Consider the following 144,179-nt stretch of genomic DNA (forward strand, 5'->3'; position numbering starts at 1 on the left):
GAATGTTTGACTCCCGAATAGAAGAAGGTGTGAAAGTTTTATATATTGAGAGAATATGAAGATTTGTTCCCCTCATCTTTTGCAAAATTGAAGGGAATTAAGGGGGAGTTAGGGGAGAAGAAGATCATGCTTAAACTAGATGCAAAGCCAATAAAGCATCGACCATAAGGACTAAACCTGAGAGTTAAGGAGAAAGTGAAAAAAGAGATAGATAAGATGCTAACAACAAGGCTTATATTCTTGGTTGATGAAGCAGAGTGGGTATTTCCGATCATTATACATAACAAGAAGAATGCTACAAAGATAAGGTTTTGTGTGGAATACCGCAGTTTAGACAATGCATGTGTTCATGATCCTTTTCCTACTCCGTTTAGTGATGAAGTTTTAGACAATGTGGCAGGGAATGAAGCTTATTATTTTACAGATGGATTCTCTGGTTATCACCAAGTTAGGATCACATAGGAGGATAAGAAGAAAACCACGTTTAACATAGAATGGGGATCCTATGCATATCATGTTATGCCATTCAGACTCAAGAATGCGCCAACCGTTCTCAAGGATTGTGATTGTTGCCTTTAGAGATTATATCCACATGTTCTTAGAAGTTTATATGGATGATTGGATAGTCTACATTTTGTTGAAGAAACACCCCAGTTTGCTTAGAATCATGTTTGATCGATGTAGACAACTGCAGATCTCATCAAACTTGAAGAAGTGCATATTTGTGGTCCCATTTGGCATGCTTTTGGGCCATATAGTATGGAAGGAAGGAATCTATGTAGACCCCGTTAAGGTTGTGGCAATTGTGAAGATGGACCCACCCATAAGTGTAAAATATCTCAGATCCACCTTGGGCCACACAGGGTACTACAAGAGGTTTATTCGCAACTATGCCTCGATCACTGCACCAATGGATAAGTTGTTAAAGAAGGTTGAATGGTTCACGTGGTTAGAATAATGTGATGCTACACTTAATATCCTAAAAGGAAAACTAGCAAGTTATATTCTCAGACAGAACTGAAAAACATGATGTATTTCGGCTACACGTTTTCTCCTAACCTCATACATCAAGGGACAATTGTTAACATGGATTAATCACACACACATTTGTACAATCCAGATGACACCCAAAATCGTGCAATAGAGCGTACAAGTGAAGGTTTTCTAGTCAAAAACATCATTAGATACAAAAATCAAAATTTTCCAAAGGTTTCACTTATAAAGTCTACTTGCGCGGCTCATCCAGAGGCTGAAATTAGCGATCGCGCAATTGTTTCTTAGATAGTTGCGTGGTCGAACAAAAGTCTGAGTCAGCAGCCCAAGACCATTTTTCACACTCTGAATTGGGATTCCCTGACATGTACCATTCAAGGACAGTCAATTTTGAGGTCGACTTGGAGATATGCAGCCCCTAAGGGATCCTCTTGTCCTACTCATAAGTCATTTTCTCATTAATGGACCAAGAGAGGGAAGAGGAATTCAAAATTCTATATAAACAAGCCATTGGAAGACCAAAAACAAGAAGAAGTAAAGCATTGTTATGTTGGAAAAATTTCTCCATAACAATCCAACATTTCATAGAGAAGAGGATTTCACCATTGAGAGAGTCTTCATACTTCTTTGAGAGAGAGAGGAAGCTTGCAAGGAGATTGAAGAAAAAAAATTCCTTGTTGAGGATTTTTTAGCACCATTGCTCAAACAATTCTCTCCAAGTGTTTGGAATTCATCTATTGTATCTCTTCTACTTTCAACAGTCAATAAAGGGAGCCCTTTTCCTAAATATTGTTGACTTGTTTGCTTCATTAAGATTTGTTCTTTGTGTTATCTAGCATAGTTTTTTAGTTTATGTTTATGTATGCATTGCTTCCATTGTTTCAGTGCTTTGTTATTTAAGTTGTCCACTAACAACAACCAACTGTCTGTTGACTCCTTGTAAGTAACAACCAACTCCAAGGGAAGTGTTTTTGGTACTCCATAGCAGCAAAAACACAACAACAATCAAATACTGCAGGAGAATTTACTTAAAGTGAATTTTATGACTACTCTAAAGAACATGGAATAAGAAGGCACGTATCAATAGTTAGGACTCCTAAAAAAATGGAGTTGTTGAAAGGAATAACAAAACTGTGGAAGAGATGGCTAGAACTTTGTTGCATGAATCCAAGCATTTTGGATACAAGTAATACATATAGTTGGTCACATTTTGAATAGAATATAACTCAGAAGCAACAATAACAGAACACCTTATATACTATGGAAGGAAATATGAACTAGTGTCAAGCATTTTAGAATATTTGGAAGCAAATGTTACATAAAGAGGGATGACCATAAGTTAGGAAAGTTTGACTCCCAAATAGAAGAAGGCATACTTATTGAGTACTCGTGTAAAATCAAAGCATACAAGTGCTACAATCTTAGACTCAACAAGATAGTATAAAGAATCAATGTAAAAATTGACGAAACAAACTTGCTAAAGACCAATAAGGAGAGCAAAAAACCACACATATTGGAAGAATAAAAAGAGTAAGAACCAAAGCAGGAGGAATAAAGAGAAGAAGAGGGACACCAAGAATAGTCATCAATATTTTCATATACCTTCCAGGACACTTATACCCTGGTATCAGAAGAATGATCCACCAAAACAAATCATTGGGGAGAAGAGTGCAGTACTAGAAACCAAAAAAAGAAAACAAACACAAACAACAGAGCAAGGGCATCTGTCACTATTGTTTACAATTGAACCAATTAACTTTGAGAAAGATAGACATGATGAACATTGGATCAAGGACATGGAAGCAAAACTAAATCAAATTGATAAGAATGAGACATGGGGACTTGTTCTAAGACCTAAGAACAAAAATGTGATCGATACAAAATGGGTTTTCAAAAACAAACTAAATGAAGATGGAAAGGTGACAAAAAACAAAGCAAGGTTAGTGTCCAAATGATATGCCCAAGTATAAGGAATAGACTTTGAAAAAAAAATGCTCTAGTAGCCAGAATGTAAGCAATCAGAATGCTCTTGGCCTATGCATGCTCCAAAATAATCAAGGTGTATCAGATGGATGTAAAATAAACATTTCTTAATGGAAACTAGAAGAAGTCTACATAGAACAACGAGATTCGGGATTCCTATTATCAAAAGATGAAGACTATGTTTGTAGATTGAAGAAAGCCCTGTATGGACTTAAGCAAGCCCCTAGAGCTTGGTACTCAAGATTGGACAGGTATTTGCAACAACAAGGATTCAGAAAGGGAAATGTAGACAATAATCTCTACATAAAGGAAGATCAAGACAATATGATCATCATTGAAGTATACGTTGATGACATCATCTTTGGAAGTGATGATGATAGATTAAGTCAAAACTTTGCAAAAGATATGCAAAATGAATTTGAAATGTCTTTGCTTGGGGAGTTGAATTTATTTTTGGGACTCCAGATATCTCAACTAGATGGAGGCATTTTCATCTCTCAAACCAAGTACATCAAAGAAATGTTGAAGAAGTTCAAAATGGAAGACTGCAAACTTGTGAGCACTCCTATGGTCACCAGATGCAAGTTGAGCAAAGAAGATGAATCCAAGGAAGTGGATCAAAGACTCTATAGATTAATGATTGGTAGCTTGCTCTATGTGACAATTTCAAGATTAGCTATAATGAAAGCAGTTGGACAAGTTGCAAGATTTAAAGCAACATCGAAGGAAACTCATGTTCTAGCAATGAAAAGGATCTTCAAATGTCTCATAGGAACAATATACTTTGGGCTATGGTATCCAAAAGTAAAGGAATTGACATTGGTGGCTTACACATATGCATATTGGGTAGAAAGTAAAGATGGAATAAGAAGTACAAGTGGAGCAACCTTATACTTGGGAAACTGTTTAGTATCCTAGTTAAGCAAGAAGCAATATTTAGTATCCTTGTTTATAACAAAAATATAATGTATTGCAATAACTATTGATCGCTGGTTATCATTGATGTCAACCGAAGCCGCACCAGGTGCCACCTAGATCTTTGATGGCAAATTTGGCATGGAAAGTCGTGGTTTCATGTCTCTTAATAAATCTAGTTAGATTCTTCTCAAAAAGATATTTCCAATGATATGTGGTACCCCACACATTTCTTTATGGTTTGAAAGTTATTTTCATCTTAAGTTGAAGACCCATTTTTGTGCGCTAAAACCCCAAAGGGTAGTGACATGACACCTTATCATTAATTCACCTACGATTTTCAATATATGACAATAATTCTCGCCGCAATCTCATCATGTATAAGTTTAACTTTAAGAACCAAAGGCAATAAACCAATCATTGACTTCACAACCTTGGTACGACCAAATGCACTAAGCCAATCATTGGTTTGCTTGCTATTAACATCAAATTTAAGGCTTTTATTAAGATTTATTAAGGGTATGTCACTAATAGAAATAATTTAAGTCAATAAGTATTAATAAAACTATTAGTGAATTATTAAAGTAACCCACCTACCTTAGAATAAAAGATAAATATTAAAAAAAACTTAGAATAAAAGATACATATTAAAAGAATATTTAGCATTCTAAATATTATACTCCACAATGTTTACTTATTAAAGTCTTCCCCAAAACCTCATCACTATTATAAACGTTTGCTCAGCGCTTAATATATTTCATCACAAGTAATTCTCTAACTTCTATTACCTTATGCCTATAAAAAGAGTATACACCTCTTCTACAATTGTGTGACAAGAATGAAATGAATAGTTAGTGAAAAAATATCTCTAAAATTTTGATTACCCTTGAGCCACCAACACAACACTTCAACAGGGATAGGATTTATTTTTGTGGATTGTTCTTAATTGCAGGTTGCATAACAAGGTTTGATTTCAGTTTGTAACAACAAATGAACATTATAAAGAACTAACAGATGTATGATAATACTCAGATACTCTAAGATACTTCATCACAGATATTTCATAAGGTTGAAGATAGCAAGGAGGATCGATATCATATTTTCTAGGAATTTTTCAAATGTGACATCGATCCTCCTTGCATTTTTCTCTTGGTTGGTTCTAGATATTGTTAGGGACAAATTCAGGATTGTGTAAAATTGTTAAGATCTAATCTATGTCTAGTAGGACTATGTTAAGGTCTATCCTCAAGTTTTGGCACTAGGATTGAGTCCTCTGCTTCAATGTTGATTAAGCAGACAACAGGTCGTAAAAAAGGTATCACATCAGCACGTCCTCACTACAAGGTAAGCTATGGTAAGTCTGTTTATAATTTCTTTCTTTTTGTTTTGATGTTTATTTACTTGCAGGCGTATTCATGGTAAGGTACATTCATTTGGGTTAGAATTATTATTTCTGTTTTGGAAAGGGAGATTCACTTGGGTTTGTTGCAGATACAGACTGTCGAGGGAACATCATTAAAAGACAAATAACCAAGCATTGAAGAATATCAAGAGTAGACCATCATCGAGAAGGGCAACATCATTGAAGGACAAAATTGAAGAACCTCAAGCAGCTAAGCTTTGAAAAAGCAGTTCATCATCAGTTACGCAGTAAATTAAAATCATCAGCATCAACAGTGTTAAGATTTGTATGCCTTGAAAAGAGAATATTTTTATAAATTAAAGTCAAGCATTGTATGTCATTTTAATTGGGAAAGTCAATGTCATTGCCTAGAGTTGACGAGAGCAATTTGTTTGAGTCAAGGGTTCTTGATTGTTGTGACTAGGGTTTAGGTCTTAGTGTTGTTGGTTAAAAAATCATTAAAAATATTATTGTAACGTGGATCATTATCCCTAGTACGGTAATCCACACTTTTTTTTTCTTATTTAGTCTCTATAGGGTGGCAGGCTGGTGAATAAAGTCGCCTTCAGGTTGGGGCCTGTAAACACTTCAGGGTGGTAGGGTGGTGCTAGGGCGAGTTAGGGCTCGGTAGGGTATTGGGGCATCCTTTCAGTTGATTGCTGATAAAACCAGGGCATTGGGGTGTCCTTCCAGTGGGAGCTAGAGAATAATGTTTGTCTAGCATTCTAGGAAGTTTTAACTTCATTTCAATTGGCGCTGAATATTAAGGAATTTATTAGAAAAGATTTTGTTTGTTTTTGACTTGGAGGGAGTTTTCCACCTAAACAATATTATGCCTACCATCTCTATCTTTTGCATTGTTGTTTACTGCTTTTACTACATAATAATAATAATTGAAGATTATCTAATGCTCTGAAATATTAATAAAGTGTTAATTGCTAAGAAATATTGATTCACCCCCCCACTCAGTATTTCCAACTATTGGTCTCGGAGGCTTCACTCAATGAACCTTGGACATATCACGTTCATTCGTGGCATAGTAAACAATACCCTTAGTTTGACTACATATTGGAAAATACCTCAAAAGATCTCATTATTTAACCCCCTACCAATACAAACCCAATACACCTTCCTAATTTTAAAGAAACCCTACTTTCATTATATATTGTAGGTATCCAGTTTTCATTAACTTTGAGCTCAATTTTTTATACGTGCAATATAAAAACCCTTTACCCCCTATTATATGCTAAATATATTATGTCATTTTTTCCTCAATATATATCCCCCAATATGAATGCATGTGTTAAGGTATTTCTCCCCTAGTGAAACCCACGTGCAATTGGTATTAGAGCTTGGTTCATTCGGTAGCAGTTTAACAACTGGAAGGAGATCACTGACTACATCAAGAATAGAGTTCCTCTATTTAATGGAGATAACTATGCACTATGGAGCGGAAGGATGTAGGTTCATTTACTTGTGCAAGGATATGAAATTTGGGAAATAGTTAAACAATGCTATAAAGCAAATGAACAAGGTAAGAAAAATGTCGAAAATGATGCCAAAGAAAAGGATCTCATTATAAGTGGACTTACTCAAACTGTCTATGTTAAAGTATTCGGTTGTTAAACAGTTAAGGTATTATGGGACAAGCTTCAAAACACATATGCAAGAGACTTGAAGGACAAGGAAGCAAAACTTCAAATTTACATAGTTCAATTTGAACAACTAATGATGAAAGAAGATGAGAACATTTCAACTTACTTTCAATGTGTAGATGAAATAAAAAAATGCATTGGAAGTTGTTGGGGGCTTCATTTTTTAGGGATTAAGAAGTTTTGGCGATAATCTAGAGGGGTGATGACAAGTGGCAGAGATAGTCGTTGGAAAGCTACGGGAGAGACAATCGGGAAAGAGGAAGGAACTCACTAAAGGCTGTTAGTTGCGGAGGAATGACGGGAAGGAGCAGCCACAAGTGAGCGGGAAAAGAACAATGACAGTTGAGGAATAGAAACAGTCGAGCAAGGAAGAAGGTGGGGGGCTCAAGAAAGAACTGGTAGTCCAGGTAGGCGCTTAAAGATAAGGTAGGACGAGTGAAAATGCAAAAAGAAGAGAACACTGGGATGTGGTTGCAGAGGTAGGAGAGTCGCTCCGTGTCTGTTATTTCATATGCTTTTGTACTGATCTGTCTTGAGAATCGGTACTTGGGAAAAGAGACCCTTGAGCCTAATGTAACGATATTGATGCATAGACTAATGATGAATAATGCTTATTGGAACAATTGTGTATTAGTTGAATGTTAATCTAGTTCTTTATTTATTTTTATATATGCATGTATTTAAGTAGCCTTTCCTTTACAAGCATGCATGACTTGTTGCTATCAAGCTTTTGTGTGGTATGATTTAGTGTTCTTTGATTCTTGCCTCTCTGATGTGATTCCTCCCGATACTGGATTTCGATCCCCATCTAACTAAGGCCGTGACATGCCTCGGGTGAGACTCCTTACCCTTTTGGGTAAGGTGAAAATGTCGACGTTGTGCTAGACTACAATGGAGCTTTGTTAGCCCCTGTGCCCAAAACTGAGGTCTCAACCTTGTTGCTATTTTTGCGCCAACAAATGGTTCTGTTGTCAAGACTTTGAAATTTCATAAATGGGTTTAGAATATGGTATCGAGGATCTTTAAGATAGAGTTGCAAAACTTGTGGCATGAGCAAGTGGACCGATTTGTTTCTCAACAAGCTCAACTCCGCTGACGAAGTGTAGGGAAGTTGAAGGAAGAGAGCCTATACTCGGAACCGACTAGTGATCAATACGAGATCTTCTGGTACAAGTTTCCAGAATAGCTTTACAACTCGTTGTGGAAATTACAAGTAAAAAGGAAAACATAGTGGAAAAAACCCATCTCGTCGCGCGTGGACTCAAGCGGATCTTCTCGAGCTACATAGCCTTGATATAGATCTGACACAAGTTGCATCTTTTCTGTGTACAGACCATGCTAGAGGGATACATTATTGAGTTCGTAGCAGAGAGTCATCAATATTTTTCTAAAGTTGAAGTGGTGTTCAGGTTGGGATTGCGAGGGAATCTATTGAAGGAGATCCCTCTGTGGATTAAGGTTCTAATTGTGGAAGAGGGCTTGTTGGTGTTCCATAACCTAAACATTGCAACTTAAACGCCTACTACTGGGGGAAGGACATAAAGGGAGGGATGTTACTAAGCGGGGGACTATGAGAATGTCACAAGAATGGATGTCGATGACTTTCGAAAGGCCAGGGATCTTAAGGCACAAAGGAGAGCTCAGATCGATAAGAAATGGTGGGAGAGGGCTCTACATGCAATTAAGAGGTAGCACAAAAGTTTACACCAAGTAGGAGTGGTGTTAAGAGATCTGGAAGAGGAAGAAACTGTGGAAGAAGGTCCAGTGGGAAGAGCAGAGACGACTACAACAACTGTGGGTCCAAAAGGTGATAGGGACCCACCCCCACCAGTAGAAATGGAAACGTTGGATGGAATGGGCCACCTAGGCTCAGAGGAAGGCCTGGATGATGACATGCACTTTGCTATAAGGAGATTATTTGTTGAAGATGATGCATCCAAAGGAATTAACGATTTGCCTCCCTGAAGCTCAGGTAGTATCTCCCCTAACCTTCCCTTGGTACTCTATCATAATCTTGATAAATTTTTATCTAAGTTAATCAAAACTATAAGAGTTCATAGTGTGCATGTTAATTACAAAGCTAATGCTAGTAGCAGTGGAACTAGTAATAGTGGTATGAATCTACAAGGGTCACTAAAACCTGGGTTGCAGGGATCTCTACTTCTTTCACAAGTTTAGTCAAATATGACGGGATCATTCATGAGGTACCCCGAGTTCTCTAGTAAAGGGAACGATGATGTAGAGCAACATTGGTATCTGTGCGAATCCATTTGGAGGGCCCACTAGGCACCGAATGATGTAAAGTTAATTGAATTCCAAACCACTATCAGAGAAAGAGCATTGAGATGGTTCATAAAGTGGTCAAAGCTACACTAGAATCCAACTGTAGATGATGTTAAGAGAGAATTTGTGCAAGAATTTAAGCTTCCTCGGACCAATCAACAAGGGTTATTAGAACTATGGGAGATAAAACAACAGGAAGGAGAGACCGCATGGGAGATGATGCAGAGATTCAAGGATGCAATTGGTAAACTAAGCTACTTGATAGATCCAAATCATCAACGGGATTGGTTTATCAAAGCATTATTAACTCTCACCCGTACGCCATTGACGCAACAAAAAATTGATACGCTGCAGGATGCTTTGGAGCAAGCAACTCAGATTGAAGCTATGGCAGGATATCCACATGAGTATCGGGGGGGAGCAACACCTCATGATCCGTCCATATTAGGTCTACAACATCATATTGCAAACTTGCCAGAGAAGTTGAAGGACCTGCAACCAGCGCGGGTGGCGTGACAAAATGTATGGTGTACAAATTGTTTAGTGGAAGGTCATGTTGTTATGGAATGCCCAATATTGCGGGGCCCAAATACTACATCTACACCAATGGGATCACTAGATCTACACCTGTTGTAGGAGTTGCGTAGATAGGGACACAAGGATTATACACGGGCGCAACCAATTTCATGCTTTCCCAAATCAGCAAGGTTCAACACAAATGGAGTATTATGAGATATGCAAAGGATATGGGAATCCCCCTCGTCCTTGTCCGATACTACAAAAATACTCCAATGTTCCAAACAACACCTATTTTAAATTTTATGCTTTAACAACTCATCACACTGATCAATGTAGGGCACTGGATGCCTTAGCTGACCTGTTAGATAGATCAACCTTCTAAATCAACGAGAATCCTCGAGGAGGAGAAGGAGGAGGAACAAGGGGAGGTAGGACAGGAGGCAAAGGCCCAGTTCATTGTTATAATTGTGATCAAGAAGGGCATGTTGTGTGAGATTGCCCACTACCTAGAAGACCATGGTGTTCTCAGTTTAAGGTCAACACACATGCAACAAAGTACTATCTAGAGTTGATTACAAGATGGGAAGAATGCAACTGCCAGAGGAGAGAAAATTTGATTAATGCAGACCTCTCAAATATCAACATAGTCACATGTGGGAGCAAAAAGATGATCTCGTGGAATTACGACATCCGACATTCAATGAAACTGAAGGGGAACGAGACATCAAGGATGGACCTGTGATTGATGCACCACACCTACTCCCCTTGAAGTTGCAAAAACATAACATTGGGACTAATGACAAGCCGAAGTTAGCCTCAATTGGAGATTATTGGGATGGGGAATCTACAAAGGAGATCTTTGATCTCTTGAGAGAATATGAAGATTTGTTCCCCTCGTCTCTTGGAATTAAGGGGGAGTTAGGGGAGACGAAGATCATGCTTAAACTAGATGCAAAGCTAGTAAAGCATCGACCATATCGACTGAACCGACAGTTAAGGAGAAAGTGGAAAAATTGATAGATAAGATGTTAGCAGCAGGGCTTATATTCGCAGTTGATCAAGCAGAGTGGGTAAGTCCGATCGTTATATAGAACAAGAAGGATGCTACAAAGATAAGGGTTTGTGTGGACTAACACAGTTTAAACAATGCCTATGTTCATGATCCTTTTCCTACTCCATTTAGTGATGAAGTCTTAGATAATGTGGTTGGGAATGAAGCCTATTCTTTTATTGATGGATTCTCTGGTTATCATCAAGTAAAGATCACATAGGAGGATAAGAAGAAATCACATTTACCACGGAATGGGGATCCTATGTATATCATGTTATGCCATTCAGACTCCAGAATGCACCTGCGGTGTTCTCAAGGATTATGAGTGTTGCCTTTAGATATTATATCCACAACTTATAAGTTTATATGGATGATTAGAAAGTCTATATTTTGTTGAAGAAACACCCCAATTTGCTTAGAATCATGTTCGATCGATGACAACTGCGGATCTCATCAAACTTGAAGAAGTGCATATGTTGTCCCATTTGGCATGCTTTTCAGCCATATAGTATGCAAGGAAGGAGTGTGTCTAGACCCCGGTAAGGTTGCGGCAATCGTGAACATGGACCCACCTGCAAATGTAAAACAACTCAGATCCACCTTAGGCCACACAGGGTACTACAAGAGGTTTATCCGCAACTATGCCTCAATCACTGCACCAATGGAGAAGTTGTTAACGAAGGTTGAACAGTTCACATGATCGAAAGAATGTGATGTTGCACTTAATATACTGAAAGAAAAACTAGCAAGTGCACCAATCCTGGTCTACCCAAATTAGAACAAGCATTTCCATGTCCACATTGATGCCTCAGGCATTGCTTTGGGAGAAATTTTGGCTCAACCAGGGGAAGGGAACCTTGATCACCCGATTTATTTTTCTAGCAAAAACTTATCTACAATAGAGAAAAACTATACCAAAACTGAGCGCGAGGCACTTGCGATGGTATACTTGCTTCAAAAGTTCCAACTTTACTCTCTCGGAGGTTCGTTCAAGTTTTTCACTAGTCATTCTGCTTTAAAGTATTTAGTGAACAAACCCATACTTGAAGGTAGAATTTGCAGATGGTTTTTGTTATTCCAAGAATTCACATTTGAAGTCATTTTAAAGCCTGGCTGACTAAATGTGGGGCCCGATCACCTTTTGCAGCTAGAGTAAGGTGAAAGTAGAGGATCCCTTGATGATCAACTATCAAACGCCAATCTATTTCGAATTGAATCAGTACCAGCTTATTTGGAGGATATAACAACCTTTCTAGCTACAAGTAAATGTTCAGAAGAATACACAACAACACAATGGAACCATATAGTCATCTGAGCTACATATTATTAATTGATTGCGGGACAACTGTACAAATTGGGCCTTGATCATGTGTTACATAGATGTGTCCTCAACCACAAGAGACATGATATATTATGGGAGTGTCATTCAGGGGTTGCGAGAGGCCATGTTGGTGGAAAAACCACTGCAAGGAAAGTACTACAGGCAGGGCTATGGTGGTTGACGATTTTTAGGGATGCGAAGGAATATGCTAGAAGCTGTGACATTTTCCAAAGGGTTGGGAGACCATCACATCGAGATGAACTGCCATTGCAACCAGTACACACACTGCAGATCTTTGAGAAATAGGTAGTCGACTTTATAGGAGCTATCAATCCGTTGACACGCCACTCCCATGACAGATATATCATCACCGCGACAGAGTACCTTACCAGATGGGCGGAGGCCGCATTGATTAAGGATTGTACTGTGGATACTGCCGCTAAATTCATTTTTGAGAACATCATATCCATATTTGGTTCCCCCGGAGTCTCATTAGTCATCAGGGAACCCATTTTATAAATGAAGCAATTGCCTGATTACTTCAGAACTTCATGATACAACACCATAGGAGCAGATTGTACCACCCTCAAGCAAATGGCACGGTGGAAGGCTTCGATAAGATCTTGGAAAAGGGTTTGACCAAGGTATGCTCAACCAACACGGATGATTTGGGATGAGCGGGTGTCAAAGACTTTGTGGGCATATCACATAATTGTTAAACATTTACACAAGCATACGCCTTTCCAGCTTGTATATGGGCGGGGGGTTGTGGTTCCCATCAAATTTGTTGTTCCTAACCTGTTCATTGCACAAGCCACTCATATGACAAAGGAAGGGTCAATTCTGAAAAAGGTTGGGGGAACTTTCGGAACTAGGCGAGGCTAGGTTCATGGAAGATTACCATCAAATAGTCGAAAAGCAGAGGCAAAAGACATGGCATGAAAGGCGCATTAAGTGGAAACTATTCACGGTAGGAGGACATGTTCTGCTATATGATAGAAAATTCTTGAAGTTTCCAGGGAAGCTACAGATGCATTGGTTGGGGCCTTTCATTGTTGCGGAAGTCAAGGAGTCAGGAGTTGTTAAGCTAGTGCAACTGGATGGTGTATTACTACCAGGATGGGTGAAAGGTGCACTCTTAAAACCTTCCAGGGATCAAACAATGTTACTCAAAATTGATTGCATCTCTGAAAGGAGACCATAGGTAGGAGTAGGTAAGAGTCAGTTAGTTTGGTCAATCATTAGTTGCACAGTCCCTCTGGTTAGTTAGTTATTTCAGTCTAGTTAGTCCAGAATAAATCTCTCGCCATGTGTCTTCCAATTGCGAATGTTTTTTCACCACACCGCAATTGCTTGTGGTCGGGGGAGAGTCACACATGTTACGCATCATTTCCGTAATAATTAGGCAATAATTTCCAGTGTTAGCTCGAATTTCTGCTAAATATTTCCCATTATATCCATAATCAATTCCTAAATGTCTTCCATCATAATACCATAATTACCCATCAACTCCACCTTTCCTTTCTAAGTTTTGCGTCATCTGAGTCAGGTCCAATTAAGCCGAAGACAATGTTAACACAATTAAGAACGCATAGGGAAAGTTGTCGTAGTAATTAGTTAGGAGGTATCATTGGAAACATTGTGTCGAGCTTTTCTACTTCATCTGCATAGCAATGCCAAATTCTTCAGAGTCCGAAGCTAAGGTGGTAGTATTGCTAAGTATGCAGTATGTTCCCAATTTCCTTTGCCCCAAGCTTAAGTCTAAGCCCCCTGTGTCTCGTGACTATCAACGTCGTTCCAAGATGACAAAGACTATGATATTTGTTCTAGAGTTTGAATTTGATGAAAGAATTGTGAAGATAGAGCCAATCTATGGAAAATATGATAAAGCAGTGTTGGTTAATAACGACCTCTTGAACTCTTTCTAATTTCTGGCCCTGAAGCACAAAGTCTATACTGAACCAGTGATGAAGGATGATGAAAGCATATCCATCAAAGTCACAAATGATTTCAAAGGAATCCAATGGTCAACATTGCTTAATTTGAGGAGTATGCGTATGTTAGGAATGATTGGGGCCGCCATGTAGTGCACGAAGCTACTTATTAGCAAAATTCATAGAGGATTGCTCTGGCTTGATAAAGAACATTCAATTCATGCAGTGGGCATCCAAAGGTTCACAGGTTTATCAACAGTTAGAAATATCGTATCAACTGCATTCCTGACAACCTCCAAGCAGGTGAAGAAGACTGGAAATGTCAATTACTACAACATGTATGTCACCCAAAGAGGAGGTAAGGGAGCTCTCATAGAGCCAATCAACACCCGCAATATGAAGTTCTCATGTTATATCATTGCAGGGAAGCTCATGCGCCATTTCTCCAGGAATGAGTGCACGCTCGATACGATTTCAATTTCAGAGCACTGCGTAGAGGACACATAACTGAACTAGTGCAACTTCCTACTCCAATAACTGTTCGAGGCTTGTGAGGACATCTACAAGAGAGCGAACCACTTCATTTACGAATAGATTGTAGTTGCTCATGGCTATGTGGAAATGGTGCCCACCAAAGGGTTGAGAGTTGGCTCCTATCATAGAAGACCAGCCTCTTGCCCTCAGGTACACGCATTGGCGAACCTTGGGGGACCCAAGTAGCAAGGAAATTAATGAGGCTTCCTTTATTAGATGGTACAAGAAAATGTTGGAAGTCGTTAATGCTACAAAAAGGGTCCTGAAGTTACTGCTCGATGATTATTCGTAAAAAATATGGTTATCATGACAATACTTGGATGAGGCCACATTGTGTACATTCTCACACATTTCATATGAGACCTCAAAAGTTTATGATGACTGTAGAGGTGTTCCATACAAAGGTCATCTCGTGGTCAGGGATTGCGAGGGAGGTTCGCAAAGGAAAGCATATATATTTCTTTGAAGGGATGGTGCCCTAACCACTACCCCAAGAGGCACCTACGGATTAAGGAAAGTGGTTGGCTGAAGAAGAGCTGCATCCTGTCATCAAGAAACTTGAGAAACAAATGCACTCTCTGAAGGAAACCATCGCCAACATCGGAGTCTCAGTAGGTTCGTTCCCTACTTTTGCTGAATTTCAAGGTTAAGGCAGCATGAGTATGTGGTTAGTACTCCTCTAGTTGTTGCACTTCCAGTTGTAGGGCCCCATTCCTAATCTAAACCAAAAATCCCAAAGCCTCGTGGTTCAAAAGCTACAAAACCTCCAGTTGGGTCTAAAAAGTAGAAAACAACCCCCACTAGCCAAATTGTAGATCTTACTCTTGAAGAACCCCAATCACAAACAACATCACCCATTATTGAAGAAATTCCACCCTCCACCTCAGTTGTGTCACCTAGTTTGCACAATCCATCGATGTGCACAACTTCCACATCCGCCACCATTTCAGATACCATACCTTTTGTAACATTTTTGAGAATGGAAATGGACATGTAGGTCGACTCCCTTATCGAGTCCATCACGGCAGTTACAAACGCAGAAGTCGCCCCCACATCCAGGTTGTCTTTATTGTTGGAATCGGGTTCACTAATGGTCACTGGACCGATAATTACCTAACCCCTTAGCACTACCATCCATCCGGTATCATTACCCCTTCACCCCATTCCTTTAATTACACCCCTCCCCGTTGCCATCTACACCAATCCACCATTGGCCGAACTTTTACAGCAGGCTACATCACCCCACGGACATTCAGAGAAGTTCATCGCTAGTGGGAATCCTTTGCAAAGTCGATTTCCGAAACCCTCCACCATGGGATAAGATGAGGCGTTGCATAATGATTTGATGACCAAGCACGAATAACAACAACAACATATTATTGCACTTACAAAATGTGATCAGCTGCGCCAGGAAAAGAAACATCTTTAGGGTCAGTTCGAACAATAACATAAAAATTCTAGTTACTATGGCCATCAGTCTCTGATGTCGTGACTAATGCCCCGAATGACTTCTCAGCTTGCACACTGGTTGAATTTGCGACCACATCTAGGCAGCATGTCACGACTTAATTTCTACCAACCGCGAGCTCAAGAAGACCCTTGCTGCCACAAGAAGTGCGGTGCCAGACCCTGCCACGACGTACACAACTACGATCGAACAGAAAATAGCTGGCGTAACCGCCCTCAAAGACTCCATCATCCATGTTGGGGAGGAAGCCCACACCCTCCTGCAACAGGTTCATGATTAGTTGGACTCCCTAGTGAAAAAGAGCCAACCTGTCTACCCCCTCCGCAATCGCGTCAACTAGCTATTCAATGATGCGAGGAGCACCAAAGACAAGAACCAACAGAAGAAGATTCTAGAAGAGGTAAACACTTTCGAGGCCCAAATTCATTAGGTTGAAGATGAGTCGGCCAAACCCAAACAAATACTTCGGGAACTCCGACCGCCAGTGCAAACACATTTAGAAACACTACAACAGATCAATGATGACATAGACTCGTAGTGGAATTCTCTATTGATGGCACGACCGACCCAACCTACGTCTGATACTACAACTGAGTTCCTCGGTCAGGCAAATGCACTCACAGGTACATGGAAGGAAGCGCTAAATGCGTACACTCAGTTCAGATAGGCGACCATCACCTTTGTCCTTGAGTTGGGACCTTCGTTTGAAGAAACCAGCCAAGGGGAGCAATGCAGGAAGTAGCAATAGAAGCACCAGCAACATAAGCATTAGCAACACCAACAATGCCAGTGAAAGATTGACTTAGAGACAAGTCAATAGAATGTGGTCGGGGCCTGTTCGGGCCTTTATTTTTGAGAAGTTCTGGAGATAAGCTAGAATGTTGATGACAAGTGGCGGAGATAGTCATTGGAAAGTTGCGGGGGCGATAACTGGGAAAGAGGAAGGAACTCAATGAAGACTGGCAATTGCGGAGGAATGGTAGGAAGGAGCAACCATAGGCGAGTGGGAAAATAACAATGATAGTCGAGAAATAGAAATAGTCGAGCAAGGAAGAAGGTAGAGGGCCCAGAAAAAACTGACAGTCTAGGCTGGCACATAAAGATAAGGAAGGACGAGCGAAAAGGCAGAAAGAAGAGAACATGGGGATGTGGTTGCGGAGCTAGGAGAGTCGCTATGTGTCTGTTATTTCATATGCTTTTGTACTGATATTTCTTGAGAATTTGTACTTGGGAAAAGAGGCCCTTGAGTCTGATGTAATGATATCCTTGCATAGACTAATGATGAAGAATTCTTATTAGAACAATTGTGTATTAGTTGAATGTTAATAGGGTTCTTTATTATTATTTTTATATATGCATTTATTTAAGTAGTCTTTCCTTTACAAGCATGCATGACTTGTGCAATCAGGTTTTTGTGTGGTATGATTTAGTGTTCTTTGATTCTTCCCTCTTTGATGTGATTCCTCCCGATACTGGATTTTGATCCCCATCTAACTAAGGTCACGACATGCCTCGGGTGAGACTCCTTACCCCTATGGGTAAGGTGAAAATGTCGATGTTGTGCTAGACTACAACAGAGCTTTGTTGGCTCCTGTGTCCAAACCCGGTGTCTCAACCTTGTTGTTATTTTGGCGCCAACAGAAGGATTAGGAGAACCAATTGACAAAAAGGTCATTGTTTGAAAAGTCCTCATAACTCTTCCAGCAAGATTTAATCCTAAGGTTTATGTCTTAGAAGATATATCATATCTAAGTAGCTTGAGTATGGATGGACTACATGGGATACTTACATATGAAATGAGGATTGAAGAGGAAAATGATTCATCTAATATAACAACTGCATTTTCAACATCCAATAAGATCTCGAAGGGAAAGCAGGTATCCAAAGCAAGATCCAGTTTGTGCAAAGAGGAAGAAGAAGAAGAAGAATTTTTAGATGAAGTACTTGCTTACCTTACAAGGAGGATGAAAAGAGGATCATGTAAGTATACATGAAAATTTCCATTACTATGTTTCGACTATGGTGAGATTGGGCATTTTGCAGCTAAGTGTCCTCATAAGAATGAAGTATTTGCAAAAGGAAAGAAGAGTCAAAGAAATTTCAACAAGTAAGGCAAGAAGAAAGGATTTAAGAAAAACTTCTTCTCCAAGGAAGATAGTTCCTCATCTGAAGAAGAAAGTTGTTAAGATTTGTAGCTTGGGAGGTACTCCAAACCATAGGCTTGAGAGTTGTGGAGGAGTTGGAACACAAAAGTCTTTTGTGGGCTTGAAACCCAAGCTTGGGGTTTTGTACTCATCGATGTTGGGGCCAAAACCATGGAGGGAATTTGACATGTGATGGATGGAGGTGGTAGAGGATGTCGAGATGAAGCGAATGCATAAAAAATCATCGAAATTTGAGTTGTCTATAATGAGATATGAAATTTTTAATGTAGTTGTGGGTTAATGTGGCACCTAATGGAGCTCGACTTGATGTTTTCGAGTGCCACAAGTTATGTTTTGACACCACATGAGTTAGTATATAAAGGAGTAACATTGGAGGTCGTTCCTCAACATTCAAGTGCATCAAATCATCACCATACTTCTCTGAGGTAGCCACAGATGCAAAAGAGGATTAGCGTAGATCAGTTTCTAAGTTTTGAAGTGTCTCTTGTCTTGGTACAGGTCCAAACTATTGTAGGGAGGTGGTTGCATGACAAAGAGAGGGTTTTAGGGTTGTTTTTGGTGTAGTTTTGTGTGGAGAAGGTTTGTTTTGATACAACGCAGAAGTCTGAGTTGTTACAGGAGGTGTGAGGGTTGTTTGGGGTAGCAAACAAGTAGGCCACCTCTTGTACCTTGTGCTGGAAGAGGATCAAACCTGAATTGTTGCAGGAAAAGGGTGTCGTGAGGCCTAGGAAGGTTGGAAACACTTCTTAAGGGAAAGTAGCAAGGCCACAACTATTTAGGTGGTTTGCTCAACAATGTCGTTAGTTTTGAAAGATTCACGAATAATCACATCTCTAAACATTATAAACTTCTTATTTACCTCATCGTAAAGACAATATGCTTTGGTGGTACTTGAATACACCAAGAAGATGCATTTTTTGACTTCTTGCATCAAGGTTGCTTCTTTGTTCCTTAGAAATAGAGGCATAGCAAGAGGAATGAAAGATTTTGATATGCCCTATCGAAGGAATGTGGCCATACGACATTTCATAAGGAGTCTTATTTTTGAGAGCATGAGATGGACACCTATTTTTGAAATATAATGCACTTAGAATTGCATTTTCCAAAACATCAACTTCACATTTTTGAAAAACATCATTTAGCGAACCATATTTAAGATAGTCCTGTTCATTCTTTTAGCTACACCATTTTGTTGAGGATTATATGGAACAATAGTTTGATGTTGAATCCCATGTTGGAGAAGATAGTTTTCAAATTCATTAGAAGTATATTCTTTTCCATTTTTTTAATGAAGGGAGCAAATATGTAATTGTGCATCATTTTCAATTCATGTATGAAAATATTTGAAAGTTTCAAAAGCTTCTGATTTACTTTTCAACAAGCGTATCCAACACATCCTAGTGTAATCATCAATAAAAAGTCATCATATATCTATTTCCATTTGTAGAAGGAACATGCATATGGCCACATAAATTAGAATGAATTAGTGCAATTTTTCTACGTGCTCTGGAAATAGAATCATGAAATAACTATTTGCTATGTTTTCATATGATACAAGCATGACATTACTTCAGTTTCATTGGAATAGTTGGCAAACAATAAACACCATTGCTTTTCAACAAACGAAGACTATGATAATTAAGATGTCCAAATCTTGCATGCCATAGAACACTGGATGTCAATGTACCTTCATTGTACGGAGAAATGCATGCGAGTTATGAGCATAAACAAATGTTCCTTGCAACTTCAACAATCTTTCTTCCTCTACTCTAGTTATGACAATTGTGTTGTGAGATGCTTTCCTTATCTTTACTTTCCCATCAAATATGCAAACACAGAGAAACATGAACAACTAAAATAGGAACGAACCTTGGAAAATAAATCCCAAAGGTTGCTCTTCTATGTTATATAAGTCTATTCTCATTAATACAATTAAAACATATTCGAGAATCATTCCTTGACTTAACATAGCATCGAAACCAACTTTACACATTTTTCTTTAAATTCTTTAATCTTCTCTTTCTGGGAGCCATTTTATTCAATAATTCATGTTTTTAATTTTTCTATTTCTTATCTATTTTACACTCTTCACAAACCTTCTACCAATATAAATTTATTATCAAACATTACCAAAAGTTATATTTCTTATATAATTTCATATAATTATGCATCTAATAAAATTTATATACTTAATTTGATAAGATTTATTTTCACCAACCTCCAAACTATTTACTTTTTACATTCACCAAAGACTACCACTTTGTCATATATTCTCTTTCCTTTAAAATGCACGCAACTTCAATTCCAAATAAACAGTATTTATCAATAGCCATTGCTTTCTTCCTATAACTTGGAAAATGTGCAATATTATTCAGGATTTTATATCATTTTATTTTGCTTAATGATAGAAACCCTCACAATATCCAAATTACTTATTTCCTAGGGAAGGGTTATAGTTCCAAGGCCATTATCTCCCTTTTTAAGACCATCAACATCGACAGAGTTTAATAAATTTTTTTAAAATATAAATAAATGAATTAAAATAATCAAAAGCAAAATATATATATATATTTTTTAAAACTATTTTAAAAAGACGCATTTTATTAATTTTCTTGAATAATTTTTTATGTGAGGATGTGGAGGGAAAGATGAAGATGTTCGTACAATGTCAGAAACCGGGGGATTTGTAAGAGGCGTCTGCCCATTTTCGCACCCACAGGTCCCGGGAACCAATCCTGCAGACGACGTTGTTCAGTCCGACTTTATCTCAGCAGCTTTCTGCGCTGCCTTGGTCGTGTCTGTAGAATACCCTCCACAAATTAAGGGTTCGAAAGCCGTTTCCGTCACATGTTCAGGGTACCTTGTAGCAGCAGAAAGAGGAGGAGGAGGCAACGAGGGTTTTACAATGAGGGCTATCACCAAGATCAACGAGGCAAAGGTGAGTAGTGATTATACTATCCTCGTTGTTTTTTTTCGTTGGTTGGACTTTTGTGGCAATCTGAATGAGAAAAGGTTTCGTGTGGTGTATTTTGGTTTGTAACGGGACGGAATCCCGCGGCCTTGGTGCTACATGTTGTAATGGAGGTCTCAAGAAGCAGGGGTTGTGTGAAATTTCTGATATTTGTGAGAATATGTTTTACGTGGCGTTTTACTGGTTTTTAAGTACTCGGTTTTCATGGCCCTTAGAAATTATTGGGCGGAAAATGTTAATGTTTATAATGCCGATCTATGTTTTCCAGGAAATTGGTATTTTGGGTTTTTGATTTCGTGGGCATCAGAGATTGGGAAAACTTACTGGTAGCTATACTGTAACTGATTATGTTTATTCAGTAGGGGTTAGAATATTGGTCTGTAAAATTGGGCAAACTGTTTCGCATGGTAATTTTATTATATTAATTAATGTGGTGAAAACTTTTTGTTTAGACCGAGTGGCTATGAAACTCCGTTTCGTGTACAGCAGGAACAATCAAGTACAACAACTACCTAAAGATAGTGAATTCTGTACTTAACCCAGCATTTTATGGGGTTTCTTTAACCCAGCCCTTTATTGTGTTGGGTAGGCCTGCCGGGATTTGGATCTCAACTTACCACTATACGGCAGCCCAATGACTGTTTCTGCATTGTCATTGGGATGGACCAGGTGTTGAGGTTAGGCACGCCTGGTTTAGTGTTCAGAGTCCGGGATTGAGTTCGATCGACTTGTTATCATGAGATTGGCTTGGAATGAGATACGTTGACTAGACCAGGTCTGCCATGGTTCTCTGCGTTCAGGCATTGGAACTGTGTGATAAGGGGAGGGGGGGGATTTGCTTTGTTTAGCTTGCTATAGTAACCTGATTGTTTGATGGTCCTGTACGTTAAAGTTGATCTATTGGTCTCTGTCGTTGTCTTACTTGTAGGCAGGTGTCTCTGGGTATCCATTTTACTTTGGTATCTTCCCTCCACAGAATGTTGGCATTTTGCTCCGCCATTAAAAATAACGTAACCTTACTCCTAATAGATTCGTTTTTGGAATGCAGTAAGAAAGATGCAAATATAATTGTACTCATCTTTATCTGCAGTGTGTAAGTGGTTCATAGCAATGTTACCAGACTCGGAATCAGCAATAAATCGACGAGGCAAAAGAGTGAAGAGTTTTAATCGGATCGGGAAAAAATCAGTGAATTCAATAAATAAAGATATACATATATATTGAATTAAAAAAAAAAACATTTTTCATTGATATTAAATAAAACCATGTCCAAACAATGCATAATATCAATAGATGTCCAAAATATCATGAATGAATAAGTATCTCATATATGTTATGAGTCCAAACATGATCCAAAGTACTGAGTCTTGACTCCTAACCAGTGACTACATAGAACCAAAAGCATATGCTTCTAAAAGTTTATAAAATACTGCATACTAATCAGTAAAAAATAAGTAATTGAAATCTCTTGATTGCTGCTGAAATGATACGATAATGGTTTGGTATTGAAATCTCTGACAGAGCACACGTTGAAGCTAACACTGGAGCACACTGCACACTACACCTCTTTTACACCACGACCCTATTACGTGAAATAAACTGAAACTGAAATCATGCCTATATTACGTACTCGATGTATGAGTTGTGGGCTTGACCAGTGAGAAGTGAGTTACGGACCGATGTTTAATTTTTAGCCTAACTAAACCATGCATCAAAAAATGCAAAAACATCTAAAGTTAAAACCCATGCTCATCGAGTTGAGGGCTGAAAATCCCCTCAATCGCCTAAATCACAATCAATCGGCGAGTCGCAAGTCAAACTCGTGTTGACCACGAGTCAAACTAGGTCAACGTGAAGATTCATGTTTCACTGATTCATAGATATTTCTAGCAGTTTTTTGTAGTTGTATCAGTCACTAAATCTTTCATATTGTTGTGTTGCAACTGCTATAGTTATAGAAGATTTAACACAGATGCATTGGTATATATTTTCTTGTATTTGCATTAATCTACAATCATTAGTGTAAATGATCTATTTCTGCTGTAGACAAATGTTTGGTGGGATGCATCATTCTCATGGTTTGAGATTGGGGCCATTTTACTTTGCAAACCGAGTAAACGCTATTTTGAATCTTGGTTATTGTGTGATGCCAATAACTCTTATTGTATTCTCTAGATTCTTTGCATATTTGGCAACAAAGTCTATCTTAAAAGAAAAAGATATTGGATAAAATACATGGGCCTTTGGAACCAACACACGCAACTATCATTTATCATGATTTTGACACATCCCTAACCTCTAGGTGAATGATACTCCCATATTAGAAGTATGTATTTAATGGAAACATTTCTCTTGCCTCCATACACACTTTTGAAAATAGTGGCACTTCAAGCATCCATAAAATTAATAAAAATAAATATTGGTAAACAATGCCATATGGTCATAGTGCAATATGTGAAAATTTTGTTGCAATTAATTTGGTAATTATTCTCTTATCTTTTAACGATTATTTGTCCCAACAAATCAATTTACTGCAAATACCAAGTAAAAACACAACTGCAAATTTTACCAATTAAATAAAACCACAGCAATTGAGAAAATACACATGAAAATAGACATCGAGATTTTTGGACAATATTGTCCCCAGAAACACTCCAATATGGGGAAAACCAGTTTTGCAGATGAGGGTTTTATTATCCTTCAGCAAATTTGCAACTGAAAATTACATAAATTGGTTGTCGTCGAATGGAAAAGCTCTGGCAAATTATTTTCTTCACTTCTGCAAGCTACTTCGACCTCTTAGAATCAATTAGGCCCTCATGTATGGCCTTCAATCGACCCACATGTGTGGCCCTGGAGAATAACTTGGTCTCCACTTGGAACTTGCACCTCATGAGGAACTAATTCAGACTCCAATGGAAAATTGATCTTCACTGGCAAACTCGACTTTCCTCTTGCAAATCGACCAATCTAGCAAATTCATCTTCTCTTTGGTAAATTGGCCTTCTTCTGTCAATTCACACCACCTGGAGAAAATTCGGCCTTTGCAAAAGAATTTGACCTTGGACATCACTATGAAGAAATCTCTCTTCGACATATCTCAATCACTACTGAACCCTCTGCTGGTGTCCCACGCTATCACCGTGTGTCAACTGAATCTAATTGTGTCTCCAAGGATGCCCATCAGCTTCTTCTTATAATCTCTCGTTGAGCAATCAACGACCATTATCTAATCACAATAGACGGCTAAGATTATCTTGACTCCATCAAATCACTTTTCTAGATGTCGCTAGAGAGAAATCGATTTGTCTCAATAAATACTGATTAAGTAACCCGTTTCTCTAAGTTAGACTTAAGAAAATAATTAAAAGTTGGTTAATATAATTATGACATTTTCACTTTACAACATAAACTGGGCTTGGAGATAATTAATCCTTTTGTGTACTTAGCCTCATTGACACCACGAAGAGTAGAACATCTGTTCGAGCTACATAAACTAACACAATATCAATGATAACCTAGGCGAAAGCAATGAATCATTACTAGTGAAATGTAGTAGTGAATGCACCAAATTTTGAACTCAAAACTAGTTAAGTTGATTTTTTCTCTATAGGTCAAAATTATCATGTATTCTAGCATTGTAAGTCTTTATAAGATAAGATAATTTTATTAATATCCAACAAAAGATCACAAATGTAGGTCAATGGGACTAAGGGATACATTTAGTGTGAATACAATGTGGGAGTACAAAAACAACTCCTAGATAAGATAATTTTATTAATTTCCAACAAATGACCACAAAAGTAGGCGAATGAGACTAAAGATTATTGTTATGAACATTTGTGCTTTTGTGGGAGTGTCAGTGCAACTCCTAGAAATGTCGAAAACAATATAATGAAATAAACCTACATAAGTGTAACATTAGAGCAAATGTGTAAAACCTTGATAAAAGTATCGTGATAATAACACTAAGTGAGTTTGTCTGAGCTTAAGGTCTCATGAGCTTGAAGACCAAGGGTGAGGGGGTTGAATTGGGCACTGACTCATTATTAGAGTCTTTTGGAGCCTTTGAGGAGTTTGGTTGCACAAGGAAACTTTGAATGGATCTATGGTTGTTGCTTTAGATCTGTGAGGTATTTTGACAAGCGGGGCATGCTTTGTTCTCGAATTGTTTAGAGTCGATCTCTCTAATGTTTTTAGGACGTGTAGCCTGATGTATGAATTGACACCTCTAAATCAATGCTGCACAAGGGAACTTTGAATGGATTTATGGTTTTTGCTTTAGATCTGGGAGGTATTATGATGGGTGGGGCATGCTTTGCTCTAGAATTGTTTAGAGTTGATCTCTTTAATGCTCTAAGGACATGTGGCTTGATGTTTAGATCGACACTTTTGAACTGGTATCAATAATGAGTGGTTGAAGCGAACAAAGTTCCTTCTATATATTAATTACTCCAGAAGACTTGGATTATAAAGATATCCATGAGGATACAAATATTATATATTAAATGTGTGTATAAGATGATACAAATGAGAGTGAGAGGCTTGCTTATATACCAAGCAGGTGTCTCTTCATGGAGAGTCATGTCTCATTTAGACATGACTCTTCAACCTAATTACTAATTAACTAATCATTATTTATGATTATTATCATTTACATTATTTCCTATATATTTATTCATAACATTGCCTTCCTCCTTAAAAAGCTTTGTCCTCAAAGCTTGTCGATGAAAAAGGTTTGATCTCTTTTTCGGGTTCGAATGTTTTCTCGTCTTGGAACAGTCATCTTCGTCGATACAAGTTGATATGATCTTCTAAGTGACAAACAAAACTGTTGCACTGAGAAGGGATCAAACCATCCTAGATTAATCTTCTGTGGAATATTCTGATCACTGGAATTCCGTAACGAATTGTCATCAAAGCACTGGATTGAGGTTACATCAATATTCTTTGGAACATCAGTTTGTTGTTTCTGTTCTGAATGGTCTCGATACGTAGCTTGGTTGAGTTGTCTACTCTCATGATTCAGATGTCGATAGGGAACTTTTTTGGTTTGACTTTCCCTTATTAGGTGTGTGGAATTTTTTTGATTTCCTTCTGGTACTACGGTTTTTGAGTTAGGTACATAATCTTCGTTTGGAATTTTCATCATCTGGATTGTAACATGTGAATGTGTTTTTCCTTCCACTGATTGATCCTCTTCTTGAGTTCTGCTATTGACTGGTTCAGTATTAATTCCTCTTTCTTCCACTTGGACTGAAGATTTCGACACTTCTTCCGTGATAAGTTCTTGTAATTTGTTTTTCAATGATTTCTTACCATCCTTAAGTTTCTTAATTTGAGTGAGTAGACTTTGATTATGATTTTTGAGATGAAAAAGTTCCTCATTTTCTGAGTCAAATTTATTTTGGTATTCAAGCTTCTCATCTTTTAAACACTTGATTTGTTCTAATAACCTTTGGTTAAAGTTTTTTAAGCATAAACTTTCCTCTTCTTTTCCTGATAAACTTTCGCTGAATTTCTTTTTAGAAATTTCATTTTCTTGTTCTAACTGGTGTTTCTTAGCTTTACATTTTCTTACTTGTGTAAGTAACTTCTGATTATGCTTCTTCAAACATGAATTTTCTTTATTTTTGTTGGATATGACTTCTTCAAGCTCTTTCTGCTTCTTTGATACTGTTTCTGGATTCTCTTGAAACATTAGTTTCGAAATATCCTTAAGATCCTTTGTTGAAGGCATTATCGGTTTTGATTTTGTTGTCATGTCTTGGAACGTGACCATCTTCTTTTTGCAAGGGAACATCAAGAATTTGTTTTCTGTGTTTAGAATGAATGTACCTCCTTGAACCAAGGTCGACCGAAAATTATGTCAACCTTTTTGTCCAGCATAGTTATGACACAAAATTGAGATATGTACTCATAATGATTAATCATCACTTGTAAATCATTAGTTTTGTATTCTTTCCCGCCAAAAAAACCTTCTCGTTCACCTATATTTGGTTCTAGAATTAATAGTTGATTTTCGAGATTAATATTTTTGTAATTATCTTCAAGGTTTGGATTAATGGCGATGTCAATCTCTCTACTTTGGATACACCCTTTTAATGTAAATAATTTAAAATTTACAATTGGAATACCTTTATAGGAGAACCTTCCTTATTTTATTTTCGAATTAGGGCCCATTTTGTGCTTTTTTGTTTTGTTTTATTTATAAGTAACCCCTTTATAACTTTAATAATGATACTTTTATAAATTATTTCACTAATTTTTTTTTTTTTATATTTTTTTTGTTTAAATAATAAAACTCTTTCTATATATATATATATATTAATTTAACAAAATTATATAGTTAATATAACTTTATAAATTAAAAGTTATAATTTAATTATATTATTTGTTATAATTATAAATTCTATAATTATAATTACTAACGTATAATTGTTTTGTTTACCAATGAGCCCAAGTCGAAAACGTGCAACGTTTTGGAGGTCGACGATAAAGTTGGACAGTTGGATGGACAACGAACCAAGCCGTCGGATGATAGTTTGACACTATCAATGGTTGATTATTAGAATGATGTCAGACAGGGAACCGAACACGAGAGTAGTTGATAGAGGAAAGAGAACGTGGTCGGCACGGTGGTGTAATGTCGGGATGAAGACAAACATAGTATGGCACAACGACGCGAAACAGGGGTACGTAGCAGACATGGTCAATGGAGTCGGGCACAACAATAGATGGGGCGACGGAAGCGTTGGAGTGGCCAAGGGTGATGGAGGTGTAGAGGGACAGACGCAGCGGGGGACCGGAGGTGCAGACAGAGTGGCCACGAGGGCAGGCTGCCTATGATTGCCTTTGGCAGAGACAGTGGGTTCGACCAGCTGTCAGGGGAGAAGGCCACAGTGGTGGCGACTTGGTTTTTTTATTTTATTTTATTTTTGTATGTAATGATTTTTTTTTGTTAATTAATTAATTGAAATGGCCAAGGGCCAATTGGCGAATCAGCGATGGAGAAACTCCAAGCTAGCTGTAGCGAATCGCTTCAATTATACGACAACAACATTGACAAATGTTGATGGCCGAGGGCCTGGATCGAAGAGCGTGGCTCTGTGCAGCGGTGAAGCAGCTAGAGGATCGATTGCTCTGATACCAAATGAAGTGAACAAAGTTCCTTTGACAGATTAATTACTCCAGAAGACTTGGAATATAAAGATATCCATGAGGATACAAATATTATATATTAAATGTGTGAATAAGATGATACAAATGAGAGTGAGAGGCTTGCTTATATACCAGGCAGGTGTCTCTTCATGGAGAGTCATGTCTCATTTAGACATGACTCTTCAACCTAATTACTAATTAACTAATCATTATTTATGATTATTATCATTTACATTATTTCCTATATATTTATTCATAACAGTGGTATCCTAGAGGGGGAGGTTGAGGAGAAACTTGAGGTCTCACCATCCTGTTGTTTATTGTGCTCTCGATCTTTGCTTGCCATTTCTTGTTTCGATTTGATGGATTAATAAGGAAGTATGCGGTAATCAATGTGGTCTTCCTAGGGCAGGGCATGGCATGTAGGATTTGAGATCTGTGAATGAAAATATCCCTAATGAAGAGGGCCAAGCATCTCTAATCTTGGTACCAGAAGAAAGTAGAAAGGGAGCCTTTCGAGTCCTCCCTAGAGAGGTAGTAATAACATCCTTTGATCTCATAGTATGGGGGACATTGAAAATTGAGGTGCATCTCTGTCTTCTGCTCCTAAAGGTGGCAAACCTAGTAGATTCTATTAGATTATAATATATGGTGATCTGTCTCTGTTTGGAGTCATTGGTAGTTGACTCGGAGATGCGTAAAAGGGATCTTGAGCATGTGCATTTAATGTGTGCTTGTATAAGGGGAGTGGATGATCACGCCATCGTGCAATTCCAAAAAATGCTCTAGGTGGAAAGACATTTGCAAGCCCAGGCTCTTTGGGGGTGTGATCCGAGTGCGATATATATATATATACACACACACACCTCTCTGATAGCTTGGTTCAATACTCATCGAGTCGGCAAGACATGGTGTGGCACATCAAGGGGGAATTTAAGTGGGGGAAGGCGCTTTAGGGAGATAGTAATTGTCTTAAGAAATTGAAATGCCTTTGAGAATTAATTTCTTACTTGACTTGGGAAAGGATCTAAGGCGAGAGCATCTGAGGAGCAAAGTGTAAGGTAGGGATACCTATCTTGCTTAATGGTAAAGTCTCTGTGAGACTGGACTCTGTTGGAAATACTGAGAGGGGGGTGAATCAGTATTTCCCTCTTTTTCAATTGGTTAGTTAATCTTTCTTAAACTTTTGGATTATTCAGAGCATAAACATAAACATCACATCACATCAATAACCATACACAAGTTTTGGCTCAACAAAAAGTTCAGCTATGTATGATGTACATACAACAATTTACCAGAAGAATCTGGAAGGAAGTGTAAGACTCCCTGAGAAGCTAATGCTTCCAATGTCTGAAGATGTTTGCAGACAAAATCTACTGGAGTCCTCAACCTCCAATACAACATCTAATCAATGTTACTTCCGCAACTATCACTGCAATCATTTTGCAACTATTGATTCTGCCATCATCTACCACTGCTGCTTCCATTCATCAAATCCTCCTCACTGCTTCCTCTGCCCCCCAATGGTATTATCAAAACACTGTTGCTGCAACTGCCCAAATCCTCCTTGCTGCCACTGTTACTGCTGCAACACCATTGTCCACTGTTGCTACTTATGCCGCTCCTGTTATCTACAACTCCACTAATTACTGTTGCCAACTATAATACTCTTCACTGCAATTGCTGCTCCAACACTCTTCACTGTCTTCACTCCCTACGTAGCTTACTGTTGCTCCATAATCACTATCTTTGTTGATGCAACCACTCTTACGGTCTTTCTGCAACACTGTCATGCCTTCAAGTCACCAACGCAATCCAAAGTCATTGTCAAGGGTGATTACTTTATAAGATGACTGACATCCATTCACTCTTATTACTGTGATGGTTGTTGTCATGTATATCTAGGCCACTTTTATAAATCGCACTAATATCACAGCCAAGGGTTACTGCCATAAAAGATCACCTACTCATCAAGCTGCCACTGTCATACATATCATTTCCAAAGGTGTCACTGCTGTATTTCAGGGTCAGAAAGCCAGTGTTATTGTCATCCTACTTATATGTATATATCACTGTAGTTGCAAGGGCTCAACCACTTACCTTTGCCATCTTCCATAGCCATGCTCCATATGTAATACTAGTTTGCATTCATCAAGGGTCTCTGCTATGCAATATCATTGTCCAAGCAAGAATCACAAGAATTCATATTGCTAACAACAAGGTGAATTTTGTAGCAATCTCTTTGTAGGATCAAACCTTCAGATTTCAAGGGTTACTAACAATGTGTAACAGGTTTGGTGTAAGTGCAACAAGGCCACCAACATACAAATGATAATCATTTCTCCAAGGAAGTGTCGCATAGGTCATGTTTTATTGCCTCACAATGAAACCTTACTGCAAGCAAACTCGTTTGCAATTTTGAAAACAACCACAATTAATTTGTAGGTTGGGCATGGTTTTGTAACAACTATATTTAATAATACCCAACATCAGATCTACATGGTATATGGAGGGTGAATCCTTTAATGTAAGTGTATCAATGCTTAAACCACATGTTGTCTCAGGTTTTGCGAAGAGGATATGGCTTAGGACCAGGCGAAGAAACAAGATTTCAATCAGAACTGATCTGCTTCTTATGGGAGATCCAAAATATCTTCAAGGATCAAGCATCATTCCCAAGGAACTATCAGGGTTCACATTGGTGCAAGGAAACTTCAGTTCAGGACATGTTCCAAGCTCTCTTTATTGAATCAACAGGACCACAATGCACCTTAGATGAATGCTTCAAGACACCCAACGATTCTGTGGAATAAGAGATCTAATCTTTCTTGCATAGAGGTATTAGTAGCATCATTTTCACATCAATCGCTGTTATAGTATAGGGATTAGCTTGTATTCCATGGAGAAGAATAACCTTAAAAAGCTTTCATTGGCTGGCAATATAACTTCCTCAAAATTCGTATTACAAAGATCTGTCTCCGAGAGTTACAGTGGGAGCATGGCTAAGTGATTTTTGGACCAAACAACTAATTTCATCTTGGTGATTTTTGGACCAAACAACTTTGGCCTCTTTAAGAGATTCTAGAAGTAGGCAACAGAGGCTATGCCAAATAAACTTAGATTTTGTGACAAGGGCTACTTCAAAACAACAAATCCAATAAACTCAGACATAACTAAACAAAAATCACAAGGGCCGCATTTAGTTAACAAATTAATCATTGTCAGATGGCGTCTTTATTCATTCTTAAAGAGGACACAGATAATCCTCAATTAAGCACGATGGAAAAAGATCACAACATTTTCACTGTTAGCCTCACGAATTTGTTTTAGAAGAAAAAGCGCTTTAAGGAACTGCCACCATTTGCCAGTTGAAAATATCTTCAGTACATAAGCCAAAACCCAAATAAAAAAAATTAAAATGAGAATGACCAAAAACCCTTAGCTAGAAATACATTTATCCCAACAGAGAAGAAAAAGAAATAGTGCCACGTTCCCAAATAATTGCAGACCTCCTTATCTTAGACAAATTCTCGAAAACATTCGATTCACCCTTTCGATTGACTTGGCCGCAGGTCGTTTAGTGATGGAGCTCACGAGTTCAAAAACATGTGAGTTCCTCTGCTTCGATCATCTTATCTTCGTTTGAGGGAGATGCTCTCTTGATATACATGTTAGAATGGGCAATTGACATGGAGGGATACCGACTTTGGGGTTTTGCCTATTAAACATTTAATTTAATTTGGGAATAATTTCCCTCCATCGCTAAGCTAGCATGTTCTAAACATCACTTCTAATTTGTAAATGATTTGTTATGTACTCCTTTTATAAACTTTCAATCTCATACCCCTTGCACAATTAATAAATCTTCATGTAAACTTTTTGGGCTATGGCAAAATAAGTTCTTCTTTTGGCTTTTTCTTCCAAACATTGTTTGACCATCTTTTCCACTTTATTTGACCAATAACATGATGCCACACCATCCTTCAATCCTTCTATGCCACATAATCATATTAAAGTAATTGCCACATCAACACTTGATCCCATGTCATCACACTTGTTGCAACATTGTCAACCCTTGGGGTTTTGGACCCTAAATTTGGGCTTTGACTTATGACCGGGTTTATCTCACAAAGTGTGAGGGCCCATGAAGTGCTCCACATACCACTGAAATCAGCGAGACGAGGAGAATCCATCTTCAAAGGATTCCAAGCCAAATTCCATGATTTTGCTACCTGAAAAACTTCAATAACTGTGGGGTATCCTTATTGTCCAAGGAACTGAAACCCTAGGACTAGGGTTTCAACTAATACTTAGGGTTTCATCCTCCACCTATAGTATTAACCAATGAAGCACCACCCGTATAAGACCCGTGAGTACCCGTGGGTCTTGGTGGGTTCTATAACAAGCCGGGTCACTCACATAGAACCTGCGCTTAAGACCCAGACTCGACGGGTATTTTATTAAACCCGACTATCCGTATAAGACTCGTGGGTTTTCCATAAGACCCGCATCGGACCCTTATAAGACTCGTCGACCCTGAAAAGGCAATTTTTTTTTTATTTTTTGATTTTTGATTTTGATTTTTTCTTTTCTTTTTTGGAAACGAGGAATGCTTTATTATTGCTATAATAGGTCTTTGAAGGGGTGTTGTCACCCAGTAAGAATAGACTCTTTAAATTTGGTTAGTTGATTAGTCTATTTCTTTTTCTTATACTTTGAAACCCTAAATTATATGTTCATCTTTGTTGGTTGACTTATTTTCAAGGTTTCATGTGTAGGGGTCACCTATCTACTATTAATTTTCTTGGCAAAGATCTTAAGGAATAGTAGGTGCCTCAAAATTTGAAGACTTGCGATCCTCCTTGGTTGGAGTAGCCATCTTCAAATACAAAAGAAGCTCATTCCCACCTTGCACCAAGTTTCACCTCCAATCCTTTGAATATTTCTCCAAGATATTTCCTTCTTTTCGTGCACATAAAATCCTCTTCAATATCTCGTGGTTTGATTTTGAAGGTTTTCATTGCTAAATCTAGTATTTGAAGGTTAAATTAGCTGTTGTCCTAACAACAATAAAATCAGCTATGAAAAAGTTAAGTTACCTTTGCTTTTCCTTAGTTGCATAGTGTAGAAATTCATACCTTTCATTCTATCATTTCACTTGGTGTTTTTTGGGTTTTGTATACTAACAATTTTGAGTGTTCCGAAAGCATTTTGGGTACTTTTCACACTGATTTGTTTGCGGGTTTTAGATGGCCAGTGATCCTAAATGCTAGAAAGATTGTTATGAGACAATAATTTATCATTTATGACATGTATTTGAATTTTGAACTTGCTTACATTTTTTTATTTTAATTATGGAATCATGTGTCCTTTTCTTATTCAATATCTAAATGTTTTGCTTACAAAAACAAAATATGTTATGTTGTACTTTTGTAGATATGAGATGATGTTATGAATTATTGCATATATTGTGGTTTTTATAACTTAGAAGGATTGGAATTGTCATTAGTTTCTTTTTTTGTGCTTAAAATTTACCATATTTTAATGGTTATTTTTGTATTTTGACGAGTCTTATACGAGTACGAGTTGTGCGACATTGGTATTAACAACATCCATGACCCCAGTAATTGTCATATCAAACTGCGTCATCATCAATTGCACCAAGGGATCCAAAGTCTAGGGTGAGGGTTCATCCCTGCAATTAGGGTTTTTGCTCCAACTAGGGTTTCATGGTTAAGCTGCATCATCTTGTGAACCCATCGCATATCAATGGCCTCCAAACCTTGACATCAATGATGATATCTGCATTCTGCACCAACTTGTACTTGCTGCATATGCTCTTGTTTTGACATCAATGACAAGATACTCAACAGACTCTTTGAAGGAAAGAAACCAAGCAGAAAATGGCCTTGAGGCAGAAAGGTAGACGGCAAATTTTGCATGTATGATGGGTTGTGGAACTGCCCACTTACATTGGATGATGCAATGTTCCACCCAGACTTTGGTGGAGGGAGACGCATAGGGGGATGTGTGGGAGTACTGTCAAATTTAAGGGAAATTTCGAGGGTGCGGGGTCACATTGGGGTATATATATATATATATATATATATAAATAATTCAAATTCATATTCAATAATGAAAGCATATATAGACTAATAGTAATACATTGATCCGTCCTCATCATTCATATGACATACTCATCATTCATCCATACCATGAGATTTAATATTGAAATATTCAAATACATTGATCCATGTCCATTCATCATTCTATAATCTACATTGATTTAAAAATTAAATTCATTATTAATCATTCTAGAAGAGCTCGACGACGAGCAAGAGAGCAAAGCTTGACAGTGGCAAGAGAGCACAACTCGACGACGGGCAAGAGAGCACAACTTGACAGCGGCAAGAGAGCACTCAACAAAGCTTGACAATGGGCGAGAGAATTTGGGAAATGAATAGGTAAGTTAACCTAGGTAAGTTTTAACTTTTTAATTTTCATTTTTGTTTTATTTATTTTTATTTTTTAAAGTTTTTTAATAGGTTTTCGTTATTATTTTTTTATATGAAGTTTTGTTAGAGAAATTCGAGGGGGGATGCACTAGGGTGGACGCCCAAAGGCACCCCTTTTGGGGAGTCGTGTTCCTCACACTGGGGAAACGCATCCCTTGCGTCTCCCCATGACTCCCCAAAACGGGTGTGTTTTCCCACGCACCCCTAGATGTCCTCCCGTGCTAGGTGCGTGGGGTGCATACACCCGACCCTTGGTGACGCATTCCCATGGAACACTGGGATGAAGTGTTTGAGAAGCAAGGTTTGTATTGTTTCTAATATAGTCCAATTTGTTTGCAACAACCTTGGTACCTAGATGTCGAAGCCATAGAGAACCATGGGTTTGATATTTGCCTCCATGAGATAGAGTTTGGTCGAGATGTCCTCAAAGTGCCACTAGAAGCATTGTCTCTTGATGACGGCTAGGGAGCCATACACTTTACTAAGTCGAGGCTAGCTGGCTCGACCCAAACTAAAACAAGGCCCTGCAAACTGTACCCCTAGGTAATTGTAAGTTGTGGTGATTTCAGTCTCCATGCCTTGGTAGGAGAAATGTAAATTTAGAAGAGAGTGCTATGATGTGTTTAAGATCAAAACCTTGGTTTTACCTAGCTTGATTGTGAGCTATCAAAGATAAAAAAAATTTAGCCAGTGTGTCGGTATGTGTTTGTAGGCCATTAAGAGTGAGTTATCAGTGAATTGGAGTAGGGGGATCAACACTTAATGTAGAAGACAACCATAACCCTCTTGGATATGCTCATGAAGGAAGCACTGTAGCTCATCGATATAGATCCCAAAGAGGATCAAAACCTTTCTTTTATTGAGGTTGATCGTCAACTATCAATGATCACAAAAATTGGCCAATGTGTCAATCTGTTTTTGTAATTCATTAGGAGTTGAGGGCAACAATCCCAAGTCATTAGTGAATAGTAGTAGGGAGATTAACACTTGCTGTAGAAGATAACCATCACCTTCTTGGATATGCTCATGAAGGAAGGACTTTAGCTCATCAATATAGATCCCAAGGAGGGTTGATGAGACAAGGGACACTTGCTTTACCCTGATGGTACTCTAGATGAAGTCAGAAAGGCTGTGTGCCATCCTAAAGTGTCCCCAAATTGACTTGTACAGTCTAATGATGGTTTCCATTAGGGTCTCAGATATGTGAATGTCATAGTCTTTGGAATAATGACTCCCTCGAGACTGTGTCAAACACTTTTCGAAAGTCTACAAAACAATTGTAAACCTTCACAGAGTGATAAAGAGTCTCCTCAACAATGGCTTGAATTGTGAATATGTGACCAATAATTAAAGATGTGTGTTATATTGAGAGTTTGGTTTGCAAAAGCTGCATGTACCTAGCCTAGTGAAATTCTTTCTTTGTAGGCTTTTTATGTGGCTCCTTCTAAACAACAGAGTACCCACATGGGATTGCCTACAATGAAAGAATTTCACTAGGTTAGGCAGATGCAGCTTATGCAAACCAAACTTTGAATATAATGCACATCTTTAAAATAAATGTAGTGTTATATCCCGAGCTAATGTAGCTTAGACAATTTTTCTGTTGTAACCTTAAGCCCCTCACTAAAAATCTTGCATTTTAGCCCAACAAAATGCTTTTTCCCATCCCTCGAATCAGAAGGACCAATTATTTTGGTTTCGTGCTCCCATAAGTAGTCACAACCCAAAAATTGGCTATGCTACATCAACTCAAGAAGCAGGCTTACTCCCACCTCCCTAGTGGGGATAAAAGCTTTGCAAATTGAGTTGCCCTCCTAAGCCAAGCTTTTTATGTGGCTCCTTTTAAACAATAGAGTACCCACAGGGGACTGTCTACAAAGAAAAAATTCACTAGGCTAGGTAGATGTAGCTTGTGCAAACCAAACTCTGAATATATAACACATCTATAATAGAAATGTAGAGTAACATCCAAGTAAACTATACTAGATCTTAGCTCTCGATTGTTGCTCTTTTCAACATAACATTCAACATGACTATATAATAATTTCCAGCCTAGTGTTGCACCCTTACATAATAAATCCAACATAATATTTAAATATGAAGTATTGAACAACATTTACAATTCATTTTCAAGAGAGGAATACAGTGATTTGTTCCTCATAATTCCGCTGGAAACTAAAGAAGGGATTGCCACTCCCCACCCAACCATAGGCATAACTACATTCCAAATTTCTTGTAGCTGGCTGTCCTTGAGCCATATCAAATGTCTAAAGGATGCTTCATTAACAGTATTACACAAAAGGGGTAGTTTCAAGGATAGGGAATGAAGGCAGTCTCCTTCACTTGTTGGGAAACAAGGATGTCACTTACCGAGCATTGAGTTGAGGGGGTTCGTCATCGCTCGTGAAAAATTTATTATTGTTTTGTAGACATCTAGAAATTTTTTGACATAGTGTCATGTGAGGCTTCCTAAAAGATAATTTGCAACATCAACATACTTGAGACCCTCCTAGGAACCATTTTGAGATTGTATGAATCCATTTTTTGGGCGCTGTAGGATGGTTCACTGGTCCAGACTCATGCAAGAACGCAACAAAATATACATATATACACATAAACACAGAGATGCAGCATAAATAAAACTTCATTTCATTAATATCAAAGAACTGAAATATGCTTACATACACAAATGGAAATAAACTAGCTTGGGTGATGGTAGCTTATCTTTGAGAAGAGATTTGGTGGCTACATGCCTCTAAACTGTGTTACAATGAGGCTCAAAGGCCTATTTATTATTGAGAAACAATGGAAAACCCCAAATATCCAAAAACCTAACCTTAGGAGATGAAGTGCCAAAACTGTGGGCTCCGTTTGGGTAAATTGGTACAACTTCTCGGGGTCGTAACTTTGGCATACGATCTCCATTTGGCTATCATATTACCTTGTTTCGAAGATTTCGAAGAGGAGGCCAAAAACCAACCGGTAAACTGGTTTGGGACTTTTTCGGTCTCTTTGTTTCCCCAAAAACGTCTTTTAGTCCCTCAAAACGGCTTTGAAAGTTTAGGACTCGAAAAAATGCCAAAAATAGTAAGTTGTGCTACAATTAAAGAAATTGAAAAGAAACAACGGTGGGGGTCCAAGTGGAATAGGCGGGTGGCCACCAATATCCACCTGGATCAGTGCTCCCCCTAGGAAGCAATGGTCTCCATTGTGTTGAGTGCCTCTATTGAATTTGGCCCCTTGGTCAATTTTGACAACCCAATACAGTTGGATCTTCTGTTGGCAAGTGTTCTTGATCTGCGTGTCCATGATCTGATCAATTGTGGCCGGTTCCACGCAATCTGGGTTTAACTTTGTTGGTGTGAGCTGTTCTGCAATATCTAATGTGTCTAGTAATGGTGGAAAGTATGGTCAAAGGCGGTCCACATTGAACACTGGGTGCAAGCCAAGGAATGGTGGAATGCTGAGCTTGAAAGCATTGTCCCCTAGAACCTTAGTGATGGTGTAAGGCCCATATCAGAGCGGACGAAGCTTGCAGTGGGCCCAGCGAGGCGCTCCTTCTGCAAATGTAACCAAACTTTGTCACCCACATAGAACTTGTGTGGCACATGATGCTGATCACGATGTTGCTTGTATTTAGCATTGGCTTTGTTCAATATGTCATGGACTTGTTGGCGAATGTGCTGAATATGCTCAATAAAGCTATTAGCCCTGTCATCTTCAGATTGGACATGCGCTGAATCTGCCTGAGTAGCTGCAAATTGTATGGCCACATCAATGGGACATAGTAGCTAGAATCCCAACCCCACTTGAAAGGGGCTATGGTCAGTTGAGCTATGGAGAGCTCTGTTGCAGCTGCGTTGGACATAGGGGAGGCTTTCATCCCATGTGCGTGGATGTTTTGAATTGTACATACACAAAATATGTACGATCATCTTGTTGACGACCTCTGTTTGGCCATCAGTTTGGGGGTGGAAAGCCGTGGACTTAGTGAGCTTGGTATCCAACATCGACCAAAGACTTGACCAAAATGTACTTAGGAACCTGCTGTCCCGATCTAAGATAATGGACTGTGGGATCCCAAAATGTACCCATACATTCAAAGAAGAGCTTAGCAGTGGCTTCTGCTGTGATACTCTTCTTGCAGGCCGCCAGAATGGCCATCTTAGAGAATCTGTTGATGACCACGAAAACGTAGTCGTTTCCATGCTTAGTAGAAGGAAGGCCTGACATGTAATCCATGAAGATGGATTCCCAAGGTCGACTAGGAGTAGGTAGAGGAGTATAATAGACCTTGATTCTTGATGGTCGGTTTGGCAATGGTGCAGGCAGTGCAGGATCTGATGTAATTCTCAACATTCTGTTGAAGATTTGGCGAATAAAAATACTTTTGCTACACTGCCATTGTTTTCTCTGCCCTGAAATGTCCAACGAGCCGACTGTAGTGCGCCTCCCAAATTATCTTGGCACACTCGCTTGAAGGAACACAGAGGTGTCCCAAGTGGCATAACAGTGCATCCTGGAGGTGAAAATTTGGAACTTTCTTTCCTTATAGGAGCGTTTGGTATGTGTTGCCGAATTCTGGATCGCTCTTGTAAAGATGTGGAAACCCTGTAGTCTCGTGCCGACAAGAGTCAAGCACAGAGGTCAGTGCCATGATTGGTGGTTAGCTGAGGCAGTATGCAACATTGTTGGTGCTACCCTTGTACTTAATGTTCAAATGGAACTGTTGTAGGTATGTGGACCATTTCTAATGGCAATTGTTCTGCAACTTCCCTTTTGTCTGTATGAATTGCAGGGGTTGGTGGTCTGTGTGGATCACTGTTTCCTTCCCCACAATGTAATGCTTCCTTTGTTGGTAGGCCTGCACAATGGAATACATCTCTTTGTCATAGGTGGGATACTTTTAGATTGTGTCTGAAAGTGTCTGACTGTGATATGCCACTGGATGTCCCGCTGGGTAAGAATTGCACCAATAGCGTAGTCAGAGGCATTTGTCTCGATCTCAAATGGTTGCTGTAGGTTTGGTAATTGGAGCATTGGTGTAAAGTAGAGGCGATGCTTCAACTCAACAAATGCCTTCTGTTGGGATTCAGAGCAAAAGAACTTTGCTTTCGCTCCTCCCTTGTGACTTGACTCAAAGGCCAAGTTATATGAGAGAACCCTAATAGAAGTTGGCAAGACCCAGAAAGTTGCGGAGCTCTATTAGAGTGGTTGGGGCTGACCAATCTCGAATGACTTTATCTTGTCTGGGTCCACATGCACACCCCGCTCATCAATGATGTACCCCAAATATTGAACCTCGGTCATAGAAAAAGTGCATTTCTCCAAATTGCCACACAACTTATGTTCCCGTAGGGCTTGGAGGACCCATCGAATATGGTGGAGGTGTTCTTCTCAACTCTGGCTGAAGATCAGAATGTCATCCAAATACACTACCACGAATGAGTTGGTAAAAGGTTGCAAGATGTCGTACATTAACCTCATGAGGGTTGCGGGGCCATTCGTCAACCCGAAAGGCATGACCAACCATTCAAAAAGGTCCTCCTTGGATTTGAAGGCAGTCTTCCACACATTGGAGTGTTCAATCGATCTCTAGTGATAACCAAACTTCAAGTCAATCTTGTTGAAATATTTGGCCCCCTTGAGCTGGTCCAGAAGGTCATCAATCCGTGGGATTGGATACCTATTTTGGACAATGATCTTGTTCAGTGCTTGATAGTCAATATAGAGTCTCCAGGTCCCGTCCTTCTTCTGTACCAACACGATCGGGCTCCCATAGGGTGATGAACTTGGCTTGATGTGCCCTTTTTGCGACAACTCTTGAATCAGCCTCTTGATTTCATCGTTCTCCAGAACAGAGCATCGATAGATTGGTTCATTGGGTAGTAGCGTGCTTGGGGTCAGATCGATGGAGTGCTTGACCTGACAGTGTAGAGGTACCCTTGTGGGTGAGGTGAAGATGTCCCTGTACTCCTCTACAACCTTGTCAATCTATTGCTGTTGTGCGGAGGAGCCTTGTTTGGAGGCCGTGGCCACAATCTTCTTCTTGCCGTGGAAACCAAATTTCCTGGTATGGGAAATGATCTTACTGCATTGCTTCGCAGTGATCAAAGAAACTACAACAGGCGGTGCTACCTTTGGTATCATGTACAACTTATTGCCCAAAGTAATAATAACAGTGTGAGGCCTAGACTCATACACAACATGCCGCTTCCACGAGTATGGCTTGCCTAATCAAATATCACAAACTTCAAGAGGGGAAACATCACACAATACCTCATCTATGAAGGGCTTGATGCTGTAGCGAAGGTGACACTGTTGGCTGACGAGGAGATCTCGCCCTTGGTGGTGTACGACTGCAGGTGTGGTGTGGTCGGTAGGCCCAACTGCTTAACGACTTTTGCTGAAATGAGGTTCTTTTGGCTCTCGTTGTCGACAATGAACTGCAATGGAGAACCCTTCACCCACATTTGTGAGTGGAAGAGCTGCTCCCCCTCCTCTGGATCTTTGAGCTCATCCTTCTAGATCTTGGTGGTGGCAATGGTGGCACTAGGCTTCGCATCGATAATCTGCTTCCCTTTGTCATTCCTCTTGTCGATTTTTGACTTAGAGTTGGAACATGCATCTGATTCGGAAGCCTTTAGCTCGACCACCAGTCACTGCTTGGCTCGACACTCATATGTGTTGTGAGTGGGGCTCTTATGGAACTCACACCATTTCCTTGTGTCCTTGTTTGTCTTCTTGGTGTTGTTCTTTTCTTGCAGTTTCGATAGGTTGTCTTGGGTTGCCTCGCCTTGGCTTCGTCCTTTGTTCTGCGGTTTGGGGGCGCCTTTCTCTTGCTTAAGATTTGCAGATACAAAGTCTCGCTTCTTCTACTTAAATTTCTGCTCGATCTTGACAACGTATCAATAGGCAGCGCCAAGTGAGGAGATGTCGAAGAACTCTGTCTCGTCCTTGATGTACTTATGTAGACAACCGCGGTACTTGAGTACCAAATGCTGCTTAAAATCCTTGATACCCAGCTTCATGTAAAGGGTATGGAAAACATTTGTGAACTCCGACACATCTTGGTCTTTTCCTTGCCGCAACATGGTCCAATTTGTGTATTTATCTTCATAGCTCCCGACAGGGTAATATTTTTCCTTGATGACGTCTCGGAAAGAGTTCCAAGTGGGTGCGACTAAAAAAAGTTAGGATTCCTTCTCGTCCTTTTGTTCACAGTAGGTTTCCCACCAGTCTTTGACATGTGGGGCGACTTTGAGGAGTGCAAAAGTAATATTTTCCCTATTGGAAAGTCATGAATTGAAAAATATCCTTGCAATAGATTTAACCATCTATCTACGATGTCTGGATCTATTTGTGCTTCAAATATGGGAATTTCAAAGTTAACTTGTACCTTAAAAGGAGTGGTGTCTTCATAGAGGTTGCTGGATGAAGATGTGTTGCCTGTGGGTAGCCGCCGAAAGATTGGGGCAAAGTTATCCATCATCGCGTTCCTTTGTTGCTCGAGGGCTTCCTCGAGCAATATTTTGAAAGGATCTCCTGCCCCCTCATCTTTCTTTTCTTCTGCCATGGGAGGCTGTCGGGGTTTGTGAGGCTGGTCTTGCAAAGGTTCAACCAGATTGAGCCCTAACTCCTTATACCCTGACCTCGTTGGGGACATGCAAAGAAAAACAGAGAAAGAGCAGACCGTTCTGATACCATTGGTCCAAACTTATGCAGGAACGCAACAAAATATAGATATACACATAAACATGTAGGAATTTACAGGGTAAGTTCCTTAGATAGAACACCAAAGGATACCGCTCACAAATAGATCATAGATCAGTACACCAGTATTCTTGACGTGGTTAAAACCCTCAAAGAGGGAAATAGTGCACGGCCTGAGCCAATGTGGCCATTTCAGGCATTTAATGCTGTAAAAGAAAGGAAATGTACATAGGCTTCTCTCATAAACGGTCACTAGACAAATGACACTCCATGCTCTTTAAATAGAGATCATGGACCAATCCGGTGTTAAGCCACAAATCAAGTGTCGGTAATACCAAGGAGAGAATGAACCGTCGGATCACTTCATGTCTAGAACATATCGCGACCGTCGGATTGTAAGTTACAGAAAGTACATACTAAAGAAACACACTTTACCTAACCGTACACTAGACCAAGTTATACTTAATTATTTCCCATGTGTCGGAATATCCTAACATCCCCCCTTAAGAACAACTTGGGATAGGATTGAAGGATGTACAAAGATGACACAATAGGAGAATGAAGGAGGCATTAGAGCCTATCCCCCCTTGGTGACAACTTCTTGAACTCCAACCATAAATTAAAGTTTAGTAAACTTCGCCTCTATCGAGAGCCTTTGTAAAGATGTCTGCAACTTGATCATCAGTTAAACAATATTACACTTCAAGAACATGGTCATGAATGAGCTTTCTGATGAAGTGCATGTGTAGTTCAACGTGTTTCTTGCGCTGATGTTGAACTTGATCTTTGCATAGTTGAATGGCACTTTGATTATCACACCAAAGTGTAGTGGGATGGTGTTGCTGAAAACCAAACTCTGACAAGATCTGACGAAGCCACAAGGCTTCCTTACTAGCTTCTACAGCGCCACGATACTCTGCCTCTGTTGAAGAAAGAGAAATGACACTTTTTTTTCTTGCAAGCCCATGTAATAGGTCTAGAATCAAGAGTGAAGACATAAGCTGTAGTAGACTTCCGATCATGAGGGTCGCCAACCCAATCAGAATTAGTGAAACCAACCAATAGAGGAGATGCTTATGCACTGTAATGAATCCCAAACTGAACTGTACCTCGAACATAACGAAGTATTCTTTGAGCTGCTTTGCAATGACTTTCATGTGGTTTTTGCATAAACTGAGCAACAAGGCTAATAGCAAAGGAAAGGTCAGGACAGGTATGGGTCAGATACAAAAGTGTTCCAACAAGCTGACGGTATAAGGTAGCATCAACTTCAGAGGAAGTACAAGTGACTGAAAGTTTGGCTCTTGACTGAAAGGGAGAAGGGGCTGGCTTACAGTCTTCCATGTGAAAGTGGCATAGAAGATCACAGGCATACTTGGAATTGGTAAGGGAAATAACTTCTTTGGATTGCAAGACTTGAAGACCAAGAAAATAATGCAAGTGTCTAAAGTCTGTCATTTCAAACTGCTTTTTAAGGCTAGACTTCACATGGTTTATAAGGTTGGGATCACTACCAGTAAGGATAAGATCATCAACATAAAGAACAAGAATGATAAGGGACTTACCCCCTTTCTTGGTGTAAACAATATTGTTAGAATGACACCTAGAAATGCTTGTATCTAAAAGAAAGCTATCCATTTTGGCATACCAAGCCCAAGGGGCTTGCTCAAGACTATAAAGGAATTTCTGAAGCCGACATACAAGGCTGGAGTCTGTTTGTATAAAGCCAGGAGGTTGTTCCATATAGATTTCTTCATGCAAGTCCCCATGCAAGAAGGCGGATTTAACACCCATCTGATGGACTTCCCATTTGAAAGAGGCAGCAAGGGAAAGAGCAAGGCAGATAGAGTTCATTTTGGCAACAGGGGAGAAGGTTTCAGTATAGTTAATGCCTTCAACTTGTGAAAAACCCTTAGCAACAAGAATAGATTTATCTTTATCAACTTTTCCATCTGGTCCAAACTTGGTTCTGTAAATCCATTTGCATCTAACAAGTTTTCGTCCCTTTGGGAGAGGAATAAGGTCCCATGTATCATTTGCCAATAATGAACGATATTCTTCATTCATAGATGCGTCCCAATCTGGATGGCCTGAAGCTTGAGCTAATAAAGAAGAGGCTCTATCGAACTGAGAACGTGTACGACGCTGATTTGTAGGATCACTTGCAAGAGCACTTGCTGCATCCCGAGTAGCGCAGACCCATTTTGGAAGCTCAGTAGTTGAAGGAGGATCTTGAGAAGGTGGGGGAGGATCGTCATCCTCGCTGTCATCATTTGAAGAAGGAATATTTTCAGAAGTAGAAGGGATAGAGAGAGGTGGCATATCTGCCAAATTAGGTTGGTAGGTCGATATATTTCAACAAACTTTACATCTCTTCTAATGATAATATTTTTGGATTTAGGTTGAAGAAGTCTATATCCTTTGACATCTTCAGAATATCCAACAAAAATACATTTTTCACTCTTAGGTTCTAAGGCTTTATGTTTCTCATATGGAATATGGGCCCATGCTTCACTTCCAAAAACACGAAAGTGACTTACATATGGTTTAATTGAGCTCCATGCTTCTTCTGGAGTGATATTCTTTAAAACCTTAGTAGGAGTGCGATTTACTATGTAATTTGCACAGTTAATTGCTTCTGTCCAAAAATTAAGACTAAGTCCTTTAGATTGAAGCATACATTTGGCCATTTCCTTTAAGGTGCGATTCCTCCCAGCAACCACACCACTTGTTGGGAATCACGATTGCCGTTAGACCAAAACCCGCAGGTGTTAGTCAATGATTGCATCGCCAGAGATAAGGATTCACGAGAGGCAGTGAGTCCATGTTGTGAAACACACGGGGAGCGTTGGTTTATCTAATGTCCAACAATCTTCCCCCAACGCGAGTCGGTTGTGTATCGAACTCGTGACCTACGCTTTGATACCATGCAGGAATTTACAGGGTAAGTTCCTTAGATATAACACCAAAGGACACCGCTCACAAACAAATCATAGATCAGTACACCAATATTCTTGATGTGGTTAAAACTCTCAAAGTGGGAAACAATGCACGACCTGAGCCAATGCGGCCACTTCAGGCAATTTATTAATGTAAAAAAAAGAAAATTTACGTAGGCTTCTCTCATAAACGGTCACCAGACAAATGACCTTCCATGCTCTTTAAATAGAGATCATGGACCAATTAGGTGTTAAGCCACGGATCAAGTGTCGGTAATACCGAGGAGAGAATGAATCGTCAGATCACTTCATGTCTAGAACATATCGTGACCGTCGGATTGTAAGTTACAAAAGTACATACTAAAAAAACACACTTTACCTAACTATACACTAGACCAAGCTATACTTAATTATTTTCTATGTGTTGGAATATCCTAACAAAACACAAAGATGCAGTAGAAATAAAACTTCATTTCATTAATATTAAACTGAAATATGCTTACATACAGAAATGGAAATAAAGCAGCTCAGGGCGATGGTAGCTTATCTCTGAGAAGAGATGTGGCAGCTATATGCCTCTAAACCGTGTTACAATGAGGCTCAAAGGCCTATTTATTATTGAGAAACAATGGAAAACCCTAAACATCCAAAAACCTAACCTTAGGAGATGAGGCGCCAAAACTGTTGGCCCAGTTTGGGTAAATTGGTACATCAACTTCCCGGGGTTGTAACTTTGGCATACGATCTCCATTTGGCTATCATAATACCTCATTTCGAAGATCTCGAAGAGGAGGCCGAAAACAAACTGATAAACTGGTTTGAGACTATTGTGGTCTCTCTGTTTTCCCTAAAGACGTATTTTGGTCCCTCAAAATGGCTCCTGAAGTTTAGGATCCAAAAAATTGCAAAAAATAGTAAGTTTTTCTACAATAAAGGAATCTGAAAAGAAACAATGGTGGGGGTCCAAGTGGAATAGGCGGGTGGCCACCAATATGCACCTGTCACTCACAACCTTTTTGACTTCATTCAGAGTACCAATGGGGTAAAAGTAGGAATTCCCCCTCACTGACTATTTTTGGGATCTAGATCGATGAGCTTTCCTCCATGACTGCATCTAAGAATGATTGATGTATTCTTCACCATGCGTTGATCAACTTCCTCCGTTTCGTTGATGGATTGATCTTGCTGGCCTCTACTCGCGAGGGCCTATAGAAGTAAATTGATGCGCTAGTTAGTTTTTTGTGACCTTTGATAGTTGGTTGTCAACTTGGGTAAAGCTAATGTTCCACAAATACACACAATGTTGCATGATTCGTACTCGACAAATACTCGAATGGCATATTACTTACCGACTTGGGAAGGCTTGACAAATAGCAAAAAACTAAAAAATATCTCATTTTTTTTGCATAAAAGATAAATTATTGGCATTTCCAACACATACAAGTTATAAAACCATGGTTTACACAAGAATTCATAACATCATCTCAAAAAATATGATCATATAACATAACACAAATGAGATTTGTATTCAAAATTTTTAAAAGCAAACTGAAAGAATGATTTCATAAACAACATCACATATGGTAGCAACTTGCAAGTTCTCTATGAATCATAACATAATTAGAAAGCCAAAAATATACAATGTGTCCATGTGTAATGTCATGTCTCATGCATTAGCACGAGAACGCCTAGAATAAGCCTTCAAGGAGCTATTGCCAACATCAGTGGGCTGAAACAACAATTGTGAGGTAGGCGTGTTTGGAGTTTCCATTTGAGAAAATGGCAAACCAGAGGGATCCCGTGTCCCCTCATCAAGCCAACTCAAATCTCAGTGGGCAACTCCTCCACAACCCATTCAGGTTCTAGATCAATGTCATCCAATACAATTGGATCTAAATACTTTGAACACATTTGTTTAGTGAGCAACTGAAGGTTGTAAGAGATGTAGATCAGCTTATGCAGCGGCTCATTTGCCAATCTGTTATCCTTTTTGCTATGGATGTGCTCAAACACTGACCAATTGCTCTCATCTTGAAGCATTGCAAGGTTGGCTTAGAACTCTGTTTGCAAATTCTTACAATTCTAGTGACTCAGTGCCATAACCTATCCACCAATTGGCTGTACAAAAAGAACAAAAATGTTTAGAGTGTTGCAAAGTGCAATGCCAAACTTAAAAAATTTATAGAATTTAAAAATCGAATCTCACATGGGATTTTTCTTGTCCCTAAGCTATATGGTTGAGCTAAATCCAAACATGCTAGATGATTCCTTGTACATGTATCGTTGCAAACTGATTTTGCCTTGAATTTCTTGGCTCGGGAACATCCTCTCAATGCATATTATGACACCTCTCATCACCGCATGATATTTTTGAATATTAGACCCCTCATTATGGAATATACTTGGAATTAGATATGCTCTTGCTGCATGCAACAATGAATATAGTTGCGTGTCCCACCTAGAATCAATAATTTCCCATATAGGGAGATATTTAGGTGAATCTCCCTTATAAAAAGCCTTCATGGCCACTTTAGCCCTGTCCATGCCCTCATAAATGTAGGCCATTGGAGGCTTGTCTCCATCCATGATCCTCCAGATTTTCTCCAACAATTCCTCTTCGAAGAGAGAACCTTCATAGCCATGACATTTGGTTTTGTGTAATCTTTCCAAAATAACCATTGTTGGCTACAAAACAATTGTCTCAAAGCTTGTACTCATTCAAAAGACTTTGGAGGGAGAGGAAATTAATGGCAAACCTTGTGACAACGAGTCGACTGAGGTCATCGTCTGTGAATTCTCTCATAAGACTCAAAACCCAAGTATGGTTATAAATGTAATTGGTTATTTGGTTGCACTCTACAACAACATCGTGAACCCACAACAACTTCTCGATGTCCTCCAAAATTAGGTCTGTGCAATGGGTAGCACATGGGCTCCAAAAAATGTTATTATATTTTTTGGTTAGCATTCTTCTATATACCACATAATTTTCATCCTTGTCTGTGCTTACTTGGACAATATTTTTTACCCCAATTTCCTCCACAGCCTCCGACAACATTGAAAATATTAGATTTGCATCCGTTACATGTGAAGATGCATCAATGGACTTTAGGAACATGGTTCCTTTAGAGCAAGCACCAATAAAGTTGATGATTGTTCTACCCTTTGATCTGTCCATTCGTCTGACATAATTGTGCACCCTGTTATCACTCCAATATTTCTCTAGAGTTGCTAAGAAAGAAATGAATAGAGGTAACCACAAACCTACTTTGGAGATTAGGATTTAGCCTTCTTAATGCTCAAAGAGGGCTCTCTCTTTATGATTTAACTTTGTTTTAGTTATTTGATTTTAGGCTAGTTATGATTGTACTTGGGTTTTGATTTGGATTTGGTGGTGGGATCACTTACTTAGATGGATAGAGGGATGTCTTTTACCATTGGGCTATGGGGTCAAATGTCAAGCAAACAGGACTGGATCAAGTTCTAAAAATAGTGTCTATAGGGCAAGGTAGTTGAGTTATTTCAGATCTTAAGGCTGGATGGTGAAGTTGGTTTCAATCGGATCCAAAGAGCAATTAAGGGTTCCTTAGGCCGGATTGTGAAAGAAGTGAAAGAGGTCAACCAAGATGGGAGAGCAATTAAGGATTCTCAGATCCAGATATCAGAAGAAAACATAGAAATGATTAACTGTTCAAGACAGAGTGTACTTAAACAAATTCTGAAATAAATTTCCAGTTAATTCATTCACTTTAGATAACATGTAAGTTTGTGAAATACATAAGAAGATAACAAATTTGACAAAGAAAATACTTCACTGTAATAGCTCAACACATGAATCCTGTAATGCAATCTTTTTGTTACTCAGTGCATTGTGTTGACTTTATGATCAATTCAGCGCTACAAATGTATAGCAATCCACACCCAATACTTTGAAATATGAAGTATTTATACAAAAATAGTTTACAAAATATCCCAAACTGTCTTGGGAATTAATCTAGGAGAAAGAAATATCTTCATGCAAGAAGATAGAGACAGATGTTCAACCACTGTATGTTGTCCCTATTTATGTGGTTGTGCTGTCTTTATGCTTTGATATTTCGCTGTTTATTCTCTGCCCTGCTGTTGGTCTTCACGCTCGCTGTTTGTTTTACTTTGATCTTTCAACTAATACACTTTCGCCTGATACTCTTTCATTTGGCTGGCTTGTTACTTTTTCTTTACTGTGCCTTCTTCACTTTGACTGTCAATTTTCACATTTTCACTGTGTATTTTTATAGTAAGTCATTGAACTTTTCCCATGTGTCCGCATCTGGTAATTGAATATTTACCATCCTCCTATAAATTTTATCTGCTTGTGTGTACTTGGCAAAAGTGGGTTTATTTACAAAAAGGTGTTTTACCTCATGCTGGAGGTAAAACAGGTTCTCAAATGTTTGATATAGAACCTTTCCAGTAGGCATCCCTTTCATGGAAGAAGTATTTACCTGATCTCTGGCCACCTCTCTGATTCTCTTGTTGTAGTCGTCCTGTGGCATCAATTTATCATTTATCACCAAGGGATTTGGTAGACCTTTCTGCCTCAAAACATCAAACTTAACCATGAACTTGTCTATAGCCAGCTACATGGTTTGGCATTTATCTTCAAGGTTCATCATCAAATTCCTCTTGGTGAGGACCTTTTTTACCTCTAGTATTGTGCCAGTCCTGTCAGGTATCTCCAGCTCCTGCAATTCATATTTGTTTTTGGAGTTGAGGAAATGAATTATTCTAGTGGCTTCCTCTGGCATGTCTCCCAGTTCTACTTTAACTCTTTGTATGGCTTCTGTAGCCTCTTTCACTAAGTCATTTTGCTCAAAGATTACTTGAATGGATGGCCAAATATCATTGACAGAGTCAATGATATTGGCCCATAATTGTTCCTTAGCTTGGCCAAGTGGCTCCTTTAATGTCAGCTCTTTCTCTAAGCTCTTTATCCTTTCATTCATTATGGTTGCCTTCTGTAGTTCTTTGTGCATAATCTGGGCAAGCTTATTGTCATTCTTCAGTTTGGCTATCTTTTCCTTAAGCTTGTTTATTTGTGTGGTCTGAATGGATATGTCTTCCATTGCCTTGACCAACTTACTTGCCTCATCACCTGGCTGAGCTGCTGCTGTTGTCGACCTTGTTGTTGATGTAGACACTGTGGCAGCTGGTAGTGCTATAGCCAATGGAGCTGTAGGAGCCAATGCAACTGCCAAGGTGGATGGTACTGTAGTAGTGACTGTTGGGCAGTGGTAGTCTCAAGACTAGCTTGTTTTAACTATATCAATATGTCCAATTCCTTTTCCATTTCCTTCAATTGATCATTGATTTGTAAAACAAGGTCCATCATTTCCTCCTGTTGTGTTTGGCTTTCTAAGACCTCTTTTGTCTGTGGGTGCTCTGAATGAGGCAATTTGAGTTGTTTTTTGAGAGCAACGATGTCCTCATTCTTTTTCTTTATCAACTTCTTAGCAGCCTTGATATCATTGGGATCATGTCCCAGCTCAATGAACAAGTCTTCCAGTGACTTGATTCTGTTATCTTTGGCTTGTGAGGAGGCCTTCTCCAGTTTGTACTGTGCTGTAATGTTGTCCAATGAACTTTGCAACTTATGTGCAACCATAGCTTTACCTATCAAGGTGGAATAGATCATCTCACCTGCCTGCTTGTGGAACTCAATTTGGTCAATGGGATGAACATCCTTGGCCAAAACCTCAAAATCTGTTTTCCTATAGTCTGCTGATGTTTTTGGCTGCTGGACTGTAGGTTGCATGAATGACATTTGCATTTTTCCTGTTTTGATGTCAAAGGTTGACATCAACCTGTTTTGATTTGCAGGTGTCTGCTTGAAGTATTGGGCATAAGTCTCAGCCTTCAACTTCTCATTCCTCAACTTAATTTCCTTATATCTATCTTTGATATCCTTCTCTTTATCCATAGGCCTGGTGAATGAAGAGACCTCAACGCTGAGCTGTCTCTCAATAAGTTGAGTGTTTGATGTTGAGGGCTAGTGTGTTTCTCTTGAAGCTACTGTGCCTTTGCTCCTTTCCACCATTGTATCAGTGTCAGTGATTTCCACTGAGTCAATGGTGTCTTCCTGTTCAGTTACAGGATTAAGCTTGGGCCTCTTCCTGTAACTGATCTCAAACTGTTCACCTGTGGTTTCCATAGCTGAACTGGAACCCTCCTCCCTGGTTCTCTTTGCGTTTCTATCCTCATTTGCTGGAGTCTGTAAAATAGGAGGAATATTCATTGGTTCTCCTAGTTTTGGAACCTGTAGGAAGGAACTTGTATCAATCTGTTTTTCTAGATCAATCAATGTATTCTCTACATCAACTACAATACTGTCCATGTTTATTAGAGTGCTTTCCAACCATTTTGATTGGTTGGCAAACCTCCAATGTTTGGTTTAGGATGATGGATGAAAGGTCCTAATTTGACCTTTAACCTTAGCTTGTTTATGACTCCATGAGGGTCATACTGCTACATAAAGCTGTTCTTGAACTTCATTTGTCGCAGAATCTTATCTGCCTTTGGTCCAGCTTCTATGGTATTACAAATGAAGGGGCCCAATTGATTTTTTATTTTGAATTGGGTCTTCTTCCTAGTTGATAGGAAGTTGACTTCATCAAAATTTATAATCTGCCTAAAGTATTCTAGTGCAAATATCCTCATGGGGAGGTATTTAGGCAGTTTGTATGGGGCAAGTTGGCATCCATAAATTATTATTTCTATGTGGTTCTAGTACATATACCAGTCTCCCACTTTGTCGTTCTTTGCCAACTGTAAGACCCTTTTGATCTCTTGATTGATTCTAGGCTGAGGGCTACTGGTTAGCATATTCATAACTGGATGGACAAATGAATCAATGAAGTCTTTGTAGGAAAAAATAGTGGAGAATTTCTGGATCAATGGTGTCCAGTAGATAACTGATCTTGGGTTTCCTTTGGTATCCAACTTCTGAATGCTGACAGGAAACTTGTCTGACTGGTAGTATAAAAACATATGGAATAAGACTGAAGAATACTTGAAAACTCTCTCGGTTGGTAGCCTGGTGAACTGTTCATGCATTCTGTCTGCTATGAACTGAGCATAGTTATACATTATAGCAGGAGGCTTGCCTGGGGAAAAGATGGAAAGGAAGGCAAGAACAACCTCATCCACATGTTCATCTATGGTGTATCCTAAAATGCAAGAGAGCATGGTGATGATTTGTCTGCCTCTCTCAGAAAAAATGGTGGCAGCATATGGAGGACTTTTTGTAGGAGTATGACACTCCTCTATGATGAAAGTTTGGAAAATTTGGGCTATCCTAGGAGGGTCTAACTTGGTGTAGAGGTCAAGCAAGCCTTCAATAGAAAGTGGGGTCTCATTTGGGCTTGGTTGGACTTGCAACATTTGGTTAATGGATTCTGCAGTGATGGTAAATAACACTTGCTGGTCAGGGGTGACAATGGCTCTTTGGCTGGGAATGTAGCAAGCATGACAAAAGTGGATGATTTCTGGGAATGGGTGCACTTCTGGAAACAAATACTTGGGCAAATTAGACTCCCAAAGGTGAATGTCATCGTTCTGGTTTAAGAACTTGTCCTTACTCCAGCAGTGGAGCTTTAGAAGGTAGGCAGGGAAGCTGTGTCTTTTATTTGGAAGTCTCTGTCTGCTAATGCAAGGTGGTCGATGTCCAAGTGAGGGGCTTGCAGAGGTCTCACGTCCAAAGAGGTTTGAGAAGCCATAATTGGGTTTACAGACTTGAATTAGGCTTTCAGTGGTTTTAGAACTGAGGTTTGGAAGCTCTGGAACAGTGGGAGGGTAATTATAGTTTGTAAAAGGGTTTGGGATGTACAAATATGTAAAAATTTATGTTTTCCCACCCTGGTTTTCAGTTTCTCCTTATTTCTCCCATGTAGTTAAATGCCCATTCCCATAACCATACATTTAACAGACTGAAAAAAATAAATATTGCTGAAAACACAAATTCTGGAAATTTTTCAGAATGCTGGAAATTGCAGAATTAAAAATCAGCAATTAAAAACAGCCATTAAAACACATTAAAACACTGATATTTTTGGTCAACTTGACCCTGGAAAAACCCCTACAACTCTTGGGGAAAACCAGTTTGAGAGCTCTTCTTTATTTCTGAAAATTGTCTTTTTACAGTGAGAATTATTCAGCAAAAAATCAGCAAGCAAATTTACAACTTATTTCCTTTCCCGTGCCTCACAGCAATCTGGAAATTACAGCAAACAGGACAGCAATAAATGCTGTACGACCTCCGTTTTGTGTGCAGAAAAATCAGCAAACTGCTCCTCGATTTTTGTGCAAAAATCTGCCTTTCACTATGTGCTGAATCAGCTGTACAAATATGCTCAATTGCTGCCTTGGAATGTGTGCCAAGCTGCTGTCTCCTTCTCCTTCCTGCTCATAAATCTCTCTTGCTCTCTTGCTCTCCTTCTCCCAATCTGCTCATGAAAGAATGAATGACCTTTTCCTCCTTTAATATAACTCCAAGTGACTTTTGGGTGATCCAAGTGACTTTTGGGTGATTTCTAAATCCAATGGCTGAAATAGATTTAGATCAATGGTTGAGATTAAATGCTCATTTAAATCTCACTTTCTATTTTTTAATTCACCCCACTTTAATAAAGACCTACTTAGTCATTTATTTCCAAAGTCACTTTTCCTTTCTAATTTTTCATTGATTTTATAAAAGTCACTTTCAAATTAGACTTAATAACTTTATCACTTAAAGTCACTTTTAAATTAGATTTAACTTTATAAAATTATAAAGTCACTTTAGGAGAAAAATTAAATTCTTTTGAACACTTTTCCCTAGGCCAAAGATCAAAGCCAAAGGGAACCACCTGTCCTCCGGTACCAAATTTCAACACTCCCTCTTACCGAGGAAGGTGTTCCTCACCACACCCATCTTGTCTCTGAAGTAGACATGCTTGCCCCGTGGTAAGGATATCTGCAACCTGCTCATCAGTGGAAATATACTCAAGCTTCACAGCTCCCTTCTGAACATAGTCTCTGATGAAATGATATCTGATCCTGATATGCTTTGACCTGTCATGAAATACTGGATTCTCCGTGAGTTTAATGCAACTCTGATTATCACAGTAAATCACTGAAGGTCTCAACGGCTGACCAAATAAGCCAAACAACATCTTGCGAAGCCAGATGGCCTCACAACTAGCTAGACTGGCTGCCATATACTCTGCTTCCGCTGAACTCAGTGCTACTGACTGCTGCTTCCGGCTGAACCATGACACTACTGCTGAACCCAACCCAAAACAACACCCTGAAGTGCTCTTCCTATCAGAAGCACAACCTGCCCAATCAGAATCAGTGTATCCTGCCAATCTCACTCCATCTCCCTGCCTGTAGTCCAGACCATAATCCACTGTCCCCTGCAAGTACCGCAAAATGTGTTTTGCAGCCACCCAGTGAACCTTCCTAGGCTCACACATAAACTGACTCATCGTGTTGACTGCAAAACAGATATCTGGTCTAGTGTTGACCAAATACATCAAGGAACCAATCAGCTGCCTGTACAATGTGGGATCCACCAACTCGGAATCCGAAGCATGAAGCTTCTTCCAGTTGGTGATCATCGGTGTCGACATGGGTCTACAATCCTCCATGTGGAATCTGCTAAGGATGTCCACAATATACTTCCCCTGCCCCAGGAAGAAATGCCCCTCCTCCTGCCACACCTCCAAACCCAAAAAGTAATGCATCAAGCCGATGTCCTTCATCTCAAACTCCGCCGCAAGATCTCTCTTGTAGTGCTCTATGAGTCTCTCTGCACCTGTAATGATCAAGTCATCCACATACAGCACCAGAATGAGAGGCTCCTCACCAATCACAATAAAGTAAAGGTTCGGATCTGCCTCACTCTTTGTGAAACCCATCCCCTGCAAGTATGCATCTATCCTGGAGTACCAGGCTCTGGGAGCTTGCTTCAGGCCATAAAGGGCCTTCTTCAATCTGCACACATGGGACTCCTTCCCATGCACCTCAAAGCCCTGTGGCTGCTCAATGTACACCTCCTCCTGTATGAAGCCATTGAGAAATGCGGTCTTCACATCCATCTGGTGGATCTTCCAACCCATCTCTGCTGCTATCGATATAATGGAGCGGATCGAAGTATATCGAGCCACGGGAGCGAAGGTCTCCTCATAATCAACTCCCTCTACCTGGGAGAACCCTCTAGCCACAAACCTCGCTTTGAATTTCTCAATGCTGCCATCTGCAGCATGCTTTACCTTGTAAAGCCATCTGGAAGTAACCACGGATTTGCCCTCAGGCCTCGGCACCACCTCCCAAACATCATTCTTCATGATAGAAGAATACTCCTCCTGCATGGCCTCTCTCCAGACCTGCTGGCTAGCTGCCTCCTCATAGCTAGAAGGCTCAGAGTCAAGGATGCTGGTAACCATCACCATATAACTACAAAACCTCTCAGGTGGTCTACTCTCTCTGACCGGCCTCTTCGGCTCAGCAACAGATGTGGCATCTCTCAAGGTGTCCTGAAGCCACTTGGGCTTCCTCTTCCCTGAGCGCACTTCTTCCACCGGAGAATGAAACTCCTCCTCCTCATCATCATCAGTAGCCTGAACTCCTGACTGTCTGTCTGCTGTCCTCCTGCCTGCACCTGAACCTGTAGAAGCTGAGGTACCGTGTGAACTGTACATCAGTGGACTCCCTAGCATGGAAAATTTTAGGGGCTAATGTTCGCCCAGTGGGCTAATTTTCCATGATTTTTCCACAAAAAAGATTCGCCAATTTCCAATTTTATAAAAGACGATTCGCCCAAATTTTAGAATATAAAATTATTTTACCTTAAAAATCGCCAACATTGTATAGAGGCTATATATAAAATCATTATAAATTTGAATAATTTTACAAATATATCAATAAACATTTTATAGTTTGCATATTAGGGATTAGTGAGATTCGCCAATGTTTTAAACTTCAAGAAATTTTTCCATCCTTAAAATTTTCCTTGCTCCCTAGTGAACTGCTCTGCATGCTGCCCGGAGCACCACCCCTCTGGCTCGATGAGCCACTGCTCACTGACGGACCTGACATCCTCATAGATGTACCTCCGGTTCCTCCTGATCCCTGCCCACTGGATCCCTGTGACTGACTCAACTGCTGCTGAGGGTCTGGCTGATCCAGATACTCTAACTCCCGTGACCTCCTAAAGGCCCTGTCCTCCTCGAACTTCACATCCCGTCTGACAACAACTCTCCTCTGTGCAGGAATGTAAATCCGAAAGGCCTTTGAGGTCTCACTGTAGCCCACAAAGATACCCTTCTCTGCGGTGGGCTCTAGTTTGGTCCTCTTCTCCTTGGGTATATAGGAGTATGTAATGCATCCAAAGATATGAAGATGACCAAGATCAGGCTTCTTCCCAGAGAAAGCCTCCTCCGGAGTCATGTGCCCCAAGGCACGATGCGGACTCCTGTTCTGCAAGTAAACAACTGTGTTGCAGGCCTCTGCCCACAAGAACAATGGCAACCCCTGATCATGTAGCATAGCTTTGGCAGCCTCTATGATGGATCTGTTCTTCCTCTCCGCAACCCCGTTTTGCTGGGGGTTGTAAGGAACAGTGAACTCCTTCCTAATGCCTGCCTCCGCACAATAGTCAACAAACTCTCCAAGGGTGTACTCTCCTCCATTGTTCGACCTCAAGGACTTGATCTTTCGGCCTGTCTGTGTCTCCACAAGAGCTCTGAACTCCTGAAACCGCTTGAAGACCTCACTCTTGGTCTTCAAGAAATAAATCCAGGTCCTCCTGGAGTGATCATCAATGAATAAAACATAGTACTCATACCCACTCAAGGAAACATGAGACATCCGACCGCTCACATCGGAATGAATCAAATCAAGTATCCCCGTCGCTCTGCTGTCACTGCTGGGAAAAGGGGATTTGGCAAATTTGCCCATCGCACAACCTCTGCAAGTATCAAAGTGATCAGTACTGAAATCCGGCACACCTGTAGTGATCTCCCGCAATGTCCTCAAGGCTCCATGATACATATGTCCCATCCTGCGGTGCCAAATCTCACACAGCTCAGAACTGCTAGCTCTGCTGTCGGTACTATTGCTCAATGCCAAAAGGGGCTGAAATGCAAATTTGTACACCTTTGCATGGCGTACACCTATCACTCTAGCTGAATCAGCTGGAGTGTCCCTGGGATACATCAACAACTGTCCTCCCCTGAACAGTACGTCATATCCTCTGTCCTGCAAAGCTGAGACGGATATGAGGTTCTTCCTCATCCCTGGCACATAAAAAACCTCTGACACCTTCAAGGGAGGTTTGGACTCCCTCTGAAATGTCACTGTCCCCACCCCGACTGCTCTAACAACTCTGTCATCACCGAGTACTACCTCAATATCAGTGCCACTCTCTGAAAGCTCTGAGAAGTACTCACGGACTCCTGTCATGTGACGTGAAGCCCCACTGTCCACATACCAAATACCTGTAGATGCTCCGCTAATCGAGGAAAAAGCATGCTCCCTCTGAACCTGTGTGGCAGGTGATCCTGCACTAGAGGACTCACATGTAGTGAACGCAAACTCCCGGTCAAAACGACCTGCAAAGTCCTCAATCTCAGCTGAAGCTGCCACGTCCTGGTTCTTTCCCTTCTTCTTCTTCTTCTCCGGACACACAACTGCATAATGTCCCATCTTTTGACAATTCTAACACTTCACCTTGGAATAGTCCTTCTGTGTGTTCCCCGGTTTACCTTTACCTTTGCCTTTGCCCCCACCACTGCTTGTGGAAGCCTGCTTCTTCCCTTTGCCTTTCTTGCCTCCTGCCACCAGTGCTACATCCTCATCCTGCTCAACTGGCTTGGCTGCCCCAAGCTGTCCTTTCCTAATCTCTGTCTGAATGCAATCATCCCAAAACCTCTCCCATGTGGGAAGGGTCTCACGTGCACAAACCCCATCAGCAAAGTTCAACCATGAACGGGGGAGGCCATTCACTGCAATACACACCAACTCAGTGGATGGAATGGCCTCTCCAATCGCTGCCAACTCATCTCTCACATTGGTAATCTTTGTGAGATATCCAGCTGCACTATCATTACCCATCTTAATGTTCTTCAGCTTCTCCTTCAGGACCATCTTCCGGTTCTCATTGGTACTCTGGTAGAGATTGGACAATGCTGTCCACATCTCATGGGCATTGCTCTTTCCTCTCACATGAGGAATGCAATGGTCTTTGATTCCGTCTAGAATCAGCCTCTTACCCTTATTGTTCTTCTTTTTATACTCAGCCAACTGAGTAACATCAATGGGCACAACAACAGGGTTCTGTGCGGTATGCACCATGATATCCCAGACTTCTGCCTCCTCAAAGATACTCTGCATTCTCTCCTTCCAAACGCTGTAATTTATATGCCCATCCAGCCTATCCTCCACCCTCAATCCCAATGACATCCTGCTGTCCTAAAACTGAAAAATAGCACTGCTGTAGTAAAGATAAAACTGCTGTTTATGAAAAAATCAGCGTGCTGGAATTTTCTGAGTGAAAAATCAGCAACTGTAATTTTTCCTTTTGCTGTCCCAAACTGCCCTTCAGCACTCAAGCTCTGATACCATGTAAAAATTTATGTTTTCCCACCCCGGTTTTCAGTTTCTCCTTATTTCTCCCATGTAGTTAAATGCCCATTCCCATAACCATATATTTAACAGACTGAAAAAAATAAATATTGCTGAAAACACAAATTCTGGAAATTTTTCAGAATGCTGGAAATTGCAGAATTAAAAATCAGCAATTAAAAACAGCCATTAAAACACTGATATTTTTGGTCAACTTGACCCTGGAAAAACCCCCTACAACTCTTGGGGAAAACCAGTTTGAGAGCTCTTCTTTATTTCTGAAAATTGTCTTTTTACAGTGAGAATTATTCAGCAAAAAATCAGCAAGCAAATTTACAACTTATCTCCTTTTCCGTGCCTCACAGCAATCTGGAAATTACAGCAAACAGGACAGCAATAAATGCTGTACGACCTCCGTTTTGTGTGCAGAAAAATCAGCAAACTGCTCCTCGATTTTTGTGCAAAAATCTACCTTTCACTATGTGCTGAATCAGCTGTACAAATCTGCTCAACTGCTGCCTTGGAATGTGTGCCAAGCTGCTGTCTCCTTCTCCTTCCTGCTCAGAAATCTCTCTTGCTCTCCTTCTCCCAATCTGCTCATGAAAGAATGAATGACCTTTTCCTCCTTTTCCTCCTTTAATATAACTCCAAGTGACTTTTGGGTGATCCAAGTGACTTTTGGGTGATCTCTAAATCCAATGGCTGAAATAGATTTAGATCAATGGTTGAGATTAAATGCTCATTTAAATCTCACTTTCTATTTTTTAATTCACCCCACTTTAATAAAGACCTACTTAGTCATTTATTTCCAAAGTCACTTTTCCTTTCTAATTTTTCATTGACTTTATAAAAGTCACTTTAAAATTAGACTTAATAACTTTATCACTTAAAGTCACTTTTAAATTAGATTTAACTTTATAAAATTATAAAGTCACTTTAGGAGAAAAATTAAATTCTTTTGGACACTTTTCCCTAGGCCAAAGATCAAAGCCTAAGGGAACCACCTGTCCTCCGGTACCAAATTTCAACAAAATAGGTTTCTTCTAATTCAGGAAAGTTTCTTTACTTAATTCAATTATTCAACCACTTAATCACAACTGTGCGTTTTCAAATTTCAAAGGCCGTTCTGGTTTTTTCCAAGAATACCTGGAAATTGATGGTTTGGCATGCAGATTGGGTTCAGTGATGAATGCAGAAGGTACTGTGGCTTCAACTGTCAACTGGTTACTTCAATTGGGTATCCGGAGCGTCTTTAGGCGGCATAAGGTGGTCAAATTGGTTGCAGAGGTTTCAGAGTGTCGCAAATGGCTAAGAAGCAGTTTGCAGTGAAAACGAGCGAAAAGAGCGAATTGGGGCTTTTTCGGCCTTTTAATGGGTAACGGTCACATTTTGGCGGGGAATTTATAAATGAACAATAGGTAGTTTTCGGTTTAGGCAGGGAGGTGGTTTTCTGGGTCATCGCATCACTTTGGGAGGGTGGGCGGTAATTTTCGTGAGCACGCGATCTAGCCTGGTGCCGCCACGTAGCAGAACAACGCCTAGGCAAAACCGCGAATCTCGCGTGCTCTCGAGTTGTTATCGGTCGGATAATGAATCCGCGCGATATGGATATACACCGTCGGATCTAGGGGTAGGAGATCGGAGGGCTATCGCGCAATTGAGTTGCACAGATAGAATCGGGAAAGTGATTTGGCGGGGCTTGGGATTTAATTACAGATAATTGTAATTAATTAGCGCATAATGTCGGGGTTTAATATAAGCAGCGGGTAAATAAGGTGGGACCATGGGTTATGTGGTGGGGTTTTTTAACTACACCAAGGGTTGGTGGGTTAAAAAAGGGTATTGGGGAAATATGAAGCGGGGAAGTTAATTAGATAAAGCGGGGGCATAAAAACTTAGGATAAGGGGGTTTTTGAGGAGGGAAAGAGAAATTAATAAGGGGGGACAATGATATTTGTAATGGGGAATGGGTTTCACACTAGGGAAAGGGGTTTTGGGAAGGGGGGATGATTTTTGAAGGGTAATTTTGAGGGGAATGTGTGAAACGAAGGGGTAAAGGTCAAAATGAGGGGAAAAGGGAAATTAATAAGGGAGAATGGAGAAAGTAGCAAATAAGTATGTGGGGGTATAGTGAAATGAAGGGAAATTAGTTAAATAAGCTTGGTGGAAATCCTTTCTTTCTCGTAAATCCTCTTGCACATGAAACATAGGATTAAGTATGATAAATGTTCTTTTGACTCAGCGACCTTGTGCATTTGCAACCTTTCTTCTACCTACGCTTTATATATCTTAACATTTTCTGTTCATTTATTGGGTGCATTTGAGCTTGTTGACCCTTTATTTCCTTTTATTTTGACAAACAAACTATCTAATTCTAACCTTATAACTTCCAATGGCTTATATTAAACTGATGAGCTCATTTTTATTTTCTACCGAACTATCGATCTGTTAAGGTTAAACAGTTTGGCTAGATCTTCATTCTTTATCTATTAACATGAAATTTAAAACATGAATGAGTCAAGATTAAGCTATTTGACTATCATGGATTGTGGCATTTCTGACAAGCTGCACACAACCTTATTTTGCATAATAAAGTAAAAAGTAGTGGCATTTGAATTTGCACACTTTCATGATCTGTTTTATTTCTTTTTTGGGTTCATATTTTTCACTCTTTTAATCTTTTTCTTTCTTTTGTCTTTTGATTATTCTTTTAGGACATACCCTCTTTACATTTTTTAATTTTTAATATGGAAAACATTTTGCATAAAGAAAAAGTATGTAAGATATTACAAGACTAACCATAGCCAATTCAAAATTATGAATCTTATTATTATAGGACCCTAACACATCCAATGGTCTTCCATGAGTTTTTAATGTTGTCCAACTCTGCCTTGATGTGAAAATTCTATCACTGCAACAACTAATTTACTTTTCCTACTTATTCCACAATAAGTTATTCATGAACTTACTTCAGTAAACATTAAAATAAATATTGCTGTAGATAGCACACCGTAATATAGAAATGAACATATGCACAAGAATCAACACATTAACACAATTATTTTGGACAATAGTCCCCGGAAAAACCCAATGAGGGAAAACCGGTGCAACAAGGGAGGTTTTTATTATTCAGCAATTCTTCAGTGCAACAGGGTGCCCAATTGGCTTACCCACACAGAAAAATAATTCTCCAGCACTTCTCCCAATCCCAGCGTCAGTGTCACTGACCTCTGTGTGGCTTTCCAACCCTCTGCGTCAGCCCCTGCTTGACTGCGTCAGCCTTGGGCCTCTCTATGTCACTCACGCAGGCCCAGCTAGTGACTGCGCAGTCTTTTGCTGCCACTGCGTCTGCTTGAAAAGCCCTGTGTCTCTCTCTCCTGACTCAGCGCTGATCCTCAGTAGTGTTGCACTAATCGTTATCGGGATAATTTCGGCGTGGGGAAAAAATTGGAAAAAATCGTAAAAATCGGGAAAAAAATCGGTAATAATTGGGAAAAAATTGTAACATACAAAAATATTCATTTTTTTTCAAATTTTTAAATATCTAAACCATCTACAACATAAAATAAATACATTGACACATAAATATGATAAAAGAACTAATATATAAGATGTTTAATATCATTTCTAGTGCTACATCACACAACAGTGAATGATGTCCTGAATAGTAACTCCTGACTCCCAAGTCCCAACTCAGTGTCAAAATATCAACAAAAAACATAATAATGTATCTCATATCATGAATCATAATGTCATATACAATGAAATGAACCAAATAACTAAAGTCTAATACTACTGATTTCCTTTGCCCTTCTAGATGTAGATGTCGGTGGAGTTGGCAGTAGACTCTGCTGTGCTCTAGAAGTTGAAGAACTAGGAGCTACAGGAGGTAGACCACGTCTTCTATTGGTGACAGGGGTAGCTTGGGTCACCTCCTCCTCATTATATATATATATATATATATATATATATATATTATTATTAATAATTTTTTTTTGGTTGTTTTTCGTGATTTTTTCATAAAAATCAACTATAAAAAAAAACTCGATTTTATCTTTTTTTTTTGAAAAATTCGTGTTAAAACGATTTTATCGTGATTTTTTTGGCAATTAGTGCAACACTGATCCTCAGTGGCTGATCCTGCCTATTTGCTCCGTACTTGCTACCTCCTCATTGCTCACCAGACCACTGGTTCAATTTCGCAGCTAACCCTGCTCCAGAAATTGAACTGACTAGTCTCCCTCAGTGTGTTCTCCAAGTGACCCTCAAGCCTTCTCTTATACTTTTCTCTTTGACAAATCAACGGTCGAGATTAAGTGCCTAATCAACGACTAAGATTAGATCTGACTTGATCCATGACTTTTGGACCATTCTAACACAATTTTATATTAATACACATTAATATTTTATTTTCCCTAAGTTTAGACTTTAGAGACTCCTTTAAAAATATTAATTATTTTAATATGTCCCAAATTGTTTAGAATTTGCCCAAACCCTTTCCGGGTATTGGAGATTGCATGTGCCTTAGCCTTTCCACCAATTTTTGTGGCTAGAGCACATCCGATGCTACCCCAAATCAACACTCCCTCTTGGCGAGGACTGTGTTCTAGTAATACTCCTCACTGAGCATCACTTTGATCATCTAGCATCGGTCCCTGTCCTGATGCTAGGCCTGCTGCCCAACATCCTCTGCATTGCTTCATCTTGTACTGCTACCCATGGCCCTGCCACTATTGCATCCGTACTGCAACTCCCTCTGCATCTGTGCTGCTGCTGGTCCTTTCTCCCAACACTGCATTTGCACTGCAATTCCCTTGCATCCTTGCAGTTATCACTCCCATTTCTGCTACTGAAACGGGTTCTTTACCATCCCCATAGTCAAATTTTGTCCTTCGAAGGGCCTTGGTGAGGATGTCTGCCACTTGTTCTCTTGTAGGAGTGTAGCTCAACTATATAGCTCCTCGTTGCACACAGTCCCTGACAAAGTGACATGAGATATCAATATGCTTTGACCTATTATGAAACATTGGATTCTCAGAGAGCTTGATGCAACTCTGATCATCGCACATGATCCTGGTCGCCTCCATATTCCTTCTGAATAGGTTCACAAGCAATTTTCTAAGCCATATGGCCTCACACGAAGCTGTGCTTGCCACCATATATTCTGCCTCAGATGAGCTTAGAGCCACGGACTTCTGTTTCCTACTGCACGAGGAGGTCATTCCCGATCCAATGTTGAAACAATACCCATAGGTACTTTTCCAATCCACTAAACTTCTTGCCCGATCTGCATCAATAAATCCACTTAATCTGATATCCGTACTCCTGGTGTACAAGAGTTCATAATCGACTGTTCCATCTTTGGCTGCTGCCCAGTGCGCCCTCTTCGGTTCCACCATGAACTGACTGAGGGAGTTGACAGTGTAGCAAATGTTTGGCCTGGTATTGACCAAATACATCAGGGACCCTATGAGCTGCCTGTATAAGGTGGGATCGACATCCTTGTCTTCTGATGCATCAATCTTCTTCTAGTTTGTGATCATTGGCGTAGCCATAGGTCTACAGTCCTCCATCCCAAATCTTTTCAGGATTTCTGTAACATACCTCCCTTGCCCAAGGAAGATTTCTCCCTTCTGCTGCCAAACTCCCAACCCCAAGAAGTAGTGCATTCGCCCCAAATCCTTCATATCGAATTCTGTGGCTAGATTCTTCTTGCAGTCCCCAATCAGTCTGGATGATCCTGTCAGAAGGAGATCATCCACACACAATACTAAGATTAGTAGCTTGTCTCTACAACCAGATAGTAGAGATTCGGATCAACGTCACTCTTGACAAACCCCATCTTTTGCAAGTAGCCATCTATTCGACCATACCATGCTCTTGGTGCTTGTTTCAGCCCATACAAGGCTTTCTTCAATCCGCATACATGAAATTTCTTCTCATGAGTTTCAAAGCCCTCTGGTTGTTCAATGTATACCTCCTCTTCTATTACCCCGTTCAGAAATGCTGTTTTGACATCCATCTGATGGATCTCCTTGTTAATCTAGGTTGCCATTGATGTCAATATGGCAATGTTTGTGATGGAAAATTCTTGTGACATGTGTGGTTTCCCATTGATGCCCATTGATCATAATACTGCTCATGGAGGATCCAAGGATTGAATACAGACATAATAGAAATAGTGGAACCGAGGAGGAAAGATATTGGAAGCCATCAGAAGAGAAAGAGAAAGAGTAAAGAGGAGAAGCCATGAAGCCAAAGAATAAGAGGAAGAGTTCATCAGAAGCCATCAAGGAAGCAGGTTATCGCATATGCCCAAGCGTAAGTGCTATCGGAAGAACAAACAGCAACAACGATATCAGAGGAGTAAAGAAGAAAACATTGGAGGAGCCATATTGGAAGTATCGCATGTAATATATGCCCAAGAAGAACCGATAGGAAGAAAACAACAGAGGAGCATAAACAGAGTTATCAGAGAAATCGTATTAGCAGTATATAATATCGACGTTTTCTATTATATGCCACTGCTCAAACCCTCGATTGCAATATAATGGAGTCAAGAAATGAATGACGGAGATCAAACCCAAGTGCTTGCGGAAGGTGAATCGCGGAAATTGATTTGGATCGTCAGATCAACAGATCCGTTAGATCAACAGATATTAATGGTGGAAGAAGAATGGCGAAGGAATAGATCTGGATCGACAGTGATTAGCAACTGTGGGGGTAGGAATGTACGGATTTCCTTGATCGTGGTTGAAGTCCTGCACTCAATCCTAGCTGTCGATCTCATATTCAACTTTTAGATCACAGTCAATTGCGGGGGTTAAGGCCATTTTAATCCGTGTGCTAGTTGAAGTCCCGCAAACCATAGATTGCAATATAATATGCGGACCCGATAGCTCCATTAGAACATACCTTTACATAATATCACATCTGCCTATCGAAACTTTCATATCGCAAGTTATAAAGGGATGTCACATTAAAAACTGCGATTGCGATATTATTGCGGACTCGACTGCAACACTATAACATAACTTAATGTAATATCACATTCGTTGAATCGCAAGTTTCAAAGGGATGACGTGTAAAACCTCTGATTGCGATATTATTGTGGACTCTATGGATTCATTAAAAACAGTTCACTGAATATCGCATCCGCTCCATCAGAAGGCAGAGCATGTACACACTTGTAAAACCTCTGTTTTTTATGAAGTTGTGATTGTGGGATTAAAGGAATGACTCCGATTCTCATGAAATTGCAATTGCGGGATCAAAGGTGATGACATGGCATGTGGGACCTCCATGTGGGTATAGCAGCTCTTATATGGTTTTCGTGAATAATCAAGTCTATGGATAAAAGACTCTCCGATATATATTTTTAATATACAAGTCGGCCTCCCTCCAATAGACGTGTCCTTTGGTCATTGGTGAAACTTGTATAAAAATGAGTTAAAACGCTTCAGTTATGAGTATCTATCTTGAGCATAAAAATAGAGCATAAAGAAGTTCACAACTCGTGAACTTGAAGAGACAGAGGAAGCCGAAGGAATAGTAGAAAGAAAGCCGAAGGTCAAGCGAGGGAAAAAGGAAGCCAAAGGTCGAGCGAACGAAAATGGAAGTCGAAGGTCGAGCCAGCGAAGAAGGAAGCCGAAGGTCGAACATTCTGTTGACTGGGTTATTTATTGAAAAGCTCGGACCTGTGTTTGATAGTGATTGAGATAACAGTTCAAAAGGACGCCTCTGCGGATCTAAGAAGATTATCTGAGTATGAACAAGGTTGTTTTTAATTGAACGCACAATATGAAATTGCGACAGTCACTCCTCTAAAGAAGTCACTCTTGAAGCAGTTACTCCTAAAGCAGTCACTCCTGAAGCATTTACCGTGACAGTGAGAACAGAGGCTTGAAACAGAGAGTTGTTTTTGTGCAGAGCTTAGTGCAGTTCATTGTAGACACATTGAAATTGTGTGAAGACTATTGTAGATCATGATGGCTATTTGAAATCATCACGAGGTAACTTTGCAGGCTCTGTTTGGGCAATATGAAGAATTGTGAAGACTCCTTCATATGAAGACAGGTTGTCATTGATGTAGTAGTGAAGCTGTAGATTGACAGAACACAGTGAAGAAGATTTTGAGAGCAGTGTAATACAATCAAAGCATTTCCTGACAAAGCAAAACCAGAGGGTTGGAGCCCTTGGGGTTGGTGCCTCAGAATTGGAAGGATTGGTGTCCTTGGAGTTGGTGCTCCTAAATCGAAGGTTGGTGCCTTGACAAGATAGGGTCGGAGCCCTCGGGGTTGGTGCCTCAGAATTGGAAGGATTGGTTTCCTTGGAGTTGGTGCTCCTAAACACAAGGTTCATGCCTAGAGGTTGGGGCATCACAAAAGACCAAGTTGGTGCTTGGCTACAGGTTGGAGCCTTATATATATTGTACCTGATTTATTGTAAAGATTATATCAATAAAAGCATTTATTCCTATTGTTCATATTTTGTTCTAAATATAAATGATTTAACTGGTAAAAATAACAATTGAAAGGAATACTGATTCACCCCCTGTCTCAGTATTTCCAACACTCCCATCCCATTTGGGTTGCAATAGATATCACGGTTCTAATAGATGTATACCTGGCTATAGGGGTGAAGGTCTCCTCATAGTCAATCCCTTCCTTTCGAGCATACCCCTTAGCCACAAACCTGGCCTTGTATTTCTCAACACTGCCGTCTGTAGCGTATTTGATCTTGTAGATCCATCTTGAATCTACCACTGATTTGTCTTGAGGCCTTGGCACCACCTCGCAGACATCGTTACCATTATGGAGTTGTATTCCACCACCATCGCATCAAGCCAAACCTGATGTTGAGTTGCCTCCTTGAAACTGACAGGCTCTCCATCCTGAGCTACTAATGCTTGGTATCTATCTGGCTGTTTTCGCTCCCTCTTATTGTTTCTTGGTGCACCGATGAAGTCCTCTACATCTCGTAGAATCTGACGAAGTTCCCTGCTAGTTCTTCCTCTGCCAGCAGGTGCTTCTGTTCGCTCCTCCTCCTCATCTTGAGAATCTTCTTGTCTTGAGGAAGAATTCTTTACTTCTGTTGGTTGAAGAGGCTTAACCAACGACTCCTCTTTCGACTGCTCCTCGGAAGGCATCTCGTGAGATCTTCTGAAAGCCCTGTCCTCCATGAACTTTACATCTCGTCGTACTACTACCTTCCTGCTCCCTGGAAGATAGATTCTGTATGCCTTAGCGTTCTCGCTATATCCCATCAGATATCCCTTTTCTGCAGTCTGATCCAACTTCTTCCTCTTTTCTTCGGGTATGCGACAATATGCTAAACTCCCAAATATCTTGAAATGACTGACTTCAGGTGTCTTCCCTGTGAAGACTTTCTCTGGAGTAATCTTGCCCAATGCCCAATGAGGAGTCTTGTTTTGAACATAGATTGCTGTGTTGCATGCTTCCGCCCACAGGAATTTTGGCATATCTTGATCATACATCATGGCCCTAGTTGCTTCTACAATAGTCCTGTTCTTTCTTTCTGCTACCCCATTCTGCTCCGGATTGTAGGGAGCTGTCCACTCTCTTCTGATGCCCTCCTTAGCGCAAAAATCAGTGAAGTCTTTATCGACATATTCTCCACCATTATCTGAGCGCAAAACTTTTATTTTCTTCCCAGTCAGATTCTCCACTAGAGCCTTGAACTCCTTGAATCGACAAAAAACCTCATCCTTGGTTTTCAGAAAATAAATCCAAGTTTTCCTTGAGTGGTCATGAATGAAGGTAAGGAAATACTCAGCACCACTGAGAGCTTTGACGGACATAGGTCTGCAGATATCTGAGTGTATCAATCCTCGTGCACTCTTGGCCTTGTGTTTGATCATAGGAAATGCTGCCTTGGCATACTTTCCTAGAACACATCCCTTGCATACATCATCTCTTTTCGTACTCAGATCCGAAACTCCTGTTACAGTGCTCCTGATAATTCTCAGAGCTCCATGGTGCAAGTGACCCATTCTTCTGTGCCATAGTTCATTCAAGTCCTTGTCTCCATCACTGCTTATTAGTGCCATTGGCGATTCTAGTTGTAATCCATACAACCGTTTACTTTTGATCCCGATTTGCACTTTCTTTTTCTAGCACGGGTGTTTGATGTATACTTTCTCCTTGATGAAGTAGATGTCCCTTGCCTTGTAGTTGCAACACGGAAAGTAAGTTCATCCCAAATACTGGTACATGCAGCACATTTGTAGCACGAAACCGTTCTCTCGATTCTGTTTGAGTGACTATGGTACCCTTCCCTACTGGAGTACACTTTGCGTTGTTCCACATGGTGATTTGAAAGTTCATCTTCTCTTCTCGATATTCTAAGAAACACTCCCTGATTCCCGTCATATGCCATGAGGCTCCACTGTCTATATGCCATACTTCTGATGATGCAACACTAATCATACACGCCACTTCTTCTTCCAGCGTGGAAGCTAAGATAGAGAAATCAACATCTCTTTCTCTTGTGCAATCTTTTGAAAATCTATGTGAGTTCCCTAACGTGGATGCCTCTGCATTGTGGTCTCGTCCCATAACTGATTTTCCCTTCCTGTCTCTGATTACTCGCTTTGATACCATGTGAAAATTCTATCGTTGCAGCAATTGATTTATTTTTCCTACTTATTTCACAATAAGTTATTCATGAAATTACTTCAATAAACATTAAAATAAACACTGTTGCAGATATCACACCGTAAAACAGAAACAAACATATGCACAAGAATCAACGCATTGACACAGTTATTTTGGACAACAGTCCCCGGAAAAACCCAATGAGGGAAAACCGTTGCAGCAAGGGAGGTTTTTATTATTCAACAATTCTTCAGTACAACAGGGTGCCCAACTGGCTTACCCACAGAGAGAAATAATTCTCCAGCACTTCCCGCAATCCTAGCATCAACCCGACTGACCTCTGCGTGGCTCTCCAATCCTCTGCGTCAGCGCTTGCTTGATTGCGTCAGCCTTGGGCCTCTTTGCATCACCCACGTAGGCCTAGCTAGTGACTGCACAGTGTTTTGCTGCCTCTGCGTCTGCCTCTCTTGACTCAGCGCTGATCCTCAATGGTTGATCCCGTCTCTCTGCTTCGTACTTGCTGCCTCTTGACTACTCACCAGACCACTGGTTCAATTTCTCAGCTAACCCCGCTCCAAAAATTGAATTGACTGGTCTCCCTCAGTGTGTTCTCCAAGTGACCCTCAACCTCCTCTTATACTTTTCTCATTGACAAATCAACTGCTGAGATTAAGTCCCTAATCAATGGTTAAGATTAGATCTGACTTGATCCATGATTTGTGGACCATTCTAATACAATTTTATATTAATACACATTAATATTTTATTTTTTGTAAGTTTAGACTTAGGGACTCCATTAAATATATTAATTATTTTAATATCTCCCAAACTGTTTAGAAACTGCCCAAACCCTTTTTTGGGTATTGGAGATTTCATGTGCCTTATCCTCTCCCACCAATTTTTGTGGCTAGAACACATACGATGCTACCCCAAATCCACACTTGACACATTCAAACTCATCAAGGTCTTTCTTCCTAAGTGAATTATAAGAAGGTGCTTTGTAGCTAGGGCTAGCACACGCTATTGTATGTACCATGTGCTGAAAGAAAGATGACTTTGCATCGTTAAATGGGAGGCTATCATGATACCAAAACCTCCTCACTGCCATATTTGCCTCCTTTTTTCATTAAAACTTTCCTTGCTTTGCTGAGATCCAGAATAGTGTGAGGAAGGAAGAAAGGAGTGGATATATGAGATGTATTTCCTACAACGTTTGATGAGGCAAAAGTTGTTGGAACATGCTAAACCTATGCCTGAGATCCACTCATTGTTGTAGCTTCATGCTTCATTCTTGCTCTCTTAACATTCTGTTCTTGAATGGCATCCAAATTAGATTGCATTTTGGCTATGATTTCTGGAGGGAATGATCACAAATTGCAACATCTTTACCCACTATTCTAGCCGGGTTGTATTTCAATATGTTTATGTCCTCGGAAACCATAGTGGGACAAACATTGCATTTGACGCTCGTGTCAGAATTAGGAATTTCACTGGTACCATATTCCTTGGCTTCATTAAGAGGCCTTCTAGACTTGGATTTAGGAGCCATGGAATTTATGGTTCAGGATGACAATTTTATTTTGGAAAGAAAAATTATATTAATTGCTAAGGTTTGCAACAAAAAAAAGGCCTCACAGAGGCTTGAAACAACACAGTGTGGTTGCAGCAGCCACAGTGTGGTTGTTATAGGCCTTTGTGGGCCTGTATAAGGGCTACAGAGGCTTGCAACAGGCCCCCTCTTGTCGTAGGCCTCTGCGGCCCTGAGACAAGCTTGAGGGGACTTTTCATAGCCATAGTATGGGGGGCCTATTGTAGGCCTCTACGGCCTTGAGACAGACCTGTAGAGGCCTTTAAGGCTCAGGGGGCCTGAACAGGGGGGTCTGTTGTAGGTCTCTGCTGTCGTGAGACAGGGGACTTGTTGCAAGCCTTTGCGTTCCTTAGACAAGGGGCCTGTTGAAAGCCTTTGCGTTAGACAGGGGGCCTATTGCATGCCTTTGCTGTCATGAGACAGGGGACGTGTTGCAAGCCTTTGCATTCTTGAGACAAGTGGCTTGTTGCAAGCCTTTGCATTCTTGAGACATGGGGCTTGTTGCAAGCCTTTGCATTCTTGAGATAGGGGCTTGTTGCAAGCTTATGCGGCCTTGAGATAAGGACGCGGGGGCTTCTTGGAGGCCTTTGCGGCCCTGAGACAATGGCCTGTTGCAAGTGTTTGTAGCCCTGAGATAGGGCCATGGAAGGTTGCGATAGGTTTCCGAGGCCTTGATACAGGATTGTGGGGGCCTATAACAACCTCGCTCCATTAAGAAATTAATTTTTTTTCAAAATTAAACGAAGGGACTGATTGATGCTTACTTGAAGGTTCATTGCTACAAGATCGTGAGGGCTGGACGCTCGATCTTGAAGGCTGAATACTGGAGTGAAGTGAGCAAGCAAGGTAAGCTAAGAAGATGGCCTGCTTTAAGAAGAAAAATGGCGAGGAGGAAAAATAACGGGAAGGAAAACTGAGTATGGTTGAGTCTGTTTGATTGGCGAGTATGGTGGGCCGACTATGGCTGAGGCGCTCGTTTTGTAGTGTAATCGTCCATACTGGGCCCACTCGGTGAGTGCTCACCAAGTTGTGCTACACTGGGTATGCATCCCCCATGGAAGGAGGCCTACCTATCATGTTTCCCCCACACTTCATGGATAGGGGGACACTAGTGGAAATGTTTCCCCATGCCTCCCTTTGGTGGAATCTTGGGGAAACATTGGGTCACCTAGGGCATCATTTTCTTGACAAAATAGCCCAGGAAAATGTTCGATCTCCTAGCTTCTACTGCGCTGGAGTGTCCTCAAAGCCTCCTCCAATTTTGAAGCCATTTTGACAGTGGAGTTGTGAGATAACCCAAGCCCTAGCTCTGAGATCAAACTTTGCCCAGTGTTCCCTAGGCTAGTGCCTCATAGGATCAATTTGACACCTTTAAGTGGAAATTCTTGCTTTGATCCTTTCCCCTTCCTTGTTTGGGTTAAGAACATCATTGGTTGCTAGATTCTCTCCCCTTAACCTAGGCTGGGTCCACTTGGTCCCATGTGGTCCCACACTTTTGAAAAGTCAAATCTTCAAGAACCATTTGGGAAGTCAAGTCCAATAAGGATTTTAGGATTGGGAAACTCCTTTACAAAGCATATTCCTCTAACCTAACCCTCAAATCCTCACCTCCTTATCCTAGAAACCTTTGTACCTTGCTTAGCAAGCAAGCTCTATTCTTAACCCCCTTCTAGGAAAAGGATCATTAAGGTCACTTCACATCCATTGGTTGATTCATCCTTCACAAGTGAGTTTCTATATACCGGGTAACCTCCCATTAGTGAAAGCCCATAAAGAGTAGGGAGTCTTAACTGAGGTGATGGTGCGCTAAGCCTCCATCACTGCCTTTTGATCTAGCAGTTGTCCCTTTAGGAGTCCCTTTTATGCCCCCTGCTAGTTTGAGTGGTAACAATGCCCATTGCCAATCTGCCCATCTCATGGTTTTTGCAGCATATTGTTTGAAGTGCCTTATAACTCTTTCAGACTGTGTTTTCAGTAATGATCACTTATATATTATTTGCTTTGATGTTTTATGAAAAACTGCTGAAATATATCCACGGTGCTGGCTGTTGCCCTCAGATATGATTTTTACATTTCTGCAATATATATATTTTGTGAAATTTCTGGATTTTTGTTTGCAGATGCCAAGGATGGAGGATATTCTTAACCTTCCTGTGCAAGATCCTCCCTCTGCCGAGTTCTCTGCAGCACAGCTCAATTGGGTAAAGGTGGATGGAGGTCGTCAGGGTGGTGATGATATTGCTCTGATACCATTTTCTAGGGTGGGGGATTTTGTGAGAGGAGAATCAACTAATGTTGAATGCCCTGCAAGTTTCCGCATAGAATCAAGGAGGAAGAGAGCAGAAGGCAGCTTGAGTAGACCTAGGGTTGATGGTTATCTTGAATATACAATGTGAGTTTTTCTCAATTTAATGTTATTTCATTCCATTGAAAGTTGGAACTAATATATTCTCTGTTTAAGCTATCTGGAACGCCCTTGTTTAAGATGACAACTGCTCTTTATTGTCTGCAGATATTGGTGTTCATATGGCCCAGAGGATTACAGGGATAGTGAATCTGGTCAGGGTGATTCGAATAATAATAAGCCGGCATCTGGCAAAGGAAGTAGGCCTGGTCGACGGCATATGATGAGGGGATGCTTGTGTCATTTCACAGTAAAGCGCTTGTACACTCGCCCATCTATTGCGCTTATGATATATAACCAACGCAATCATGTTGACAAGACAGGTTTACCTTGTCATGGATCACTTGATAGGGATGCTGTTGGAACTCGAGCCATGTATGCTCCTCGAATTTCAGATGAGCTTCGTCAACGCATCATGTCATTGCTATATGTTGGTATTTCTATGGATAACATAATGCAAAATCATATTGAAACAGTAGAAAAGCATGGTGGTCCTAACAACCGTGATGATCTTCTTACTCGGAATGATGTCCGCAATATGGAAAGGGTTATTCGGCAATCTTTGTATGAGTTGGATGCAAATGATCTGTTAAGCATACGAACATGGGTTCAGCGCCATCAAAAGCATGTATTTTTCTATCAGGATCACTCTGTTGCTGAACCATTTATCTTGGGGATTCAGACAGAATGGCAATTACAGCAGATGATTCGCTTTGGTCATAACAGTTATATAGCAGCTGACTGTACGTTTGGGAGTAAAAAACTGAAGGTCTGTAAGCTATTTTCCACATCTTTGCTTGTTCAATTTCACATGTTCTTTTGCAGGCAAGGTATAACCCTGTCTATTTTCAATGCAGTACCCATTGTATACATTGTTGGTCTTTAATTCACATCAAATTGCACTTCCTATTGCATGGATAATTACCTCGAGTTTTGCAAGCCAACAAGCTCACAAATGGATGGCAGCCCTTTGTGATAAAGTTCACTTAAAGGATCCCAAATGGAAGCCATATGCTTTCATGATTGATGATGCAGCCGCAGATTTTTCAATAATCAGGTTTATCTAGCAAGTTTTGAGAGTGTGTTCATATGTATATTTTTCTGTTTGAAACAGAAAATGTCTTTGAATAGTCTAACTCTTGTGACTTGATCTGCAGAGAGCTATTTCAATGTCGGATTTTGTTATGCCTTTGGCGCATTCGACGGGCATGGTTGAGGAACATTGTCAAACAGTGTTGCAACATCGATGTGCAACAGGAGATGTTTAGGCGACTTGGTTGCATTTTGTATACAACAAGGAATGGACCTACTGCCATGGATGCAGTGGAAGAATTTATGCAAATATTTGTAGATCAAAATGCTTTCTTGGAGTACTTTAAGACAAAATGGCTGCCTAAAATAGGTGTAATGTTATTCCTATATTCATGATTTGTAATGTCAAATATGCCCTTGAGTACTCTGATCTTTAACTGATCCTGTTTCTGTTTATTTATGGTCTGTAGAGATATGGGTCTCTGCGATGAGAACTCTTCCACTGGCAAATCAGGAAATGCATGGAGCGATTGAGGCATATCATGCTAGATTGAAACTCAAATTGTTGAATGAATCAAATGCTGCTGCATTTCAGCGAGTGGATTGGTTGGTTCACACACTAACTACCGAGTTGCATTCTTACTATTGGTTTGATCAATATTCTGAAGAAAGTGGCTCATTCAGAAATGTAAGAGATGAGCTTATAGTTCCCAGTTCATGGCAAAAGGCACTGCAGCTTCCAGATATTGATGTTATTCTAGATGAGGATGATCTTCGTTATGTTAAAGTTGTTTGCCAAAGTGATCGTACCAAGGCATATATTGTGTGGAATCCTGGTTCAGAGTTTGCTTTCTGTGATTGTTTCTGGTCAAGGTTAGGCAATCTCTGTAAGCATGTTATAAAAGTTAACATAATTTGTCGCAATCTTCAGTTAGCCAGACCCTCATTGGCCCTGCAAACATATCGTCAGATCATGCTAAATCTGCTACAAAATCCACCTGATGATCCAATTGTCCTTGATCATGCAATAGCGCATGCTACTCGCATGCAAAGTGATATCAAAGGACTGGCAGAGCTTTCTAACCAGGGTCTTCTCCAACCAGTGCTTCAATTTGAAGCACATAGTCAAGGCTTTGAGAATCCCCGCCCGCAACCAGTTCCTACTGTTGACAGGATTGCCAAGAGACATAAAACTTCCAGCCCTAGAACAAATGCTACAAGTGTCCTCCTAGACGTAGCAGGTCATAACAATGCTGTTAGTAATTTTCATGCTGGGGTCAACAGCCATGTTAGGGATGTTGTGCAGTTTCTTGAAGCACAGCCAATGGAGAATCGACGGACAATGCAAGATGATTTAAATTCAGTGGCTGATATTGATGATAGACATGAGATGACACAATAATTGTCCTTGTAAGTAGGTAGGTTTTTTCCCACAGCTAAAATAGGTCTTGTAGCCACGGTTTACTATATTTGGAAATATTAATTGTCTGATTCCAGCGTGGAGATTTTGATCTATTAACTAGATAAAATGGTTATCAATTCCTTGTACTTCTTGTGATGGAATAGGATTTGCAGTTTGGCAGTATTTAATGAGGTTTCTGAACCATTACTTCTGTGTTTGGCCTTGACAAACAGTTTGGCAGAACATTTTGTGGAGCACTTTATTTGAGTGGATGGTGTTGTACATTTTTGGTCAATTTTCAGGCGCAGGGTTGCGTCAGAAAGATGATTCCAAAAGGGAGTGTATAACCCCAAATCCAAAATGCCGGTATTGCATTTGCCAGTCAACACCGGAGTACAATTGTGGCTTAATTAGAAGTAAGTTGAGCTTTTGTCTTTTTTTCTTTTCTTTGCTGTTCTCTAAATTTATGTTGCAATTCCTTTAGGGATTGCACAATATATTTGCCATGGAAAAATACTTCTTACTGTTGGATTCCTGCACTGTTGTCTCTTTCTCCTTTGGTAACAGGGATGTAGTTTTACAAGCTTACAAGGGCCTGCTCTTTACTGATTGAGACTGAATTGCATGCAATTTATTGGTGGATTAAATTAGTTAAAATTCTTTTTACTTCTCTTTCAGCTTTAGGCAACCTAATGAGCCTACGTCTGCTAAATATCTCATAAAGGAGCATATCATTACAAGAACAGTTCCACTCTTACTTCTGTTATCCTCAGTCAGTTCTCCAGTTGTAGGATGTAACTCACGAGGTTAGTGAGTTGTGAGTGGCATGACTAGATGATGGCCATGTTATGTTAAATAATTATGATTTTGAGTTATGTTGTTAAATGTGGTATGGTTAAATTGGACTGTCAAGTCTGGTGGAGACAACGATTTGGGATTTAACCAGTGTCCTTACTTTTTCTTGTAAGCTAGGTTTTACTATTTTCTATTACATCAACACAAAATTTGATGCACAATAGTATTTAAGTGCTCAATAAAACATATTATTTTTATTAAATAATGAAAAATGAATGCGATGATTTTTACAATGAGTAAAGTAAGTAAAGTCACTAAAGTAAACAAAAGTACAGCCAGTATGACTACAATGTGGGAGTGCAGGTGCATCTCCTAAAAAAATGCTAAAAATTACATATAGCAAGAGAGAAACCGGTGGTAGTGCTGTTGCGACACATATACAAGAGATTGTGGTATAATACAAAATACTCAATAGTCTACGACACAATACAAAATAGTAATGGCTTGCTAAAAAGGATTGGGTAAGATGGTAAGGTTTGGCAATGGAGCTAGAGATGTCAAGGGTTCTTGAGTCTAATTATCAAGGGCGAGGGAGGTGAATTGGGTACAAGTTCATTGTCGAAGTCCCGTGGGCCTAGTAATGGATTCGACTGTATGATCCTAAGGGGGGATTTGTGAGTGAGAGATACTCCTAGCATCCGAGGTTGAAAGGAAGAAACTTTGAAAGGGTCTCTGGTTGCTCCTATGGGATTCAAATGTAGTCGGTCGTGTCAGGAGCACTCTGCTTTGGAACTATTTGGAGTTGGTCCCTCCAGTGCTCTAGAAGGTGCAAACTGATGTATGGTTTGACATTGTGGAATTGGTCTCAATGGTATCTGTCGATCTCCCCTATTGGAAGGCTAAGAAAGGACTCGAGATCTCACCCTTCTAATGTCTGGAGCATTCTCAACCTTTGCTTATTGCTTGTGGCCTTGGTCTGACAAATCCACATGAAGGTATGAGGTTATAGTCCTAGTCATTCCAGGGCGGGGTATGGTGTGTAGGTAATGAGATTTGTGACTGAAAATCTCCCTGATGAAAGGTGCTAAGCATCACTATTCTTGGTACTTGAAGAAGGTAGAGAGGGAGCCTCTCTAATCCTAATATAGACAGTGATATCATCCTCTGATCTCTTGGAATAAGGGGCACCTAAAAATGAGGTGTGCTTCTATCTCTGGCTCCTATAGGTGATACAATTGGCAGATCCTATCTTGTTGTGGTATATGGTGGTCCATCTCTACTTGGAGTCTATGAAAAGCGACATGGAATTGTCCCATGGGGATCCAAAATGAATGCATCCAATGTACGTGTGTGGAAGCGGGGGGCAGACTATGATGCCATCTGGTAGTTCTAGAAAGTGCTCTAGGTAGAATGACATCTTCGAGCCCAAGCTCGTTGGAGTTGAGGTCTACGTGACTTGAATGTATAATTTGTAGACATCCTCTCTAAGGGCTTGGTTCAATACCTATTAAGTCGACAAGAGATGGCTCAATGCATCGAGGGAGAAACAGAATGGGGGAAGGTGCTCTAGGGAGATAGTCAGCAACTAGAAAAGTCGAGAAGCCTTTGAAAACCAACCTTGAGCCTGTCTTGATGAGGGGGCTTTGAGGCAAAGACCTTAATGAGAAAAGAGCAAGATAGGGATACCTCTATTATGTATATAATTCATATAAAATAAAATAAATAAAAAATAAATGTAACAATAAATAATCAAAGTAGTGATTATTTTAATAGTCATTAGTTAAATGAAAAGGCGTGTCTAAAAGGACATGCCCAGTCATGAAGGGGCACCTCCCTAGGTATATAAGCGAGCCTTCATTGTAACATTAAATCATCTTTGTACAGTGATGTGTGGTTTAACGGTAAGACACATGGGCGAAGCCCGGGAGGTCTGAAGTTCAAATCTCACCGAGTACAGTGACCTGTTGTGGTGGCGGCTAGAGGGGTGGACCCCCTACCGTGGGTGTGCTCTTGCTAAAACCATAAGATCTTAGTATACCCGACTTGCAGGTGGTTGGTTATGCTCTTGGTGTTATAGTGGCAGCAATGAGGTTTGATCCTGGGTCTCCCGTGGATTAAACTTGATAGTTACCGATTCACCATGTGGTTAAAAAAAAACATTCAATCATCTTTGTACATTCATCTTATTAATAAAATATTACTTATAATACATTGTGTATTTTACATTTTAAGTACAACAAGCTTATGATTTTGTCACTTTAGTAGTATCAGAGCCATTCAAACCTTTGGACATTATCCACTGCACAATCCCCCATTAAGTTTAAGTCTTGAAATAATGGAATTAAGCGAATCTCATAAATCTACAATTGAGCTGTTAAGTGAAATTAAAAAATCATTACAACAAATAAAAAGATCATTCACAGAATCATTAAAGGTTTCAAAGTACTAGATTCAACACCTACAATAGATGTTGGCATTAATGTCAAAGAAGATGAGATTCCTAGCGAAAAAATTGTTGAAGAAGATGATAAAGATGAGTCTACTAATTGGGAAACTGTTGAAGACTATAAAAATTGACGCTGCAAACCAGGAAGTGATGGAGTTTGATACTTCTCCAAACACAAGGCATCAAATAGAAAATGAATCTAATAAAGAAATTATATGGAAGGTGCAAATTCCAGTTGGTGTCGAACCATCCGTGAACACCTTCAATCACACATGTCATCTGTTGCCTATTAGTACTTAGGTAGTTGATTATGATTTTGGACCTAAGAGTTGTGAGTTGTCGCTATTGTCTGAAGAAAGTTATTGTGTACAAAAGTATCAATCCTTATCAACAGGAGCTAAGATAAAACTATTTCCTTTAGGTGGTGAAATGAATCAAGATAAATAGGTGGACAACTTATCTATTGTTGATAAGCCAAAAAGTAATGCAATTGATGAAAATGGTCCAGTTAAAAAGGGCCAAATTTGGCAGTAGTCGTCTCTAAGATCTGGAGTTGCCATTAAAGACGAAGAGTAGCAAGGTGATCCCAAAAACTTGGTAAAAGAGATAAATGAGGGACCAAATTATGATTGCTCCGATGCAGTTAATTACGCTTTTGTAGGTTGATGCTTTTGCCAATATCCCAAGGTGATTTCCAGCGAAATCACCATGGCAGCTAACGAGGAGATACCTACCATGGCTCCTCCACAAGAAGAAGCACAACACACAACTTCTCCCAGAGCTTTGTTGCCTACACAGTCCCCTCCAAACTTAAACAACAAGGAACCGATCATCCAAAAGCAGACCATAACCGCCTATGAATTGAAGGGCAACCATCCATTGACCATGTTCGACATTAACGAGCATATTGTGATAAGAACCTTAAACGAATTGAGCGAGCGTGATCCAGACAACAGTGCCATAAGAGATCTCGGCTTAGGCATTGTTTGTTTGCCCCATCCCTCAATTACTTCGACTCCTGGCAAGATGCAAGGTTGCAAATTGGCATCTCTGTCTGATTCGTTGCGTGACTCCCTCCCGTCGCCTGTCCTAGTTTCCCCATGCCCATTGACCTTCGATATCCATCCTCTGCGTCCCAGACCAGACTTTGTCAAGTTTCTGTCGCCTGATCAATCACGGTTCTTTGCTTTTCCAGTCGGTTGTTTTCCTGATCCCTGCGCTTCTGACCAATCGTCAACCATCGTCGCTGACCAATGAACTCGACACTGCAGTGATCTTGCTGACACCATTCAAATCGTGCGATCAAACCCATTTGATTCACATGGTCAGGCGTGATCATTCGTATCTCCACTCTGCCAACCACCTTCCTGACCATCACGACTTATTTGACAAACCCTCTTGTCGCTGGTCACTTGTCCAGTCAAACCATCACGTGGTTCTTCCATCGTTCTTTTTAGTGGTGACTTTATGTTATGTAAATTAACATAAGTCATAAAATTTTATATATTGAATCTTATTTAATTATATATTTCTATATATTTAAAATTATATAATTAATTAATTTATAATTTAAAAAAAATAATAAAAATAAATAAAAAACTAAAAAATATTATTTAGTTAAAAAAATCGAAAAGGAAAAGAAAAAAACCCGATTAGAGGAGAGTACTACCAACGACTTACAAATGTTGAAATGACGTGGGCAAGTGAAGAAATGTTCAACAATTAAGCTTTGAGGACAAAGCTTCTGAAGAGAGAGGCAATGTTATGAATATAATTCATATAAAATAAAATAAATTAAAAATATAATCAAAGTAGTGATTATTTTAATAATCATTAGTTAAATGAAAAGGCATGTCTAAAAAGACATGCCCAGTCATGAAGGGGCACCTGCCTAGGTATATAAGTGGGCCCTCATTGTAACATTCAATCATCCTTGTACATTCATCTTATCAATAAAAATATTACTTATGATACATTGTGTATTTTACATTTTAGGTACAACAAGCTACGATTTTGTCACTTCAACCTCTCTCTCCTAGTGTCTGAGTCCTTGAAAGATTGGACTTTATGAAGAAAAAATCCAAGCGGAAAATGATTTCGAGGCAAAATGGGTGGACATCAAACTTTGCATGAATAATGGGTTGTGGAACTGTTTTCTTACAGCGGATGATGCATCTAAGAAGCAGGGTCTGGACTCTCTCCAGGCTGGCCCAATTTGTCTACAACAAGCTCGTTCCCGAGACATTGAAGCCATAAAGAATTGTGCGTCTAATAATTGCCTGCATGAGGTGAACTTTGGATGAGATTTCTTGAAACTAACCCTGAAAACATTGTCTCTCAATGAGGGCTATGGAACCATATCCTTTGCTGTGTAGTGCTTATCGCATACCAAAATGAGGTCTTATGAACTGTACCCCCAAGTAGGTATAACGGGCGGTGATCTCAATCTCAACACGTCGATAGTAGAAATGAAAGTCTGTGAGAGATTTCTTTGATGCATTAAAGACTAGAACCTTGGTTTTATGTGGGTTGACTGTCACTTGTCGAAGATCACAAAAGTTGGATATGGCATCGATTTGTCTTTGTAATCCCTCAAGAGAGGAAGCCAACAAGACCAAGACATTGGCGAAAAGGAGCCAAATCAACACTTGGTGTAGAAGACAACCATCCCTCTCCTGGGTATACTCATGTAGGAAAGACTCCAGCTCATCAATATAAATCCTTAAGAGGTTTAGTGAGAGGGGGAAACTTTGTTTGACTCCCGATGGTACTCTAGATGAAATCGGAAAGGTCATTTGCCATCTTGAGCCATCCCAAAATTTACTCGTACAGTCTCATAATGGTTGGCAGGAGGGTCTTAGATATGCTAATGTCGTGGAGCCTTTGGAATCAGGCCTCCGTCAGAACTGTGTCAAATGCTTTTTGAAAGTTTACAAAGCGGCTGTAGACCTTTGCAAAGTGATGATGACCCTCCTTATTAATTGCTCAAAGTGAAGATGTGATTGATTGTTTGATAGTTTGGCTTAAAACTTGTTTGTCCTTTGAGTCGTAAGATGGCGAATCTCCAATTCCTTAGATAGCCATTGGTGTAAGAATGTGGCATAAAGCTTGGAGAATGTATGACCCACCATGGTAGTTCAGTGGTTGTTTGGATCGAAACTACTCCCTTATTGGTGGATTGGGTGAATAATGTGTATTGTCGAGGAGGGGAAGCCTGAACACACCACATGGTTAAATAAATCAGTAACATAGGACTCTAGAGATGAAATACCATGTTTAAGGAATTCAGATTGAAGCCCTTCCTCATTAGTTGCTCTGTTAGTACTCATAGGTTTGGCTACTCTCCTAATGCACCTCTTAGAAAAGGGGTGGCATAAGGAGGCAGGTGTGGATAATAGGTTGTCCAGGAATGTCATAGACGGAGGTTGTGTGGGAGACTAGGGACTAGGGATAGAGGTTAGGCAGGATGTCATGGTGTTTAGGAAAAAGAGTATGCTAGAAGGCTTTCAGGGAGTGTGAGGGGCGCAAGAGTTGACAATAAGTTTTTCGAAGGTGGGGGAAGAAGGGTCATGCTTGAGGGCGAGGAAGAGCTATTTATGAAGGGATTTGCATTCATTGTCGAACTAATGGTTCATGGGGCAAGATATAAGCGAAGTTTATGGCTGTGTTAATGAGTATAATGGGGGTAGGAATCTAGGGTTGACTCCATGAGGGTAATGAGAAGTATCTCATTTTTTACTGTGGTTGTGTTCAATGACCTGAAGTGGGAAATGGAGGGGAGCAATTCCTTGAGGCGGGTGGTGTAGGAGGCTGGATAATTCCTATAAAAAAGAAAGGTAGTACAAGGGGTTGGCGGGATGCATTGGATGGTGGGGGGAGAAGTGGAGGTAGAGAAGGAAAGGGAGAAGGTGAGGATGGCATGGTTTGCCAAGGGGTGACGAAAGACTGAGAGGGGCTCGATATGCAAGAGAAGGTCTTGGTTGGCTAAGGCAGAGTCAATGACACTAGCCACCCACTATGTGGGAAACAAGTTGGTCCTGGCTTAAATAATCTTATTGTGAAACTCGACTTAAATATATCCCATGGTGTCCTTTTACAAAGAATCGTGACCCTTTATATAATTATTATTTGTATATTTAATTTTATCTATTATTTATTGATTTATCATTATTTTATGCATAACTTTGCCTATCCCTTTAAAGAATGCTTTGTCCTAAAATAAATCCCAAATTAGTTTATTTTTCTTTGTGGAGTTTCATCTTGATTGTGGTTTTATTTGAGATTATTTGGTTGTTTGCTGCAAAAATGAGGGATTTAAAAGTTCTCTTTGCATAATATTTTGGCTTTCACAACTATAAAAGTTATAGTTCTTTCCTTACCAATGGAATCCCATTAATTGTTCTTAGAGATTTGTGGCTTAGATTCCTAATTGCATTAACCATTCCGCTTCTATCACCAAATCCATTCCACAGGGAGGTACACCTTTATATCTACTTTGTAGTTCAAAATATTATGTATGTATCCAAATTTTATGACATTGTCCTACCACTTTGATTGGTTGAGCTTAAGTAGTTGTAACCTTGAGATCATTCATAGGGTACACATGTTGAAAATGGTTTTTATTGATGTCAAAGTGTCAATTTTAGATAACAATGGTATGTTCTATGCTTGCAACAATTACTTCAATGTCCTTCCACCTATGTTCCAATAACAATCACATGAACCATTAATCACATTGACAGTAACTGTAGATAGAACATAAACAATAAATGCAAAAGACAAGCCAAGACAAGAGAACACCAATATTTGGCTAAAGCCAAGGAAAAACCACAAGATGGGGAAAACCCTTGATCAATTTTTCTTATTATAAATATCAAATGTTCAGTAGAGAGAGTACAATAATATAAAGTCAAAATCAAAATTGACTTGCCAAATCATTGTCCAAAACAACGTTGTCCTGCAGCTCACTCTGCCTCCATCACATAAATTCAAACCTCCTCCACGCTGTCTAGGGCCTCTCCTCTTTGCTGCTTCTAGGGATATCTCATAGCTCTTTCTTGACTAGATGAAGAGACACACATATTGGACTAATTTACATCAGGCCTACATGACTTGAAAACCAATAATTACTTGTCAACTTCAAAAATTCATTTCTCCACTTCTACAACTCGGAATTCGACGATTCTTGAAGTGTTGGATTCTCCTTTCCGCCCTCTATCGTCTCATGCTGTCGCATGTCGAAATGTGCTTCCGGAATTGCCCCAAACATGATTGGCTGCAAAACCCCTACTTGGGTTCCGAGCCCACAGGCCTACTTGTTGCGCTTTGACCTCCAACCCTCGAACATTAGGGGTTGGAGTACCTCCCAAGCTACACAAAAATCAACACTCCCTCTTAGCGAGGGAGGTACTTCCAAGACTAGGAAGTAACCATCCATCATAGCTCTTTCTTGAATAGATGAAGAGACACATCTATTGGACTAATTTACATCAAGCCTACATGACTTGAAAACCAATAATTACTTGTCAACTTCAAAAATTCATTTCTCCACTTCTACAACTTGGAATTCGACGATTCTTGAAGCGTTGGATTCTCCTTTCCGCCCTCTGTCGTCTCATGTTGTCACATGTAGAAATGTGATTCCGGAATTGCCCCAAACATGATTCGGTGCAAAACCCCATACTTGGGTTCCCAGCCCATAGGCCTACTTGTGGCGCTTTGACCTCCAACCCTCGAACATTAGGGGTTGGAGTACCTCCCTAGCTACACAAAATCAACACTCCCTCTTAGCGAGGGAGGTACGTCCAAGACTAGGAAGTGACCATCATCATCCAACAACGACACTAGCCCATTTGGCATCCATCACTGCAACATACCTTGTAGAATGAATCCGATAATCTCGGTAGTGCATCTGCCTCATCACCTTCGAGCCTGAAGATCCCAAACCTCCTTAGGGCTGCTCCCTTTGAGGCTAGATCCCTCTAAGCCTACATGATCTCCATTGGCTCAGTCCTACAAGAAATCATCCTCCTGGATCAAATACCACTTGTGCAAATCCCTCCAATCTCGGATATGCAACATCATGATTCGATGAAGACTCTAGCTTGCCAACTTATAGTCCATCACATGGAGCCATCTCGATCAACCTGACCCCGCCCATGCCAATGAAACCCTTGAGATGTCCCAACCATCCGTGACAAGACATAGGAAGTCAACGATCTACAAATCGTCACATAACATACTGAAGTGCACCAGGGTCACAAGCGATCCACCAGAACTCCCGACCCATCTCATCATGTAGTTTATTGAGACCACGTCTCCATGTCTTCAGTTGAACCCTCTGCTCCATGATCTAGACACCCACAACTCCCTCTAAGTTGCTTCATTGTGCATACTTTGATTCACTACCCCTCAAAGTAGCTCAGATACCCTTTGATACCATGTTGAATTTCCACGATCTTTGGTCTAGGATAGAATCTTAAACTGGGGCTTGGTGTTAGTCCATCCACGACCAATCTTCCCTCAACAAGATACTCTGACCATCTGGCTGATGTAGTCGACTCTCTCAGCTCCCCTCAGTGTACCTGCTCGGTTAGCTCCTGCCTCTCTTAATGCTCCAAGTCCATCGGGCCACTAAATGTCGGCTATCCAGTCTGCTCTCTAGTTGTCCCTTCGTCCATCAAGGGCGCAAGACATCGAGACTCTTGTCGAGTTCTTCACAACTCCACTTGTGAATAACTATCAATTTGCCCACTGCTGCTCCTCATCTACTCCGGGATTTCTGCCCACTATGGTCTTCCTGTGTCGCATCGATGAAGACAACATAGGGCACGAAGTGCTGCCACCTATCACTACCAGATGTCCATCTCCCACAATGAACACGGGCTAGGTGGACTGCTCATCATTTGCTGTAGAAGTCCCTCTCCACAGACAAGTCTTGGGCTCCACAACTGCTCCTCTGGTTCATCAACGCATGAGCTCAACAACTGCCTCTCTTGCGACTACCTTTGTCCATCAAGCTGTTTCTCACCAGGCTCCAACTTGGATAGGATCCTGCTGCCCTCCAGCAAACCATAAGTGCCCAATCACGTCCACACTTGGTCCACTCTCACGCTGCCGTCCAACAGTCCATCGAGTGGTGAATCCACGCTGTAGTATCTGCACCTAGTTAGGGCATCCTCACGCCTAGGGGACCCTTCTATTGGCTGCCAACAAACTTCTCATCAACTGCCCTTTGTTGTTGCAATAAAGGAGCTATTGCACAAATCTGGGCACCAATCATGTCCTCTCCTAGGACATCCATCCAATCGTCATCAAGTGAACATCTGCAACACTCCTTGCTGTTATCCTCTTGCCTTCCAATCTAATGTGCCTACTGTCACCTTGGCTTCTTGGTAGGCCTCCCAACAATCCACGCGGGCTCCTCCAACAACTCCTAAGGCCTCCTACAAGCAGCCCATCAATTGATCCATGCTCTGGTCCACAAATCAAGGACCCAACATGCCTCCAAAACACTGCTGTAATGGTGTTTGCTTTTCCGTTTGTGACAGCCCTGGTTAGGGCACGTGTTGCAGCCCTAAACCCTTATGACAATTCACAAACAAGCCCTCAAGGGGTTGTGACATACCTTGGGAAGCCTCTTCCTCACCCATGCTGCCTTCTTAAGGGACTAGTCCACCCTTGACACCCCTTTACGCAGCTCCAGTTGTGTGCTAAGGCCTGCGACCTAGCACAACAACCCTAAACCGTGAGACAGTCCCCCTTTTCGGTGCCCAAACACACTCCAACACATAATGTTTTGACCCTAAGCAACTCGACCCAACAGTAAGGCTACTCGACCTCTAGAACAACAATCTCGACCCTCTTTTCAACCCAAAGACAGTCCATTGCTCCTGCAGCTCACTCGGCCTCCATCACATAAATTCAGACCTCCTCCACGCTGTCTAGGGCCTCTTGTCCTTGTTGCGGCTAGGGCAATCTCAGAGCTCTTTCTCGAGAGGACTTTGCACCAAAATGGATGATCAAAACAACATGCCATCACCCTATTTTATAGCCTAAAGAAGGGATCCAACGAATAGATGAAGAGACACATCTATTGGACTAATTTACTTCAAGCCTACATGACTTGAAAACCAATAATTACTTGTCAACTTCAAAAATTCATTTCTCCACTTCTACAACTCAGAATTCGACGATTCTCGAAGCGTTGGATTCTCCTTTCCGCCCTCTATCGTCTCATGCCATCACATGTAGAAATGTGCTTCCAGAATTGCCCCAAACACGATTGGGTGCAAAACCCCATACTTGGGTTCTAAGCCCACAAGCCTACTTGTGGCGCTTTGACCTCCAACCCTTGAACACTAGGGCTTGGAGTACCTCCCAAGCTACACAAAAATCAACACATAGGGGGTATGACAATACACGATGGGTCCATCTATAGTGTTATGGTCCCTATCCTCTTTCCCAACTCATTGGCCAGATGAGAGGTACTTCCACAGGATAAGGTGAATCACTCGTCCTTTTCATATGCCATAAGAGAAGGTGAACCACTCATCCTATGCATATATCATCAATCATAGGGGAAGGTGAACCACTCACCCTACACATGTGTCATCAATTGTAGGGGAAGGTCAACCACTCACCCTACACCATGTCAACCATCACAGGGGAAGGTGAACCACTCACCCTATGCTCTCATATATCGTCATGGGTATCATGTGGGAAGGTGAACCACTCACCCTATGGTCATAGATAGCTCCAAGAAGTACCCCAGGTCCACAGGAGCTCCCAGAGCTCAATGTCCAACTCAAGTGGGACCCTCATGGGAGGGTCCTTTCATGACTCCAATTCTCTCACAAAAGGTTAAGAACTTGACCTTCCCCAAGGGCTTCGTGAGGATGTCAACAACCTGCTCATTAGTCGTGATGTGTTGGAGCCTTATTGCTCCTTGTTGTACCATACCCTGGATAAAATGGTACCTGATATCAATATGCTTGGAGCGGTTGTGGAACACGAGATTCTGAAAGGTGAATCCCTCTCTGGTTATCACAATAGATAATGGTGGTATCCAACACGGGCTCAAATAGTTTACTGAAGAGATTCCTCAACCAAACAACTTCACAACAGGCCATACTAGCTGCAACGTATTCGACCTTGGCGATGATTATTAGAGCAACTGATTTCTGCTTCTTGCTCATCCAAGAAATCGAAGCAGATCCCAATGAGAAGCAACATCCTTGCGTGCTCTTTCAATCCACCACACTAGCAACCTAGTCAACATCAGAATATTCGTGTAGCCTCAAACTCCCGGCAATGTATCTCAGCCCATAGTTGATAGTGCAACAAAGATATCTTAAGAGATTCTTTGCAGCAACCGAATGTATGTGATGAGGCTCAATCATAAATTGAATCAAAATATTTACAACGAAACATATGTCCGGTTGAAAGTTTACCAAGAATATCAGGGCCCCCACAAGCTGTCTATATTCAGAAGGGTTTGCCAATTCAGGCCCAACAACACTTCCACATAACTTCTTGAAGTTTAGTTCCATCATAGTAGACACAAACTTGCAATCCACCATCCCACATATTTCTAACAACTTCACAATGCATTTTACTTGCGAAAGGAAAATGTCGTCTAGATTTTGCCAGACCTCCAAGCCTTTGAAGTAATGCATAAGTCTTAGGTCCTTCATCTCAAATTCAGAAATCAACTCCCTCTTATGTTGATAAATGAGAGGGTCTGCATAAGTCAGAGAGAGATCATCAACATAAAGGACCAAAATAAGAGGCATGTCCTTTTCAACCTTGAAGTATAGGTTTGGATCAACATAGCTCCTTGTAAATCACAAATTCATAAGAAAACTATCAATCCTTTCGTACTAAGCCCTAGGGGCTTGCTTCAACCCATAAAGGTCTTTCTTAAACTGACAGGCATGTGTCCTTCTATCTTGTACTTCATACCCCTGAGGTTTTTCCAAGTAGACTTCCTCCTTAAGTGAGCCATGCAAGAAAGTAGTCTTGACATCCATTTGATGTAGGCTCCATCCTTGATTGGTAGCGAGAGTAATAATAGATCGGATTGTGGTATATCAGTTTATTGGTGCAAATATTTCATCATAGTCCACTCCTTCCTCTTGAGAGAAGCCATGAACTACAAACCTGGCCTTATATTTTTCAACACTTCCATCAACTCCATGTCTAATTTTGTAAAGCCATTTTGAGGTGACCACAAACTTATCCTTGGGTCTAGGTATCGCATCTCAGACATCATTCTTCATGATCGATTCATATTCCTCGCTCATCACATCTTTCCATAGTTGGTGCTTTATAACTTATTCGATTGTGCAAGGTTCAACTTGAACAATAATATTCATGGCAACGAAACACCCTTGATACTTGTTAGGCTTCTTACTTCCACGAAACGTCCCTTTTGGAGTAGTATGCTTTTCAACATCTTGAAGTGTATCCTTGAGCCATAGTGTGCTTTTCCTTGAGGTAGAGTGATAACTAGGAGGTGGATCAATAGGATCCATCAGGCCATCAATATCAGGCATAGGTTCATTCGTCGGAGGTTCTTCTTGTTTTTCGGCAGCATCATCATCGTCCTTTCTTGAGATTGGGTGATCTCTGGCTTGATGATGGCTCCTATTTTGAACATATATGACAATGTTGGCGGCTTCTCTCCATAAGAATTTTGGTAGACCTTGATCATAGAACATGGCACGAGTGGCTTCCATGATAGTTTGTTTCTTCCTTTCAGCAACACCATTTTGCTCAGGAGTGTATGGAACAATTTCCTTCCTCTTAATGCCAACCTCTTTGCAAAAGTCATTGAATTCATTTGATTCATATTCGGTCCCATTGTCGGTCCTCAACGTCTTGATCTTCTTCCCTGTTTGATTTTCCACCAGTGCTTTGAAAGAACAGAACCACTTGAACACTTCATCGTTCCTCTTTAAGAAATAGATGCATGCTTTGCATGAGAAGTCGTCCACAAAGATTGTATAATATATGTATCCTCCCAATGAGGTTACAAGCAAGGCACCAAATAGGCCAGAATGGACCAATTGACGAATATCATTTGTCTTGCTTTCATTAGAAGGGAATGGTCCCTTCGTATGTTTCTCAGCTGCAAATCCCTGATAGACTCCTTCATTGTTCATATTAAATTCGGGCATCCCTGTGACCATCTTCCTTTACACCAGGCAAGGCTTTGTAATGTAAGTGGGCAAACCTTCGGTGTCATAGCTCAGATTGAAGAGAAGTATTGCTTGCCAAAGCTCCCAAAGGACTTCCACCAACTTGATAGAGACCATCAACCCTAAATCCAAGTGTAAATGCATCTTTAGGGTTTCTATGCCAAATACATACCTTTCCATCATGAATGCTACCTTGAAGCCTTTGTCTTCCATCGCAGAAATAGATACTACGTTATTCTTTAAATCATGGACATACAAGACATCTTGTAGATGAATGGTTTGACCTTGATTCAAGTGAAGAGAGATAATATCCTTTTCATAGGGTAGGTGGCATTATCATCCAAGTATGATGTTTAAATTAATTTTCTTCTCAACTAAATTTGAAAGGGCTTCCTTGTATCTAGTGAAGTGCCTTGATTTTCCACTATCAATCAACCAATGATTCAATGTATCCAGAGGAGAGGCAGTAGATAGAGCAGAAATAAGATAGAAATCATCTTGTTTTTCTACAACATTACTTTCATCATACCTGACATTTCCTGTCCTTTTGGGAGGTCGACCATTTCCATTTCGAGCAGCAGGAGCATTTGTTTTTCTTTTGTTGTTGGACTTGCTGTTCCTTCAATTGCCTTTGCTTTTGTAATTGTTGTTGTTGTTGTTGTCATCATCCCTTGGAGGATTCTTCTTGTGAGGGCACTCTCTAGCATAGTGGCCGAACCTGTTACAATTATACCATCTTGCGTTTCTTCCTCCTTTGAATCCCTTCTTAGATCCTTGACCTCGTCTCCTTGGACCAACATCATTTTTCCTTTTCGTTGAGTGGAGAAAGCAGTAGGCTCATTTCCATTGGAGGACTTATCTCTCTCCATCATCCTTGTCTCTTATTGAGTTCATCTAACCAATAACTCATCGAAACTAGGTACCATGTCATTGTTGAGAATAGTGGTGACAAATACATCCCATGGTCTTGAAAGATCTCCAAGAGCAGTGAAAGTGATCTCCTTGTCAACGATAACTTCTCCAATAGAGAGCAAGTCCTTGATTTGAGTTATTCTCATCAAGTCGGATTGGATAGACTCCCCTTTATCCATCTTGATATTCTTCAACTTGTTTTTCAGAAAAAGAATTTGATTTTCATTGTTCACTTTGAACATCCCAACGAACTTATCATATATTTCCTTAGAAGTTCCCAGATTAGAAATACAAGCAACCAAATGCTTTTGAATGGAGTCAATCAAAATTTTCTTTGCTTTGACCTCACCTTTTCTATACTTCATTTTTGCAGTAACCGGTGCATTTGAAGGGAGGCTCAACTACTTTTCCCTGCACATAGTCCAATACTTCATGCTCCTCCAAAGTCAAGTCCAAAGTCATCTTCTATGCATGATAGTCAGATTTGTCATTGACCTTGTCCTCAAACTTGAAGTAAGATGTAGAGGCCATGGAGACTTGTCCAATAATCTTGTCCAACAGATCTCTTAGTGATTGCTTTTCTTTCTCTTGCTTGGGCTTTGTCTTCACTTGGGCTCTGATACCATGTTAATTTTAGATAACAATGGTATGTTCTATGCTTGCAACAATTGCAGTAGAATCCACATGAACCTCTAATCACATTGACAATAACTGTAGATAGAACATAAACAATAAACGTAGAAGATAAGTCAAGACAAGAGAGCACCAATATTTGGCTAAAGCTAGGGAAAAACCCTTGATCGATTCTTCTTATTATAAATATCAAATGTTCAGCAGAGAGAGAGAGAGAGAGAGAGAGAGAGAGAGAGAGTACAATCATATAAAGTCAAACTCAAAATTGACTTGCCAAATCACTGTCGAAAACAACCCTGCCAAAGTTGCAATTCTGCCCTCAGTCAACAACAATCAAATCAACCCTAACCTATCAACGGTCAAGGGTCAAAACGGTCCCTTAGTAGCTCGGTCAAAGGTCTTCGAACTTGGCCTCCTTAGTTGGTCAACCAATAGTGAAAACAATCCAATTATAAGCAGTCAAACTTGATCAACGCATAGAAGAACCCTGTAGCCAAAGTTTGCAATTGGTCTGGGGTTGAAGTTTGTAGACTTCCTCAATTTTTGTGCCCTCCAATGTGACCTAGAGAAACAGAAAGAATCCCAAGAAAATTACATTCAAAATTAGTCAAACAACCCTTGGTCAACGCTGGTCAAAGCCTTGCAACATATCTTAAATTCGACCCAAAAATAAAAGACACCTGTGCTTTGCACGTGTGAGAGATTCCTGTAATATTTGAGTTGTACGAACCAATCAGATGAGGAGAGAGACGAATGTGTTGAGTTGATGAGGTGCCAAATGAGGTTGGAGGACACTCTTATTTATATGAGTTGATGTGGGTCAAAATACATGTTTCTTGGGCTTCATGAGCCTACACGATAGTGTGGCCGACCTTGACAATTTGCGCATGTGTGGGCTTCACTTCAAAAAAACATTTCTCCTTGACCAAATTTAGTGATCTTTAGGTCGATTTTGGTCCTCTCTTAAAGAGGAATTCCATGCAATAATTATCTCCATCAAATGAGCTGTCCGAAGTAGAATTGGGCCCTAGTTGCCAATTTTAACACAAAGGTTGTCCAAATGCAAGAGAAGATTACTTAACCAAATAGTTCGATGATATATGGCACACCCTCCAATTTCTCTTGATTTAGGATATATGAATGTTTGAAGTTATTACCCTGCCAAACACAAGTTGACCCAATCATGGGCAAGTCAACCTTGTTTGTGGAGTCCAATCACTCTATATGTAGGTGTGAGGAGGGGGCACTGAGGGACTTGCTCAGGTAGCTCAGATTTGTCGAAGCAAATGAAGAGGAGTTTTGAGGTTCATACCTCATGAACCAAAAGTGAAGAGAAGCCGAATTTGAGTCTTTTTATGCAAAGGGTGTTGGCACATCTTTTGAAGGGTTTTTGGGATTGTCCTTGGGAAGGGTTTTGTTTTTTTTCTTTTTTTGGGGTCTGGTTTAAGGGAAAAATATTGGATTTTGAGGGCTGAATTCAAGCCTCTTGAAAGCCTAGTCTATCCTTGTTGAAGCCAAACTGAAGGAGGCCAAGTCTATCTTTGTTTAGGCTAAGTTACAAGCTTGTCTTGGAGGTCGAGTTCCTCTCGGTTTAGGCCAAGTTACAGGCCTGTCTTGGAGGCCGAGCTGTAGTACATAAAGGGGCTAAGTTCATACCTGTTCTAGGTCGAGTTACAAGCTTGTCTTGAAGGATTAGTTTTGGTACAGAAGGAAGTCTAGTTTTGTCTCTATGAAGGCCGAAGTTTTAGCGTGAGATTTGTTGTTTTATATGGCTGAGTTTTGTTGTTTGGATTTAAGGGCCAAATGCTGGTGCCTAGAAGGCCAAGCTCAATGGGTTGACAATAATCGTGTGTGAAGGAGATGAGAGCAACTGTCAGGAATAAAAACTCTCTTTGACTAAGAATTGATTCTCGAACAAGTAAACAAGCTAGAAGTTGGAGCTCATTGAGGATTGGTGTCCTAATCTCCTTCACAAGTTAGAGCCTGTTGGAAATACTGAGGGGGGTGAATCAATTTTTCTTAGCAATTAGTAACTTATTAATCTTTTCAGAGCATTAATTAATCTTCAACATTAATTCAAAGCATAAACAAGCAATAGAAAGTAGACTCCAAAATTTTTAGGTGGAAAACCCCCTCTAGGACAAAAACCACCAAACGCTTCTCTAATAATTTATGAGTACATTAATGCTTCAACTCCCACTGAAAAGGGGAAGCCCCAACTCCTAGTACTCTAGAAAAGCATTTACTTTTCCAACTCCAACTGGAAGGACGCTCCAATGCCCTAGTTTATCAACAATTGCTAAAAGGATGCTCCAACACCCTAGCACCAGCCTACCACCCCGAAATGTTTTCAGGTTCCAACCTGAAGGTGACTTCAACCACCTAGGTGCCTAGCACCACCCAACGACCCAAAAAATAAATCAAAACCCACTATTGTGGGCTCCCGTACTAGGGACAATGGCCCACTTACAATGAATCAACTTCTGCGATTTTGTGGGCTCTTGGACCAAGGATAATGACCCACTTACAATGAATTTCAAGAAAGTCTTTGCCAGTACCCTTCAACTATACACCATTCTTTAGACAGTGATGCCCTTACAAATGAATTGCAAAACCCTAACTACAAACATACCTCAGTTGTACAAATGGATTGTGACGATGGAAACCTTATTGCAAGACACCCTAGCCAGCTGATGCCAGAACAACCTTTACTTGACTACGTGGATCTGTTAAGCCCTAACAAAAACCTTACTGCTGCAAGAGGTGATGAAAGAACCAACCTTCATGAATTGAATGCAGATGTCTGTCAATCAAAAACTCATCACAACTGAACAAGAAACCTTGCTTTAGATACACAGTAGAACGACTGAATCTCTTGAGGCCTCCTGCAAAGCTTATTTACTGCTGCCAAGAATGTCGCATGTTCTGCCTGCTACAACAGTTTGATAAATCAATGAAACTGCTTGTAGAAGCCATGACTACCCAACCAAATTTCCATTGCACAATATAAATATAGACACTGTTACACCGGTGTGAGTTGCACTATACAAATTTGACTCGATGTTACACCAATGTGGGTTGCATTGTACGAACTTGACTCCTCTCAACATTTATGTGCAGAATCCTCAATAAGATTTGCTCCAATACTTTGTGTCATAACGAAACCCTTGGTGCTAACCTCTGGTCTTATTAGCAAGAGATTTTAGCTCAAAATAATGGTGTAAGAGAGAAATATGTCCAAAGGCTTCAATAAGATTGCATCATACTTCTTTTGTATTGCTAGCTAGATGAATAATTGGTCACGAAGAACTTCAATATATCAAAAAATTCAGTAAATATAAGTCAAGGAGAAACTAGACCTTTTTCAAGAGTAGACTTCAGGGTTGTTGCGTTAGGTCAATATGAACTCTACTTCATTGTTGATTAAGAATTTTGGACATAAAGAAAATCCGCTGGCATAAAGGTGATTGCGACGCCTTAACAATTAAATCCTTACTTCAGTGCCCTAGGACGTTGTCAAAGAGTGAAGGCCGAAGCTGAGAATTTAGTGATACACTTACAAGAATTCAGGCCACAAATTGATCAAATCTTATTTCACTTGCTAGTGTTGAAGACAACTCACCCGCAGACAAAGATCTGCATGTCCTTATGATTCCGAAGTTGTTGAAATTATAGCTATAGAGAGAAACAGTTCGGTTGATCACAAATGAAACTTCCAAAGGATTATGAGATTATTCGCACAAGGAGGATCAAACTTGTTTTGAGCCATAGGTGATTATTTTGATAATCTTCATGCAATGATCGTTCTTTTACGCAAGCCACAAATACTTGAAGATGTAGAATCAACCCTAATCCTTATCCTTGGCGATGCGATTGTTGACTAACACTTGCAGGTTTTGGTCTAACGACAATCGTGAGCATAGGTCATGAGTTCGATACACACTCAACTTGTGGTATCATAGCATAGATCAGGAGTTTGATACACACCCAACTCGCGTTGGGGGGGAGATTGTTGGACATTGGATAAACCAATGCTCCCCATGTGTTTTGTGACATGGACTAACTGTCTCTTGTGGATCTTATCTTTGGCAATGCGATCGTTGATGAAAACCTGCAGGTTTTGGTCTAACGACAATCATGATTCCCAATAAAGCAAGGCCAAATTCTTCTCCTTGTCATATGCCGAGTTTGAGGCACATTAGGCTTAAAACTACTCTTTATCTCTGGCCGAATTTGAGGCTATAGTTTGGTCTTGTCATAGGCCAAGATCTGTTCCTTCCACAGGTCGAGATTGAGGATAACATTTGGTCCTCTTCCAAGCCGAGGCCTGCACACAAAATAGGCCAAAAACTGCACTAAAACTTAAAAGAGGCCGAACTTCTGTGTTAGAAAGGAGGGCGAATTTAGTTATAGGAGGGCCAAAATTGATAGGCTTGAGTTCTGTCCATAGATTTGGGGGGGGGTGGCGAGCTCTATCTATAGTTCTGAATTTCACCTCAGTAAGGCCGAGTTTTGTACTGGTAAAGGGGGCTGAGATTGCTCAAAAGATGTCCGAGTTTTGCTCTACAAGGAGTAGAGGATTGTGCTACAGAGAAGTTTGAATCCAACCAAAAGATAGCTTCAAAAATGATCAGAAACCTCACCAATAACCCTTAATCCAGAACACAATAGAAACCACATATATCTTCGCCAACTTGCTTCTAGGCTCATGAGATAAAGGTTGGGGCCTAAGAGGATTGGTGTCCTCATATTCATCAGGTTGGTGCTTGGATTAGAGATTGGTGTCTTCATTCAAGGCTGGAGCCTTGTAAGAATTCCATTATTTGTAATGGTTGGACCTAGAATTTGAGGATTTGTGTCCTCACCATTTGAACTATATTTATACAAGTTATTTTTTATTTTAATTTTTGTGTTCTGGTATCTCTTGTGCTTCAAAATAAGAAATATCTTAACTGGCTAATAAACAATTGAAAGAAATGTTGTTTCAATCCCCTTCTCAGTGTTTCCATCAAACAATCAATATATGATGTATCATTTTAACATCTAGCATATCATATATATATGGTTATGCTTTTCATATGTACAGGGCTTTGTGGTTATTTGATGATGTTTTTAGTTTAAGCATAAATTTAAATGACAAAAATGAAGATATTTCACAATTTTCATGCTTTCCAAGTGTGGCAGATTCATTGCAGTTCTTTTCTTGAGTTGATGACTCCCATTGTTTATCACCATGTTTGAGTTTTGCAACATTGTCTCTGTAGAAATTCCTTGTAGATTCAAATTGCTAATTGTAATTTACTAAAACAATAGACTTGAATCTACTCTACTCGTTAGCGGAAACAACTAAACGATCACGAAATCACCAAGCATACAAGAGAAATAATTTAATCAACACATTACACAATGATTTCCTGGGGAAAGCCACAACTAAAAATCCTTGCTATTTGTATATTGCATTAGTCAGAAAATATGAGAAGATTACAATGCTTTGCTCAAGCCTGAAAAACCTCTGCACTATCTCTATTTGTCTTACAGCGTCCTGGACAAGCCTAGGCCAATACTTAACCAATTTCCTTGCGTTGTTTCCTTGGGAATTAGCCCCCTATTAATTAGGGAAATTCCTCAATTGGATTTGCGCAATCCTCATAGGCCTTCCTTTCGCTGCATGCACCACCTGTACAATTCAGATGATTATACAACTGATAGTACACTGTCTCTGAACTCCAATCTCAACTGGATAATTCTCATATTTGACATGCATGAGTTATTTATGAGTGAATCATCAGTTAACTGGTTGATCATTGTAGGCACACCACACTACTAGGCCTCCTACTAGTTCCTCCAATAGTTGGAACTAGTTTAACTGATGTTAACTCAGTTAAACTGAATTAATTAATTACAACTCAAAGTAAACTCAACTAGGGCTCCTATAAAGTAGGAGACAATCTACATGACTCAAGTTAGATCCTCAACTCGAATTAACTGAGCCAACTAAGTCAAATTAACCTAGTTAACTAATACAAGTTGTCATGTGATGTGGAATTACAATTTTATTCCTATTTTAATTCAAGGACAAAATCAAATTAGGATTTTCTTGTTGCATTTTCAACACTTCCTCTCAACAAGAAAGGGATTATCTGCTATCCCGATCTTGCCTCTATGAAACTCGAATTTGCATCTTGACAATGTCTTTGTCAAAATGTCTGCATCCTGCTCCTCTGTAGGAATGTACTCTAGCAACATGATTCTCCTCTGCAAACAATCTCGTAGATGGTGATACCGAATGTTGATATGCTTGGACCAATCATGAAAAACTAGATTCTCATAGAGTTTGATACAATTCTGGTTGTCACAGTAAATCACTATAGGGTCCATCTACTGACCAAATAACCCAACAAGGGTCTTCCTCATCCAGATAACCTCACAAGCTGCTTGACTAGTAGCCATGTACTTCACTTTTGCCGAATTGAGTGCAACTGATCTCTACTTCTTGTTGTACCAAGAAACTACTGCTGACTCAATACTAAAGATTCCCCTGGATGTGCTCTCCCTGTCAGATGGACTTCTTGCTTAATCTGCATCTGTGAAGCCTTGCGGCTTCACTCCCTCTATTCGTCTGTACCAAAGACCAAAGAGTGGTGCCTCTGAGGTATCTCCAACACATGTTTATCTTACTTCCAATAGAGTTTGGTTGGCTTAACCATTGCGTGACTGAGGTGGTTAATTGCAAAACATATGTTCGGTCGTGTGTTCACCAAATACATAAGTGAACCCACAAGGTGTTTGTAAATAACATCCTCCATTACTTCACCTGAAGTAGTATCTTCCTTCTTCCAATTTCCTGTTAGAGGAGTCTTCCATGGGTTTGCTGCTCTCCATGTGGAACATCTTCAATATCCTGTTGGCATACTTGCTTGGAGAGACAAACAATTCCTCATCTCCTTGCAATACTTCCATACAAAAGAAATAATGCATGAGCTCTAGGTCCTTCATCTCGAATTCTCTTGTAAGATATTCTTTGCAAGATTTTACCAACTTCTCATCACCTGTTAGAATTAAATCATCGACATATAATAGTATAATCAACAATTTACCTTCAACCACAATATGGTAAAGGTTTTCATCTGTTTCACTTTTGGTGAAGCCCAACTTGGTGAAATAGTTGTCAATCCTGGTGTACCAAGCACTGAGTGCTTGTTTCAATCCATACTAATCAATGAATGAATTGAATTGATTTACATGATCAAAATGAAGCTCAATAAGTAATATAGAGATATTTACAATGATAGAAACATCAAGTTTCTATTAGGAAATAGAAACAACCAGTTTCATCTAAGAAACTGCTAAAATGATAAAAATAGCAACAACTAATAAGAATGAGCATTAAACACTAAATAGCATTATTCTAATACCCTCCCTTAATGCTCAGTCTATTTACAACACTGATAGACCCTCTGAATTTCACAAACTTATCAGGACCAAGAGGCGTGGTGAAGATGTCTGCGGGCTGCTCCGTTGTGGGAACATATCGCAACTGAACGGATCCGTCTTCAACAAGCTGGTGAATGTTGTGGCAATGGGTTTCCACATGTTTTGTTCGTTCATAAAAGACTGGATTCTTGGCAAGTTTGAGCACTCCCTGATTATCACAGAACAAGGGAGTAGGACTTGTTTGGGAAACATGCATATCCGCAAGCATACGTTGAAGCCAAATTGCCTCACAAGATGTCTTAACTGCTCCCTGATACTTGGCTTCTGTTTAGGAGAGAGCCACTGCTTGTTTCTTCTTACTAGTCCAGGTGACAGCACCAGATCCTAGACTAAACACATACCCAGCTGTAGATTTACTGTCATCAAGTGAATCGGCCTAGTCAGAATTTGTGTAACCATTGAGTATAGGATTGGAACTTCGAGTGTATAGGAGTCCATAATCAAGAGTGTCACGCACATAACGTAGCACACGCTTTGCTGCTATCTAATGATCAGCCTTAGGAGCTGACATGAAGCAGGAAATGTAGCTCACTGCAAAACTGATGTCAGGTCTAGTGGTAGTAAGGTAGATGAGGCTGCCCACTAATTGCTTGAATAAAGTTTCATCCACAAGGGGGGAGGATGACTGAGCTGAAAGTTTGAGCCTTGGTTCCATAGGAGTCGTGCCTGGTTTGCAATCCTGCATTCTGAACCTGTCCACAAGATTTTTGGCACACTTGGACTGAGAGAGAAAGATGTTGTTCTCAGTTTGCCAGCCTTCAACCCCTAGACAGTAATGAAGAAGTCCCAAGTCTGTCATATCAAAGGTGCTGCATAAGTCTTGTTTGATCCCATGGATCAAATGTGCAGAGCTGCCAGTAATGATAAGGTCATCCACATAGAGAACCACAAACGAAATATCATCACCAGTATGCTTGATATGCAGGTTTGCATCAGATGGGCTTCGTTGAAAGCCATGATTTGTCAGATACTGATCAATTTTCATGTACCAAGCCCGAGGAGCTTGTTTCAATCCATAGAGTGCTTTAACTAATCTACACACTTTCTGTTCTTGATCGGCAATTTTGAATCCTGGAGGCTGCGTCATGTAGACTTCTTCCTGTAAGTCACCATTTAGAAAAGCACTCTTTACATCCATCTGATGAACTTTCCAATTGAACTGAGCTGCTAGGGCAAGGACAAGCCGTATGGTACTCATCTTGGTTGTAGGAGCAAAGGTCTCCTCATAGTCGATGCCTTCTTTCTGTGAGAACCCTCAAGCAACAAGACGAGCTTCATACTTGTCTAGGGTTTCGTCAGCTTTGTATTTCACCTTATACACCCATTTGCAGCTGATGGGCTTTTTCCCTGTAGGAAGATCAGAAAGGGTCCATGTGTGATTCTTCTGAAGACTCTGGAATTCAACTTCCATAGCTTGTTCCCACTCAGATGTACCCTTAGCCTCTGAATAGGTTTGACGCTCAAAAATACTGTGTAGGTTTGCCATAAGAGCAAAATTTACTGTAGACTACTGTTTGCTCTTATGTCTAGAAGTTCTACCTTCAAGGAGCTCATTATCCCGGAGATCACCAATGGTTTTAGTCCACCATTTAGGCTGGAGAGTAGAGGAACCAATATCAGGAGGAGGTGGAGAAGGCTCAGGAACAATAGGAGCAGCAAGAGGAGGGTTATTTTTTGGAGGAAGCTCAGGTAGTGTATTATCAAATACTGATGCCGCATCATCCCTCCCATTAGGTGGACCTATCGGAAGAAGAACACTGTGAGGCTGATCCTCAGAATACTACTCAGAAGGAGAAGATTGAAAGAATCCTTTGTCTTCATCAAATACTACATCCCGACTGAAGCTAAGACGACCAATGGCTATATCTATCAACCTATAGGCCTTGTAATGATCACTGTACCCTGTCATCATGAGTTTCTGGCTTTTGGAATCCAACTTAAAGCGCTTAGCAGCTGGAATCCAAACATATGCAACCGAGCCAAATACTTTGAGGTGACTGATCTTAGGCTTATGGCCAGACCAAACCTCTTCGGGAGTCTTCCCCTTATCAACCTGAGTAGGTGATCGGTTAAGAAGATAGACAACAGTGAATACTGCTTCAGCCCAGAATTTGTTCGGAACACTCCTGTGTTGTAACATGGAACGAGCCATTTCAACAACCATACGATAGCGGCGTTCGACAACACTGTTCTGCTGAGGAGTGTAGGGTGTAGTTAACTGGCGTTTGATGCCATGAGTATCACAGAAGTTGGAAAAAGCAGAAGAACAAAATTCCGCCCCTCTTTATTTGTCCTAAGAGTCATGATATTACAACCAGACTCTTTTTCAACTAAGGTTTTAAACTTCTGAAAGGTACTAAATACATCAGATTTATATTTTAGAAAATACACCCACATCTTTCTACTGAAATCATCTACAATAAGCAAAAAATATTTGCAACCAGTAATAGAAGATGTATTCATAGGACCACAAATATCAACATGAATTAATTGGAGTACCTTAGATGCGCGCCAAGTTTCTCCATCCTTGAATGAAGACTGATGTTGCTTGCCAGCTTGACAGGCGCCACATACTCCCAACTGCTGAGTTTGAATATCAGGTAACCTTGACACAAGTCCCTCCCAAGAGAGCTGAGAGAGATACTGCATGTTTAGATGCCCATATCGCTGATGCCACAAAGTGCTGATGGGAGAAACACGAGCTGCTAGAGCCACTTCTGGAGAATCACCAGTGTCAAGAACCCTGTATAGACCATGATCCTCTAGTCCCACAACAACCGTAAGACTAGTCTCCCTGTCGATAATAGAGCACTTGTGCGCATTGAACACTACATCAAGCTGAGGAGAGTTCCTCATAATCTGGCTGACAGACAGCAGATTAATTTCCATACCAGGAACATAGTACACATTCAGGAAGATGAGTGTGCGCCCACCAGACTGGATCTGAACTGTACCTCTGCCAACCACTGTGTACTTTTCACCTCTGCCAAATACCACAGAATCACTGAAAGGTGAGAAGTCAATAAACCGGTCATGCCTGTGAGAGAAATGGCGTGATGCACCAGAGTCAATGTACCAGTGAAAAGACGGGAAATGATCTGAAGAACTTTTAGCCATAAAGGCGTAAAAGGCGGATTTTGTCTGCTCGGAATGTTCTGCAACATTTGCTGTCTGATGGGGCCCTCCTTGTTTCTTTTGTTCAAAAACAATCCTCTGTCGGCAATCTTTCTTCATGTGGCCGAACTTGTGACAGTAATTACACTGCACACTTTTCTTCCTACTAGGATCAAAACGCTGAGAAGAACCTTTCTGCTGAAAGGACTGAGGGGATTGATATTTGGTAGCAAAAGCATTTTCTGAGGAGGTTGATGAAGCACCACTACCAAATTGCTGTTTCCAACGATCCTGCTGCAAGAGTTTGGTGCATAACTCTGGAAACTTCAGATCAACATTTGTGGTGGTAATGTTGAGTGTTTCTATGAAGTGTTCATAAGATTTCGGTAGACTTTTCAGAGTGATGACTACCATATCTTTTTCCTCCATGGTCCAACCAATGGCTTCGAGCTGATCTCGAATGTCTTTAATCCTGTTAAGATGTTTCTGTAAAGACATGTTCGTCTATCATGATGGAGAACCACTGATTCTTGAGAAAGAAAGCTCTGCTCTTGTCAGATGTCTCGTGCAATTCCTTCAGATGTTGCCAAATTTCAGCAGTGGTTTTGCCGGAAGGAATCTGCGGTAACTGATCATCAGTGACAGAAAGTTTGAGAAGCATAACAACCTCTCGATTTCGATCATCAAACTTATCTTGATCGGTATCAGCTGTACTAGGACGGAGCTTTTTGGCCAAAACAAGTTGGTCAAGATGCCTATATTCAAAAATGGTCAACATTCTCTGTTTCCAGATGTTATAATTGGTGCCATTAAAGCGTTGGTTGCCTTCCAACATCAGATTGGTTAGCGAAGCCATCTGTAGGTTTCCCAAGATACAGAAAACACCAAATAAATCCGGCACGAATTTTAATGTAGATCTGCTGAAATTTTAATGCAGAAATCGCTCTGAGAGGCTTAGGCAGGAAGAAACTTGGAGAATATTTGTATGCCCAGAAACAAAAAAAATCTGTATTTTCTAAAGAATTAAAAGAAAATATATATACTGAGGAATTGATACGGGTAGGTTACCAGCAATTCGTGGTCTCCATAATTACTTCTTTATGCAAAAAATAGAAGCTATATAACATACCAGACTGTCCCTAAAAATACGTAGCCCACCAGGATGAGCCCACGTGTTATTACGTCTGGTTTCAGAATCTTTGGATTGACAAGATTCGGTCCCCTTGAGAACGCTTCCACGACAATTCTGCCACGACAGTCGACAGCGATGACAAAAAAGAACAACGATGAAGATTCGTTTGAAAATTCGAAACAAGAACCTGTGATGCCTCCTGCTGTTGTTGCAGATCTGCTCCTTCAAATCATCAACTACGTTGCTGTTAATGTGTTGCGGATCGTCGTGGTGCAGTGCTTAGCTGGATGAATGTTGACACCTTTATTTACACATTCACAGATGGTATGCCTGCATTTGCTGTAGAAATGATAAACACATGTGTCTCCACATCAGGGGCGGCTCCTTCGCGTCGACGATAGAGATAGACCCTGGCACATTCAGGCGCTTTTAGCATACGACGACTGCTTGGTGAACGACGACGGAAATTTGGCGGCGAGAGATACTGTATCGTTTGTGTATGCCAACAGTTTTACGCCACGCTTGCAGTCAGCCTGGAGGGAGCAATGAAATGCTAGCAGTCTCGGCTTTTCCCACAAAGAAAAATGTCAGTCTTGTGGTGCAGATCCAGGATTGGACGCGGCGGCAGAGAGCGGTCTTAGCTGATTGCAGATCCGTCACTCCGGAAGTCTATAGTCACCACGACTATCACCACTTCAGTTTGCTGATACGAAACCCAGATTTGCAACAGGGTTTTACCATGCCTCGAGAGGTGGCGTAACTTCTGGCCACAGTAGAAGGTGGAATCGAGTAGGTCAAACAAAAAAAATTCACACGGTAAAAAAAATTCGAACAGCGGTCAAACAACGTCCGATCTAGCATGAAGCACGAGGGAAGTGTTTCAAATCTCTCTGATGACACCAGAAACCCTCACGAAACCACCGAAGAACAACTCAAATAGAAAATTCAAAACCTAGAGAGCAATTTCAAAATGAAGCACAAATTTTTTCACATGAATGAAAAATTATTTCGAAAAAAATTCCCGTGCTTTGATACCATGAAGAGGTTTTCCGTTACACCAAAACCCGCAGGTGTCGATTAACGTTCCAAACCAGTAATTAGGATCCCTAGGTGGAAATTATAGATTTCATAGAGGTGCGGTGATTCTTCCAACACCTCTTTCAAAGGCAACTCAGGGGAATCGAACCTGGGTCCAGGCTCTGATACCATAATGAATGAATGAGTTGAATTGATTTACATGAGCAAAATGAAGCTCAATAAGTAATACAAAGATATTTACAGTAATAGGAACATCAAGTTTCTATTAGGAAATAGAAACAACCAGTTTCATCTAAGAAACTGCTAAAATGATAAAAATAGCAACAACTAATAAGAATGAGCATTAAACACTAAATAGCATTATTCTAATACATACAACGCTCGCTTGAGTCTGCACACATGCGACTCTTTGTTGAAGGTCTCAAATCCTTCCTGCTGTTCAATGTACACCTCTTCCTCAATCACTCCGTTGAGGAATGATGTCTTCACATCCATCTGATGTATCTTCCATCCCATCTGCGCTGAAAGTGCTAGAATAGATCTGATTGAAGAGTACCTTGCTATTGGAGCAAAGGTCTCCTCGTAATCAATTCCCTCCACCTGAGAGAACCATTGGGCCACAAATATGGTCTTGTGTTTCTACATACTCACATATGCTGCTTTCTTTACCTTGTAAAGCCATCTGGAACTCACCACTTACTTGTTTGTTGGTCTTTGGACCACTTCCCAAACACTGTTTATGATAATGGAGTCATATCCCTCTACCATGGCATCAACCCATACAAGTTGCTGCACTGCTTCCTCGAATGAGGATGGCTCAATCTCTATGCTCTCGCTTATTAAAGCCATGTAGCCAGTGTACTGATTTGGTGACCTCCTCTGCTTGCGTTGTGATGTGGGTGCTCCCACATTCTCTCTAGCATCTTGCATCAATCTGTCAACCTTTGTGGTGCGCTTCCTTCCATCTTTGGAAGTCTCTGGATGAGTGGGTGCTTCCACTCTCTGCTCTTGCATGTGGTTGTTCCACATCATCTTGAGGTTCTTCCTCTGGAGCTAAAAGGTCCTCATCTGCATGTAATTGAAGCTCCCTTTGAAGGGAACATCTCATGGCCTTCTCTTCGTCGAACTTCACATCTCTACGAACTAGTGTCATCCTGTGAGATGGAAAGTACACTTGATAGTTGTAAGGTGTATTAGTGTACCCCACAAATATGCCCAACTTAGCTATTGTCTCTATCTTTTTCCTTGCATCCTTGGTAACATGACAGTAAACTGATGAACCAAAGATCTTGAAGTGTGCCACATCTGGTTTCTTACCTGAAAAAGCTTCCTTTGGTATACTCATCTCGAAAATCCAATGAGGACTCTTGTTTTGTAATATACAACTGTGTTGCATGCTTCAACCCACAAGTGCAACGGTAGGCCCTGATCATGTAACATTGCCCGTGCTGGTTCCACAATAATTTTGTTTTTCCTTTCAGCCACCCCATTTTGCTGTGGGTTACGGGGTGCTATTAACTCATGTCGAATGCCTTCTGATGCACAAAAGTTCTTGAATTCATTCGACACATATTCTTCATTGTTATCGCTCCTGAGAGCCTTCACTTTCTTATTAGTGTCTTTCTCAACAACAACTTTAAACTCACAAAATTTAGAGAACATCTAATCTTCCTTTTGCATGAAGAAAATCCATCAATTACGAGAGAAATCGTCTACAAATATTACATAATACCTGTGCTTGGTCGTGGAGGCTGTCGAGAACGGTCCACACACATTTGACTGAACTCTTTCAAGGATCGCTTGCGCTCGACTGTCCTTATCATGAAAGGTGGCTTTGGTGTACTTCTCCAATGTACACCCTTTGCATGTATCTCTCTTCTTGAGTGTACACTTAGGAAGTCCTGTAGAAATCTGTTGCATGATCTTCAAAGCTCTGTGGTGCAAGTGACCCAATCTTCTATGCCACAATTCATCGATGTTTCGGCTCTGCGCCTTCTATGCTTTTGTGCTCAAAGCAACACAATATTCTACATCCAATATGTAGAGATTCTTCACCCGAAACTCGATTCGCCTCACTTGTCTTGAGGCTATGTGACAAAGGAAAACCTTTCCTTTGTTAAATATCACATCGTAGCCATGGTTCCCCAACATAGCAACTGAAACTAAAATCTTCTTTAGATCTGGAACATACATGACATCTTTTAATGTGAGAGGAGATCAGACTCCCTCTGAAAAGTAATAGTATTGATGTTGGTCGCACTATACCTTCCATTATCTCCTCCAAGTCATTGAAGAATTCTTTGTTGCTATCATATGGAATGAGGCTCCACTATTCAGATACCACACACTACCCATCACCGATGTAACCATGCAAGCAATGAGGGTGAAATCCAACTCGAATTGTGAAGCAAGAGCTTCAACTTCCGCTCCTCCCGAGGGCTTCTTGCTGGCCTTCTTGTGTGGACACTTCGTGGCATAGTGTCCCAGCTCATGACAGTGAAAACATTTAATCTTCGACAAGTCCTTCTTCTTGCTGCCCTGATTAGAATCTGATTTGGAATGGGATGACTTCCCTTTCCCTTTCTTTGCCTTTCCAGCTAAGGCCCAATTCTCCTCGTCATCATGCTTCGACGAGGATCCATCTTTGGTGTTTCGATGAATCTCTTCTTGCACCAAGTTGGACCACAAATGCTCTCACTCTGGTAGCTTCTCCCTCCCATTTATTGAATCCCGGTTGCTGTGCCAGTGCTTGGGAAGGCTTAGAAGTGTTAGGCTGACCAAATCATCTTCAACAACTGTAACACCAACACTTCCAAGCACATCTCGACATTGGGTGAACTTGGATAAGTACTTTAGTATTGTGTCTTGTTTTTCCATCTTGATTTTCCTAAGCTTGTCCTTTAGTTCCAGTTTCGTGTGGTCATTGCTGTTTTGAAACAGGTCTGTCAAGGCCTTCCACATTGCATATGGAGTCTCCTTATCGTGGAGGTTCGAGACAATATGATCTCGAACTCCTTCTAGGATAATCCTTCTTGCCTTTGCAACACATTTTCTCCACTCTGTTAGATCTTGAGCATCAGTTGCTGGAGGCTTAGGAATATCTTTGTCTATGAATTCCTTAAGCCCGTTGTCTTCCAACACTGCCTCCATCCTGTCCTTCCAAGCAATATAGTTCGAACTACCCTCAAGGGCATATTCGAGTCTCAATCCGTAGAACGACATCCTGCTGACTTTGAAGAATGATACTGCAAATTCGATTTCACTTGCAAAAGACAAACTCGTATTCTCCTCTTCTAGAGTGATTTCTGCTCCGATACCATGTAGAAATTCCTTGTAGATTCAAACTGCTAATTATAATTTACTAAAACAATAGACTTGAATCTACTCTACTCATCAACGGAAACAACTAAACGATTGCTAAATCATGAAGCATACAAGAGAAGGAATTTAATTAACACATTACACAATGATTTCCTAGGGAAAACCACAGCTAAAAACCCCGACTATATGTATATTGCATTAGTTAGAAAATATGAGAAGATTACAATGCTTTTCTCAAACCCGAGCAAGCTCTGCAGTATCTCTATCTGTCTCACAACTTCCTAGAGACACCAATTTCTCGCTTGCCCAAGTCCCTATTTCCTTGCATTGTTTCCTTGGGAATTAACCCCCTATTAATTAGAGAAATTCCTCAATTGGAATTGCATGCACCACCTGTACAATTAAGATAATTATACAAATGATAGTACACTGTCCCTGAACTTCAATCTCAATTGGGTAACTGTCCGATCTAACATGCATGAGTTATTTATGAGTGAATCATTAGTTAATTGGTTGATCATGTTGATTTGGGGTAGCATCGGATGTGCTCTAGGCCTCAAATTTTGCAGGGAGGCTTGGGCACATGCATTCCAAAGAACCCAGAAACTGTTTTGGGAAATTCCACCTAGAAGATTTTTAATGCGGTTCCTAAGTCTAAACTTAGGAAAATTAAAATATTAATGGGTATTAATCTAATTGTGGGTGAAACTTCTAGAAAAAGACGGAGATCAAGTCAAAACGATCTGAGCCTTTGATTAGGAGTTAATCTAGGCCGTTGGTTGTCCAACAGGAAGATATAAGAAGGGGCTTGAGGGTCATTTGGAAAATACACCAAGAGAGATCAAGAAATTGATTTTCTGAAGTGAGAAGTTCTCAGGAGAAAAATTCGATTGAAGAGATTTCTTGCAGCAGAGGGGCAGGGATAGCTTCCGGAGAGAGTTATTTTCTCAGCTGGAGAATCATCAGCAGAGGGGCAGAGAGTAATCCAGCAGTGGCAACGCTGAGCTAGAGGGGCTGACGCAGAGCCACGCAGAGGCAGCGCAAAAGCCAGTGAGGAGTCTGAAATTTGCAGAGGGAATTCGAGTTTCAAAAGCCGGGAGCCGAGCTGTGAGACTGAGAGGCAGAAATCGAATCTCCTGGGCAACAAATCGACTAGCCAGAGGAGTGATGTAGTCCCAAGAGAGCTTGACGCTGGGCAGACGCAGATACTACACAGAAGCAGCACAGAGGCAGCCAGAAAAGCGAGGGGCAATCATTTTGGGGGCTGGATTAGCCAGGATTTCCAGTGATCTCACAATTCTTTCTGCCAGTATTTCTCTCTGTAATTGAATAACCCCGTGAGGTATTCAAAGATGTATTTAGAATTTGCTACCGCTTAATAATAATAAATCCTTAGAGCTGCTGCACCGATTTTCCCGCATTGGGTTTTTCCGGGGACATTTGTCCAAAAATAACGGTGTCCTGTGTGTGTGTATTTCCTTGCTCAGTTTATATGTTTCAGAATCATATTTAATTTGGTGTAGGCTGTTTCAGTAATTTACTTCAATATTTCAAGAAGAAATCTGAAATAAGTTTGTAATGAGATTTACGATCTAGGTGAAGTAGATTCAACTGGTTGCTGTAGGATTCTAGAGATTGTTAAACTGTTCCAGGCCCCCGCAACAGACATCGACTGTGCAGTCACAGCCGAACTGCAGCAGTTACAGGCCATGCAACAGACATCCACGGTCGTAAGACAGGCTTGCGGGGGCTTGTAACAATCTCCCTCCATTAACAAATTTCACAAAAAATTTGAAAGTATTTCAAAATTAAACAAAGGGATTGATTGATGCTTACCTGAAGGCTTGCTGCTGGATGATGGAGTGAAGCTATATGTTGTATGGGGACCAGTCCCCACCAAAAAATCCCTCGTACCCGACGTTCTGGCATACTAGGGACTTTTACAGAGGTTGGGAATGTCCCCAATTTTTTGGGGACTTCCAAGCTGTTCCCAATCCATCCCGGGCAAATTTTGGGGACTTTCGAGTACCATTCCGCTGTTCCCAAGGAAAAAGCGGTTTATCTGACCCAATTTTGACTGGGCTTTCTTTGTTTAGATAGTTTTGCCTCAAACAATGAAGGTTGTATGGATGCTTATTTCTGAATGTAACCTCCTGCGTAAGTAAAGGCTGCCAACAATGACTCATTTCAGCGCATTTCCTCTTAAGACTGATGTTTCCAAAACTGTTCTTTACACTTACTTTGTCCTAGAATAATAAACCAGAATTCAAGACTAATTTACATCTCAGACTGATGTAAAGAAACCACACTATGTTTAAAGGCTCTAACAAACTTTGCAACTTTGCTAACTATGCCAAAGAAGTTGAATTTGTTTAACTTGGCCATATTAGTAGCAGTGATTGTAAGAAAGGCCCTTTTTGTTTTCACAGGATTAGGAAAATATCTAGTGTGGATGACCTGTCAAACTCGGCTTTTATTTGACAAATCTAACATAGAGGTCAATTTAGGTGTTGAGGTTGGCAATATTAGGAATTTGAGCCAAGGTATGATTTTGACAAAATTAGCATGCTTGCCAACTGGGATAGTAAAACTGAATCTGCTTTTGGATTTGACCAAAAATAACAAGCAAGACAACTAGCTCTATTTATTCAACCCAGGTTTTAATTTGACATTTATGGCAAGACAAATTAGGTCATTGAAAGTTCAAACTAGCAAGATTTAGTGTTTAAGCGCTAGCCATTTGGACCGTCATATAGAGGGATACCCTCCAACTAACTATCATGTGTCACACTAGGAGAAGAGTTCACTTACTCAACACTGCTCTTGACTCAACATCCTTGAACTAAAAACTTCAACTTGAATTTGAGATTTGAGATTATGTATTTGGTTTTGTAATTATTAACATGAATTTCAGATTTCTTAGCTAGTTCAGTAATTATAATTCTATTGCAATGATGTATTTATTATTTATCTTTATGCACATGGTGAATTTAAAATAATAATAATAATATTTATTATATATATGTATATATATTATTGCCGTCCCCAACATGCCGTCCCTTGGAAAATTTGGGGGTGTCCTCTAGCCATAGTGGAAACTTGTCCCCCTGTCCCTGCCGTCCCCCGTTCCCAAAGGCAGTGCAGCGTAGGAGTGAAGTGAGCAAGCAAAGAGGAGTCCTTTAACAAGAAAAATGACAGGAAGGAAAGCTGAGTACTCGCTGAGTCTGTCCGAGTGGCGAGTGTGGTGGGCCGAGTATGGCCAAGTCGCTCATTTCATTGCAGACTCATGCATATCTGGCCCATTCGGTGGGTCGTGCTACATTGATTTTTTTTCCCTCAAAATGACTTATTTAGACAGAGTTCACTTGCATAATAAACATGTGTTTAGGCACGCAACATAACAGTTGTACAAAACAATTTGCAGTAAATCATATGGGCCATAAATGTGATATTAATTCTAGGATTTCTAATGTGCTTAGAAAGGCTATTGGCAGAGAGTTATATGATGTAATGAACTGTGGTTTAGTATCAATACCATATTGTGTTCTGTACAGTTTACATATAGAGGGAAAACGTGTCTTATTCTTTAGGTATAGGATGGAGTGCTTTATTGGCCCGTTGCTCTTCTGTACTAAGCTTTAGGAACATGCATACAAATGGTCCTCGAGAAATTATTGGAAAATGCAGGCATGCAACTATTTGACACCAGATGGAAGATTAAGAGTGAGACAAATTAAATAGATTGACTAAGAAACAATCGAATGACATTGAATTGTTGGCGTTCAACTTTCCTTAATGGTTCCTTGTCCATAACTATCTTTCATTTTAACCACTAATTATTACTATAGTAACCAACCTATGGCTTTGTAAAGTTCATTTCCTTGTGCTAAGTTATACAGGTAGTTTCTTGTGTACCAATAAGATTGAATTCTCTGTATAATTCTTTCATTCTCAAACATTTTTGCATACTGATTTTGTGGTGCCTTCTTGTAAGTAATTGCTATATCATTTTGTTGTCAATTGTTAGGTTATTAATAGTTACAAACTAAGCTTTCGATTCAACTACTAGAATCAAACATACGATCCATGGGTTTAAAATTGCCTGATAAATTTGAGTTTGCTGCAGGTGGCAAATAGACTCTGAATATTAGCTGCATTTGTGGGGGTGACGTATAAGTGAGTGCAGTATATGTGCCATGGCTGATTTAAGAAATCAACAAGAGCATAGAGGCAATACATAACTGGAGCAGACTCTGGAAGTTTTCATCACCGTGCTCTGCTTCCTGCATTGCCACGTGAATCTGTATTACTTGCAAGTTGAGGGTCTGACCCTTTATATTATTTGTAGATACCTGAGGGTGTAAGACTTTGGTCACTATATTTTATTCCAAGGGATAAGTTTTCAAGCATAGAAGCAGTTTCCGTCATTAATCATGGTGGGAGGAGAACATGGTTTCTCCAGAATATCCCTGTTGGTGTTTGACAAGATTTCTCGAAATCCCAAAATTACGAGACAATACTTTGAACCTGGCAGGCAGGCATGCTAGATACTATCTAAATAGCTAAAGGATAAGAGGCTAAAGAAATGCATACCCAATGGATGGATGCAAGATTAATAATTGTCTTTTGGGTGACCATACTTTGGATGTATATTAAACAAAACATTGTAGAGTTCCTCTCCGTTATTATTAATTTTTGAGGATCAAAGTTTTCAACACGTTATTTGCTCTCGTTCTGCCAAGTTCTGGCTTATTGAACATGTGGTAAAGTGGTGAAGACTGAATTTAGTCTTGGCATGTAATGGGAATGCCATTTCTATTTGCAGCTGGCATACTGATTGTTCGCAGTTATGTTTTCCCCTGTAAGCTTCCTGACAAATCACATGACAATGCTACATGATATCTGACTGCTCACCCTCTAGATGCGGTGCCAGGAGGCCATGCAGGGATTCAACGATATAAGCTCAAACGGTTCTGCTGGTAATCTGTCCTGGTGTTAACTTAGCCCTATGATTTTTTTTTCTATGCTGATTGTTCACGGTTATGCTTTCCCCTGTAAGCTTCCTGACAAATCACATAACAATGCTACATGATATCTGACGGCTCAGCCTCTGGATGCAGTGCCAGGAGGCCATGCAGGGATCAGGGATACAAGCTCAAATTGTTCTGTTGGTAATTAGTCCTGGTGTTAGCTTAGCCCTATGATCATGTTTTCACAACTAAACTGATGCAGCACTGCTCTTATTCTTTGACATTGTTTTTAGTTCCAAGAGTCCAGTATTGTATTAGCATGTACAGCATCAAGATCTACCATTTGATGTTGCAGCTTCTTATATTAAGCAACTGTAGGGCTATGGTACTCTTTTGATCAATACTTCTACATCTTGTATATATAAAGCAACTGTAATTCATGCTTTAACCCAAACATAAGTTTATTTGAAGTTGTTGTCCGTGCAAGCTTACAATCAAAGCCATTGCAACAAACAGGATTTCTGGGTTTGGCCATATCTCTGGATGTTGACAATGTGGCCTGAGGTACACTACACATTTCACAAATCTATTCTGTAAGATAACTGTAAGCCTCAGAAATGGTGACAAGAGAAAAAGGGCACAAAAATGATTAATTGAAATTACCATGATAAAGAACTTTTGAGAGAATATTGATGTGAAATGAGATCATGATTGACTGTAATAGTAATACATGCAAGTATTATAGACCTTGCATGGGTAACAACCACAAACAAACAAGGCTTAGATGGTATAACAATGGAATTATCGGTGTGCTTAGTACCAGAGTGAGGTAGGCTGTCTTCACACCAACCCAAAGACAAGGCTATATCAGTATTGAATGCTTGGTTTTTATGATGAATGATAGTTTATATTATCCAAAGTCATCTGTCATGGAAGCATACCTTATTATGCTTTTGTGGAAATCCGTTTCTAATTATCACACTAACCATGGACTGTGCGATGTCTTGTGATGGCTACAAGGCATAGGCCATGCTTTCATCTGGCATTTGTCTTTCTAGTTCAACCTATGCTGTGCTTACTTGCATTTTAAAAATAATATTTATAATGCCTAATTTTGTAGTTAAGTTTTTTTGAATTCCTGCATCATTACTTGTCCAAAGCGTTGGTATATTGGAGGAACAAATGTGTGCCTAATCCTCCCATACATGTCCATATTAGTGAGACTGGAATTCTTTGAGAATTACAGCTACACCAAAATAGGTGTGATATATGAAGTGTGGCTTTTAGGGTGTTAATGCTTGGATTCTCGTTAGAGGAAAAGTCCTTGACCTTTCTTAAGAGGGAAATTGAAAGGCATTATTAGGCAAGCTATCCATTGTCATCTCGAAAGTTGTCCCTCATTTCTGGGTTTAGGAAATGATCAAATCTAAGGGGGGAATTCTCTATGTTTAATCCTTAAGTCTATCGTACAGGTGAGAAAATGGTCAAGATGAGATTTCAACTCATTTTGAATGAAGTTGGTCAAAGGTTGCTTGTAAATTTTTTGAATGACCAATGGTTAATATATGTGCAATTGGTGAAGAGTCTGAAAGTTATTATGACATTTAAACAACTATGTGATTCCATGCTGTGTGAAATCTTGCATATCTGTCATTAATTTAGATAACATGATCTTAGCTTAGGACAGTCACTTCAAAATTCCATATAAGCTCATTTGTTAGTCTATTTTATTTCCATTATCATCTCATGAAACATTATCAATCTGACAGTGGCTGAAGAAGAACATGCAAAAGACAAGCCAAGACGAGTACACAAGGATATGGCTCAAGCCAGGGAAAAACCCCAAGATGGGGAAAACCCTATATCAATTCTTATTATTAATATTGAATGATCAACAAAGAGAGAGTACAATAATCCAAAGTCAAAATGACTTTGACAATTTGAAGATTTAATATCTTAAACAAGTGTAGGGCTCAAACTGTAATACCAATATTTAGTCAACTGTAATCTGGTTAGGGTTGCTTACTGTCCACTATGATTTCATTCATATGATCCAAAGACCCTCTTTTCTACTGCAGCTTTTATTGGCATGCATGAAGAAGACCTTCACTGGCCCTTAGGGCTGATCTGGGCCCATGATAGGAGTCTCAATCCCCTTCACTAAGAAGGTGCAAACTTGCAGCGGCCCTAGGAGTCTCGATCCCCTTCACTAAGAAGGTGCAAACTTGCAGCAGCCTTAGTCTAAAAATCTTTATCAAAACGTCCAAAAACTAACCCAGGAGCAGTACATGAATACAGCCAACCTTTCTGTTCTACAATTCGATCTTGCAAGGATAAATGTTACCCACACAAACTTTCCAGAAATTCCCTCAAAGTCTGTGGTTGCTCTTCTGGAAAATCTCGGCCCTACTTGAGAAGAGAGACCCAAAACAAGCAGCATTGTGTCCTCCAAGAACTTGACTACCTCAGAAGCCTTTTGATGTCTGTAAGATATATCTAATGAGGTTGAAGTTCCCTTCCTTTTATAGGAGTTGGAGAGGGGTTTAACCTGGTTAGTGAACCACAAGCCGACCTTGATGAGTTACCCATGGGAGTTTCATAAATTCAAAAACATGTTTTTCCTTACCCAAAATTGATGATCTTTAAGTCGATTTTGGTCCTCTCGAAAAGAGGAATTTAGTGCAATCATCTCTGACAAATGAAATGATCCAACGTGGAATTTGTCCCTAGTTGCCAATTTTAATGCTCCCTCTTAACTGGTGAGAGTTCCACTTGCCAGTACATTCATCATCATTGATCATCATGTTGTTCTGACGTCATGTAACATCTCTGTCATCTCAACTCTGTTATGTTGAACACTGATATAGATAATGGAGAAGAATTGATAGAGAGTGAGTCACAAGACTTTGCCACTCTCCACTGATTAAAGCCAGTCCTGATGTAAAACCAAAATCAAACTTGATCTCAAGTGATCAAGTTGAAGAAACCTCATTCATCGTAGACATAGGGGGTACGACAGTACACGATGCATCCATTGGTAGTGCTATGGACTCTATCCATTTTTCCCAAGTCATTGGCCAGATGAGAGGTACTTCCCATGTGGACTACATGGGTAGGATGCTACTGAATCAATAGTAGTGAAATAATGTATCACAACCTGCTTACAACCACGTAGGGAAAGGATGAACCACATTTGACAGTCACACATCCCAAGCATAGTAGGGAAATGATGAACCACGTACTACATATGCAAATCACCAAGGGAAGGGAAACGATGAACCATGTCCTACAAACACGAGTTGCAATGACATGTAGGGAAAGGATAAACTACATCCTACAAACACAAGTCACAACAATCAATCGTAAGAAGGATCCTACATGTGGGGAAAGGATGAACCACGTCCCACCGACATGTCAACCACCAATTGTAGGGAATGAACATCCCACATGTGGGGAAAGGATGGACCACGTCCCATTGACATGTCAACAGATGCCTATATGCATCTCGTACTGGGGTATCCGCAGGAGAAGGTGAACCGCTCATTGTAGTAGATCTGACTTGCAGATTTATAAAAATGCAAAATATGCCCAATAAATAAGACGAGATGATAAAACTTGGATATTTATTAATATCAAAACCCTTGAAATAGGGTAGCACCACACAATTACTCCGTAAGGAAGATCACTCCACAAGCCATATGCTTTTCAATACAATAATTCTTGACATCCCTCGATGGATAGTTTCTAGCCTCTATATAGACTTCATACATACAATACCATGGATAATAACCATGGGTCTCTCAATACCATATATCCAATACTATGGACTTATCACATTATTTCCTAACTATTTGTGGTCCTTTACATTATGCGGGTTAACCACTTTATCTATTAACTATGATCCATTTATTTATTATCCTTGCATCTCATTATTACCTTGAGTACCTCTTTCTATACCCCATATGATCCCACTTACGTATACACTCATTCTGCTCATATGCCATAGGGGAAAGTGAACCACTCATCCTATGCACATGTCATCAATAGTAAGTGAAGGTGAACCATTTACTCGACATACATGTGTCCGTAATTGTAGGGGAAGGTGAACCACTCACCCTACACATGTTTGAGAAAAGTCTCATTTCCAAGCAAAAATACCCACAAAAAATTCGTTGGGCCAAAAAGAAAATATTTTTCAAAGGGAAATCAATTTTTTTGGTCCAGGTGGTTATTTTCCCCCAAGGAAAAAACGCAATTTCATTTATATAAAATGAGAATTTACACGTTGTAGATGACAAAGGCATATCCAGATAACTGATGAATTTGCATGAGCTTTGAGACACATACCCATAAATACAAAAGATAGCAAAAAGATTGTTTGAGACATCAAAAACTGATAGAGCACCGAGGTGGTTATTTTGAATGAAGGAATTCCAAGAAAATTACTTTTGAAGATTTTCTAGTGGTCCAAAATCACCTTGAAGTCAAAGATTGGTCCATCCAGTACATCAATCAAGGAGGTTGAAATTCATGGAGATCTTTGTAGCAGTAATCAAGGATTCAAATTATTTTCTAGAGGATCAAGCCATGGATTAAACAAACTAGCCATTTTTTCCACTTGGAGGCTCTCATGTTTTCATTTTTTTATATAAAAAAGCTCTAAGATCCTCATTGTAACATGATGTAATCTTGAGCTCTTGGTCAGTGAAGCCCTGCTATCCTTGTAATATTTATTTTGAACAATATAATAAAAGTCTTTGGGGCAATGCTATTGTGTTATTCTTTAGTTATATGTTTTAATTTTTTGATCTCTTGTGCTTAATGGTTTACTAGTGTTTTATATTGTTATTTCCATCAACTCTTGAAGATTCATTGGTGTATTACCTTGCAACATTGTTTAGATTTGTAGAAACACACTAGGTGGAGTAGATATATTGGTTTTCAGTTAATCCCTTAGACTCCTCTATCATTGTGTTATCCAAATCTTTGTGGATGTAACAATTATCTTTCAAGTGTGCAGAAATATTTTTGTTGATATGATCTTGTTGGATATTTGGGGACATTCTCGGTTGAATTAACTAACTAGCCAAGCATATACGCTGAAGAACCCATAGTGGGTCACTTGAAGATTTATCATTCGAAAAAGTAAAGGGGCTTTCCTTACCATTTTCTCTAGATCAAACTTATCTATCTTTGAAAAATATTTTAAAGCTTTAATGAATAGATTTGATATTTAAAGAGCTTTTATTTGTAAATGTGTGAATAGATATTGTATACATTTCCTTCTCACCTTGTATATATATATCCATCTATTTGTATATACTTGTTGGGGTTTCTCTTGATTTGTCTCAGCAGATCTGAAGGAGAGCATCAATTTTGGGCTTGGATCTATCTGTATGTATTGTTCGCAGGCTTGATCCCATCAGGTTTTTGAAGGATATCGGTTCCTCAAATCAAGATTAGCCTCCTAGCTTAGATGACTAGGGTTTTGGAAGTCAACAAATTTTTTTCTTCCAAAAGTTTGTCTAGCCTTTTCTTGAAGGATGCAAGGCTTTTGACAGCTTTTTTTGCATCAAGATCGAATTATCCAAGGGATTTCACCTCCATAATTTTTTTGCAAAATTTTTCAAGGGTTTCAATTGGGTTTTTGCTATTATTTTCTTCAGATCTCACTCTTTGAGCTATTGACTAGATTTTGAGGGTTGTATTTGGCATCAAGAAGGTTTTGGATATTATTTTTGTGGCTCATAATTTTTTTTTTGAGGCTTCTTGTAGGACGCTAGCATTTCTACCTCTTTTTCCTTAGCCGCAAGCCTCAAGGGTTTTGATTTTGCATTTAACATTTTTATGCTAATCCTTGTTGATTTTGCAGAGATTCTACACAAAATTTGAAAAGGGTTTATAACAATTTTTTGGCACAAAAGTGATTTCCAAGGGCTTGTTTCATTTACAAAAATTTGAAGGAAGCTGCATAGTATTAGGCCTCTTTTCTCAATTTTGAGGGCTCCTAAAGGGGCCTCCTCTCCAGCAGGTGCAAAAAACAATTTGATGTGGTGAAGTCAATTTTTTTTGAAGTCATTTCATTAGTGAAAAATTTAAGAATTAACATAATTTTTTTTGATAAAATTTAAATAAAACACGATGATTTTTTCTGTATAAGCTGTAAGGGTTTGAAGGTCCTAAATCACTTAAGCCACGAGCTTTGATTAACTGATGTAATTTCTTGTTGAAGGTCGAATTCCCTTTAGGGTTGGATCAACTTTGTTTAAAGTGTTCGGAATCATTTTTGGTAGCTAATCTTCTTCGTCTTTGTATCTTGAGGATATAGGGTTGTGAAGTGCTCTAGTCATTGTATTCCTCATCGATATTGAAGAGTTCTTTCCCTTGGTCGAAAGGACATCTTCTCTTGTAACATATTAATAAAGATCTTTGTGCTTTGAGGGATCTTGGGATCTCAATCCCATGGTATCCTTCCTCCTTATTTAAGAGAGAGGCTTCCTCTTTTTCTTTTCGCTTAGTCTTTAGGTCCAACTTACTAACTTGTTTCTCTTGCATTGCTAGTTTCATTGTTTCATAGTATAGATATGATCTCTTTAGTTTCATTCATTGACTATTTGATTCGATTGCACTTGAAATAATTCTTGTCTTGGTTTCATTTGCAAGTTGAAGATTTAAAGTAGTTTCTTTCTAATCTTGTTATCAATATCTCTTGGACACCTAATCCTCTAAGAGTTGGTGTGGAAGCCGAATAGACTAGGGAAGTCCAAGAGACCTTAGAATATGAAACCAAAGGTCATATGAATGTACTATAAATGTATATCATTTGTTAATAATAGATACACTCTCATGCTTATCTTTAATATACTGTCGCTGCCATGTATGTGTTTAACATGGTATTAGAGCAGGCAATCTCCTGCCCTGCTCAACTGTGAGCCACTTGTTTTTGTTTCCCTTCTGTGCATGCTTGTCTTGCACCTTTGCCCATTTTCCTGATATAGGAAAACTGACATCTTTACCTCATACCCAAGTGTGTAGGTCTCAAATTAATTTTTTGTACTGTAACTCCTATCATTTCTGCCCCGAATCTCAGAAGTGTTACTGTGGCCTTTACTTGCGTATCAGTTTTGCCTTTCGCCCATTGAAATTGCTATCATACCTTGTTTTCTCATCATAACTGCTGCCACGACCATTTATATTTTGGATTTTGCCTTGAAGAGCGATTTGTTGTTTTTCTATGATGAATGTTGAATGATTTGCATTTCGGAAATCTTCTACACAAAGAAATGCTCAACTTCAAAGCAACTCTCCAATCTGGATAATTAGATTCTATCCAGTAGCACTGTATTCTTCTCCTAGCGGGTGTTGGATGGTAAGGAAACTTCTTAGCTACTGCTGTTGTGGCCCTAACTGGTCTCGACATACCAACAATCATGAATGGTTGTTATTGATCTCTCTCACGCATTTCCACCAAGGCACACACCTTGAGCCTGTCGCTCATTTTGCATTTCCACGAAGTCACTCACAACAAGCGTTCTTTGGATCCAGATAATCCAAGTGCTGTCTTTAGGATTGGTATTGTGACCAATGGTGAAAGGCTGGCAAGATAAATCGTGTGTTTCAACTTCTCTTCAAAATCAACATACTCTTTTTGCTGTGTAGTGGTTGAAGACTGTTCTCTATTAGTATGTCAGATCTTATCTTGGCGACTTCCAAAACACCTCTTGGTGGCAACTGGCAAATCATTGGTGGGAGATAGATTGTCTACCAAGCCCACAAATGTCCGTTGATGATAAGGATAATCCTCATTTGAAGTAACCAGAGTAGTGCTCGATACCAAACATCATCAGTTTCTTCCATAGAAGTTGTTGCTAGTGTAGGACTGAGCTCTCTTGTTGGATTTCAAACTTCAAGGCATTTGTCACTTCATTCGATAAACACTCTTGGGCTATCAATATCTCTAAAAGATGGTTTCGTCAATCGTTGTGGAAGATTATTCTTGGGTCAATGGCGTAAATTCCTTAGCTTTCCACTATTATTGTTGACGAATGGTGATGTATTTCGGCCAGCTTGGAGGGATTATGTATTTCTAAAGGCTTTGATAATGCCAAAGTCAGGGCTGAATTTGGGAGCGTGGATTCTCCTTCAACTGGTTTGGATATAGGCACGTCAGAATCTGGAGGTATAAAAATTTGGTGAGTTCTTTCTTGCTAAGAGACACATCGTTGAAACCTTAGGCCGACGGTTCGAGTCTCCTCAAGTGAACTGTGCACACATCCTTTAGGAGTTTTGATGGGTTTTGAGTTTTGAAAATTATGTGAGCAGTGAATTCCTTTGTTCCATATTTTTTCTCTGTTTCAGTGCCTGTTGCATTCTAGAGGCTCCCAGTGTTAAAAGTGCATATGTGCTAGCGTCGTTGATTGAAATGAAGTCCAAAGTCGAATGATTTAAGTTGATTTTGGTTGTTTTGCATCTGCAATTTTCCGCCATAGTTCTGGTCGCTAAAACTAGTAGCCAACTTTATTGTTTCCTGGAGAAGTAACTACCACAGCTCGCAACTGCTCTTTGCATAGGGAATTTCTAGTTTTCTGAACAAGGATAACCAACCACTGTTTTGTTAATTTCTAGTGCCAATACTAACGTCAACTGAAGACTTTGAATGCCTGAGGAACGCTGTTGAAGATGTTTCATTATGTTGATCAATGTGGTTAATTTTTCAAATGGTGAGGCACGAATGAGAAATCAATCATACAAATATTAGGACATAGAACTGCAACACAACACAAATTTATCTCGCAAAGTTATTTTCGAACTATATGAAGAGGATCTCTTGAAGTGACTAGAATCTGAGCTTTCAAGTCACTTTGAGAAAGTTGTATTCTGTTGGGTATTGGTGCATTAGCATCAACATTTGAATGTTGAGCGTTGAGCATTGAATAAAGCAATCTCTTTGGCATTGTATTGTTCAAAATTGAATGGGGGCGGTTGAAATTCCACGACCTGGAACTACTGTATGTTGCTTTAAATACGTTGAAGGCTTGCATATTTCATATGTTCAATCATATTCAATTGTGATTTTGAACTGATTATATATCTTTACGACTTGGCTTATTTATACATCGCTTGAGATGAAGAATCTGTATTTGTGAAATTCGCCTTATTTTTTCAATGAAAATGGCCAGAATCAATGAAGTATTAGAGTTCCTCAAAACTCTAATATTGTCTACTACTCATGATACATTAAAAGTCAGCAAAATTTCTCTCACAAACATTCAGGGCTGTCTATAGAATGCACAAGAGAAAATTGACTTTTTGCAGCTTGAATCTCAGCTACAGCGAGCAGAATTACAACAATGGAGTCATCACTCTGAACTTGTTTCTGTTTAGAACAATGAAACAGAGTCCCATAAGCAGCGAGTCAATATTGTTGAAATTGATTCAAATCCAGTGCCCAATAAAACAACAAAGTTAAATGCAGATGTAGAAGTTTAGTTTGCAGTTCCCAAGCCCATCATCAGAACTTGGGAAGAACTTGTCCACAACAAGCACAAAATTGGTCTTGGATATGACAAGGACGTGTCCTTTCATATTCCAGATTACTCAAAGCCCATCTAGTTTCAGAGTGTTGGATTCCTTAATGACAGTTCACCTTCAGCTTCTGCTCCTCTTCCACAGCAACAACAACAGATTGTGAAATTCCAACACTGTGACTGAGTTGGCCATATGAAAGATTTATGTTTTGATCTTCATCCATGTAAGCACTATCATAAAACCAGTGATTCTTCAAACAGATGCTTCAAAAACAAACATCCTGCAAGAACAATGATTCATCTTGGATGGATCGCTTCTTGGCAATGGGCTTCAACAACCAAGAAGATATTCCACTCATACAACAAGATTTGTTCTCGAATATTGAAAAGTCTTGCAGTTGAGATTTCTTTATTTTCTCGCCTTGTATCTGACAAGGGGGGAAATGATGGTCATCTAATCCTCTAAGGGTTGGTGTGGAAGCTGAATAGACTAAAGAAGTCCAAGAGACCTTGAAATACGAAACCAAAGGTCATATGAATGTATATCATTTGTTAATAATAGATACACTCTCATGCTTATCTTTAATATACTGTCGCTGCCATGTATGTGTTTAGATACAATGAGTCATTTTGCATAATTGCCATATATAATACACGAGCTAAAGAATGCATGCAGAGCGACTTAATCTTCTTCTCACCTGCTGCTATATCTTCATGGTTCATTGCTTTATATACTTGCAGACCGGAGGACTAGCAACGAAGCTGGGGTTGGGTTGGACAATGGATCTTATGAAGTTAGCCCACTTCACTGATGAGGTTCGACATCAATGCTGATAGGAGGCGTCTTCAATACATTCCCTGAGCACAAGTACATAGTTAAGCCCGAAACACATTGCACAATTACTACCCATTCCCCAGTAGAGAACTTCCCATAGCGCAATTACCATAGTTCCACATTCATTTGCCATCATTCACATATGTTTTAATTATAAAACTTTACCTGTTTCCATTGTAACATAAGTAAAGTCATCTTAAATAGCATTTATTTTTAAAGGAATTTGGGATATTGCTCTAATTCTCTATTCTAATTGCATCTCTATGGTTTCATTTAATAACATTTAATTTGCTTCATTGATCATTATTGTAAGCTAATCTTGTGCTTATAAGTGAATCTCGATTATAAGTGAATTGGCTCTTTCTTGCATTGTTGACCTAACAACGACTGACTTGATTCCAGAGGGGATGGTCAATTACTCAAACGGAGGCTTTTCAAAGACGGCGCAGTATAGATGGAGGCCAAATATGATCATGAAGTGTTATTGTCATTGAATCTCAATGGAACATTTGCATTTTCATCCTAGATCTAGTTTGCATTCCTAACATTTACCACCAAGCATAAACTTGGTTGATAGAAAGATAGGATAACCTTCATTTCCAATTTGAGAAGCTTGACACTTAAGTAATGGTTAAAACAAGTGACATTGAAATTCTCTTATGGCTGAGCTCTTTATAGGAATGGAAACACTTGGGTTGCTAGAACTCCTGGGTAGGTATCATTAATGAGGCCTTAGCCTCCTTCCCCAACAATTCTCCCAATAACCTTGTTCTAAGACTTGCTTAGATAATTGGGGTGAAGAAATTCACCTTGTAATAATCATATAATTAAAATTAACCAATATCTTGCATCTCATATAGGTAGATCTTGCATTCATCATCGTACATTTCAATTGGTTATTGTAATTGGTGTTGTGAGCTCATCTTTAAGTTGCGAATATTATATTGTTGCAGTTATCTTTTTCAAGTCTATTGTTTTTCGAATATCATTTACACTTGAAGTAAAAGTTTCTTGCATGTTTATCTCTTATTGATCATATATCTGATTCTTCTAATATGTTGATATCTTGTTAGGCTTTGTCTTGCAGCGTTGCTTGTCTTGTAACTCGAGATATAGTTTATTTGTGCAAGTACTTTGTTTGTATTTGAGAATTAAGGCATTGTTCTCTAAATATTTATCATTCCCAGTGTCATTGATCTAACTAAATCTATCCTTTAATATCTCACATTCCTCAATAATAATATTTTCCCTGCGAATTAACTTTAAATCAATTTATCTAGAGAAGTGATTGCCTTGCCCTTAGTCTCCTTGAACTTTTTGTTCCAACAAGTTTTCCTCTTTCATTTATCTTTAGAGACTATCGCCCATAACTTGTCTAGGAGAGAGATTAAATAGAGTGAGTAGGGAATATGCGACAACCCCTTCTTTGAGCGTTGTGCGTTAGGTTTACGTTTTGGGCGATAACAAGTGTCATTTAAGGTCACTAATCTCTAAGACTCTCTTCAGGGCATTAATATTGAACAATACAGGTTCTTATTTGTGGGTTAGGCACCATTCTAAATTTGGTATCCAAGTCATGAAAGGGCGACAAGGCCATTTTATGCCTTAAAGCTTATGTCAAAGAAGTGAAAGTTTGGAAAAATGAATTGTAAGAAACAAACTTCTGTAAAGTTAATTGAGCTCGAGAACTGAAATGTTACATTGCAAGGTTGATGTGTCTTGAAGCTAAATATATGTTTATATATCTATTCCAGGGCTTGTCAAAGTCGAATTAGTTGAAGCCGACCTATTGAAGTCATTTACTTGGCATTCACTTAAAAAATGAACAAGGTATGTTTGTAGCTGTCTTGTTTTCCAAATTTACTTCCATATTCTATTATAAGACAAAAGGGTTCAACATTTTATTTGGTGGCTCTAATGATTTTGGAAGGGAAGGGGTACTCAAAACATAGAAACCACATACATACTGGTCTTGTCATTGGTACAATAAGGAAAGAATCATTGTTACATTTGGAATAAGTCCTCTTATTTTGTCGCTAGAAATAAGCAGAAAAGGTTACATCATCATCTTATAGTGAGGCTCTTCATATTTAGTTCATCAACGATCTTAGTTTGAAGTGGAAATAGTGTATCTACAGTTGACAACAATGGTTTTATGTAAGGAAGAGTTTGATCCTCGAATTAAAGGTTCTTGCACAATAATACTTCAGTGAACAACTTCAAGGATCAAATGCACAAAGCCAATGATTGATTTCCAATTTTGTTGTGTAGAATAATAACGCTGCATGCAAGTAACATTTGACTGATGTATGAGCTTGATATTTGATTAACTAGACAATATACATAGCAACGATATATACGTACGCTGTTTGTAACAATATAGGAGATCTTTAGTAAGGGAGTATTCCTGTCATGTGTCAACGAAAAAAGTGATGTGACAATGATATCCTATACAATGAATTTGTGATAGTATCCGTGATATTACCTTGATAACCTTTGTGAGAATTTTAAGAAGTATTGTGTGAATAATTTGAAGATGTGATTGTGACTAAAACTCTATACAGTAGCTCTTGGTGAGGCATGATAGTACTATTGATGATTTATGACTTTGTTGATAGAACCATTATGGCAGTGTGACCTTATGGCATGAAAATACACTTGATGATCTGACCTTGGAAGAATTGTGGCATGACAATGATCTACATGAGAGTGCAGTTGGTATTTGATAGTGTCTTTTGGTACTTAATAGTGTTCCTTGTACAAGACAATTTCTTGATGATATGATAGTACTTGACTAACATAACACAATGATACTTGGTTGAGTTGGGTTTGGTATAACAACAATAATAACAGTGTGAGTGCAACAATATTGTGTAGTAGTAAGTGGTTGTGGCAACTAGGGTTTTGTATTACAACTAATGCAGTATAAGATTCTAGGGTTTTTATGTGCTGTGGCTTGATTCGACATTGTGATTGAGTAGCGACAGGTTGGGGTATAACAATGAATGTTGTTTGAGGTATGATTGTGCAAATGTCGGTTTGATTAGAGTTTAGCAGTGAGGCTGTCAAGATTTGACTGTCATATCCATAACAAGCAGAACAACAAAACCTTTATTACAATTTCGTTATATTGATTTTGAGTGCAAAGGGATCCAGTATGAAAATTGTGAAACGTAGTCTGCCCACTAATCAAGGTGGCAGGATGGTGCAAGATAGCAAAGTGGAGTCTCCTTTAGGTTGAAGCCTGAGAGCACTTCAGGGTGGCAGGGTGGTGCTAAGGCAGGTTATATCTTACACATGGTGTTGGAGTGTCCATCCAGTTGTAGCTGGTGCACAGGGTGTTGGAGCATCCTTCAAGTTGGAGCTTGTAAACCAGGGCGTTGGAGTGTTCTCCTAGCTGTTGTTTGTAAATAGGCCGTTGGAGAATCCTACAGGTTGGAGCCTCATTCAGTTGGAGCTGAAAACTTGATTTAATTATTTTGAAGGTAAATATTAAGAAGCGTTTGGTGAATTTTGACCTGGAGGGGGTTTTCCACCTAAAACCCTCTGCTTCTACAATCTTGATTATTGTGCATTGTTGAATGGTGTTGTTTATTGTTAATGGTGTTTATATTTTTCTAATGCTAATGATAATTAATCCTTTGAACATTAAAGTTAATTAATTGGTAAGAAACACTGATTCACCCCCCTCTCAGTGTGTCCAACAGTTTGCTCCTTTAAGGAGGGTCGAGGTCTTTGTCCTTTAGTGCTGAATTCTTGCACAATAAAGCTAAAATTTTCCAAGATATTCATAGAAAATAAAACCAAAAAAGAAACCTTGTCTTTTCCTCCTAATCCAACTCCTAGTTCACGAGTTGTGAACTCCTTTTCTCCCTCCTTTAAATTTGATCTTCTTTTGTGAATACCAACTACGTTGGATGGTCAAAATGGAGGAGGTATCACTTCTATTTATACTCTTTTGGCCATGTTTTGAATAGACATGTCTCTTGGGAGGGATGACTTGTAGGCTGACTCATGTAGGTTGACAAAATTTGGTTTTCCAACTTGTAAATTCAATATCTCTCCAATGAAGAGGAGTTAGGAGGCAATTAAATACTCATTGGAAAGGGTTTGAAATACTCTACAAGTATATGTAAATATCATGTTATGCTGGTGTCTCCTTTGACACCAATGCAAATTTTCTTCCAACAACTACATCTAAAGAAGGACCAGAAGTTTATGAAAGCACATGTCAAGAAAGCAACCCTTGTGCACAAAATAATAGATGAGAAAACAAAGCACATTATAACCCTCCATGAAGCTGAATATGAAGAAAGTCAGCTACAGGAAGAGAGCCCGTTAGTCTGGTTAGGTAAGAGATGGGTAATTTTTTTAAGTATTTGAGTGTGGACACCATTGTAAATTACGTGTTGCTTTTAAAGACCCCATAGATGGGTGAAATTTTTTTAAAAGCGATGAAGTGTATAACATCCCTTAAGCATGCAACATAGTGATATTTGTAGGAATTTACAGGGTAAGTTCCTCAGAAAGAACACCAAAAGGACACCGCTCACAACCAGATCTCAAATCAATGCACCAGTATTTTTGACGTGGTTAAAACCCTCAAAGTGCAAGGAGGGAAACAGTCCACGGCCTGTCCCAACATGGGTACTACAGGAAATTTATTAATCAAAGAATGAAAATTTACATAAGCTTCTCTCATGCACGGATTACCCGAACAATGACCCTCCATGCGCTTTAAATAGAACTCATGGACCAATCGGGTGTCAAGCCACAGATCAAGTGTCGGTAATACCGAGGTGAGAGTGAACCGTCGGATCACTACATATCGTGACCGTCGGATTGTAAGTTACAAAATGTACAACGGTAAAGAAACACACTTTACCTAACTCTAACCTAACTCTATACTAGACCAAGTTGAACTTAACTATATCCTATGTGTCGGAATATCCTAACATCCCCCCTTAAGAACAACTTGGGATAGGATTGAAGGATTTACAAATATGACACAATAGGAGAAGGAAGGAGGCACTAGAGCCTATCCCCCCTTAGTGACAACTTCCTGAACTCCAAGCATATATTGAAGTTTAGTGAACTTCGCCTCTATGAGAGCCTTTGTGAAGATGTCTGCAACCTGATCATCTGTTGGACAATATTGCACTTCAAGAACATGGTCATGAATGAGCTTTCTGATGAAGTGCATGTGTAGTTCAATGTGTTTGCTGCGCTGATGCTGGACTGGATCTTTGCATAGCTGAATGGCACTTTGATTATCACACCAAAGTGTGGTTGGATGCTGCTGCTCAAAGCCAAACTCTGATAGGATCTGACGAAGCCACAAGGCTTCCTTACTAGCTTCCACGGCACCACGATACTCTGCTTCTACTGACGAAAGAGAAATGGCAGCTTGTTTCTTACAAGCCCATGTAATAGGTCCTGAACCAAGAGTGAAGACATAACCGGCAGTAGACTTCCGATCATCAGGGTCACCAGCCCAATCAGAATCAGTGAAACCAACTAACAGAGGAGCTGCTTTGACACTGTAATGAATCCCAAACTGTACTGTACCTCGAACATAACGAAGTATTCTTTTAGCTGCTTTCCAATGACTTTCACGGGGGTTTTGCATAAAACGAGCAACAAGTCCAACAACAAAGGAAAGATCAGGACGAGTATGGGTTAAATACAAGAGTTTTTCGACAAGTTGACGGTAGAGGGTAGCATCAACTTCAGGAGAAGTACAAGAGACTGAAAGTTTGACTCCAGACTGAAAGGGAGAAGGGGCTGGCTTACAGTCTTCCATGTGAAAATGACGAAGAATATCACAAGCATACTTGGACTGGGAAAGGAAAATACCCTCCTGGGATTGCAAGACTTGAAGACCGAGAAAATAGTGTAAGTGTCCTAAGTCTGTCATTTCAAATTTCTTTTTAAGGCTGGACTTCACATGGTTTATAAGGTTGGGATCATTACCAGTAAGAATAAGATCATCAACATAAAGAACAAGGATGATAAGAGAGTTGCCCACTTTCTTGGTGTAGACAGTATTGTCAGAATGACACCTAGAAAATCCAGATTCTAAAAGAAAGCTATCCATTTTGGCATACCAAGCCCGAGGAGCTTGCTTGAGGCCATAAAGGGATTTCTTAAGTCGACAAACAAGGCTGGAGTCTGTTTGTATGAAGCCAATGGGTTGTTCCATATAGATTTTTTCCTGCAAGTCCCCATGCAAGAAGGCAGATTTAACATCCATCTGATGGACGTCCCATTTTAAAGAGGCAGCAAGGGAAAGAACAAGGCGGATAGAGTTCATTTTGGCAACAGGGGAGAAGGTTTCATTGTAGTCAATGCCTTCAACCTGTGAAAAGCCCTTAGCAACGAGACGAGCTTTATGTTTATCAACTTTCCCATCTGGTCCATACTTGGTTCTGTAAACCCATTTACATCTAACAAGTTTGCGTCCCTTTGGTAGAGGAACAAGATCCCATGTATCATTTGTCATCAATGAATGATATTCTTCATTCATAGCTGCTTCCCAATGTGGATGGCCTGAAGCTTCTGCAAAAGTGTCAGGATCATGATTTACTGGAGCTTGAGCCAGTAAAGAAGAGGCTCTTTCAAACTGAGAACGTGTACGTCGCTGATCTGTAGGATCACCGGCAAGATCACCTGCTGCATCCCGAGTAGCACGGACCCATCTTGGAAGTTGAGGATCCTGAGAAGGTGGGGGAGGATTATCATCCTCGCTTTCATCATCTGAAGAAGAAATGTTTTCAAAAGTAGAAGAGATAGGAAGAGGTGGCACATCCGCCGGACTAGGCTCGCAGGCCGATTTATTTTCATCAAATTTTACATCTCTTCTAATGATAACATTTTTGGACTTAAATGGAATAAGTCTATAACCTTTTACATCTTCAGAATATCCAACAAAAGTACATTTCTCACTCTTAGGTTCTAAAGCTTTATGCTTTTCATCTGGAATATGGGCCCATGCTTCACTTCCAAACACACGAAAGTGACTTACATCTGGTTTAATGGAACTCCAAGCTTCTTCTGGAGTGATATTCTCTAGAACCTTAGTAGGAGTGCGATTGATTATATAATTTGCACAATTAATTGCTTCGGCCCAAAAACTAAGACTGAGTCCTTTAGATTGCAGCATACAATTAGCCATTTCCTTTAAGGTGCGATTTTTCCTTTCAGCTACACCATTTTGTTGTGGAGTGTATGGAACAGTATGTTGCATTTGAATTCCATTTTCGGTGCAAAAGTTGATGAATGTGTTTTTAACATATTCTCCACCATTATCAGTTCTTAGCTTAAGAATTTGATGTCCAGATTGTTTTTCAACAAAGGCTTTGAAGGCCAAAAAAGTGTTAAATACTTCGCTCTTGAGTTTTAAGAAGTATACCCAAGTGCGTCTGGAGAAATCATCAATGAAAGTTAAGAAGTACTTGCAGCCAGAGAATGAAGCAACAGGAAGAGGACCACATAAATCACTGTGCACAAGCTGTAAAGGGGCTGAGGCGTGCCAAGAGGCACGTTTGTCAAAACTGTCCCGATGATGTTTTCCGAGTACACATCCGGAACAAACACCATCTCTGCAAGATACCATAGGAAGACCTGTCACCATATTTTCTTTACATAGATGCTGAAGGGAGCGATAGTTTAAGTGACCAAATCGCTCATGCCAAAGTTTGCTCACTTCATCATTATGAGCAACAAATACTGAGGGAAGATTTGATGACCCAAAGTTGTGAAACTTATACAACCTTTTGGAATCATCAGCAAGACCAGTAGCTAGAATCTGTTTAGGATCTTTTAGATCCTTGATTACAACATCATGAGGTGAAAATTCAACAATTTTACCTTCACCTGAATGAGTTATCTGATAGACAGATAGAAGGTTGCAGGATAAGGTTGGAACACATAATACATCATTAAACTGACCATTGTCTAGATGAACAGTTCCAGTCCCTACAACATTAAGAGATCTATCATCACCAATATATATATTTTTGGTGTTACAATCATTTAAAGAAGAAAACATGGCTTGGTTTTTGGCCATGTGACAAGAGGCTCCAGAATCAATGAGCCACTCATGAGAATGAGAAGAAGAAGAAGATACATTTAATGCATAACCAGACTGAGATGATTGACAATGACATGCAGAAAGTGCCATTCCGGAAGTTGAAGTTGAAGTAGGCTCCACATGGATGTTATGTTTCTTCATTGCGGCTTCCAAGGCTTCCATCTTCTTAAAGCATTTAGATTCTAAGTGGCCATCTCGATTACAAAAGTTACAATGTCTATCAATCTTCTTCCATTTGTTTTTATTGGTCTTATCATTTTGCTGAAATGATCTTTCATTTTGAGGCTGAGATGGTTTAGGACCATTCTTTTTAGGATATGACTTCTTAGGATTCCTTGAATTTAGTTGCTGTTGGGCGGCTAATGATTTCGTGGAAGAGTTTCCAAGATTAAGAAGACCAAGGTGTAAGAGTTTTTCTTGTTCTCTTATTAAGGAATCACAAAAGGAGTCAAAGGAAGGGGCCTTGTAGTCTTTTCCTTGACAAATGAAAGCTTCCCTTGTAGAATGGAAAGTGGAAACAAATACAGAGTAGGCTGGTCCCAACTTAGTAAGGATGGAATAAATAAGGTTACCATCTTCTTTCTTAACTTTAACACCTTCCAAGAGATATCTAAGGGTCTTGAATTTGGACAAAAAATCTTCAATGCAAGAAAAATTATTAGGATCCAAAGTAAGCAGCTCATTTTCAAGTTGATGGGCTCTAATTTCATTTTTAATCCCAAAAACTTTAGCGAGTTTTTCTAATGCTTCATGAGGAGTCTCAAGGTCTGCAATGTGGAATCTAAGATCAGGAGAAATAGACATCCCTATCAAACCACGTGCTTGATCTTGTCTATTTTCCCATTTTGCAACCTTGTCTTCATCTTTTGGTTTCTTCTCTTGGTCTGTGGCTATTCTGAAGAGACCTTTACTTCTAAGTAAATCTTCCATGTAGGCTACCCATTGGAAGTAGTTAGTGCTGTCAAGAATGACTTGGCATGGACTTTCCATTTTTAAAAAAAACTGAAACTGAAGATGCTGAAAGTAAGTGTTCCAATGGATAGATCTCGAAAAAATAGGCGGTTTTAAAAAAAACGGCTCTGAAAAAGGCTTCCGGATGAAGAAGTTATGGCTTTTTGAAAAAAAATTGTTGAAGTTGCCGGCAAAGTGCGCGAATGTGCGGGAATGAAAAAATCCGCCCCCACAAAATGGAGACTTGAACCCAAGACCTCTACTCTCTTAAAATAGCTTTGAACCAATTGATCTATACAAAAATTTTGAGAGAGAGAGAGAGAGAGAGAGAGAGATGGGGGGGGGCCTTGGTTTGCGTGCTTGCCTTGAGAAAGCTCTTTTTCCCTACAAAACACAAAACACAAAACCCAACACGAATATGCAAAGAAAAACGAACCTTGCGGCTCGAAGTTAGCTTTAGCAAAAAAAAAACTAGAAATTTTAAAAAAAATCTCAAAGTTAGCTTTAGTCGAAAAACTAAATATTTTTCTCTATGTTTCTGATTTTCCGAGATCACACTAAGGTGCAGGGAAAAGAGCATACGCATGAGAAAAATCCTTCCTTTCTGTTTCTGATTTGCCCAGATCGCACAGAGTCGCAAGGCAAAGAGCATACGCAGAAATGAAAGGTATAGATCCGGTTAAAAAAAAGGCTAAATAAACTGAGACCGAAATAAGCAGAGAGAAAATAACAGTAAACTGTAAAAAAAAACATTGTATACCTCTTGATCTGAAAAATGACGCAGCTAGGGCTACCGGAAACCTTTTCGCGTGAAACGAAAGGGGTTCCTCACTGGAACAGATGCTCCGAACGCAACAGAGCAGTCCTCTCGGCCTGAAAGCAGTCAGAAACAACAGATCTAGGAAACGACAACCGCATGCAGTTCTGCCGGCTTCAGATTTGGATCACCAATGGACGCGGCTCTCAAATAGCTCTGATACCATGTAGGAATTTACAGGGTAAGTTCCTCAGAAAGAACACCAAAAGGACACCACTCACAACCAGATCTCAAATCAATGCACTAGTACTTTTGACGTGGTTAAAACCCTCAAAGTGCAAGGAGGGAAACAGTCCACGGCCTGTCCCAACGTGGGTACTACAGGCAATTTATTAATCAAAGAATGAAAATTTACATAAGCTTCTCTCATGCACGGATTACCCGAACAATGACCCTCCATGCGCTTTAAATAGAACTCATGGACCAATCGGGTGTCAAGCCACGGATCAAGTGTCGGTAATACCGAGGTGAGAGTGAACCGTCGGATCACTACATATCGTGACCGTCGGATTGTAAGTTACAAAATGTACAACGGTAAAGAAACACACTTTACCTAACTCTAACCTAACTCTATACTAGACCAAGTTGAACTTAACTATATCCTATGTGTCGGAATATCCTAACAATATTTTGGCTTTTTGTTGGATAACAAAGGGTATGGGTTCTATTGTAAATCAGAGAGACTTCTCTGATCTTTGTATGTAAACTTTTGGGGTCCAAAAGTTCTTCAATTGGGGGGATTGATCCAAGAGGATCCAAAAAGGCTCAAAAATTGAAGTTCTAAAATCTCAACAAAAGTGGTACCAATCATAGATCTCGGTGAGACTTTTCCAACGACGTGAATAACACCTCAAACTGAGTCCATATGATAAAGTTATCTCTGTTTGAATATTTTGACCAAAACAACAAAAAAGGGTCAAAGGATGATGTGGCAGGTGTTGATTTGGCAGTATGCACTGTTGAATGTCAGTGTGATAGCAACGGGTTGACATGGTAGCCTGAGGATGTTCCATGTTTATGCACATATGGCATTTTGAGCATGAGTTGTACCCGTAAAAGTATGCCACATGGGTCCCCCAGAGCGCACGCACCATCTAATACAATTGAAAGCTATATGGACCAGTGTTGGGCCACCACGTAGCAACCCCTGGTTGGCTAATTTAATTTGGGCGTGAGACAAAAATTTGGTTGGAAAAATCAATATTTAAAGGTTAACATTGGTGGTTTAATATTATTATTATAATAAACCATATAAAACTTTGGAATATGGTTAAAAAATTATGTCAAATGAGGGGGACCTCCCCAACCAATAACCTTAATTTAAATGTGCCAACCATACATGCCAACTGTTGTTCCTTAAGAAACTAATTTCCTGGCTGCAGGGAAATTGTGCTTAAGACATTAATAAATATTATTTATTGTCACTTATTTGTCACTTAGATATATGTTGTGTCTTTAAATAAAGGACTTGGAAACTCGGTCTTTAACCCTTAGTACATGTATGACCAGAACCTCTTAGAATTCCATTTGTTGCTAGATATAAATGATGAATGAAGAAAGCTTGAAGGAAAAGTTAAAGATAATATGCTGATCTTTCACAGAAACTACTATCCATCACTTAGAAGAATTATGGAAATGAGAACTGAATCATAGACAATATGCTGCTTAACACAAAACTACTATCTGTGACTCTGGGAGAAGTTAAAGATAATATGCTGGTCTTTCATAGAAACTATTATCTATAACTTAGAAAGGAAATGAGGACTTCAAGTATAGGAGCGCTCTTTTAAGGAATTTTAACTTTATCTACATAAGCAAATAAAGACCTGCAACTTCATTACTATACTTGAAAAGAAGAAAACATAGCATGACACATGATAGAGAAGCTTACAAAATTATATGCAACAACTCATGGAAACTTATGATTTTTTCATTAATCAAGGATGATATTAGGAATATAGTGGCCTAGTCTCCGGGTTCTCCAAAATTCCAACAACCACCATTTCTTAGTAAATTTTCCTCTTTTTATACATTGTGGAACAGTTGTGGATTTCTGAAACTGGCCAAATTATCTAACTGCTTTTTTAACTATACGAAGTAAAAACTATTACATAATTTTATAGAGGGTAAAAGACACCTCAAAGAACATGAAATAACAGGAACATAACTGAATTCAGAAGGAGACGATAACTGCTGGCTTGCTTTGTTCACCTGCTTTTGTAAATACCCTAATGATGCTTAATTCGTTTACCCGTAATAAAATGCGTTTAGCTTGTGTAATCCTGAGCTTATATTGGCATTTTGATTGGCCAAAACACAAAGAAAACATACCTTAATGTCTTCTTTTAGGGATTTATTTGCAACTCAATCATTTCTTCCTCTTCTTGACTGCTGAGCAAAGACTCTTGATGCATGTTTGAACTTTCCTCCATCTGAATACTCTCTTTATTTGCTTGGAACAAGGTCAACCAATTCTCTGCTTGGGATATCATTGGAGAGAAATGTTTTATAAACTTCTCCATATCATTTTGAGAAAATGATGCTCGATCTACTTGGAACATATTCAACCAATTCTTTGCTTGGGAGATTATTGAAGAAGAATGCTTTATAAACTTCTCTGCATCATTTTGAGAAAATGATAGTTCCTCACTTTCAGAGACTTGCTCATAGTTAATTTGGCTATAATCTCTTTGAATGCTTGATATATTATCAACAAGATCATCAGTTTCTTCAACAGGATTATCTTGAGCTTTTAAAGTTTCTTTAAAATCATAATATTCACAACAATTTTAAAAAAGAAACTTGTGTGGATAATAAATTCTACAAGAAGAATTGAATACTGAATGGAAATCTTTCAAAGATGAAATGCTTGAACGAGGTAGAGACTTGAACCAATCCCTAGCTTCTAGGTCCAAAGAAAACATAAACAACTTCATCTTAACATCTTCATGAATGATGCCCTGTTGCTCCATGCATTCATGAAACTCTTGGAGATGCTGAGCTGGATCTTCATATTCCTTTCTACTGAATTTTGGAAGATACTCATCCTGGACATAATATGTAGGCATATCATGAAGATAACCAATGATCCCAGTAAAATCAAATGGATCAAATTTATGGGCTAAGAATGCAGGGAGAGCCATTAAAACCCAGAAAAGAAACTTCAAAGTACAGTGAGTTGCCAATGAATGTTGTAAGTGAAAATCACAGGTGTGAATGTACAACCAATTGCTGAAACTTGTCACTCTCAAGGATAAACTTCAAACTTAATAAATAAGTGTCCTTATTCTATTGCTTTGCAGACTGTGGTCTTTGTTACGATGGAGTCACCTTTTATTTCTTTTATTCGAAACAACCAAGTATTTCCTCCTCATTGAACAACCAGAGGAAAACATGAAAAACCCAGGGAAAAGTGTTGTCTTCTCTCCCCGACAACGACGCCAATTAATGTTGTTCGTTAAAAAACCAATTTCCTGGCTGCAAGGAAATTGTGCTTAAGACATTAATAAATATTATTTACTGTCACTTAGATATATGTTGTGTCTTTAAATAAAGGACCTAGAAACTTGGTCTTTAACCCTTAGTACATGTATGACCAAAACATCTCAGAATGCCATTTGTTGCTAGATATAAATGATGAATGAAGAAAGCCTGAAGGAAAAGTTAAAGATAGTATGTTGATCTTTCACAGAAACTACTATCCATGACTTAGAAGAATTATGGAAATGAGAACTGAATCATAGACAATATGCTGCTTAACACAAAAACTACTATCTATGACTCTAGGAGAAGTTAAAGATAATACGCTGGTCTTTCATAAAAACTATTATCTATAACTTAAAAAGGAAATGAGGACTTCAAGTATAGGAGCGCTCTTTTAAGGAATTTTAACTTTATCTACATAAGCAAATAAAGACCTACAACTTCATTACTATACTTGAAAAGAAGAAAACATAACATGACACATGACAAAGAAGCTTACAAAATTATATGCAACAACTCCTGGAAATTTCTGATTCTTTCATTAATCAATGATGATATTAGGAATACAGTGGCCTAGTCTCCGGGTTCTCCAAAATTCCAACAACCACCATTTCTTAGTAAATTTTCCTCTTTTTATACATTGTGGAATAGTTGTGGATTTCTGAAACTGCCCAAGTTATCTAACTGCTTTTCTAACTATATGAAGTAAAAACCATTACATAATTTTACAGAGGGTAAAAGACACCTCAAAGAACATGAAATAACAGGAACATAACTGAATTCAGAAGGATACGATAACTATTGGCTTGCTTTGTTAATCTGCTTCTGTAAATACCCTAATGATGCTTAATTCGTTTAGCCGTAATAAAATGCGTTTAGCTTGTGTAATCCTGAGCTTACATTGGCATTTTGATTGGCCAAAACACAAAGAAAACATACCCAAATGTCTTCTTCTTTAGATTTAGTTAATCTTGCTTTATAAACCTGTCAAATCCATCCATTTAGCGCTCTGTTGACTTCCATCGCAAATCGCAATCAGCCCGATATATCACTGCAAACTTAACTTTACGCACCCTTAAGTTGCATAACTATGGTAGTGTTGGACTTATGCATAAATCTTTCATATTTGCACTTTTCCATTATATACCTTTTATAATGAAAATATGCCATAAAACATGCTTTTTCCTCTTTTAATACAGGCTTTGCATAACTATCGAGGCATACCTTTCCCGTGATAATTTCCCACAGTAGATCTGTGCTTAGTAGATCAGACGATCTACAAAGATTTCGGATGGGACATAAGCCCAGAGAATATCCACCCGAAATGGGCGGTTTTCTCTCTCCACCCAGCTGCTACATGTCGAATGATAAGTGGGATTGGGTGAGCTCCAATAAAAACCATTTACCGTTTTTTCTCCGCCCAAAAACCTGCTTGTAGCTTGAAATCTGCCTTTTAATACGCCTTGTGGACCTGCCGGGGTTTTTAATTATAATATATATATGCTTTGAGTCTGACCTTTCTATTATAATCCTTTATAATATAAATACATATAAAATTGCATAAACAAATATATATGAAGGGCCTTTGATATATCAATAAAAACCTTTACAACCCGCGATAAGACAAACGCGCTGAGTTATAAAATATAGCATATAAACTTATCGGGTCCGGAATCCCCATAGCTTATCGCAATTGGCGCTTTCCATATATATATATATCTACGGACCCGCCGAACTTTACAATATAATATATACATGTTTCGGATCCAACCATCGCATATCGCCATCGGCGGTATCCAACGTTCATAGTTCTGCGGTGCAATGGACCCGACACACTTTATAAAGCATAGTATATATATTTCAGGTCTGGGCCTTTAACTTTAACACTTGTTTCCTTTGTAAATCCGATATATTTCTTTATTTCTTTCTCGTTTCGATATGCACTTATATATATACATATCAGGTCTAGCTCCATATAACCCTTTATATCCGATTCTTTTACATTTCTTCCTTTAGCGATGCTGATATATAATAAACAAAATATTTCATTTCTTTTAGATTTTTTGGGAAGGGTAAAGAATATAAAGGAGTTTTATTGAGTTTGAACTCTCGATAGTGATATAACTGATAAATAAACCTCAAGCACAATATAAGCTACAACATCAACCAACGAACTTTGAAAACTCCACCCACCATATAATACTTAAACTTTTCCATTCGACCATTCAGGAGGAGGCACGACCCATGGAGGTAGTTGACCAGGTAGAAGCAGAGGAGGTTCGAGTGTGGGGACCCAATGGTGGTGGACCAATATAGTCATGAATTTCAAGAAATATTCCGGGGGAATATTTCAAAGAATATTATTTTGATGTGGCACATTCTACGTGGCAAGGGTTCTTAGAGGAGTCCAGAGGTGATGGTGACATAACCATATGATGTTTATAGTGTAAAGATAATCTAGATATAAACAACATATTTGTGGGATCATGATAGAAGCACACATGTATCATTAATGCTTGGCATGAATTTTGAGGCAGAGATGCACCATTCATAAGTTGGTTGTGTTTACAGTCAAAAGTTGTAGAATGATGAGATATACTTACTTCTGTTGTTTTCGTTGTGTCTTTAGCATCCGATGGAGCATTTGGCATGGAAACCAATGCAAGTCTCCTTTGTTGTTGATCTTCCCCTTTCAATATTTGTAAGAGGAAGAACATGTACGAGAACATGTATTTACAAATATGTTTGAGTTTGAGAAGCAGATTCAAAGAGGATCTAAGAGAGGATCTATGCCAATTTATGTGAGAGAGTTAAACCCCATTGAAGGGAGAAAAATTGTGCTACTTTATGTGAGAGTCTAGCTTCTTTAACTTGATATATATATATATAGGGCCTGGAACAACTAGTGCTTCCCTGAGCCTAATGACCCTACTATTGATTGACTTCAAACAACCCTACTTATAGATAATAGCTTCTAACCTAGGCCTAACGGATAGGTGGGAGGAAACTGCTAGGGGAAGGTTGGCTCGTTGGTTGCCTTACCTGAACCTACCTCATTTGAGTCTACCTCACCTAAGTCTGCCTCAGTCTGTCTCGCCCGACCTAACCTCACCCTCCAAGCTTCTTCACTTTGAAGTGCCGATACTTCACATGCAACAACACATCCTTCAAAATGCATTACACAATCAAAATTATGATATGCCCCCCCTCTCAACCAAGGAGATTTCTTCTATCCAAGCTCCTTCTTAACTCAAAGAGATCAACTTCCTCTTTTCGACATCAGATATTTTTTCGTGGCTTCCAACCATCTCATCAGAGTTACCATTACCATCACTATTCATATCATGCTTTTCACATCAAGTTTATCTTACGAATATCTTCACCATCTTGAAGATTATGTACCTGCACAACTTAGATAACAAGTATTGTTGGGGAAAACACTGAGAGGAGGGGAGGGGGGTGAATCAATATTTTCAAGTCATTAAACTTTTCAATTTCATATCCAGATTTCTATTCGAGACTTTACTGAAGGGAACCCATGTGTGTATGCGACTGTTCTTTAGACAACTAGCGTATATTTAGTAAAATTACTTTTCAGTTAATTCATCATCTGGTTATCTTGAGCCAGTGCATCAGTACTTCATTAGAAATTAAATAAACAGTAACCATGTGTAGCAAGAACAAAATAAACCATCACACATAAGAAACACATCAACACACATGAATACTAGGATTTTTAGGTGGAAACCCAATGTGGGAAAAAACTACGTTGTTGTCATCTCTATCTTCTTTTTATTATAAAGAAAACTTCTTACAATCTTGTACTGGTGAAAACTCATACCAATACGCAGGCACCCACCTGCTGAAGGCTACAAAATTCTCTCGTTCTCTAGCACCCATTGGAAGGGAGCTTCAACCCCCTATTCTTGTTTACCGACACCCACCGAAAGGGAGCTCCAACCCCCTGATCTGATTTACCAGCTACCACAGGAAGGAAGCTTTGACTTCCTCATTGAATGATCCAAACCTCAACACCTCCGTGGACCACGTTTCATAAATTTTCATACTGGATCCACCTGATACAAAACATCACAACTTGTAGGTCAAGTTTCATCAATTTTTCAGAGTGGACCCACTTCCATCATTTAAGTCCAAAATTAAACATCAAAGCTGAAACTGGTCACTACAACAAATCAGTCAATCATCAACCAATATATGAATCCACTAAATCAACCAATCACTGAATCAAATGAAACCCAACTCAATCAACTTAATCTTAGACAACTAGAACAGTTAGATCACTGTAACCAGAGTACTAATGCTAAACCAAAACATTGCATCATATTACTGAATCAACTGAAAGCCTTGGTTAATAAACTATCTGAATATATACGATACTTTGCTGTATCAAATCCGCGTGTATATGTAACTTCCTTGCAGCATACCTGCGTATAGATCTTAAAACATTGAACCCTGAAACTGAACCACTGTCACTCTGAAATAAACACTGAATCATACACATAACCACTGCATCATTATGAAATAATCACAAAACCATCTGTGATCTTCAATCACAAACAACCGGTAGCTTCATCATTCTTCAATCAATCAATCTTCAATCAAAACATCATTATTAAGCCCAAATCATCAAGTAAGACTTCATTGACAGACAAAAGAAACATAGCAAGATTGATTAAACTAATCAAACATATTTTCTAGCAAAACCCTAGCTTATGTACACACTTTCCTCAAAGCATTTCCGTGTGTGTACGCGCTTGTCAGGAAACAAACCTGTGTATAGATTTGAATATATACGTGACTTACCAGTGTTAAATCCACGTGTGTACGCGCCTTTCAGGTTATCGAACCCGCGTATAGATCTGCAACTACTGGCACAAACCTTCGCTGCATCCCAAAACTTCAAACATACCCAGATTTCAACATACACAAAAAAATCATACGTCAAGACATTATCATCACTGATCAAATCAACCCGTAACCAACATTGTCATTTCGGATCTATTGGATTTGATCCATCATCAAATTCCCGGGTGGATAATTAATTTTAGATCAAGAAAATCGATAATATTTTATCACATGCACACTTGCTTCAAATCTAATTATTCATGAAAATATTCATCACTTGCACACCGACCACTTTGATATTCGTGTCTTTATATAGCTTAACCATTATCCAATACCATAGGTCAAAACCATACTAATGCTAATGGTATTCTTAGATGTGATCAAATATCTGTTGCTGGGCTCAATACCACATGTCAATACCATGGTAAAGACCCTTGGTATTTAGAATACCATGGTACGGAAACTGTACGCGCCTTTCCTTCTTCATACCCTCATGTGTATGCAACTTTGCTTTACATAACCCACATATGCTTCTTGAAATTTCAACTTATCAATCCTCTATCTCTGAACTGCTATGCCTTTGACCAAACTCTCTGTCACATGTAGACACATCTTGTTGACATCTTCATCAAGTAGGTTGCCATCAAGGACAACGCATTAGTCATAATGCCAACAATATCCCAATCTGTAGATACCGATAGATACCTGTAAAACACATCAAGCTAAGCACCAATATTTTCAAACACTAAGTTATTCTCCCCATTTGACATCAAGGGCAAAGGGCTGACCAATGCTGAATGAAGGTTTATTTCTTAAGTGTTGTAGATTTGAACTGTTGAGTATGAACATTGAATACTGACCATGCTCCACGTGAGCACACGCTGAAATTTCTGAAGGATGTTCAATAAAATACATGACTCTATGACTCAGTTGCATATGACTCTATGACTCAATCTTACATCAATCACCCAATCACAATGGGTTTACATATTATGACATCAACCACCCAATCACAATGGGGTTACAAATTACATCATAGGTCTTTATATGAAATTTACATCAAATGACATATATGACATGTATACCAAAGACCAAAGGCCTCTATAGTGAGGTAACAAGACCAAGATAGTCTACAACAACCATCATATACTATGTAGGATTTGCATCATAAGCATTTGTTAGCAACAATATGAACAACAACATGTACTTCTTCATCATTAATCAAGAACTTCAGCAACATAAGAAACATCACCATTGATAGACATCATTATGTACCAAGGAATTCTAAAGCAAACATAATGCCAAAAATGCATTATTAGAAGCATAGAAAATGCTCCCCCTAAAACTGTGCCATATTTGCAGACTGTACTCAACCAATTCAGAACCAACAAGAAAAATTGGAGGTTGTTTCTTCATCATACCAAGATATACGCGACTGTTTAGTTCAGAACTTACCTATATACGCCACTTGTCTTTATAGGATCTGCGTACAAAAAGTGAAATACTGAAACTTCACAACTTCAACTCCCCCTGAGCTTGTACTGTATGTCCCTATTCACTATTACTACATCAGATGCACTTGTCAATAGTATAAGCAACATGAATATCATAACAATCATAAGAATCATCATCAAGATAAAACATGTATTGCTCCCCCTGAGATTACACATCACTGATCCTGAAGACCTGATAATAATCTTCTGTTCTCATGTACCTCTCATCACTTATGCAGTCATTGTTAGAAGTACTTTTTTAAGAATAATGGATTGCAATGGGCACCATCTTCTTTTACTCTGAATATGAATCCTCCTTATATTAGCTAGAATTTCGTTTTTCAAGCACATATAATTTGTTTGGGTTTCTATATCCTCTTGCCACAAATTTTCCAATTTCTTCATCCATAACCTTGCACTTGGTTGATTTAAAGACAATTATGTTTCCTTTATATGCCATTTGACCTACACTTAGAATATTCTGTTTTAGACCTTGAACTAATAAAGCATCAACTACTCTATGTTTATTAATTTTGGCTTTACCCTTTCCCAGAACTTTGCTGGAACATTAGTTCCTAGAATAACATTACCATATTAATTTTTCTTGAGAGACTCCATCTTACTCTTCTCTCCTATCATGTGATGTGAGCATCCGCTATCTATGTACCAGTCATCAATGAGCAAAGTGCAAGACCATACCTTATCTGTTCCTCTTGTTTTTTCTTGTTATGAAAAATGTTGGTGGATCCATCTTTTTCAGGTTTTCTGACATCAATATTCTTATCTGGTTGCTTATCTTGTTGTATGCAGTGATCCATAGACTTGTTCTTGCATTCTTTTGCTACATGCCCAAA

General features: G+C 39.6%; 1 protein-coding gene across 2 annotated transcripts; it reads left to right on the top strand.

Moving 5' to 3' along the window:
- Positions 1-20,831: 20,831 nt before the first annotated feature.
- LOC149146102 (uncharacterized) lies at positions 20,832-113,109 on the top strand. Of its 2 annotated transcripts, none has more exons than XM_089446325.1 (8): positions 20,832-21,161; positions 73,488-73,759; positions 73,880-74,540; positions 74,629-74,828; positions 74,929-75,173; positions 75,274-76,221; positions 76,439-76,621; positions 112,418-113,109. In XM_089446325.1, the coding sequence occupies exons 1-6, from the start codon at positions 20,889-20,891 to the stop codon at positions 76,203-76,205; spliced, it is 2,583 nt and encodes an 860-aa protein (XP_089302451.1). In that variant the 5' UTR covers positions 20,832-20,888; the 3' UTR covers positions 76,206-76,221; positions 76,439-76,621; positions 112,418-113,109. The 2 variants fall into 2 exon arrangements, with proteins under 2 accessions (XP_089302451.1, XP_089302452.1); XM_089446326.1 differs by having other exon boundaries at positions 75,274-76,213.
- The last annotated feature ends 31,070 nt before the right edge of the window (positions 113,110-144,179 follow it).

This window comes from Pinus tabuliformis, chromosome X (assembly GCF_031772625.1).
Source record: "Pinus tabuliformis cultivar Carrire ecotype Pingquan chromosome X, CPIR1, whole genome shotgun sequence".
Lineage (NCBI taxonomy): Eukaryota > Viridiplantae > Streptophyta > Pinopsida > Pinales > Pinaceae > Pinus > Pinus tabuliformis.

Bases quoted from the DNA above. Each gene is read 5' to 3' on its own strand.
- LOC149146102 (XM_089446325.1), top strand. From the start codon at position 20,889: ATGTCAGAAACCGGGGGATTTGTAAGAGGCGTCTGCCCATTTTCGCAC. The intron at 21,162-73,487 runs GTGAGTAGTGAT...TTTTGTTTGCAG, and splicing joins CCAAGATCAACGAGGCAAAG to ATGCCAAGGATGGAGGATAT. The intron at 75,174-75,273 runs GTGTAATGTTAT...TATGGTCTGTAG, and splicing joins AAAATGGCTGCCTAAAATAG to AGATATGGGTCTCTGCGATG.